The sequence below is a fragment of the Equus asinus genome, chromosome 11 (assembly GCF_041296235.1).
Source record: "Equus asinus isolate D_3611 breed Donkey chromosome 11, EquAss-T2T_v2, whole genome shotgun sequence".
Lineage (NCBI taxonomy): Eukaryota > Metazoa > Chordata > Mammalia > Perissodactyla > Equidae > Equus > Equus asinus.
Window position 1 is genome coordinate 27,837,122 of NC_091800.1, and position 136,439 is coordinate 27,973,560.

The 136,439-nt window shown below is 39.0% G+C and overlaps 1 protein-coding gene across 2 annotated transcripts; it reads left to right on the forward strand.

Moving 5' to 3' along the window:
* Positions 1–60,153: 60,153 nt before the first annotated feature.
* Positions 60,154–117,572, forward strand: HTR2A (5-hydroxytryptamine receptor 2A). 2 transcript variants are annotated; one of them, XM_044779987.2, is made up of 4 exons: positions 60,154–60,569; positions 61,011–61,742; positions 64,710–64,910; positions 113,852–117,572. In XM_044779987.2, the coding sequence occupies exons 2-4, from the start codon at positions 61,331–61,333 to the stop codon at positions 114,649–114,651; spliced, it is 1,413 nt and encodes a 470-aa protein (XP_044635922.1). In that variant the 5' UTR covers positions 60,154–60,569; positions 61,011–61,330; the 3' UTR covers positions 114,652–117,572. The 2 variants fall into 2 exon arrangements, with proteins under 2 accessions (XP_044635922.1, XP_044635923.1); XM_044779988.2 differs by lacking the exon at positions 61,011–61,742 and having other exon boundaries at positions 60,178–60,569.
* Positions 117,573–136,439: the final 18,867 nt, after the last annotated feature.

Here is a 136,439-nt window from a genome sequence, read left to right on the forward strand (position 1 = left end):
CTGTTGACTATGTTACAAAACACATATAAGTTCGCCTTGCTAAAAGCAAAAAGCATTTGTTCTCTAAGTCTATTGCTTAAGAAGCTGTAATGAGTATCGTTCAGTCAATACTCTCTACCTAATAATCAGCTCAAATTACCAGAGTTCTTACCTGGGGCTGAATATCAGAATCACCTGGGAAGACTTCACACACACACACACACAAAAACCCACATATGCTGTAACACACCCCTCAAAAACTCAGATTTACTGGAGCCAGGTATGTTCATATTTTAGAGGTGCCCCCCGACCCCCGAAAAGTGATTCTGATATTTATGCCATTTGGAACCACTCAGTGGAAAGAGTAAACATACACAGGTTCAAGCAACTTTTGCCTAACTAGTTATGCAATATTGAGAAAGGTACTTATGTAACCGGGCCACATAAACATGAAAATATAATCAAAAGTCACCTTATTTCACTTTTTAATATTTTTGTAACTGTTTTAATTCTAAAAATCTATGCACATATTTAACGTTTTCTTTTTCTCCAAAAAGCTATTACTAATGTCATAATGAGTCTAAAAATGAATAATATCTCAGGATAAGAAAGTAGGGTTTGGACCCAATGACAACACTCCACAGTTGGCGCCGCTCCTGGCCATGTTCTATCAGCCGGATGATCCTCTCTCTTATGCCTCAGTACCAGCCCAGAAGGGCCTTAGAACCTTAGGAATATTGAGTCTGCAAAGTCAAGTCAGGCTGTGACTCTCTCTAGGGATGCCTGCTTTGAACAAGAGTGACCAGACTTCAGTCTGGAATATAAAATTGAAAATTAAAGCCATTCTTCTAACAGATCTCTTCTTAGAATTAAGACAATACATCTCTACCAGTTCCCCTGGTTCTTGGGGTCTTAGAACACTGTTTCTTTGTGTTTCCATGGGGAAAAAGTAGTATCATTGGGATAAGACTTAGGCCTGAGAGGCAACCATCCAGGTAGACCCTCCTACAATTTGTTTCCACACTTGCAGATTGGCTGAATTTGTTTGGTCAAGATGTATCTTCTAATTGGTTTGGTAACCTGGGGACAAATGTGAAGGAGAATGCTTCTGTTTAACCAGGATTAATATTAGCAATCTTCTCTATGGTAAATAAATACTGCACTGATACACTCATACGAGTTAGTTAGAAATGTCAGCCTTGTACTATTAAAGCGTTATTCCTGCTTGTCATCCTCTTGACTGACACCTGTAGGGATAGCACCACCTTCAAGTATGCTTATACAGCCAGCTCAGATAATGAGCCAATTAGCTGTCTCACCCTCACCCTGTCAAAAATCAACATTGAGAAAAAACATAGGTATCTAAATCTCAGCCACAAACCAAGTAGCTCTAAAGAAAAAAAGCAAAGTCATTATTGGCAGGAAGAATGTAAGACCACAACTTATCCTGTAATTTGGGAAGTAAACCCTTCTTACTTTAATGCCTAGTAGGGTATGCTGCATCAAGGTGGGAGCATCACAGCATTAACTGAGTCACAATAAAATAAGTGGTAACCTTTGGGAGTTCTCATCCTCTCTGCTAGATTTCCACAGTAAGGTGATGAGAGAAAACTTTTTATATTTCCTATTGTCGTTCCACATCCCTACTAAACATCCTTCACTCAGTAAACATCACACTCATTGTCTAAAATGCGTTCCACAAACTACAGTCTGCAGGCCAGACAGCTGTTTTTTAAAGTCTTATTGGAACACAAGCATGCCCATTCATTGATATATTGTCTATGGCTGTTTTTGTGCTAAAACAGAACTGAGTAGTTGCAACAAAAATCACACAACCTACAAACCTAAAATATTTACTATCTGGACTTCTCAGAAAAAAAAATGCTAACCTTTAATATAAATTCTAGAAAAATGTTTCTGGCTCTGGGTAAGATGGAGTAAACATACTCCTACTGTCTTTCCCATTTGATTCAGTTATAAAACCTGGAGAGAATACATGGGGAAACTATTAGAGGATGCTGAAAAGTAGCAGCAGGGGGATTGGGGACAAAGATCACAATTCAAAGTTTCAACAAACCAGTGGTAAGTTTGCTGTTCTTCTCCCCTCCAGTCAGAATTCCCACCATTTGGCCCCACTTGTGAGTACAGCTGCAGAAGTCCATGGCAGACCAGGATAACTAACACCTCATATCTCTGGCCAAAAGACTGGGAAGGAAATCCCCAATAAAGATGGGAAGTATTGAGGAGATTACAGTGGTAGAGAAGCTTGTGAAAGTAACCTCATAAAGTTGCTTATTAACGCCTGGGCTCACATTTGAGCTGTGTGTGTGTAGTTAAGATCTTAATCAGGATATAAAATATTTTTGAGAACTGAACTAAAAGACAGACCACCACCCAGACTGGCCGCTGGCTGATACACACATGGATTAGATCCAAAAACCCTGCAAAGGCTTTGAACTGAGCTGACATTTGTGGCTTTGAATGACAGTACACTGAAGGCTGTTTTGAATTTGCAGCCTGAACCTAATCAGGCTGCTAAAACAGAAATATCAACATTCACCATTGGATTTCACAAAACCCAGAATCTCATAACTTAATAATCAAAAGGGTCAGGGGCTGGCCCGGTGGTGCAGTGGTTGAGTGTGCACCTTCTGCTTCTCAGTGGCCCATGGTACACCAGTTCGGATCCTGGGTGTGGACATGGCACTGCCTGGCAAAAGCCATGCTGTGGTAGGTGTCCCATGTATAAAGTAGAGGAAAATGGGCATGGATGTCAGCTCAGGGCCAGTCTTCCTCAGCAAAAAGAGGAAGATTGGCAATAGTTAGCTCAGGGCTAATCTTCCTCAAAAAAAAAATAATCAAAAGGGTCAGATTTCAAATGAAAATAAAAACACATCATACCAACTCATATGGGATGCAGCAAAAGCAGTCCTAAGAGGGAAATTCATAATAACAGACCCACCTTAACAAACAAGACAAATCTCAACTAAGTAATCTTAAACTACACCTAACAGAATAAGAAAAAGAAACACAAAGCCCAAAGTCAACAGAAGGAGGAAAATAATAAAAATTAGAGCAGATATAAATGAAATAGAAACCAAAAAAATTAGTAGAAAGAATCAATGAAACTAAGAGCTGGTTCTTTGAGAAGATAAACAAAATTGACAAACCTGTAACCAGACTAAGAAAAAAAGAGAGAAGTCACAAATAAGTAAAATTAGAAATGAAAGAGGAGAAATTACAACAGATACCACAGAAATACAACAGATTATAAGAGAATACTATGAAAACTATATGTGAAAAAATTAGATAATCTAGAAGAAATGGATAAATTCTTACACTCATACAACCTCCCAAAACTGAATCAAGAAGAAATAGACAATCTGAATAGACTAAACACAGGTAAAGATATTGAAACAGAAAAAACCTCCCAAAAAATAAAATTCCAGGACCAGATGGCTTCTCTGGAGAATTCTACCAAACATTCAAAGAAGATGTAATACCTATACTTCTCAAACTATTCCATAAAATTGAAGAAGACAGAATACTTCCTAACTCATTTTATGAGGCCAACATTACTCTGATCTAGAAGCCAGACAAGGACAATACAAAGAAGGAAAATTACAGGCCAATATCACTGATGAACATACATGCAAAAATCCTCAATAAAATATTAGCAAATCAAATACAGCAATACATTAAAAGGATAATACACCATGATCAAGTGGGATTTATACCAAGGAGATAGGGATGGTTTGGCATCCACAAATCAATCAATGTGATACACCACAGTAAAAACAATAAGGAATAAAAATCACATGCTTACCTCAATAGACACAGAGAAAGCGTTTGACAAGATCTAAAGTCCATTTATGATAAAAACTCACAATGAAATGGGTATAGAAAGAAAATACCTCCACATAATAAAGGCCATATATGACAAATCCATAGCCAACATCATAATGAACAGTGAAAAACTTAAAGCCATCTCTATGAGAACAGGAACAAGACAGGAATTCCCACTCTCACCACTCTTACTCAACATAGTACTGGAGGTTTTGGTCAAAGCAATTAGGCAAGAAATAAAATGTATCCAAACTGGTAAAGAAGTGAAACTCTCACTATTTGCAGACAACATGATTTTATATGTAGGAAATCCTAACGAATCCACCAGAAAACTATTAGAAATAATCAACAACTACAGCAAAGTTGCAGTGTACAAAACCAACTTACAAAAATCAGTTGTATTTCTATACTCTAATAACGAAGTAACAGAAAGAAAACTCAAAAATACAATCCCATTTATAATCACAACAAAATAATAAAATATCTAGGAATAAATTTAACCAAGGAGGTGAAGGACCTATACAATGAAAACTATATGACATTATTGAAAGAAATCAATGATGACATAAAGAAATGGAAAGATATTCCATGCACATGGATTGGAAGAATACACAGTTAAAAGGTCCATACTACCTAAAGCAATCTACAGATTCAATGCAATCCCAATCAGAAGCCCAATTACATTCTTCATGGAAACAGAACAAAGAATCCTAAAATTTATGTGGAACAAGAAAAGATCCCAAATAGCTAAAGCAATCCTGAGAAAAAAAGAACAAAGCTGGAGGCATCATAATCCCTGATTTCAAAATGTACTACAAAGCTATAGTGATCAAAACAGCATGGTATTGGTACAAAACATAGGCACACAAGTGAACGGAACAAAACTGAAAGCCCACAAATAAAACCACACATGTACAGATAGCTAATATTTGACAAAGGAGCTAAGAACATAAAAGAGAGAAAAGAAAGTCTCTTCAATAAATGGTGCTTGGAAAACTGGACAACCACATGAAAAAGAAAGTAGACCATTATCTTACACCATACACAAAAACTAATTCAAAATGGATTAAAAACTTGAAGGTAAGACATAAAACCACAAAACTCCTAGAAGAAAATATAGGCAGTACACTCTTTGACGTCAGTCTTAGCTGCATCTTTTTTGAATGCCACATCTACTCAAGCAAGGGAAACAAAAAAAGTAAACAAATGGGACTTCATCAGACTAAAGAGCTTTTGCAAGGCAAAGGAAACCAGGAACAAAATGAAAAGACAACCCACAAACTGGGAGAAAATATTTGCAAATCATATATCCGACAAGGGGTTAATCTCCAAAATATATAAAGAACACATACACTTCAATGACAAAAAAAAAAACAACCTGATCAAAAAGTGGGCAAAGAATATGAACAGATATTTTTCCAAAGTAGATACACAGATGGCCAAGAGGCACATGAAAAGATGTTCAACATCACTAACTGGTAGGTAAATGCAAATCAAAACCACAATGAGATATCACCTCACACCTGTCAAAATGGTTATAATTAACAAGACAAAAAATAACAAATGTTGGACAGGATGTAGAGAAAAGGGAGCTCTCATACTCTCCTGGTGGGAATGCAAACTGGTGCAGCCACTATGGAAAACAGTGTGGAGATGTCTCAAAAAATTAAAAATAGAAATACCATATGACCCAGCTATCCCACTACTGGGTATTCATCCAAAGAACTTGAAATAAAAAATTCAAAGGGACTTATGCACCCCTATGTTCATTGCAGCATTCTTCACAATAGCCAAGATGTGGAAGCAACCCAAGTGCCCATCAACTAATAAATGTATAGAAAAGGTGTGGTATAAATATATATACACAATGGAATGCTACTCAGCCATAAAAAAAAATCATCCTATTTGCAACGATATGGGTGGACCTTGAGGGTATTATGTTAAGTGAAATAAGCCAGACACAGACAAGCAGCACATGATTTCACTCATAGTGGAAGATAAACACATGGACAGAGAGAAGAGATTAGTGGTTACCAGAGGGGAAGGGGGTTGGAGGGTGGGCAAAAGGAGTAAAGGGGCATGTATATATGGTGGCTGATAAATAATAATATACATCTGAAATTTCACAATGTTATAAACGATTATGACCTAAAACTCAAAAAAAAAAAAAACAAAAAAGATTACTAGATAGTGCTTTTTCTTAAATCAGTTAATAGTATTTTCTCTTCAATTTTTTGTAATGTTTTAATTGTTCTGTGTTAAGGGGCCATTGAAAAATGACAGTTTGTATTTGTTGGGATTTTCTTACCGGCCTTGTATTGCAGTTCCTGGATATGCTTAATCCCTTGTATACAGTGTTCTTTTCTTAGAGAAAGCTCCTTTTTCAGGGTTGTAGGTTTACGAGCCTGTTTTTATTTTCCATACTATTAAACAGTTGGAATAAATTTTTTATGTGGCAAGGTTTTAAAAAATGGGTCAGATTGAATCCAAAATTACTGGGCATACGAAGAACCAGGAAATTCTCCATTCACTTGTCACATGGGAAAGATAACCCACAGACATCAAAACTGAGATGACTTGGACATAAGTACTATCTGACAGACGTCAAAGTGGCTGTTATAAAAATGCTCCAGCAAGCAATTGTAAATACTCTGGAAACAAACAGAAAAAGAGAAAGATTCAGCAAATAAAAAGAACAAAATAGAAATTTTAGAACTTAAAAATATAATAAAAAATTCAAGGCAAAGGAGCAACAGTTGAAACTCTCCTATCAAGCACAAGGATTTTTTTTTTTCTAAAACATAACCCATAGAGACATGCCTTCACCAAAATAGTATAATTAAAAGTTGGGTCTCAAATTGTACAAATATTTTCTAAAAATCTATTGTTGCCCTTTTGATCTACCTCTAAGATAAGTTTACCAACCACAAAAACTTTATCATCTTTACTTTATGGTTACATATTGGTTTTGTTTGTTTGCTTGCTTAATTTAAACAAAGCTGCTATCATCAAGGTCAGTTTTCCATCAAATACAACAAAGTTTTCTGGCAAACATGTCAAATATTTGCCACATTTACTGAGGCATTTTTCAACAGTTCGCAAGGAATATATCAGACAACTGGGTTGTGTCAAGAGGGCACAGAAGCTAATCAGAAAGGGCTACTATCAAGAAGAATGAGTGCGATTGACTGAAACACAATGAATATTTTAAAAATACATTAATTTATAATGCTAATTTAAAAAGAGATAAAAAGAAAGACAAAAAAACTCATTGAACATCTTTGGAAGTAACTAGGTCACCAATTCTTTAATCTAGAAGTTGGCAATTGGAAATTAAGAGGAAAGAATTAAGGAGTCATCTTGCCTGCCCTAGATGGACTGTATTTCAGGGTAACTAACTAGCCTTAGTTGATGATGGAAATTTTGTTTTTGAAGTATTCTTGCTAAACCATGTGGGAGGGATAACAGATTTAGAAAATCAATACTTTACAATCCCAAAGTGAAATAATTTATTCAGGTAACAAACATTAATAAAATGAAACCACTAGACAATAGGTTGGTGGGGAGACTTACAGCGGAGGGATCAGGCTTTCAGCAATTGAATCTTAGTATCCCAAGAGTTGGAATAAGCAGACATTATTGCCTTCTGATGTGATGTAATAGGAAGCACACATCATCCATCCTATGAAGTATTCTTGCCAAAAATGTTGAGCCAGAATCAAAACAAGTATCTAAAGCCAATTAATTTACAGTAAACACAGGAGATAAAAAATAAATGACACAAGGCAGTAAACAAACTACTCAAAATTAGGACCTTCTACAAGTTTCTGTTGACAAATCACCAACCAGGTGCTACAACAAGTCAAAACGTCATGAAAAAGAAAAATAGAGATGGAGTCAACATAGATGACAAGAGTCTTAGGAAACATAATCATAGAATCCATTACATGGATATTGTTCAGATCCTGGCTTGAAAGAAAATAGAGACATCTTTGCATCTTTGAGACAATGGTGCAATGGTGTTGGGTGATACTAAGGAAATATATATCATTTTACTAGATATCATAATGGCATTGTGGTTACATTAAAAATGTCTCTCTTTCTTAGAAATGCACACTGAGGAATGAAGGTACAAAATGACATGATATCTGGTATTTGTCTTCTAACACTTCAAAAAGGAAAAAACGAATTAAAAGGTATAGATAAAGCAAATACAGGAAAAAATCCTGATAACTTCAATGTTGATGTTGAACAAAGAAATACTAGTCTAGTTTGTGGATGTTTAAAGGTTTCTATATATTAAAAATATTTTTAATAAAAGAGTTGCCTCTGATATCATAAAGGTATTTCAAAGTTTGTCAGCTAAGTACCAAAAGCATCTTTGAAAAAGAAAGTTACTGAAGATTTCAGTGTATTTGCACCCTCATTCAAATATATGATTGTCTTCCCAAGGCGAATATTGGGAAGGAGCAAAGTTCTTTCAAGTTATAAATTCTAATGTATTTTAAAATGCAGTCACTTTTATTTGTAGTTTTACATGTCTTACTATTTACTATAAGGTAAAATCATCATCTCTCTTAAAAAAATCAAACCCCAGATCTTTCATTGATAATGGAAAAGAATGTCAGGCGGAAGAGAAAGGATTACTGGATCTCATAACCACCCTTCTCATCCAGAGATTTATCTTCTTATTGATTTCAGCTGCCTCATGGGGGAACGCTACTCCTCTTCAATATTCTCACCTAGATCAGAACATAAGACCCTTCTCTACATCCTGAAGCAAAGTTGAGCTAAGACTGAAACATTTACACAAGATTTTAGTTAAAATTTGGGAATAATAAGAAAATAAACACTAAGAGTAACATCTAACTAGATTAGGGCTACTTAAAGAGTGGTCCTTGAGCCAGCAGCATCAGTATCACTTGGGAGTCTGTTACCAATGAAAATTCATGAGTCCCACCCAAGACTTACTGAGTTAGAATATCTGGGGATAGGGCCCAGGAATCCACGCTTTAAAAAGCCTTGAGATGATTCTCTTGTGGGCCAAAGTTGAAGAACCACTGAACTTGATAACCTCCAGAGATACTGATTTAATTGGTTTATGATAATCATTCTCAAACTTGGCAGCATATTAGAATCATCTGGGGAACTGTTAAAAGTCCTAACACCCAGGCCTTACCACAAAGCAATTAAATCAGAAACTCTGGGAGCAGACGCGAGGCATCAATAGCTTTTAAAACTCTCCAGAGGATTCCAATGTGCAGTCAAACTTGAGAACCATTGGTCTAGAATATGACATGACCCAGCCATCAGTATTTAAGAGCTCCCAGATGGTGCTAAAGTACAGCCTGAGTTGAGAACCAATGAATGATATGGCTTGCATACAAGATACAACAAATTCATTTTCAATGAGCGGTCTCCTAAGCCATGTCACTGTTTGCCTCTACACAATGTGGATCATTTTTTTCCCTACACACCAGGAATGCCCACAAGCATGCCTTGGTACTGCAAAATCCAGAGAATAAGAATGAAGGAAGTCATAAATTCCCTGTGCTACCCTTTAGTGTTTGCCTTCCAAATTCTCATGATTAGCCTCTTCCACAAATGGGTGATATCAGGAGTATCACCCTCATCATGAGAGGCACCCTTCCTAGGGGTGACCTTATAGGGAAGTGACCTTATTCCAAAGACCGCATTAACACTCATATCAATATCTACCACAACACAGTAACTTCAACATTTGAACATGGGATACGAACTTAGAATATTAGGAAAAACATTTCATGTTATCTATGTACACCAAAAATAATGCAAGTAAGTATTTGAATGTCCAGGAATAGAGAAATAATTAAAGACATACATATACTATACACATGTGTAAAATACTCTGGTTTATAATTTAACTGGTCATAGACGCTATGGTTATGAAAGACTTTAAATGTTGATTCCCAAGTTTTCTGAGGGCATTAGGTTCTAAAAAACAAATCCTCTGACAAATGCCATCCTAAACTACCACCACATTATGAGCTTTTATTCAGGATTTAGACAGGCCTGCATTTGAACCTAGGTCTACAACTTACTAGCTATGTGAACTTAAACATGTTATTTAATCTATTTGAACTTTGATTTTCTCATCTATAAAACTGGAATGATAATGATACCTCCTGCCCTGAAGGACTTTTGTGAGAATTAATGTATGTGATATACTGGCAAATTTCTTAGCATATGATTTGTTCTCAGCAATGGATAGCTAATATTTCCGGAATACCCTGTGTCACTTCACGCCTCTATGATTTTGCTGTACCATTTCTTCTGCCTAGAATGCCTTTCCCTTTTGTCAACCTGGTTCGTTCATTCATCTGGTACTTGTTAAATACCTACTATGTGCTGGACCTTTATTAGGCATCGAGGATAAAATAGTAAGCAAAACAGACAGTCTACCCCTCATGTGAAGACACTTCAAATTGATAAATGTTGTAAAGGAAAAGTATGGAATGGAAAGAAAGTGTATAAAAGGGGGCCTCTAGTCTAGGGTATCATCAGAGCAGCAGATTGTAGAGGTTAAAAGCATGGACTTTGTAGTTACTTCCAACTCTGCTTCACTAGTTGTGTGACCTTGGGTAAATCATTTCAGCCTCTGTGCTGTTTTCTTAGTACCTATGACATAGTGTTGTTGGGACAATTAAATGCTGTGCAATCAACATAATACCTGGCATACAGCAATTTCTTAAAGCCTTAATCTAATGAAAGTCATCTTGACTTAAGTGTTATCTTTTCTATGAAATTATTCCTAATACCAGTGTAAGGCAGATAGTAGAAACACGACAAATGTTGGTTGAATGAATAAAATGCACATGTGCTGCAAATAAGTCAGATGCTTACATCAAGTTACACTAAATTGAACTTTGGTTTGGCATGGCAGCATTTATTCTGCCATCAAGCTTAAGTTCTTCATTTTAACCCCCATATAATAACTGCTGATATATTCCACTGGCATTCTTTCTAAAAGCTTCAAGGGAAAGCTGTGTTTTAGCATAGAAAATAGATTATCTTTTTCGAGGATAGCCTAAGTACATCTATCTTGCTAATTAATTTTGTATCTTTCTGTAACAACTAATATTATCTTTTAACATGTAAGACTATATTTATCAATGTTTTCTTAATTTGATTTTCTATGTATGGGTATTATTATAATTCCCAGTTTACAGAGGAAGAAATTAGAGCTCCGAAGCTAAGTCATATGTCCATATTTATGGTTACTAAAGGGCACAGCCACAACACCCTAAAACTTAGGTTTCCATGTTCCATGATCTTTCACCTCCCACTGCAGCTAGAAATCAAAAGACCCTTGTCATTTTTAAACACATCAATTTTTTAGGAAATGATTACCAATATCCGCTAAAAATTCCAAAGCCAACTCTGAGTCTGTGTCTATATGTACAGATGCAATTGTTCCCACTGAAACCAAACCCCAAATAATTAGATTATTTCTTACAAATCAGCCTTGATAGCACTCTCTTCCTAACAATTATAATAATAAATAATACTTAAGATTTATATTTACTATGTGCCAGGCCCCATGCATAGCACTTTACAGGGATTACCTCATTTAATTATCTCAGCATCTCTATGAGGTAGCCAATACCATTACCCTATTTCACAGATGAATAATTTGAAGCTCAGAAAGTTTAATCTAAGTGATAGAGCTCAATTTCCACCCCACATCTATATAATCTCAAAGCTCTGATTTTTAGCCATTTTTCTTTTCAGTGTTTTCAGCCTATGTTCTTGGTTATGGATATAATAGCATCTTAGAGATCCCCATTCCTGTCTTCCCTCTTGCTTGTAATTGTAGTTCCCTGCTTCAAGATTATTGTTCTTGCTTACCATTGAATTCCCTGCAGAACTTTTCCTCTGAAAGGGTCCCAGACTGGCTGAGAGTCTGTGTTGAACCTGTCAGCCCCCATTCCTAAGGACATTGTCTGTCAGGGATTTGGTTACAGGTGACTAAGACACAATTCCTAACTATTCCTCAGATTCAGACCTCCCTGAACTAAAAATACATCCTCACCATGACTGTCAAACAGATAAACCTAGCATACCCAGAAATCAATTTGAACCAAGTCACGATGACCCCTGAGGTACCACCTCCACGTTGGATGGAAATTGTGAAGTTATTTTATCACCAGCATCACAACTGGTGGGGAAATGTGGTATTAGGCATTGAGTGTTCCAGTTAGAGACCTGGACATGTGCAGTGCTATGTGAGTTACCATACGACAAGTCTCAGAAACTCCCTTGTGAATTTGCAGGCAGGCAACTGTGTATAACCCAATCTCAACAGGTACAGAGATTCCTAAGAAATGGAGACGTTTTTAAGGAAGGAGAGAGATGGTATATGGCAGATATGTCTTGGCTAATTCAAGATCCACACCCTTTTTCACCTGCTGAAACAGGATTTCTGGAATACCAAACTATGGCTCTGGGTCTAGTTAGCAACCAGACATAGGAACCACTAGCAAGCTTATATGCTATCAAAAACCTTTTCAGGAAGAACATAGCCAGGGATAATTAAGGAAGATCTAAGTTGTGTGTATGTCATTGAATTGTTATTGGAGTGTTAAGTCTTGAAGGCAACACAAATCCTTGGAGATCAGGTAAAATTTTGTAGAGTAGGACATTAGGAGCAACATGTGCTCTCAAATCCACAAAAGCCTCCATTTCTCTGGCAAGATGCCAACAACATTTATAAGAGTACATGGTGTTAATGTTCAGAGTCCCCTTTAAAGGAACATGAAAGAGGTACCATGCAGAAAAATGGAATTACACCACTCACAAAAATTAAGTTGAGATGGATTAGACTTAAACATAAGACTTGAAACCTAAAGATAAGGCTTAAAACTCCCAGAAGAAAACACAGAGAAAAAGCTCCTTGACACGTCTTGAAACGATTTTTTGGATATCATATCAAAAGCACAAACAACAAAGACAAAAATCAACAAGTGGGAGTACAAACTAAAAAGCTTTTGCACAACAAAAAAAAAATCAAAATGAAAAGGCAACCTATGGAATGGGAGAAAATATTTGCAAACCATATAGCTGATAATGAGTTAATGTCCAAAATATAAAGAAGTCATACAACTCAGTAAGAACAAAAAAAAAATCTGACTTCAAAATGGGTAGGGGAATTAACTAGACATCTCTCCAAAGATGACATCCAAATAGCCAACAGGCATATGAAAAGATGCTCAACATCATCAACCATCAAGGGAAAAGCAAATCAAAACCAAAACCTCACACCTGTTAGAATGGCTATCATCAAAAAGATAAGAGATAACAAGTCTTGGCAAGAATGTGGGGAAAAGGGAACCCTTGCACACTGTTGATGGTGATGTAAATAGGTTCAGCCAATATGGAAAACAGTACAGAGATTCCTTGAAAAATTAAAACTAGAACTGCTATATGATCCAGCAATCCCACTTCTGGGTATATATCCAAAGGGAATGAAAAAAGGATAGCAAAATGATATCTGCACTCCCATGTTTATTGCAGCTTTACAACAGCTAAGATATAGAAACAACCTAGGTGTCCATCAGTGAGCTAAATAGATAGAGAAGATGGGGATTTGCAACAACATGAATGAAACTGGAGGACATTATGTTAAATGAAAAAAGTCAGACAGATACAAATACTGTATTGATCTCACTTGTATGTGGAATCTAAAAAAGCCTAACTTGTAGAAACAGTAGAATGATGGTTACCAGGAGCTGAGTGGTAGGAGAATTGGGGAAATGCTGATCAGAGCGTACAAACTTGCAGTTACAAGATGAATAAATTCTGGAGATCTAATGCACGCTGTTGTGATTATAGTCAACAATACTGTATTATGTACTTCAAATTGGTAAGAGATCAGATCCGTTCTCACCACAAAAAACAAAAGATAATTATGTGACTGATGGAAGCGTTAGTTAATACTATGGTGGTAATCATATTGCAATACATAAATGTATCAAATCAACACATTCTACACTTTAAACTTACACAATGTATATGTCAACTATATCTCAATAAAAAAGAGAGATACTCCATATATGAGTTTAAAATCCAGAGAAGTTTACAGGAGACCACAAGAGCACACCTTGTAGAATTGAGCACAGCTGAAGCACTCAGACAAGGTGCTATTCCTTGGGAAGCTCATGTGGAAAAACTCAGACTTCAGAAATTAAATTCTTGCTATTAGTGGAGTGAGCATGGGGGAAAAGATGGGGCATAATTGGCTCCCTCTGGGAACAAAACAAGGAGATAAGCACAGCTTTGAAGAATAAGAGATGAGAAATGGCTTAGCCTCTTAAAGGTCAAATCCTTGGCAAGTAAGGTCCTCAGAACCTGCTTGGGGTCAGAGACGATTATAAGCCCCCTAGTCTGCTGCCACTGTGGCAGGGTTGGTGGCAAACAGCAAAGCTATGACCAATTAAATACCAACTTCCGGATTCTTTCAGATGCAGCTCATGTGAAGCAGATTCTAGATCAATCCTGGCACTGCCCAGGACATTGGGAGGTGGCAATACCTACTTATTTGTTTCAGTTATGATGAGAAAGAATATATTGGGACAGAGAGCCACCAAAAAGAAATATACTTAGTGAATTAACCATCAGTCTTCCTTGCAGGAGATCCTGGAGGGAGATACTGAAGTGGGGACGGGACCTACCCAATGCTCCTTTTCCTTCACAGCATGGGAGGGTCAGACATTACAGGTTAGTTGGACTCAGAGTTCGAAGAATAAAAAAGCTGAAATATAACGATGTACATCTGAAGTTTACTCAATGTTATAAACCAATGTGAACTCAATAAAATAATAAAAATTAAAAGAGAAGGTGAGATGGGGAAACAGGGGGAGCAAAAGGCAGCCTAGGTGGGGATTCTGCCCACTCTTTGGTATGACTCAGTTTGACTTAAAAATACTCACAAATACCCGGTCCCTCAAGTTCCCCAAGGCATTGGCCTACCCATAGGGCCGCTCACTTTCCTGGGTTATGGCAGGAAAGCTGCACCCAGAGGAGAGAACACAAACCTTCCCAGCATTTTAACATCCAGACTGAAGAGAGCCACTTAAGAGAGCTCCTTGGATGAGCCATGCTCAGCCCTAAAAGAACAGGGATGAGGTGGGTGTCAGGGCATTAGAGATGAAGCTCAACTATGAATCTCAGTCAAAAGGGAAATTAAAAAAAAAACTAGTGAATATTATGTAAGCCCCTCTTTTTTGTTTGTTTGTTTTTCACTGAGGAAGATTAGCCCTGAGCTAACATCTGTGCCAATCTTCAAGTTTATATGTGGGTCGCTGCCACACCATGGCCATCAACAAGTGGTGCAGGTCCATGACCAGGAACCAAACCCAGGGTGCTGAAGCAGAGCACACCAAACTTAACCAATAGACGTAGGCCACTCTTTAAATGAATACATCTCCCTTCCCTTTTCTGTTGTAAGGGGCATGTTGAGGAGCAAGAGTTGTCCTGCTTTGGAACTCAAGGGTATGTAAGCCAAGGGGAACAGCTTCATTCCTCTGGATAATGGGGGGGGGGGGGGGATTTTAGACAGATGGAGGGGCGCATAGATACATGAGAAAAAAACTAAAGAAAGATTAATTTAATGGGGAATTTTTATTAATTTTTGCTGTATGGTGTATTATGTAGTTCTCCAATCCCCTCTCACAAAAGATACCTTCAGAAAACCTACCCAAGTGTGGGATACAGGGGTTTTGGGGGGGTAAGAGAATGGTGTGAGGAAGTGCTGAGTCTGGCTGTAAGGTAGGAAGCAGTCAAGGTGGAACACATGAAGCCAGCCACATCCAAGCTATGTGAGTTCCTCCCTTGGACCAATAATAAAATACCAGGCAGGTCACAGAGGCAGAGCTCATTTTGTGTGCCCCTGTAAGGTCAGGCATACACACAGAGCTGGCAGGGGGCACTGGCAGAGGCACCTACTGAAAATCCACTTGCATTGAAAACCAGGGGCTCTAAGAACACATGCATCCCAAGAGAAGTCAGAAGTCATTCCAATTATCTACCTATTGCTGCATAACAAACTATGAGCAAAACTCAGTGGCTTAAAACCCACCATTTGAGAGTGATGTCAGCATCATGGCAGAGTGAGCTCTTCCCTTAGACAAAAGGACATTCATAAACCCACAGAGGACATTCACACAACACAAAAGAAGTCTAAGAGACCCATGCAGCCATACGTCTGCAAGTGAAGTTGCTGGACCCCTGGGAGGAGGTGGAAGGAGGTAAGGGGATCTCTCCCTCCCCAGCAGCAACCTAGGGTGCAGGACTTCATGTGTCACTGAGAGGAGAGAGAGGAGGGGCAGCTCTCCACAGGAACACCTTCACTCTCTGAATGCCTCCCAGCTGTGGGGAAGCCCCACACAGAGGAGGCTAAGCTATTGTGGGGATGACTTCATCAAGCCAACACCCCAGGAGGGCAGATAGTGAGGGCAAAGCATGTGATCATGCATGTGAAAGAAAGCAGCCCTCCCCCTGCCTGGTGCACCAGCTCTGCCAGCCAGCCAGATCCAGGGACCCCCTCCAGAGTGCATGTGTTTGTAAAGCAGCAGGAGTGAACAGGCAATCACTGATGGCCCCTGTCAGCATATATTCCAAAGGACAGGCACAGATAGCAGGAGTCGTGGCAGGCTCAGAATACACAGCTCCTGAGCCCACCCACCAACCCAGTGGTGGCAGGTAGAATCTGAGACAACACACTATCACTATATGAAAGCACACAACCACTCCATCAAATAATATAAGGAAATACATTAATACTCCAGCCCAGGAGGAAAATGACAAGCACCCAGAAATCAAAACTGAAGGCACATAAATTTACAATCTAAATGACAGAGAATTCAAAATACCTATTGTATAAAAACTTAATGAGTAACAAGAAAATTCAGAAAGACAGTTCAATGAAATCAGGAATGAAAGTAATGAACAGAGAGAATTCTTCACAAAAGAGATTGAAACTATAAAGAAAAATCAATTAGAAATGTTGGAGATGAAGAACACAATGAAAGAGAGAAAGAAAAATCTGGAGTCTTTGAATAACAGAGCTGATATTATGGAGGACAGAATTAGCAATTTGGAGGACAGAAATAAAGACATGCTTCAGATGGAGGAGGAGAGAGAAGTGAGACTAAAATGAAATGAACAATTCTCCAAGAAATATCCGACTCAATTAGGAAATGCACCATATCAGTATTCCAGAGGGAGAAGGGAGGGAGAAAGAAGAGAGCTTGTTCAAAGAAATAACAGCTGAGAACTTTCCGAACCTAGGGAAGGAGCTGGAATTACAAGTGAAAGAAGAGAACAGAACTCCTAACTATATCACTATAAAAAGACATTCTCCAAGGCAAAACTTTGCCAATTTTAATAGTAAAACCAGCAAAAAAATCAATGACAAAGCAAAAACATTAAGGACAGCAAGGCAGAAGAAAATAACTTACTAAGGAACCACTATGAGGATTTCAGTGGATCTCTCAGCAGAAACCTTACAGTCTAGGAGAGAGTGAAATAACGTATTCAAAATTCTGAAAGACAAAATCTTTCAGCCAAGAATATTCTATTCAGTGAAAGTATCCTTCAGATATGATGGAGAAATAACAACTTTCCCAGATAAACAAAAGCTGAGGGAGTTCATTGCCATAAGAAATGATCAAGAAGGCCCTCATACTTGGGGAAAAAAAAAAAGGATTTACATAGCCTTGAGTAATGAGATAAATAGACAGACAAAATCAGAAAATTGCAGCTCTCCATCAGAACAGGTTAGCAAACACTTGATTGTAACATTAAAGATAAAGGGAAGGAAAACATCAAAAATACCTATAATCTCATCATTTTAACCACAAACTCACAACACAAAATGGAATAAGTTGTGAAAACAATAACCTAGACTAAGAAGAGGAAAGGGATGGAATGTGCTTAGACTAAGGAAATAAGAGGCTACCAGAAAATGGGCTACCTCACCTACAAGATTTTTTATACAAACCTCATGGTAACCACAAAACAGCTCATCAGAACAGAGACACAAATGAAAAACAAAGAGAAAACTGAGAAAAGCATCATAGACAACTACCAAACTGAACTGGTAGTATGAAATTCATGGGACAAGAAACATCGGAAATACAGAACAAGTGTAAAACAAGTGATAAAATGGCAGCATTAAGCCCTCATATATCAATAATCACTATAAATCTAAATGGATTTAATTCTCCAATTAAAAGACACAGAGTGGCTGGATCAATTAAAAAACAAGATGCAACAATATGCTGCATCCAGAAAACACATCTCAGGCTCTAAAGACAAACTCAGGATCAGAGTAAAGGGATGGAAGACAGTACTCCAAGCTAATGGCAAACTAAGAAAGCCGGTGTTCCTATACTTATATCAGACAAAGTAGACTTCAAGATAAAAACAGCAATGAGAGACAAAGAGGGAGAGTATATAATGATAAAAGGGATACTCCAGCAAGAAGACATAACACTTATAAACATATATGCACCCAACACAGGAGCACCAAAGCACATGACATAACTATTAACAAACCAAAAGGAGACATTTATAACAACACAATAATAGTAGGAGACCTTAACACCCACTTACATCAATGGATAGACCATCCAGACAGAAAGGCAACAAGGAAATAGTGGAACTAAACAAAAAACTAGACCAGATGGACTTAACAAATATATACAGACACTCCATCCAAAAAGCAGAATGCGAATTCTTCTCAAATGCACATGGAACATCCTCAAGGATAGACCATATGTTGGGAAACAAGGCAAGCTTCAATAAATTTAGGAAGATTGGAATCATATCAAGCATCTTTTCCAAGCATAATGCTATGAAACTAGAAATCAACAAGAAAAAAGCTGGGAAAGCAACAAATATGTGAAGACTAAACAACATGCTACTGAACAACCAATGGATCATTGAAAAAAATTAAAGGAGAAATGAAAAAATATCTGGAGACAAATGAAAATGAAAGTACACCATAACAACTCACATGGGATGCAGCAAAAATGGTCCTAAGAAAGAAATTCATAGCAAAACAGGCCCACCTTAATCAACAAGAAAAATCTCAAATAAGCAATCTTAAACTACACCTAATAGAATTAGAAAAATAAGAACAAAGCCCAAAGTCATAAGAAGTAGGGAATAGTAAAAAATAGAGATGAAATAAATGAAATTAAAACCAAAAAGCAGTAAAAAGGATCAATGAAACTAAGAGGTGGTTCTTTGGAAGATAAATAAAACTGACAAACCCTTAGTTAGACTCACTAAGAAAAAAGAGAGAAGCCTCAAATAAATAAAATTAGAAATGAAAGAGGATAAATTACAATGGATATTATAGATAAGCAAAAGCTTATAAGAGAATACTATGAAAAACTATATGCCAACAAATTGGACAATCTAGAAGAAATGGATAAATTCTTAGACTCATACAACCACCCAAAACTGAATCAGGAAGAAACAGGGAATGTGAATACATCAATCACAAATAAAGAGATTGAAACATTAATCAAAAACTTCCCAAAAAATAAAAGTCCAGTAACAGATGGCTTCTCTGGAGAATTCTATCAAACATTCAAAGAAGATTTAATACCCAATGTTATCAAACTATTCCACAATATTGAAGAAGACAGAACAGTTCCTGACACATTTTACGAGGCCAACATGACCCTGATCCAGAAGCCAGAGAAGGACAACACAAAGAAGGAAAATTACAGGCCAATATCGCTGATGAACACTGATGTAAAAATCCTCAACAAAATACTGGCAAACTGAATACAATAATACATTGAAAGGATCATACACCATGGTCAACTTGGATTTATACCAAGGATGCAGGGATGGTTCAACATCAGCAAATCAATCAATGTGATACACCACATAAACAAAATGAGGAATAAAAACTACATGAAATCTCAAAAGATGCAGAGAAAGCATTTTACAAGATCCAACATCCATTTATGATTAAAAAAATTAAATAAATGTGATAAAAACTCATTATGATAAAAACAATAAAACGGATATAGAAGGAAAGTACCTCAGCATAATAAAGCCCATATATGACAAATACATAGCCAACATCAAACTTAATGGGGAAAAACTGAAAGCCATCCCTCTGAGAACAGGAATGACACAAGGGTGCCCACTCTTGCCACTTTTACTCAACACAGTACTTGAGGCTTTGGTCAGCACAGTTAGGTGGAAAAAAAGAAATAAAAGGTATGCAAATTGGCAAGCAAGAAGTGAAACTGTCACTGTTTGCAGATGACATGATTTTACACATATTGCATATAAATACATATTTATATAAAAATATATATAAGCATATATTAAATATACAATATGTGTAAATATGTATATAAAAATTATAAATATATATAAAATATTTTTATATATTTTATATATAAAGAATCTATCAGAAAACTATTGTAAATAATCAACAACTTCAACAAAGTTACAGGGTACAAATATCAATTTACAAAAATCAGTTGCATTTCTATACTCTAATAATGAACTAACACAAAGAGAACTCAAGAATACAATCCCGTTTACAATCACAACAAAAATAATAAAATGCCTAGGGATAAATTTAACCAAGGAGGTCAAAGACCTAAACAATGAAAACTATAAGACATTATTGAAAGAAATTGATGATGTCATACAGAAATGGAAAGATATTCCATGCACATGGATGGCTTGAATAAATGTGGTTAAAATGTCCATATGACCTAAAGCAATCTGCAGATTCAATGCAATCCCAAACAGAATGCCAGTAACATTCTTCAAGGAAACAGAACGAAGAATCCTAAAATTCATATGGAACAACAAAAGATCCCGAATAGCTGAAGCAAACCTGAGAAAAAAGAACAAAGCTGGAGGCATCACAATCCCTGACTTCAAAATATACTACAAAGCTATAGTAATCAAAACAGCATAGTGCTGGTACAAAAACAGGCACACAGATCAATAGAACAGAATTGAAAGCCCAGAAATAAAACCACATTATTTGCAGAAAGCTAATCTTCGACAAAGGAGCTAAGAACATACAATGGAGAAAGAAAAGTCTCTTTCATAGATGGTATTGGGAAAACTGGAGAGCCACATGCACTAGAATGAAAGTAGACCATTATCTTACACCATGCACAGAAATTAACTTAAAATGGATCAAAGACTCGAAAGTAAGACATGAAACCGTAAAACTCCTAGAAGAAAATATAGGCAGTACACTCTTTGACATCAGTCTTAGCCGCATCTTTTTGAATACCACATCTACTCAGGCAAGGGAAACAAAAAAAATAAACAAGTGGAACTTCATCAGACTTGAGAGCTTCTGCAAGGCAAAGGAAACCAAGAACAAAATGAAAAGACAACACACCAACAGGGAGAAAATATTTGCGAATCATGTGTCTGACAAGGGGTTAATCCCTCAAATATATAAAGAACTCACACAACTCAACATCAAAAAAACAAACAACCTGATCAAAAACTGGTCACAGGATATGAACAGACATTTTTCCGAAGAAGATATACAGATGGCCAATAGGCACATGAAAAGATGCTCAACATCACTAATTAGTAGGGAAACTACACTCAGATATCACCTTACACTCCTTAGAATAGCTATAATCACCAAGACAAAAAAGAACAAATGTTAGAGAGGATGTGGAGAAAAGGGAACGCTCATACACTGCCGGTGGGAATGCAAACTGTTGCAGCCACTATGAAAGACAGCGTGGATATTTCTCAAAAAATTAAACATAGAAATACCATATGACCTAGCTATCCCACTACTGGGTATGTATCTAAACAACTTGAAATCAAAAATTCAAAGGGACTTATGCATCCCTGTGTTCATTGCAGCATTATTTACAATATCCAAGACATAGAAGCAACCCAAGTGTCCATCAACTGATGATTGGATAAAGAAGATGTGGTATAAATATACAATGGAATACTAGTCAGCCACAAAAAAAAGACAAATTCATCCCATTTTCAACAATATGGATGGACCTTGAGGGTATCATGTTAAGTGAAATAAGCCAGACAGAGAAAGACAAACACCATATGATTTCACTCATATGTGGAAAATAAACTAACACATGGATAAAGAGAACAGATTAGTGGTTACCAGAGGAGATGGGAGTTGGAGGGTGGGCAGAAGGGTAAAGGGGCACATTTGTATGGTGACTGACAAATAATAATGTACAACTGAAATTTCACTGTGTTATAAACTATTATGACCTTAGTAAATTTTTTTAAACATACATATGAATGTTCATAGCAGCAATATTCAAAATAGCTGAAAAGTTTAAACAACCCAAGTGTCCATCAACTGATGAGTGGTTAAACTGTAGTATACTCATACAGTGGTACATTAATCGGCCACAGAAAGGAATGAAGAGTACTAATAGGTGTGGGATTTCTTTCTGGGTTTATGAAAATATCTCGTTGCACAACTTTGTGAGTACATTAAAAACTCCTGAATTATAAAAAAGAAAATAGCATTTTTATTACATCTCACAATTTTGTGTATCAGGGATTGGTGAAGGCTTAGCTAGGCTATTCTTCTGCACCACAATGGTATCACCTTGGATCACTCTGCTATAGTCAGCTAGTGGCTAGACCAGATAAAAGGTCCAAAATGTCTGCATTCAGATACCTGGGGTCTTCAGGTGAGGGAAGCTGTAAGGCTAGGCTCAGCTGGGCCCCCTCAACTTCTCCATGTAGGCTCAGAGACTCTCCATGTTCCCTCCAGTAAGACAGTTTGACCATGTATATGTGGCCTAGGGCTCCAAAAGTAATCATTCCAGGAAGCAATAAGCAGGAACTGCCATCCCCTTAGTAGCCAGGCCCAGAACTGACAAAGCATTGCTTCTCCACAATCTATTGGTAAAGCCAACACATGCCAGCCCAGGTTCAAGAAAAGTAGACCCATCAACCAATGGAGCCATCTTTACTCTGCCACAAAAACAAACAAGTTTAGTCCAAGGAGTTAGGTGCTTGCCAAGGAGAAGGATGACTCAGAATACACATAGTGCATACTACTCAGATTGCCCTACCTCGCAGCCATACACACTGACTTTTATGGAGGAGAGCTGCAGTACAGAATGGGCATAAAAGGACATCATCAGAGTGTCTAGAAAACTGAGGTGATAGCTCTGCTTCAAGATAAAACAAGACCCAGGTTAGGGTAGACTATCTTGTCGATGTCGGATGTGGAAGAGGCTGGGAGCCACCTGGGTCCTGAGCCTCCCCGCTGCATCACAGCCTGTGGAGAGGCAGGAGGCAGTTACCTCATGTGGCCACCACATTCCCTCACACATGTTACTGTCTGCCAATCCCAGGACCTGGGAAAGAAGGGGCTATAGCGCCATGATTTTGTAGGTGGAGAATAGGTCAGAGAATACACTACTGTTTCTACTCTTGAGATCCCGTTTTCTTCCTGCGGAAACACAGGAACCACCACTTAAATCCCAGTGACCTGGTGGTCTTCTCTAGCTGAGGAGGCAGAGGGAACATTGGCCCCTATGTGGAATTTACACATTGCATGAACAGAAATAAGAATTCCTAGTGAATAACGAGTTTCTTCCACATTTTGGCATTATTTCCAGCCTATCTTTTCAAGTACTGCAGTGAAAAGTTGTTAGGGATATAGTTTCTTGTTCCAGTCGGCAGGACACTTTCCTTTATTTTCATGATAATGTGCTATGGTGGGCTCCCAAGATGAATGTGAGTACACTCACTAAGCAGACATTGTTGTTTCTGAAGTCCTACAAACTCAATTATGTTTCAGACATCTCAGCAGTGTGACCAAAATTTGAGCACATGCTGGAAGCCAGCATGACAATATAGTTTTTTTATTAGATGTGGGCAGAAATAATCTGAGGGGAGAAGCTCAAGAATACAATGTAGCCAACATATTTCTCCGCTATCTTAGAATATCCGCCCCCATTCCACATCGAAATGGGAATCCTATCTGACAAATAAAACATTTTTCTTCCTTGGTTAGAATTCTTATCATCCAATAAGCTGCACACTCCTTTAAATATGTAATTTTGTTAATTGTGCGATCTAATATGAAGTATTGTTAGGGCTCTTTCAAACGCTAATCAAACTCTAATCAACTACCTTAAGAAACTCTAATCAAACTTCCTTAAACGAAAAGAGAAAATTATTGTCTCAGACAACTGGAAATTTTAAGAGAGGATACACTTCCAGCACAGATAGATCTAGAGGCTTAAATATTGTCATTCACACTCTCTGTCTCTCCACCTCTGGTCTTTACTTATTTCTGCTTCTCTTTATATATTTACCTCATTCTTTCCTACCTGAAGGTTATGGGTTATTCTCCAAAAGTAACAGAGAGTCTGTCTCCTAGAGTCTATATTTAAAATATCACAAGAGTCCAATTCAATCTTTTGGATCTGGTGTACACTCCTAGACCAAGCACTGTGGTGAAGGAGGCAGGGTCCCAAAATTAGCCTGGCTGTGTCCTGTGCTCACCTTAGAGGTCAGCAGACAGTCAAAGCAGGTCCATCAGCACCCTGGGCTTAAGAGAGCAGTTCCCCTACTGAAAGAGGGCTGTCAGGCAGACAAAAGCAACACATGTCCACCTCACTTGATCAATTCTGTTTGGTTAAACTGGAAAGCATGTATGGAGAGAGATTATTTTAAATTGTTCTGTTCACCATCTAACAGATTAAAATGCAAGTATTTTATTCTATTCTTTGCCATTCTAATCTACTTTTATTTCACTGTATTTTATTCCATTCTATCCTATTTTAATCCTCATATTATTCTACTTTACATTTCATGCAGCTACAGTCTCTCTTGGCACTTCCAGCCACCTTGCTGTGAAATCTTTCCTACCAGCATAAAAACATACTGCAACATTTTCTGTCAGAAACAGATCTCCCTAAACCTCACATTCTCCTCCAGCTCCTGCACAATTTCTCTATTCCTTGTAGAAAAACTCAAAAACTGTCTCTATTTACCATCTTTTCTTTTTTCTTTTTCACCTCTCATTTTGTTCTCAATCTATCCCAACCAGACCTTCATTCCACTCACATCTCCCAAACCCCTCTTATAAACAAGGTCATGAAATGATAATCTATTTTGTTATTCTTACAATCAATTATCAATCTTCTCTCTGTTCATTGCTCAGCAACATTTGACCTCCTCTGGCCATCTTGGAAGACTTTCTTCTCTTGGATTTCACAAAACTTTTCTGAGTTTCCTCCTACCTCAGTGGTTGCTGCACCCCTCGGTTTCCTTTGTAAACTAGCCCTCCTTCTCTTCCTGACTTCTACACTCTGGAGCACCTGAGAGCTCAGTCACCTTCTCTTCTTCATCTCCATTTAATCCTCAGGTAATTTTTTCCAATCTCATGGCTTCAAAGACCATGTAAATGCTGAAGACTTTCAAATTTATATTCCAGTCCTAATCTCAATTCCAGGCCCATATATCCAACTGATTACTTAATATCTCCATTTGAGTGTCTAAGGAGCACCTAAAATTTAACAAATTTACCATTTTCCCTCCACTCCAAAATATGTTTCTCCTATAATCATTCACATCTCAGTAAATGGCAAGTCCATCCTAATTGCTCAGGTCAAAAATTTCAGAGTTGTCCTTGACTCCTTTCTTTCTCTCACACTCCGCACTCTAGCCAACAATAGTCCTATTGAGCCTACCTTCATAATATATCCCTAATCCAATGATATCTTATCACTTTTACCAATGTCAGTAGTCCAAGCCTAGATTATTGTAACAACCTTTACCTGGACTTCCTTCTACTACTCCTGCTTCCGACAGTCAATAGTCTATGCAACTGCCAGAGCACTCTTGTTTTCTCAAGTCCCAAGCTTCTTACTATGACCTGCATAGCCCTCCATGATCCGATAGTTGCCTATTCCCAACCTCATTACCCACCCCTCCCTTCCTCTCTCCCTCCACTCTAGCTATACTGGACATTTTGTGGTTCCTCAAATATCCCAAATCGATCTGAAATCAAGGGTCTTTACATTTGCTTTTCACTCCCTGGAAAGCTCTTGTCCCAGTTCTCGTCAGAACTGAATTCTCTTTGTTATTTAGATCTTAACTCTAATATAACCTCCTCAGGAAGATCTTGCCAAACAACCCTATCTGAAATATTCCCACCTCTTGCCCTCTATTCTCTTCCACTGCATCATTCTTCTTGGCACTCACCATCACCTGGTCAGATATTATATATTGTTTTGTATATTGTGATCTATCTTCCCAAATAGAATGGAAGCTCTGTAAGGGAGAAACAATTCCACTCTACTTGCATCTGTATGCCCAACATCTAAGCATTGCTTGGAAAATAGTAGGCCTATGATAAATAGTTAAGGAATGAAAAAGATTCCAGAGGCTGTTTAAGAGAAAGCGGGGTAAAAAATTAGGAACTGTCAGAGTAACTAGAACTGGAAAGAAGTTAGAGAAAACATCCTTCTGTTCAATTAGAGAGTTTTTATTAGAGACATAACATCTCTAACCTAATTACATTTGCAGTTATCGAACTGATTTTAAATACTGTTAAAAAGGCACGGCAAACACTGTAGAGAATGTCAAACTTTTGACAAGAAAATGAAAGTTGAAATTTGTCAGGAATATAGAATGAATTTCTGACTGAATAGGCTATGAGTAATAGACCGCATCTTAGAACTAATATGTTTCAGCAATGCATATGGAATTTGCTAGTTGCCAGTTATATTTGTAAATTCATGTTATGTGTTATTCCTTCATTTATTATTAAAGATTATTAATTAATACCAATGATTTATTTATAATTAAAATTTCCTCTTATAATAGAAAACAGTCTATTTTCTGATATCCCTTCATATTTAATTTGTTCACTTATACAGTTTTCAGAATGCCCAAGTATTGCTAAACTAAATAACTGGCATATTTTCTCACAAATGGAGCACAATTGAGAAGTAAGGTAACAATTTTTAAAATCTTTATGAGTAAATGGAGTAACCATCTCCCAGAACATCAGCCTATTCAATCTCCCTTTTCAAAGGCTCTGCTTCCACTACCCCAACTTTGTAGGTAATAAGCGATGGTGCTGCTGCTCTCCCTATAGATAAATAGAACAGAAGTGGACAAATGATCCCAAATGGGCCATTCAGTTGGTCTTTGCTGTAATTCTGAGATGGTCTTCAAAAATTATAGCAAAAGAACTTCCACTTCCAGAAATGTATGAGATGTACTTTTCCCTATTTCTTTCACTAAACACAGCTAAAAAACTATAGACATTATATACAAAATGAACGTAAGGCCATTCCAAAAGGTAGAAGCAAGGTGACAGATCAGCTAGAGATCTCAGGACCCAAGGAATACCACAGTGGTGAGTCCCCTGGTTTCTTTTGGTCTCATATATCCCAGGCTAGGTGCTGGAGAAGACAGCAACCTGGAAACACCAAGAAAAGTTTCAACAAAAGCCTCTCTCTAACCAAAGGATCAGGAAAGCAGCAGCCTAGGAAGAGAGGATTTCTAGACAGTAAGCACTCTGCTCCAAGTGAACACCACAAAATATACTGTGGTCCCCTCCAAAGACTGAGTGGGAAGTCTAGACCTCCACCCTTGCTAGGCTGTACTGAGGCACAGAAAGGCCCCCATAATGTGGTATTAGAGAAGGCTGAGTAGGTTGCCAGGACACTTATATCTACTGGGTGATAACAAGCTACCCCACCTCAGTGTCAGCAGAAAACACATGGGAAGCCTGGACTTCTATCACCATATGGCAGGAATAAGGTGCTCTTTCTCTCCCCTGATTGGGTGGTATTAGAGGAGATCTACTGGAAGGTCAGGATGCTCACCTCTGCCTATAACAAGGTCACCTCGGGCGTCACTTAAGGCCACGTGAGGAGCAGAAATGAAGTACTGCTACTTCTCCCAGTCAAGGAAAAATCACTAGAGGCCTAGAGGAGAACCATAAATGCATGTTCACCCAGCAGTAACAATGAGCTACCCCTGCCCCTAGATGTCAATGGTGGCCAATTATGGAACGTGGGCTTCTATCCCCAAATGGCAGTAACAAAGAGGCATTCCCCTCTTCCTGCAAGAGCAGTATCAAAAGAAGCCAACTAAAACAAAAGGCCTAAGTAAGATCCAGAATCACATAAAAAATACTCAAATTAAGATTTCAATTTAAAAAATTGTAAGAAACAGGAAGGTTTAAAACTGAGTGAAAAGAGACAATCAACAAGTGCCAACACTCAGATAATACATATGTTAAATTTTTCTGACAATGATTTTAAAGCAACCATCATAAAAATGCTTCAAGCATAGAGGTGACATCACGTGACCTGGCTCACACAACTGTGAGTGGACATGGTGGGAAGAGAAAAAACAGCCCCTACCCACTCCCCAATAGTGACAGGTGGAACCTGGGACCAGAGGCATCAGGAACCACAGCAGACCTGGTGATCCAGCCCCCAGTGGTAGCACCTCAAACACAACTTCACCAGAAACAGGGGCTGCATAAAAATCCTCAGGTACCTGGGCCCCTGGCAGTGACAGCAACACCTGTGAACCCAGAACCTCTGGCACTGGTGCAACCAGAACCCCCAGATAACCCAGGAGCAGCAGCATCCAAGCCTATGAAGAGCCCACTGAGAGCCAGTGGAGGAACATGAGACCCTGGAAACCTTGGAAGCAGCAGAAGTGCTCACAGCCTGGTGACCCCAGTGGCAACACGTGAGACTTTAGCAAGGCACCAGAAACCTCAGAGGCACAAGAAAGGCACTGATGATGCCTCTAGCAGAGGCAGTGGAGGGTGGAAAGTACAGGCTCTCAAATACAACCAGAAGCAGCCCAGAACCAAAGTAACCAAAACCGTACCCAAATAAGAAAAGGTGTTTCCTACCAAAAATGTGCTGGCAGAGGATCAGTTCATCAAACACCATGAAGAACTACAGTAACACTGCAGAAGAGAAAATAATGACAACTCTCCAGAAACCAAACTTGAATAGGAGATTACAATCTAGCTGACAGGGTATTCAAAATAGCAGTCATAAAGAAACTCAGTGAGTTAGAAGAAAACTCAGAATGACAGTTCAGAGAGCTCAGGGAAAAAAATATTGAACAGAAGAAGTAATTCACCAAAGAGATTGAAACTCTAAAATAAATTTAAAGAAAGAACAGATTCTGCAGATGAAGAACACAACGAAATGAATAATGTAGAAAGCATTAAAAATAGACCAGATCATATAAAGGAGAAAATTAGTGAGTTCGAAGATAGAAATGATTCAGGTGGAGGAGGAGGGAGAACTAAGATTTTTTTTAAAATATAAAGAAATTCTTCAAGAAATCTGACTTAATCAGGAAAAGTAACAGGGATTAGAGGTATCCCAGAATAGAGGGAGAAAGGAACACAGAGCTTATTCAAAGAAATAATAGCAGAGAAATTTCCAAACCTGAGGAAGGAAGTAGACATGCAAGTACCTGAAACTAATAGAACTCCTAATTACCTCAATGCAAAAAGACCTTCTCCAAGGCATATAATATTAAAACTGTCACAAGTCAATGAAAAAGGGAAAATATTAAGGGCAACAAGTCAGAAGAAAATAACCTACAAAGGAACCCCCACCAGGCTTTCAGTGGATTTCTCAACAGAAACAGAGAGAGTAGAATGATATATTCAAAATACTGAAAGACAAAAACTATCAGCCAAGAGTACTCTATCCAGTGAAATTATCCTTCAGATACGACAGAGAAATAAAACGTTTCTCAGACAAACAAAAGCTGAGGAAGTTCACCACCCCTAGACCTGCCTTACCAGAAATGTTGAAAGGAGCTCTCCCACCTAAAAACCAAAGGGCAAAGATTTACAACACTTTGAGCAAAGAGACAGACAAACAAGTAGAAAATTGAAGCTCTGTCTCAGAACAGGTTAGTAAACACTTACTTATAAAGGATAAAGGGAAAGAAAGCATCAAAAATAACTATAACCACTTCAATTTGGTCAAACTCACAACACACACAAAAAGATGTGACAATAAAATAGAAGGAGAAAAGGAAAGGATGGAACCTGCATAGGCTAATGGAGATAAGAGGCTATCAGGAAAAGGATTATCTAATCTATGAGATGTTTCATATAAATGTCATGGTAACCACACACAAACAAGTCAGTGCAGAGTCACAAATAGTAAATGAAGAGAAAACTGAGAAAACCACCAATCTGAAATAGCAGACAGTTTTCTATCTTCAAACTCACTAATTCTCCCCTCTACATGGTCTGCTCTATTTTTAATAATGGAAATATATAGCATCCAGAAAACAAAAGATAAAATGGCAGTATTAAGCCCTCATATCAATAATCACTCTAAATATAAATGGATTGAATTCACCAATGAAAAGACACAGAGTGGCTGGACACATTAAAAAACAAGACTCAACAAAATACTGCCTCCAGGAAACCCATTTCAGCTCTAAAGACAAACAGGCTCAGAGTGAAGGGATGGAAAATAATACTTCAGGCAAATGGCAAGCAAAAGAAAACAAGTGTAGTCATACTTAGATCAGACAAAACATACTTCAAGACAAAAAATACAAGAGACAAAGATGGGCGTTATACAATGATAAAAGGGACATTCCACCAAGAAGAAATAACACTTAATATACATGCACCTAACATAGGAGCACAAAGTATATAAAGCAACTATTAAGAGACCTAAACGGAGAAATTGACAGCAACACAATAATAGTAGGGGACCTTAACACTCCACTTACATCAATGAATAGATCAGACAGAAAGTCAACAAGGAAACACGGGCCTTAAATGAAACGTTAGATCAAAATATTAAAAACAGATACACCATATGATCCAGATATCCCACTACTGGATATCTATCCAAAGAATATGGAATCAACAATTTAAAGAGATTTATGAATCCTTATGTTCATTGCAGCATTATTCAGAATAGCCAAGACCTGTAAGCAACCCAAGTGCCCATCAGTGGATGAATGGATAATTGAATAAAGATGTGGTACATATATATATTTGAATACTACTTGGCCATACAAAAGACAAAATTGTGCCATTTGCAACATGGATGGGTCTTGAGGGTATTAGGCTAAGTGAAATAAGCCAGACAGAAAAAGACAAAGACTGATTTCACCCATGTGTGGAACACAAACAAATGCATGGATAAGGAGAACAGATTGGTGGTCACCAGAAAGGAAGGGACAATGGGTGGGGGGGGGGGTAAAAAGGGAAAGGGGCACATATGTATGGTGACAATAAAAACTAGACTATTGGTGGTGAACACAATGCAGTCTATACAGAAACTAATATATAATAATGTACACCTGAAATGTACACAATGTTATAAGCCAGTATGACCTCAATAGAATAATTTTTAAAAAATGAAACATCAGACCAGATGAACTTGATACCTATAGAACATTCCATCCAAAAATACCAGAATACACATTATTCAGAAATGCACATGGAACATTCTCAAAGATACACCATGAGTTAGGAAATAAAGCAAGCCTCAATAAATTTAAGAAGCTTGAAGTCATATCAAGCATCTTTTCTGACCACAACAGTATGAAACTAGAAATCAACTAAAAGAAAAAGACTGGGGAAGTCACAAATATGTGGGGACTAAACAACATGCTACTCAATGACTATTGGATCAATGAAGAAATCAAAGGAGAAATCAAAAAAATACTTGGAGATGAATGAAAATGAATACACAACAAACCAAAACTTATGCTAGGCGGCAAAAGTGGTACTAACAGAGCAGTTTATAGAACTAGAGGCTTACCTCAAAAAACAAGAAAAATCTCAAATAGGCAATCTTACACTATACCTAAAAGAACTAGAAAAAGAAGAACAAACAAAGCTTAAAGTCAGTGAAAGGAAGGAAATAATAAAAATCAAGGCAGAAATAAATGAAAAACAATAGAAAGAGGCTGGTCCTGTGGCATGGTTACTCATCAGTCATGCTGTGGTGGCAACCCACATATAAAGTACAGGAAGGTTGGCACAGATGTTAGCACAGGGCTAGTCTTCCTCAGCAAAAACAAATAGAAAGCATCAAGGAAACTAAGAGCTGGTTCTTTGAGAAGAAAAGATTGACAAAACATCAGCCAGACTCATTAAGAAAAAAAGAGAGAAGACTCAAAATCAGAAATTAAAGAGGAGAAATTACAACAGACCTGACAAAAATACAAAAGATTATAAGGGAATACTATGAAAAGGTATACACCAACAATTTGGATAAACTAAATGAAATGGATAAATTCCCAGATTCATACAATCTCACAAAACTGAATAAAGAAGAAAGAATCTGAATAGAAAAATCACAAGTAAAGAGATTTAAACAGTAATCAAAAATCTCCCAAACAACAGAAGACCAGGACCAGACAGCTTCTGTGGTAAATTCTACCAAACATCCAAGGAATATTTAATATCTGTCACTCTCAAATTATTCCAAAAATTTGAGGGGGACATGATGCTTCCTAATTCATTCTACAATGCAACCATTACCCTGACAACACCACCAAACAAGGACAACACAAAGAAGGAAAATTACAGGCCAATATTTCTGATGAACATAGATGCAAAAATCCTCAACAAAATATTAGCAAATCGAATGCAACAATACATTAAAAGGATCATACACCATGATCAAGTGGGATTTATTCCAGGGATGCAGGGATGGATCAACATCTACAAATCAATGCGATACACCACACATTAAGAAAATGAAGAAAATCACATGATCATCTCAGTAGATGCAGAGAAAGCATTTGACAAGATCCAACATCCATTTATGATAAAAACTTTCAATGAAATGGGTATAGAAGAAAGGACCTCAACATAATAAAGGCCATATATGGCAAGCCCAGAGCCAACATCACACTCCATGGTGAAATACTGAAAGCTATTCCTCTGAGAACAAGAAGAAGAGAAGGACACCCACTCTTGCCACTCTTATTCAACATAGTACTGGAAGTTTTGGCCAAAGCAATTAGGCAAATGAAAGAAATAAAGGGGATCCAAATTGGAAAGGAGGAAGCGAAACTCTCACTGTTTGCAAATGACATGATTCTATCTTTAGAAAACTCCAGTGGATCCACCAAAAAACTATTGGAAATATTCAATGAATACAGTAAATTTGCAGGGTACAAAATCAACATACAAAAATCAGTAGCTTTTCTTTCACTAATAATGAACTAGCAGAATGAGAAATATATAAAACCCCATTTACAATCACAACAAAAAGAATAAAATACTCAGGAATAAATTTAACCAAGGAGGTGAACAACCTATATACTGAAAACTATAAAACATTATTGAAAGAAATTGAAGAAGATATAAAGAAATGGAAAGACATTCTATGCACGTGGTTTGGAAGAACAAACATAGTTAAAATGTCCATATTACCTAAAGCAATCTACACATTCACTGCATTCCCAATCAGAAGCCCAATGATATTCTTCAAAGAAATATAGCAAAGAATCCTAAAATTTATACAAAATAACAGAAGACTCCAAACATCCAAAGCAATACAAGAAAAAAAACAAAGCTGGAGGTATCACACTCCTTGATTACAAAACATACTATAAAGCTATAGTAATCAAAACAGCATGATACTGGCACAAAATCAGGCACACAGATGAATGGAACATAACTGAAAGCCCAGAAATAAAACCACATATCTATGGATAGCTAACCTTCAACAAAGGAGCCAAGAATATGCAACGGAGAAAGGAAAGTCACTTCAATAAATTGTGCTGGGGTAACGGGACAGCCACATACAAACAAATGAAAGTAGACCATTATCTCACACCATACACAAAAATTAACTCAGAATGCATTAAAGACTTGAATGTAAGATCTGAACCATAAAACTCACATAAGAAAATATTGACAGTATGCCCTCTGACATCAGTCTTAGCAGTATATTTTCAAATACCATGTCTACACAGGCAAGGGAAACTAAAATAAACAAATGGGACTACATCAGCTTAAAAAGATGCTTCATAGAAAATGAAAGTATCAACAAAACGAAACGACATCCCACCAACAGGGAGAATATATTTGCAAATCATATGCCCAACAGGCAGTTAATTTCCAAAATATATAAAGAACACATAAAACAAAAACTGAACAACCCAATGAAAAAATGGGCAGGGGGAATGAACAGACATCTTTCCAAAGAAGATATACAGATGGCCAACAGGCATATGAAAAGATGTTCAACATTACTAATTATTAGGAAAATGCAAATCAAAACTACAATGAGATATCACCTCACACCTATCAGAATGGCTATTACTAATAAGACAAGAAATAACAAGTATTGGAGAGGATGTGGAGAAAAGGGAAGCCTCATACATTGCTGGTGGGAATGAAAATGGTGCAGCCACTGTGGAAAACAGTATGGACATTTCTCAAAAAATTAAAAATAGAAATGCTATATGACCCAGCTATCCCACTACTGGGTACTTATGCAAAGAGCAAGAGATCAATAATTCAGAAAGATATATTCAATACTATGTTCATTGCAGCATTATTCACAGTAACCAAGACTTGGAAGCAACCCAAGTGCTCATCGATGGAGGAATGGATAAAGAAGATGTGGTGTGTATATATACATATACATGCATACATACACACACACACACACACACACACAAAGGAATACTACTCAGTGACAAAAAAGACAAAATCTTGCCATTTGCAACAATGTGGATGGATCTTGAGGGTATTATGCTAATTGAAATGTCAAACAGAGAAAGACATACACCATATAATATCACTTATATGTGGAAGATTAACATATGGCCAAAGAGAACAGATTAGTGGTTACCAGAGGTGAAGGGGATTGGGGGATAGTCATAAGAGGTAAAGGGGCACATTTATACAACGACTGGCAAATAATAATGTACAACTGAAATTTCACAATGTTATAAACTATTGTGACCTCAATAAAATAAAACACCCTAAAAGATTAAAAGGCAAACAAACTAGGAAAAATCATTTGCAACAAACAATATACGTAAAAGTTTACTCTTTTTATTTTATAAAGGATACAAAAATAAATAAATGCAAAAGTAAATACAAATTTTAAAGTAACCAATAAACACAATAAATGTTTCAAAAAATGTTCAAGTAACCCTCAGTAAGGTAGAAAAAAGAAAAACAAAATAACATGGCAGACTTAGCCATTCATATCAATAAATACATTAAATGTACATTGTCTAAAGATACCAATTAAAATACAGATATTGACAGAGCATATTTGAAAACATGACCCAACTATATGATATCTACAAGAAATTTGCTTCAAATATGATGACATAGACAAGTTAAAAGTAAAAAGATGGAAAAAGATATGTCACGCAAGCATAAATCAAAGGCAACCAACAGTGGCTCTATTTTTATCACATAAAATACACTTCAGAGCAAAGAAAATTTCCAGATAGAGGGTGGGACAGTACATAATGATACAAGGATCAATCAGCCAAGGAGATATAGCAATTCTACATGTGTTTGCACAAACAGATATGCAGAATATGTAAAACAAAACAGAACTGAAAAAAGAAATAAACCCACAATTGTGGGTGGAGAATTCAACATTTCTTTCTCAACAATTGATAGAAAAATTAGAGAAAAATCAACAAAGATATAGAAGAATCCAACATTATCATCAACAAACAGAGCCTAGTAGACCTTTACAGAACACCCCTCCAAACAGAACACACATCATTGCCAAGCACCCATGGAATATAGACCACGACAGAGCACATCCTGGCTCATAAAACAAACCATGACAAATTTTAGAAAATTGAAATCATACAGAATATGTTCTCTGACCACAGTGGAATCAAACTCTCCAGACACTTAGAAACTAAAGCACTTACTTCTAAATAATCCATGCGTCAAAGAGGAAGTTTCATGGGATATAAAAAAAGATACATTCAACTGAATTAAAATGAAAATACAATATATCAAAAATTGTGAGATGGAGTGAAAGCAGTGCGGAGACGGAAATTTATAGCATTAAAGTCTTATGCTAGAAATGAGAGAAAATGTCAAGTCAATAATCAAAGCTCCCACATCAAAGACCTAGAAAAAGAGCAAAACAAACCCAAAGAAAGTAAGAAGGAATAAAATAAAGGGCATAAATGAAGGAAAATAAGCAGAAAAATGATAGCATAAAATCAGTGTTTGAAGAGATCAAAAAACTGATGAACCTGGAGCAAGACTGAAAAAAAGAGAGAAAATACAAATTAGCAATATCAGGAATAAAACCCAGGATATCACTAAAACCTTGTAGACATCAAAAGAATAAGTGACTATAAACAACTCTACACACATAAATTTAACAATTTAGCTGAAATGAACCAATCCTTGAAAAACACAAACAACCATAACTCACCCAATATGAAATAGATAATTTTTATAGGGCTATAAAAATTAAGTTGAACTCTTAATTTTAAAATTCCCAAAAAAGAAATTTTTTGCCCCAAAAGTTTTCACTGTAAAACTCTATGAAACATTTAAGGAGTTAATATCAATATTATGCAATCTCTTCCAGAAAACATAAGAGGAGTAAAACATTTCTCAATTTATTTTATAGAACTAGTATTACCATCATAAAAAGTACACAAATAAAAAATACAGATCAATATCCCTCATGAATATTGACACAAAAATTCTTGAATATTAGCAAATAGAATTCAGCAATAAAAGAAGAATCATACAAGATGACTAAGTGGGGATTGTCCCAGGGATGAAAAGCTGGTTTAAAATTACTAAAATCAATGTAATTCACGTTATTAACAGGCCAAAGAAAGAAAATCATAGGATTGTATCAACTGATGCAGGAAAGGCGTTTGACGAACTCCACATTCATTCATGATAAAAACTCTCAAAACAAAATAGCAATAGTGGAAACTTCCTCAAGTGATAAAGAGAATCTATAAAACATGCACAGCTAACAATATACTTCATGGTGAAAGACAGGAATAACGCAAAGATGTTCACTTCCATCATTCTAATTCAACATAGTGCTAGAAGTTCTACCAAGTGAGATAAGCCAAAAATGGAAATAAAAGGCATACAGATTGGAAAGGAAGAAATAAAACTGCCCCCATTTGCAAAGGACCTGATTGTCTATGCAGAAACTCCCAATCCCCAAAAAACACTCCTATACATGAGCGAGCTTAGCAAGGTCACCGGATATAAAGTAAAGATGCAAAAATTATATTTCTATAAACAAGCAATGAATACAAGAACACCAAAATTTAAAATGAAATATCGTTTAAAATCACTCAAAGAAACCACAAAATCCTTAGTTATAAATCTAATGAAACATACAGAGGACTTATATGCTGAAAACTACAAAACACTAATGAAAGCAGTCTAACAGGAGAGAGATACCATGTTCATAGATTGGAAGACTCTATATATTAAAGATGTCAACTCTCTCCAAATTGATACAAATTGAAGTGTGTAATACAATTCCTAGCAAAATTCCAGCAAGAATTTTATAGACACAGCCAAAATTATTAGAAACTTTATATGGAAAGGTAAAGGCTTTAGAAGAGCTGTAAATTTTTTGAGAAAGAATAAAGTGGGAGGAATCAGTTCACTCAATTTCAAGAATTATTATTTATCTACAGTAATCATGATTGTGTGATATTGGCAGAGGAACAGGCACATAGATAATGGAATAAGGAACTCAGAAGCAGTCCCACACAAATATGCTCAACTTAGCCTTTTCAACAAATAGTAGGAGAGCATCTATAGACAAAAAATGAATCTCTACTTAAGTCCCACACCTTACACAAAAGTTAACTCAAAGTGAATCACAGACAAATATAAAACTATAAAACGTTTAGGAAAAATATATAGAAAATCTTTGGGGTTTAGGGCTAGGTAAAGAATTTTTAAACTTGACACCAAAATCACAGTCCATGGAAGGAGAGCTTTCTAAATTGGATTTCATCAAAATAAAAATTTGCTGTGAAAGATCCAATTAAGAGGATGAAAAAGCCTATAGAGTGGGAGCAAATACTTGCAACCACATATCTGACGAAGGACCAGTATCTAGAATATAGAAAGAACTCGCAGAACTCAACAGTAAAAAAAAAAAAAAAGATTCAATCTGAAAATGGACAAAATATATGAACAGACATTTCACTGAAGAGGATATACAGACAGCATATAAGCACTGGAAAAGATGTTCAATGTCATGAAAATTAGGGAGATAAAAGTGAAAACCACAATGATATATCACTACACACCCATCACAACAGCTAAATAAGAAATAGTGACAGCACCAAATGTTGGCAAGGATATGGAGACACCAAACCCCTCACACCTCTCCACAGTTAAGTGTCACAACGACAGGATACACTCTGAGAAACGCATTGTTGGGCGACTGCGTCATTGTGTGAATATCATGGAGTATACTCACACAAACCTAGATGGTATAGCCTATTACACACGTAGGCTATATGAAACTAACGTTACAGGACCACCATTGTATATATGGTCTGTTGTTGACGGAAATGCCATTATGCAGCACATAATTGTAGTGTGAATGTACAATGTTACAGCTACTGTGGACAATAGTTTGGCAGTTTTTTAGTAAACTACCTTACAACCCAGCAATTGTGTCACTGGACATTTACCCCCAGAGAAATGAAAACTTAGGTTCACACAAATACCTGTACACGAATATTTATAACAGCTTTATTTATAACAGCAAAGACATGGAAACCTAGATGTTCTTCAACAGGTAAATTGGCAAACAAACTGTGATACATCCATAACACAGAATATTATTCTGCAATAAAAAGGAATAAAGTGTTGATACACACAAAATCCTGGATGTATCTCCAGAGAATTATGCTGAGTGGAAAAGCCAATTCCAGAAGGTTACATTTGGCATGATTCTATTTGCATACCATTCTTGAAACAAAATTATAATAGAGAACAGCTTAGCGGTTGCCAGGGGATAAGGACAGAGTAGAGATGGGAGGAAGCGGGTGTGGCTATTAAAGGGCAACACAAGGGATCTTTGTGGTGATGGAAATATTCTGTATCTTGACTGTATCAACATCCATATCCAGATTATAATATTGTACTATTGTTTTGCAAGATGTTACTACTGGGGGAAACTGAGTAAAGGGTTCATAGGATCTCTATTATTTCTTACAACTGCATATGAATCTACAATTATCTCAAAATAAAGAATTTGATTTAAATTTTGAGAAAGCAAGCCTTTGTTGGGAGCTTGAGCTGAGATGATTTAAAGTGGAGGCTGGGAGATGATGTTGGACCAGGTAAAGCAGAAAAAGTCTGTAGTGAGTCACAGGAGAATGTGGCAGGTAAGCATGAACAACTAAGCAAAACGAGCCATGTGAAGAGAGGGCTGCCTTAATTCCTCCTGATGGTTAAGTTTTGGTTCCAGACCTTTGGAAGGCATAGCAGCACTTCCACCTTTGGGATCTGAGAGACACGTGAACCTGTCTCCTTCCAGTTAAAGTTCCTTTGGGCTTATGCTGGTATAGATGGGTCTATTTCTTGCTGCCAAACAATTCCTAAACAAGACAGCCATGTTCACAACTACTACACCCTGAGAAAAAAATGGAATGTAAAAAAATGTATAGAGTATGTCACAGGTAAATTTCCTTTTGTTTTGTTCTGCTAGGGCACTAATTTTTTAAGGCTAATGTAGTATGAGGCATTAAGTTTATGGAAATATTCATACCATTACCAGTATTGATTAGAATTGTAAACATGCAGCTGCAATATTGATTAACCTAGATATAACTATGCAATGGCATCGAGATGTCCCATTTCAGTGGGAAAATCTCTTGATTTGTTTTTCTAGTAGTTGAACCAAACCATTTTGATCCTACCTCACGTTTTCTCCTTAAATTAGCTCATGTTTAATAATTAGAAAAACAAAAGGAGAACGCTTAAAAGAAGCATGATTGTTTAAAGGATATCTCTTTTCCAAGCTGGACAGCATGAGTGTTAAGCTATATTACTGGGCTGTGCGGACGGTGGCTGAAACCTAATTGTTCTGCTCTAATCTTATGCTCATTCTTATGCTCTTAATCGGGCCCTCAATTAAATGCAAAAAGATAATTCTGATCCCTTCTTATAAAGCAGAGGAATGATTCAATTTAAAAGAAGCAATCCTCAGGGGCTGGCCCCGTGGCCGAGTGGTTAAGTTCGCGCGCTCCGCTGCAGGCGGCCCAGTGTTTCGTTAGTTCGAATCCTGGGCGCGGACATGGCACTGCTCATCAGACCACGCTGAGGCAGCGTCCCACATGCCACAACTAGAAGAACCCACAACGAAGAACACACAACTATGTACCGGGGGGCTTTGGGGAGAAAAAGGAAAAAAAAAATAAAATCTTTAAAAAAAAAAAGAAGCAATCCTCTAAGAAGCATTTGTCTCAATTTCTTTAAAATAGCAGTTGCCCTCCTAGCTCATCAAATCCAGATTCATAAAAATTAGCTACGACTGCTTCAGAAAACATTTGTTATAGTGAGGATAACTCACCCCTATTTATGCATTTATTCATCTAGTCAACAGTTATGGAACTCACACTGTGTTACACATCGAACTAGATCTATAAAATACACAGTCCTTAAGATCCTCACAGACAATGGGAAACCGCACCAATAGTGGGTCTGTGAACTGCATGATATTTCATGATTGTCAATGAGGAAGTGTATTCTGGGATGTGCTAAGGAAATCAGCAGAAATTAGTTCATTCATAGTCAAACTAGTGAGGTTGTATTTATGATTGTGTGTGTGATCTAGATTAGATTGCGATCTAATCACATTCTGAAATTGGCAATGGAGACTCAGAGGACCCATCTCAGCTTGTTGTGTGACAACTAAAGGTAAGCCGGATTCTTTAGGAAAGTGTCAGGAACTAGTTGTAAGAAGAATGAAAGTTAAAACCAAAAAGCACCACAATATCTTAGAAATTATAGACTTACTATGACACTAAAAACTTCTCTTGAATAGGGACACACAAAGTAAACTGCTTTATGTCCACAGAGCTATAAATATAAGGATGGAACTTTGTTATGTGTCTAACAATAAGAGTTGTCTAGACCCTGAAAATTTACTTTCAGGCAGTTTGGCATATTTTTAACTCAGCAAATTACAAAAACATTATCCCTGACATTTTCTGTGAATGGGAAAAGCTTCCAACTTGCTTCTGCTTATATGGAAATAGGATTAAAATGGATAGAGATTTTAATAAGATGAGCAATGCTGCCCAATAGCATCATACACAGCACCGTCTTTGCTTATTAAAGTGCTTTGTCATGAAAACAGATCATTAACAACTATCATAATTATGATGCTAGTTGTTCCATTTATTGTCTATCACTTACCAGGTACTATAGTTGGTATTCTCCAGATGCCATCACGTTTAATCATCACAATAATCCTATATGGTATTATCACCCTATTTTATAGAAAAGGAAATAGAGGCCTTGAGTGACTTGGTTAGCCTAAGGTCACAAACCAGACTACCATATTGCCACTAACAAAAGTCAGACACCTCATTGTAGGCTTAGAAAAATGAAGAAAGATGATAGTTCCTTCTGGGAACTGAGCCTGAGAGGTGGTGGATGAACGAGCAGAACTTTTATTTTTGTTTTACATATCTTCTGCTTGTTTTTGGTTTTTACAAGAAGAATGGATTACTTTTATAATAAAAACTATTGAATTTTTTGACTTGATAAAACACCTGCTGTATGGAAACGTCAAATCCTTTGAGTGCTGAACACACAGCAGGCACTGAGTAAACACTAGATAGAACTGAACTGGAGTTAAAATATTTTAGTCTTTTAAAAATGAAAGATAAAAGCAGAAAATAATTACCTAAGTATAAATAACACTGTTTGTATCATTTTGTAAAGTACCATTGGATTGTATATGAATACACATCAACCCTTATATAAAATATAGAAAAGATATCTAAGGAATATTTAACGTTGTTCTATGATAAAAAATATCAGTGATTCTCAACTTCTGCTGCACAAGGGTTTTTCTGCAGGTTTTGTATTAATGAAGAAAACTCACCCCCACTCCAGATGACCTGAATCCAAACCTCTAAGGTAGAATTCAGACATATATGTCTTGAAAAAATTTATGGATATTTGTTGAATGGACCAGTGACTGAGAGTCCCCACTAAAATTGCTCTTTAAAAAAGGAACTCAACAATTCCCCTCCTAGGCATATGCCCAACAGGAAAGAAAAGTTATATTTACCAAAAGACATGTACTAGACTAATAACAGCACAATTCATAACAGCCCCAAACTAGAAACTAACCAAAAGCCTCGTCACGGTAGAATGAATCAACTGTGATCTATTGACCCAACGGAATGCTGTGAAGAAATCAACACCTAATGCAACAACAAGAATGAATCTGACAAAATTTTGAACAAGATAGCTAGACACAGAGGAGTTCATACTGTGTAATTCCATTAACAAAAAATTTAAGAACTGATAAAACTCATTTTTGCTGTTGGAAGTCTACCTAGTGGCTATTCTCAGAGTAGTGAGAGAGTGACTGAGAGGAAGAAAAGGAACATTTCTAGCATGCTAGTGTTTTTCTTTTTCTCAGTCTGAGTGCTGGTCTCATGGGTATTTCAGTTTAGGAAAATTAATCAAGTTGTACACTTACAATATGTGCATTTTGCTGTAATATACAGCATTATAATAAAGGTAAAATAAATCTAAAATGTCCATAACAAAACAAATAGCAATTATTTGGCAGTTTAAAATTTAAAAACCAAGACATAAAATTTAAAATATGTACTCAAAGAAAATGTGATATAATAGAAAGAGAAAAAACAATGGAGACGGGGTCAAGAACCCAGCACAAGTACCATGAGACTAAACTCAGGCACATCTCTTAACTTCTGAGTGGCATCTGTGTCACAGACTCTTTCTTCATTTCTTGCAGAGTCGTTGCCAGGATAATATAACATATGTATGTAAAGCATAATACTTGGCACGTGGTTCAATAAGCATTCATTCTTTTCACTTCCTTCCTTGATTTTACAAGATATGAATATAAGTTTCATATAAAAGCAACTGCTATTATTCTTAAATGTAGTAAGGGTGCATAATCAGTAGTATAATTCAGTATCAACTCAGGCAAGCATACCACAAAGAAATGTTTACGCCAGTTCATAATTAGATAATTCCAGAGGATTTTTAGATATTTCCAATTTCCATCCTTTCTGGAGTGGGAAAGCAAATGGTGGGTGATGACTAAGTTACCAGACAGACATCTTATTCAGCAACCCGATTCGTGGGGTGTGTGATGTCTGAAAGAATATTGGCTGTGACACACTGTTTTCAACAACCAGGAGCTGTGATCCTGACTCAGTGGGATGTCCCTAAAATAAGTATCATGGAAAGAAGAAGTGATGATCAAACTCCAGCAGCCAACTTCAAATGCAGCAGAAAAAACACATCTGGGTTTTGAAAGATTTTGAGCTGAATGGCAGTCAACACTAGCATGTTTCCATTTAAAAGGCAGATTACCATCAGATGTGGTGAGAAATGAGAACTGGCATATTCTTAGTCATAGCACATTGGCAATATCTACTGTGCAGTATGGAGCCTCTGGCTTCACCATTCAGTTCTCACCTGGGTTCTAGAGCAGGTGAGATTTGGAGAAGATTGACAAGCAAAGGTTGAAAACTAAGACAAAACTTAAAATTAACCAGCATTACTTAACCAGCATTATTCACACAAAGAGAAAAGTAGGGGACAATTCAACAACAATCTTTGTGTATGAATCAAAAGATCAAGGATTTAGGGAGAAAATGCCCGAAGTACATTGTCAACAAAATCAAACCAAGTGATTACCCTTACTCCGTGTTTTTTAGCACCCTGCCTATTGATTCCCTCACTGATTTCCCAGGCAAGAGTGATGCCTCCTTCATCAGCTTTATTTTGTTTTTAGAACAGCATATACAGTCGATATAGTCACTAACTTCTGATTGCAATAATGAAAAATATGCCTAGAAATGGAAGCAAAAAGTAAAATAAAAGAGAAAGGAGTGGTTGGGTGAATAAAGTTGTTTTACATTTCACAGTCTTCTTTTATGTTCCTTGGCCACTAAGATCAATTGAAAATTACCCTAAAAGTCATGCATCATGACCACTCCCAAAATAGATACTAACAAAATTGGGGAGCAGTTATACAGTCATGAAAGATTGATATATTACATGATGAACTTCTGAATATCAAAAAGGATGGCTGAAGACAACAGTAAAATATCATAACTTTGCTCTTTACTTTTAAATCTTTAAAAATTTAATTTTCTGGCATTTCCCAAAAAGTGAATTGATGGCTTACAAAAATTGGATCAGGTCTATGGCTAAGAAATAATTTAAAAGGTCTGTTTACATGACAAACTTTCACATACTGTCTACTGGGGTGACAGAGATGAGAAACGGAAGTCTGATTTATTCTTACAGTGAGTATAATGGAAAAAATAGAAATAGAGAATTATAAGGTGATAGAGAATTACTTCTTCTAAAGCAGAGGTCAGCAGATTTTTTTTCTGTGAAAGGCCAGATAAATACTTTAGAATATGTTGGCCAAATGATTTCTGTCACAAGTTCCCTGCCATTGTAGCATGAAAGAAGCCAAGGACAATATAAGTGAAAGAGCATGGCTGTGTTCTAATAAAACTTTATTGAAAAAACAAGCAGAGAGCAGTACTGTTTGACCCTACTCTAGAGACTATCACTAAGACCACCTTCCTGTTGAGAGGAATACATCAAACCACCTTTTTACTGAATCTAGCCATGAGAAGACATCAGCTCTCAACGCTGTGCCAAAAGCTTAAGCACGCATACCTCAGAAGAGACTGAGTTCTTCAAGTCTCCTTACACTTAGAAAAGCCAGAAGACCTTCTCTTCCTGATGTTTAAACACACATTTCACTAGTTTTCATAAGCTTAGAAAGCATACTATCAAAACCTTAAATAAAAAAAAAAGAAAGATAAAGCCTTGAAACAAAATAGAATTGGTAGGGGAAGAAAATCCAGTCTGTGAGACTGACTCAAACATGATTCATCCCAAGGGAACAAAAAGACTTTAGTTCTCAAATATGCAGTTAAGATAATTTTGCCGCTTCTCCTTTCAATGGCACCTTAAAAAGTGTAAGAGTCAGAAACAAATGCAGGTTCTATTTTCAATAGAATTAGTAGCCCACTGCAACCTTGAACTACCTATGTGAGAAAGGGCTGCCAAATTCAGAGGAGGTCAAAGAGTGGTGTGGAAAAATGCCAAGAGAAGATGCCTGTGTCTGAAGATCTCAGACAAAGCTGGCACCATCCATTTTTCCAAAACATAGCAAACTGAGTGGGAAACCAACATCTCTTTTTTGTAACAAACAGAATAGAGTAGGCACATTGATAGCAGGAGCTTTCCTAATCCCATTTGGCATAGAGAAGCCAAGGCTGAATAAGAAACCAGGCAGTGGGCTGTCAGTGAGGCAGGGTGACTATGGGAGGAAATTTGCACCAATCACTGTCCTGCAGCATCAATTTTGGCCGGCTAGGGAGAAGTCCAGACAAAAGTCACTCACCCGTACACATACAAAACGTATGCTCAGGAACTTGACCAAAGCAGGTGTAAATCCCACTAGACTTACAGAGAAACTCTCTATGAAAAAGGGAAGAATGGAAAAGAAAAACAAATTAGCAGACCAAGACTATTTCCCCCTCTCAAATTTCCATAGAGAAGATTAAAATTTTGACCAAATACACGATATGAATGAAAAGGTCTTAATAAAGTAACCTCCTACACAAACAAGAGCTTGAGGCAGTGATTCTCAATCTCAAGTGATCTCAAGTAAAATTAGGAGGGATACCAGAAGGAAAGACAGCAAGAGGTGGCTCATGAAAACAAAGCAAAAAGTAGTCACAGAAATGTAGACCACATTGGTAACAGCAAAAAGAACAGACACTGCTAAAACACAGTAAGAGACAAGACAGGATTGAGAAAAGTGAATATAATGAAATACAAACTAACAAGCATTAGAAAGAAAATGGGAGCCATGGAGAGAAATTAAGGTAATACGACATATTCATAATCAGTGTCCCTGTGGAAGACAAAATAATACAAAGAAAAATTTAAAAGGATTCTTCCCAAGAGCCTTTGGAGGGAATGTGGCCCTGCCAACACCTAGGTTTTGGACTTTGGGCCTCCAGAACTATGAGAGAATAAATTTCTGTTGTTTTAAGCCATGTACACACAAAAAAAACCCAAAATTAAAGATACAATTCAAGAAAATTTTAGAGATGTTCAAGAAGAATTTAATTTACATGTTAAAAGAGTGCACTATGTTCCAGGAAAAACTGACACAGAACAACCAACAGTAACACATTTCCTAAACTTACTAGACATCAAAAGCTTAAAAGAAATGAATTCTAAAAGGGATCCCTTTAAGCACCAAGAAAAAGCGTAAGACACTTGCAAAGGGAAAAATCTCACTGAACTCATTCTTCACAGCCATATTCAACCCCAGAAAATGTAAGATAATATGCACAGTGTGCTCTTATTCACGGTAGCTGAGACACTTAAGCAACCTAGATATCCACTGATGGACAAACAGATAAAGAAGATGTGACATATTCATACAATGGAATGTTATTCAGCCTTAAAAAAAGAAGGAAATCCTGCCGTTGTGACAACATGAATGGACCTGGAGGACATAGGCTAAATGAAATAAGCCAGATACAGAAGAACAAATATGAGATGATACCATTTATATGAGGAATCTAAAGTAGTCAAACATAGAAGCAGAGAATAGAATGATATTTGCCAGGAGATTGAGGGAACGGTAAAGCGGGGAGTAATAGTCAAAGAGTACAAAGCTTCAGTTATGCAAAATAAGTCCTAGAAATCTACTGTACAGCATAGTGCCTATAGTTAACAATATTGTAAACTTAAATCCCTTAAGGGGTAAATCTTATGTTAAGTATTCTTATCACAAAAAAGTGATAAGGAAGGTAGGAGGAAACTTTTGAAGGTGATAGATATGTTTACGACAGATTGTGGCGAGCGATTATACAGATGTGTACTTACCTCCAAACTCATCAAGCCGTATACATTAAGTATGTACACCTTTTGATATGTCGATCATACCATAATAAGGTGGTTAAAAAAATATATGTACAGTGTTCTCAAAGAAAATGTGACAAGAATTTTACACTAAATCATGCTCGAGTATGAAGATAGAGAAATGCTTTTGAACTTTTAAGCACTTGGGAAATATAGTTCCATGAGTCATTTTTGAAGGAACCTCTAGAGAATAATCTTCAATTAACCAGGAGATAACTAGACAACTACGGCAAAATAAATGTTGGCAAGCATTCATCTCAGAGCTGTGGGACTAAGCCTAGAACAGATGTGGGGATTATGATCACAAAATAGGATTTAACGTTATAAGCTCCTGGATGTTTAGAAATGATATAATTAACAAAATTGAAAGGAAAAAGTAGGAAAGAAGGTAAGAAGTAATGTGAGCATGCTGATTTTCCTCTCCTTTATAGATGTTATTAAAACTGATAAGTCAAGTAGTAATGGTATATACTTAAAAGTCGGAAGGGCTGTAAAAACCTTGATCACAAGCACAGCTCTGCACAAGTCCTGTGTGTTAAATTTGCACAGTGCATTAGTAGGTGAAGTATTTTCTCCAAACACAGTATAGCCTTTGATTTTTCTTCATGCCAAATAATCCAGAGACAGGCAGTTGATCTTTGTAGAGAAATTATCTGGAACCAACTTGCTAAAACACAGTTAAAACAAACATTGATGGAAAAGGTAGAAGCGGAGAATCTCAAACCATAGGATGAAGATTCCAAATGGAAATCAGGGTTTTTACTAGTTACTAAGCTTGTGACTTCTCCAAATATTGCCACATTTTTAGACCTTGAAAGTTTATACAGAAGAGAAAATTTTATAAATATATCAATATTTCGTAAGTATTTTTGTAAATATCTTCATTAGAAAAAATAAGAATTTCATTTTACAGTAAGATACAAGTTTTATTAGAGCAACCAGCTGATGGTTCATAACATGTAAAGATGTGAGAGATGCAAATTTAAAGAACCCTGTGTTAGGTGTGGGGAAAATAATAAGTCGTTGGTGGGAATATAAATTAGCATGTTATTTTAGATAGATATCTGGTGATATCTGAAATTTAGCACTTTCAATCCTAATACGTTATTTAACCTGTTTATCAAGAAGAGACTGGTTAAATCAGTTATGGCATCTACTGATGAATATCGGTAGAATTCTCTTGCTATGTTTTTGAATTTATATATAATCATAATTTTGTGAGTGTGTGAGGAAGATTGGCCCTGAGCTAACATCTGTAACATGTTGCCAATCTTCCTCTTTTTTGCTTGAGGAAGATTATCCCTGAGCCAACATCCATGACAATCTTCCTCTACTTTATACATGGGATGCTGCCACAGCATGGCTTGATGAGTGGTGTGTAGGTCTGCACCTGGGATCTGAACCTGCGAACCTCGGGCCGCCGAAGCGGAGCATACAAATTTAACCACTATGCCACCAGGCCGGTCCCTATAATTTAAAAATGTATATTATATAAAATACATATCTATATATCACATGTATGCATACGTATATGCAAACACTTGTATGTGCAAAGAATATATCCGGGAGGACATAAATATGGTGAGTATGCCTAGAAGGGAGATCCTTTTCTACATGGTTTGATTTTCTTTTTTTACAATATGCATTTATTTTACAGTTAAAAATTTTAAAGCCAATCTTAAGACATAGTAGCGACTTTTTTTTTTTTTGTATTTTTAGACTCAGAATCAAGCAATATCAGAATTGGAAGGGACCTACAAAGACATCAAAGCTAACTCATTCTATGAATGAGCCTCCTCTCTAAAAATTCTTGAAATGCAGTTGTTCAGTCTTTCCTTCAACCCCTCTAGTCTGAGAATTAACAAACTCTGGGGCCTAAGTCTTTGTGGTTCTGGTAGGAAGATCCCTAGAACTAAGTTACTCTGACACAGTTAGAGGAATGACTTCATGGGCAATGAATGAAGAACTGTATCAACTACCATGGAACACCAAGGAGCAAGGGTACTTCCTCCCCTGGAAAGAGCAGGAAGAGGCTTCAACACAGGCACCATGTAGCAGCAAGGGCAGTCCTGGACTGATCAACCTCATCCTCTCTCCACATGAGGTTTGAAGCAGGACTGACTTCTTTGGCCTAAGACACCAGAGTCTTTTGTAAATTTGTAAGGATGTGGGAATAGTGAGGGGCTTCAAAAAGGAGATATTAGACTTTCCAGTTTAAGGGCAAATAGGAGCTCAAATGATTATTTTTACAAATAAAATATGTGACCATCTTCTTTTCCTCCAAAATTCTGGAGGTATTAATAGTTATATCAGTATACAATGTACCACCTTATCTTGGGCAACAGGATTGAGCATGATTTGAGATGGAAAATAGAACAGGAAGTATAATTTTATCTCAATGTATAATATGGCCTTAGGAGAAACTAAATTGAAATAATATTCTTATCCATCTCAGTAGTTTCTGGGGCCCCAGCAGAGGTATTTATAAAAGGCCCTTAGGCGGTTAACTGCCTGAATCATCAATGTCAGTTGGACAGAGGAACAATAATTTGAATTTTAAAAATGGCCTCACAAAGGTGAAAACCAGACTTTTCTGATATACTGGTATATTCCTGAGGAAGGCAACACTCCATATTCATATGATTGATCCTTGGCTATTGAACTCAATGGAATACAGAGGAACCAATTCTCTGGTCTACCCATTTTATCCTGTAAAAATCTGAGACTTTTTCTTTCTCCCACACACCCACTCACCTCAAAGGAGCGAGAGCTCCAATATGGGTCAAGACAGAGATCACAAAGAGGGCATAGCACTAAAAGCTACAGCCTTCATTGAAAGGAACATAAAGGTTAAAAATCTATCCTCTGGGCAGTAAGCTGTCATTGTTTGCTTTTTAGATGTGTGTATTTCCTCTCATAGACTACTTTTTTCATAGTGCTAGTTTGGTAAGATTGCCCAAAGTGTTTCTCTCCCTTGGAAAGTACCAGAACATGAGTCTCGCCATCCCCCACTGCAGCCAAACAGAGAAAAGATCCTACAGGCTTTTAGGTATGCATGGCTCTGATCAGACAAACAGAACCCTCACAACCCACGTAGTGCAGTCTGGTTCACTACACGTCCTAGGTAGGAATAAGTAAGCTTGTCTAGAATATTCCTTCAGCACATACCAGACACCTAACAGGGTGGCCATGCCCACAGTTGGTGCCAGAACAAAATTTGGGATTCTGACTAGATGTCTTTGGGGTTCAACCAACAGGCATCTGCAAATTTTTTTAAAGCTAATTCTTTGGGACTAGCAAAAGATATTTTGCCTCAAATAGTTGTGTGCTTTTCTTATAAGAAAGAAGTTATCGTCTTGCTCTATAATGAGAATCTAAGTGATAATATATTCACTTCTCCTAAACCTAGGTCATGCCTAGTAGTAAATTAAATATTCCAGGAAAGATATTTACACTTTTAGGTCACTGACTGGGGTGCTATTTACCTCCAAAGTAAGAATGTACCAAATGGCCTACTCATGACCTGAAATAAATGTGCTGCCTCTTGAAGCACCTAAGTAAGACTCAGGCACCAGAGCCAATCTGACTTATAGCAAAAAATAGATAGCCAAGTACTACTTCCAATCATACAGTGGATAGTCATTATTTTACTAGTCTGGGCAGAAATATAGTTCCTTCCCGTATAGTCCCAAGGAAGCAGTCAACCATGTTGCCCTGACTTCTCCCCATAGAGATGGGCAAGTGGCAAGACCCAGACTGGCCAATTTGAGTACTCCTTTCCCCTAGCCACCATGATTGGTTCAGAGATGGGCATGTGACCCATGTAGGTCCAACCAGGGTCTTCCCTACATGTGATAAAGGAATATCAAAGTTAAATCCTGTCTCCCAAGCTGCTATTATGTAAAATCAAAACTGCCAACAGCCATCTTGCCTAGCTATATGAAGGAAGCCATCTGCAGTAGAAGAGAATCAGATCAACCAAGAGGAAAGCAGATTCCAGAGATAAAAATATCCAGAGATATAGCCAGAATCTTTTTAGACACTAGATCCAGCCATGCCTGAAGTAACGTTTCCATTCCTGGACTTGTCAACTACATGAGACTCTCCTCTGATCTTTTTGTGATTTGGGTTTCTTACATTTGCCAATAACAATTCTGAATAATAAAACCATTGTGCCTGAAAAACTATTTTTTAAAATCTCATCTTGAAGCCAGTGTATCCCATTCATGGTTATAACATAAGATCATCCCTGGCTCTCTTCCTATGAACTTTAATTATTTTAAATGTTTTCAAAATATTTATTTTAACATTTAGTTATTTAACATTAACTTTCAATTGCCCACATAATAAAACACTCTTCAAGTATATGATTCTTAAAAGCTTCATGGTATTTCATTTGGTCTCTCTCCTTGAAATATTGTTTTCTCTTTGCCTCCAGGACACCATATTCTCTGCTTTTACTCCTTGCTCACCACCCTCAACCCAGGCTTCTTTGCAGGTTCTTCCTTGTTTCCCCCACCTCTAAATGTTGAAGTTTCTCCAGATTCAATCCTTTAACTGCTTCTTTCTCTCCTTAGATACTTGGTAAGTCTCATCCTATCTTACGGCATTCAATACTGTCTATTTACTGACAATTTCCTAATTTACATCTGCATCCTGGACCTCTCCACTCTATTCGACCCTTATATTCAGCTGTCTTGTAGACATAGTTATTTGTTTGTTATAAGACATCTCAAGTTTAACATGTCCAAAACTGATCTGATAGTCACCCAAACTTGATCACCCTGAAGCCTTTCCCACTTCAGTTAAGGGCAACTCCATCCTTCTGGTTGCTCAAATCTAAAACCTTAGAGTTATTCTGTCACCTCTTTTTCTCACATGCCATATTCTGTCCCTATCCATCAGCAAGTTCTGTTGGATCTACCTTCAAAATGTACACAGAGGGGCTGGCCCCATGGCTGAGTGGTTAAGTTTGCATGCTCCGCTGCAGGCGGCCCAGTGTTTTGTTGGTTCGAATCCTGGGCGCGGACATGGCACTGCTCATCAAACCGCGCTGAGGCAGCGTCCTACATGCCACAACTAGAAGGACCCACAACGAAAAATATACAACTATGTACCTGGGGGCTTTGGGGAGAAAAAGGAAAAAAATAAAATCTTTAAAAAAAAAATGTACGCAGAATCTGACCATTTCTCACAAACCCATTAGCAGTATCCTAGTCCAAGCCACTATCATTTCTCACCTGAAACTGATGTCCTGCTTCCACCCTACCCGCTAACCACCCTTCCTCCCATTCTGTTCTCAATAAAGCAGCCAGAGAGATGAATTTAAATGTATGTCAGAGCATGGCACACTTATGCCCAAATCAAATGGCTTCCCATGTCACTAGGAGTAAATGCCAAATCCTTTCTGTGGCCTACAAAAGGCTATCCACAGTCTGGACTCCCCCCTACTCACCTCCTTGCTGTTCCACAAACACCTCAGTCAGGCCCCCACCTCAAGGTCTTTGCACATAGAGAGAAATGTGCTGTCTTCTCTATCTAGAACAGCCCGCCTCACCCTCTATACATCTGCATGGATCCTTCCCTCTCCTACTTCAAGTCACTGATCAACTACTACCTTCCCATGAAGCCCTCATGGACCACTTCATATTACAAATCTTCTCCAATCCCTAACCCCCTTCCCATGCCTCATTTTTCTCATGATACTTATCACTTGTATATATCGTATAACTAATTTATATCATCCTCCTTCACCACATGTTGCTCTTGTACATTTTAACATTTTCAGTGAAACTGCTGTTATTGAGGTCATGAACAAAATCATGTTGCCAAATCCAACGGACTCTTCCGTGCCTTCATCTTAATAGACGTCTCACTAGTAGACATCTCAGTTGGCCTCTTTATTGAAACACTTTTCTCTGTTGGATTCTATGACATCAGACTCTCATGGTTGTCTTACCACTTCTCAAAGAGATTTTTTGCTAAATCTTCTACCTCTTTCAAACTTTTAGAATTAGAGCATAACTTTTGGTATGCTTGGCCCAGGCCTTCTGTTCTTCTCTATTATACCACTTTTTTTTTTAAAGTACTATGATGTGGTAGTAATGGCCCCCAAAGATGTCCATGTGTTAATGCTCCAAACCTGTAAACATGTTACCTTAAATAGCAAGCACAAGGTTGCAGATGTGATTAAGGATAAGGGCCTTCAGATGGAGACATTAGCTTAGATTTTCCAAGTGGGCCCAATCTAATCACATGAATTCTTAAAAGTGGAGAATCTTTCTCAGCTGCAGAGAACCACAGAGATGACAGCATGAGAAGGACTCAACTTCTAGTTTCTGGCTTTGAAGATGGAGGAAGGGGCCAAAAGCCACGGAATGCAGATCGCCTCTAGAAGATGGAAAACAAAATTAGGTCTAAGTTCCGAAAGGCCCTCCAAAAAGAATGCAGCCCTGCCAACAGTTTGATTTTAGCCCAGGGAGACCCATATCAGCCTTCTAACAAACTATAGGAAAATAAATTTGTGTTATTTTTAATCACTAAGTTTATGGTAACTTGTTATGATAGGAATAGAAAACTAATGCATACAACTTAAATACTACCTATGCAGGGTGATGACTCCAAAATGTCTACCTTCTGTCCTAACTGCTTCTGTATCTCCTGATTCACGTATCCCACTGCCTTCATACAACTCCTCTTAGATGTCTTTGCCAGAGCCTACTAATTGTCTCCCAACTTCCATTCTTCTTTTCTTATCTAGTAATAGAATCCCTGATCTATAGCTGGACACACAGGCAGCTGGAATAAAGAATACATTTTCCAGAGACTTCCCCTCCCCTTGCAGTTGGAGTGACCATGTTTTCAAGTTCTGGCCAATGGGAATAAGCAGAAGTGTCATGTGCGACACTGGAGTAAGGGGGAAATTTCATCTCTGGCTGACAGTGTGGACAAGATGTCTGGAGCTCGAGCATCCATCTTGTACCACAAAGCTTCACGAAAAGGATGGCAGAGTAGCTAGACAGACAGAAGGATCCTGGGTCCATGATAAACATGAAGTCCTCATGTCAGCTCTGGACTGACCACCTGCACACTGCATTTGTGTAAGAAAGGAAAAACCTTCACTGTCATTTAACATCCTGGGATTTTTGTCACATGTAGCTAAATTTAATCCTAACTAGGATAATAAAATTGGGATGTTCATGACAGAATTCTTGATTTTGCCCCTAAAACTGTCTTCCTGATTTCCATAAATGACACTATTATCTACCCCGTTGTTCAACCCAAAAATGTAGGAGTGATCTTTGATCTTAGTCCTATTCTTACTCTTACTCAACAACCTCCCTCTCCCACTGCCCCACTCCCAATAAATTGACAAGTCCTAGTGCTTACATTTCAGAAATGTATCTGTCAACTGCTCTCCACCTCTACCATCACAGCCCTAGTCTAAGCTACCACCATCTCTCACTTGAGTAACAGCAATACCTATTAACTGCTTTCCCTGCTTTCATTCCTAGCACCCTCCATCCATTCTCTTCATAGCAGGCACAGTCTTTTTATAACTTAAAGAAATAATGGTATTTAACTGCCTAAAACTCTAAGTGGCTTCTCATTGTACTTGGAATAAAATCTAGACTTTTTATCATGCCCCTGAAAGCCTTACATGAGGCCTGACTCAGGCTTCATCCCCTCCCAATACCCCCCCACCCCAACTAGTTCCCAGCAACTCCTCCCCTAAGCTTGGTTCAGCCCCAGGACCTCCCCACATGCTACTCCTTCTGGGAATCTTCTCATCTCCCAGCTCTGATGCTACCTCCACAAGAGACCCTCCCTGACAACCCTATAAAAAACTGTCCCCCAACCTCAGTCCTATCATGACACCACTTCCCTTCACAGAACTTAAATGATGTGTAAATAACTTTATTCACTGTCTCCCTAAACTAAAATTCAAACCTTATGAAGGACTCTGAACATCACCTGACATGAACACGTCTACCAGCTGCCTGCATCTGAACCCATGTGCTCTGTCTTCTCTCTCATTTTGATGGAGGAACCCCTCTACTTGTATCCTTCATCCCTCCATCCCTTCTCGCCAAATTGAGATCATTCCAGCACTTACCTCCTGCGTCTACTGCATTATCAATTTCTCCCTTTCTGTTGGATTATTCAGCATAAAACCATGTTACAATTTATCCTATCTAGAAAAAAACAAACTCTTTGCCTCTTATTACCTTCTATTACTTCCCCATTACTCTGTTTTCTCCCCAAAAAAAACCTTCAAAGTAGTTTATATTCATTATCACTTCCTCTTTTTTTTTCTGCTGAGGAAGATTCACCTGAGCCAACATCCATTGCCAGTCGTCTTCTTTTTGTATGTGAGCTGCCACCACAGCATAGCCACTGACGAGTTGTGTAAGTCCCCACCCAGAACCGAACCCAGTCTGCCGAAGGAGAGCATGCTGAACTTAACCACTAGGCCACTGGGGCTGGCTTTCTTCCCATTTTTTCTTAAACCCACTTAGTTGGACATTTATTGCAACCACTCCACTGGAACAGCTCTGATCAAGGCCACCAAAGACTTCCATTTTGACAAATTTGGTGGTCATTTCTTAGTCCTCACTATACTCAGTCTCTTAGGAGCTCTGACCCAGTTGAGCACTTTCCTCTTGACAGTCTTTCTTCACCTGACTTCCAGGACACCACTCTGTGTCCCTTCTCACTCACTGGTTGCTCCTTCTCATTCTGCTTGACTGGGTCCTCTCCACCTCCCTCGCCAGAGTAACCCAGGGCTCAGTCCTCACGCCTCCTCCCTTCCATGTCTCCATTCACTCTCTAGATGATCTCACCCAGTTTCAGACTTTAAATACTGTCACTACAGCACTGACAACCAAGTTTATACATCTTCCCTAAACCCCACACTCATGCTTGCTACCACCAACTATTTAAGTGAATGAATTAAAGCAGGAACATTGTCCATCTTCATAGTCAGCACCTAAAACAGTGCTTGACACAGCACTCAATTATCTGTTAAAATTATGAATATTGTTAAACTAAACACCAACATGAGAAGAACGAAAAGAGAGACGCTAGCCATCAGCTAATTTCAAGTAGTCATTTCTTTTCATGTAAGCCAGTGGCATACTAGAAGTCACCTCAAGATGTTATCTTCCAAGCTGCAGTGGTCAGGAGGTTTGGCTTGTTCCAGAAACTGAGAACTGAAGCATCTAAAGGAAATGATGAATTATATCACTCAGGAAATGTTATGTGGAAATTTGTTCTCATTCTCAGACCATTAGTAAGATGTGGCCAGCAGAAATCTCAGGGACATATTCTTAAAGAAGAACATAGAGTAAAAGAATTCTATGCTGCCAATTCAGAACAAAACTAGATACAATCAGTTGAGTGTAGGATAGGGTTGGCACTGTCTTGAAAAGTTAAGAAGACTTAAAAAGGATAGACAGAAGAAGGATCTAGTCTATGTTCCTTTGAACAAGAAAAAAATGATTTATTCCCCAAACATCCAGGCCACTTAACAGCTTCTCAGACTAAAATCCATAGTAATTTACTCACAGCAAAGTGGGTGAATCTCACCGACATACTGTTGAGCAAAAGAAGCCAGATGCAAAATGAGTGGTTACTACTAGTTTCCATTTAAGTCAAGGTCAATGAGGGGCATGAGGGAACTTTCAGAAGTCATAGAAATGGCAGATATCTTGATTAGAGTGATGGTTATACGGGTATATATATTTGTCAAAACTCATTGACCTATATGCTTAAAAGCTTAATATTTTAATGAGTGTAAAATATAACTCCACTTAAACAAATATAAGTGTCCCTCAGTGAGTGTTTTGGGGGCCGGAAGGGAGAGTGAAGGATGTTTCTTCACTATAGGATCTCTCAGAGCCTATAACATGCTCATGCGCGCCGCAGCTCTCTAAGAGGAGGCTGTATATACACCATATCTTCCACACTTAATTGCTCAGTGAAGGTTATTTTTTTCCTCACATACATTAACATCTATAAGCAACTAATGTTTCAGGAACTCAATAACTTTACCCTGGAAAAAATGCAAACAAGGGCTATAAATACCACTGTGGCCACCAAAAAAAAAAAAAAAAGAATCAACTTCTAATTTTAGGCAATCATTTTTGGGTGAATCCCCCAGAATAAACTAGTTACAAAATATACTCCTATAGAAAGTCCAAGCACTGGAACAATTCTGCCCAAAATAATGAATTTTATTTTGGAGTTGTTGACCTCAATTCCTTCTGGCCATTGTCACATAGTAACACCAGTTGCTTATTGAAGAACCTCAGGTTAACGACGAGGAAGCTTTCATTAATATAGACAATCAGCCCATCCAGAGGAGGCATCAAGGCATTAAAACACAAGTTTAAAAAATAGAAGTCTTATGTTGGGCTCCCCCGGAACTTGACTCTGAGACAGACCCGTGCGTCGGAGATTTATTGGGGAAGCTCCAGAACACCTCGATCGCACTTCGCAGAGGAGTGAGGGAAGAAGGACTAGGAAGCAGGAGGAGTTTTCATTGTGATGTGGTCACAACAAAGGCCTCAGCAGGTGCCGTTGGGAGCTCCAAAGCCTGGGTGGCCCTTCAGGGTTGTCCAGCCTTGAGACAAGGGAGCCAGATTTTTACATGCTCACAACAGACCAATCACAGTATGCTGGCTGCCCTAGGGAAGGGGCATGGCACCAGGCAAGTGGCCTCTGGCCAAGAGGAATTTTCACGGGGAGGATCAGCTGAGAGCCATCAGCTACCAACACTTCCAGAAGCAGGGAGACTGAGGGCCTCAGTCCTGACGGGGGAGTTGAGCCACATACACCAGTATCCAGTACAGCAGCCAACATGCACCCCTTTCACCAAACCCACAAGGGATGTCTGACCTACAAGAAACCAATCCTACCAAATATAACTCTCATGCTATTAATAGATAAGCTTTAAGTATTAGGAGCCAAGGGCTCAAATTATGCCCATATTGCTTTGTCCATAACATGTATTCATAAAACTACAATAAAAACTGCAGATAATCTTAGATGGTAACTAAAAAAAATTATTTCACAATATAAACCACATACCAAGAAACTCACTGACTAGCTGCCCCCTTTGTGGGACACCACCTCAGCGTGACTTGATGATCGGTGCCATGTCCACGCCCAGGATCCAAACCAGCGAAACCCCGGGCCACCAAAACGAGCACGCAAACTTAACCACTCGGCCATGGGCCAGACCCAAGGTAGAGATTATTCCCTATTCAGCTTTGAGAAAATTAAAGCACCGAGAGATTAAGTATCTTAACCAAGGTCACACAGGTGGTAAGTGGTGGACCGGGGATCCACAGAGGATATAACTTTGGAAGTAAACCTTGAAAACTGAGTAGGAATTTGCCTGATGGACTCAGAAACGGGGCTGGTGAGAGCATTCCAGACTCAAGGAGCCACAAGTACCAACGTTTAGAAATCGTCTGAAACCGGCAGGTTCATCTGCCCGCTGGCTGCTTGCGGCAGAGTAACGAGAGTCCAGGCCTGAGAAGTGGGAGCAGTGGAGGGCAGGGAAGGACAGGAGTCGTGTGCCCCATAAGGGAGAGACTGTAGGAAAGTAGGCACAAACTGATGGGAGTGACTTCTTTAAAAATAATATCAATAAGAATATTAATAAGAACTAAAACGACTAACATTCATTGAGAGCATCCTATAAGCCAGACATGGGCTACATACCTACACGTTACACATCTTAGCTTCCCTACAATCTTATGAGGGAGGTACTACTGTTATCCCATTTAACAAGGGAGAATACGGAGCCTTAAAGGGGGCAACTAGACTGTCTGGGGTGCTACTGCCTATGCGTCACAGAGCTGGGGTTCAAAACCAAGGAGCTGTGACCCCGAAGCCTGTGCTCTCAGCTGCCTGCTCCAGGGTGCACAGCCATCACCACCTCATCCTCCATGCCGGATGCAGAGTGACGGAGGATGGCAGAAGGGCAGCGAGGACTAAACTCGTGCTCCAACCCAGGAGACACATGATGCAGCCCTTCACCAAAGAAGTGGGAGCTGAGGGCTAGAGCAGAGCTTTGAGAAATACGCATACAGAGGTGGCAATGGAGCCCAAGAAAGATCTGGCAGTGAGAACGCAGGAAGAGACATGGACACCAGCCAGCTGTCTGAAGAGATGGCAATTCCAATAACCAAGCGAATGAGTGGAGATAAGCACTGGGAGGCTGGCAGAGGAATGAGAGAAAGAAGTTGCTGAGGTCAGGGTCTCCTGGGCCACAGAAGGAAAGGCCCAGTGGGCAGGTGGATATTCAGGGCAGGGGCTGAGAAAAACAATCTGCTAGGCAGGTACAGATTTGTCCAAAAACATGTTGAAGGCACGAGAGTGTTTTAATTCATTTAGGGAGAACATAAAGAATGAGAAGATGGACCAAAACTTAGAAAACGCCAACTATTCGGGAAAGAATTCATTTTCTCACCTGTAAAAATAAGGAGATCTGTATGTACGCACACATGTACATAGACCCACCATATACCCGCCTTCTTCAGCAACCTGGGAAGGGGCTTTCTTACAAGGAAAGTAGGCTGTCCTTAGTGTTATCTCTGGAAAAACCAACTCATTCTCTTTCACATATGAGGTTTATGAATTACTTCTAGGTGGTATATTTCTCCTGAAGAAAATAAGCTAATTGAATAGTGTATTATTTAATAATAAATAAAAGTACTAGTTGTTTAGAGTTATCACCAAAAATCCGCTTGGCCACTCTGAGCCCACATCGCGGACATCAGTAATTCCACTTTAGACAGAAGCGCCTGAGGCTCTGGATGGGAGCGCTGCATGCTTACAGTGCTCCCAGAATATACCATTTTCTAGCTGTATTTACGATCTCTTTTCACCCTTCACCCTACAAAATATCACAGTGTGGCTTACCTGCCTTAGGAATCTGTAAAAAAGGCAATTTCACCAGTTTCTCTCCTTTTAAAACAAAAGAAAACTTCCCAACGTTCACATGTTGCAAAAAGAGGAAAAATGCCTGTTTGGTCCCCCCTCCCCACTGCTGCCACCTTGCAGTTTATGACATACAGAGAGAGAGAGTGAACGAGGCAGCCAGAGAGCGAGTCCATCCCCGTGGAAACCACGCGTCCCTTGGTGCAGGCGGCTCTTCCTACTTTCCTGCGCGATCTCTTTTGTGTGACTTTGAGAGGGGCTCATGAATGATTTCTAAACGTGTGCCTGGCTGAGGCGAGCCGCACGGGGAGGGAGTCACCCGGCTGAGTGGGGGCAGAGGAAGCCAACACGGACCTCGCAGTGCTGGAACTGGCTCGACTCTTAACATGCAGTTTTTGAAATCAGCAAAACAGAAATCAAATTACTATCATATTATGCTGGTGGAAGCTCCAGGAGAAGGAACTCTACACCAGCTTCATTACCCTGAGAGATGCAGCGGGTCACAGAACGGCAAAGTGTGTTTAACATGTGGACCCTGAAGACAAATGTAAGTTCTTGTTTTCTCATGCTGCTGTATTTTATTGCTGTGTAATTTTCTCTCGGGCTTGGAATCACGCTTGGCCAAAATGTAATCATTTTTACAAGAATTTCTAGTGTGTAAAGTTGTCTGCTAATCTCTAAGACTTTGTTTTTCTTTTATTAACTAAGCAATGTAATACAAGCTGAAATTCCTGACAGCAGCTGCGGCAATTCAGCCTAAGACTGACTGAGAACTATAACCCAAAGTACATCCGATTAGTACGGCACTAACAGTGGATGTATTTTTAACTGACTTTCTGAATGTAGGATGCATGCAGCCCCCCTGTTTTGGATTGCATGCTATTTTAATACTGCTGTGGCTGAACTAGCAGGACAAACATAATCAACAGAATGAGATAGAGCTCCAGGAGATTCCTAGTAGTCACAAAACTTTTCTTTTTTTGGCCAGGATCACATCTTTCTCCCTGAATGCTCAAAATTCTACAACCTCTATGTTACAAGTTCATTCTGCTTTTCTGACCTTGCTTTAGAGAAAAAACTAAAACCAAACAGAGGACTACTAAAATTGTGAAGGAAGGAAACAGAAAGAGCCATTACACTTCTTTATGTACTACTATAATAATGGGAGGAAAAAAACCAACTAAAGGAGCCCATCATGTACACCAGCTTCAGTGTGACAGAGTGTGGGGACACAAAGATGGATGGTGAGGAGAGCCTATAACTTGTTAGTTTCTCTAGACTTCATCTGCTACAAGTGCTGGCTCCGAAATGGATATTCTTTGTGAAGAAAACACTTCTTTGAGCTCAACCACGAACTCCTTAATGCAATTAAATGATGACACAAGGCTCTACAACAGCAACTTTCACTCCGGAGACACAAACACTTCGGATGCATTTAACTGGACAGTTGACTCGGAAAATCGAACCAACCTTTCCTGTGAGGGCTGTCTGTCCCCACCATGCCTCTCCTTACTTCATCTCCAGGAAAAAAACTGGTCTGCTTTGTTGACAACTGTAGTGATCATTCTAACCATTGCTGGAAACATACTCGTCATCATGGCAGTGTCCCTAGAGAAAAAGCTGCAGAACGCCACCAACTATTTCCTGATGTCACTTGCCATAGCTGATATGCTGCTGGGTTTCCTTGTCATGCCCGTGTCCATGTTAACCATCCTATATGGTGAGTGGCATTCATTCCCAAGCTGTACCCACACTAGTAATAAAGGGCATGTGCATGTCAGTAGCCGATGAGCAGGGGCTCAGGTGACAAACTAAACACAAGGCTTTGTTTATAGATGGGATCTACCATGTTACACCAGTTACTTAAATTTTGCTCTTAAGATGGGGTTTCACATATTAAAAAATCAGACAACCTAGTATCTTTGATCATTGGAGAGTTTTGTACTTTGAAACACGCACATTTTATGAAGAGAGAGAATTATGAAGTGTTGCGCTTTAAAACGTGTACATCTTATGCAGAAATGATTATAAATGCCCCAGCCCAGTCATAAAGCAATAATTTATCTGTCATTCTGAATCCACTCAATTTTCACTCCTTTGTATTCCCAAATGTTCCAGTCTTCAGGTCAGAACAGTTTTATCTTTGTTACACAGTTTTCAGCACTTCGAATGGAGTGGTAAAACCTTCCCAATTACCTTTTGAAACATTTGCAGAGAGAACATCAGTGATGCAGTGGGTTTAGTGTTAAAATATGCAGAGTCTCCATTAGAATAAATGAATTACACCAATTTTAATTGTTCCCTGCCCAGAGAAGCTAATTTGGAAGTGTGCCTTTGAATTATACCCTCAAGACTTTAAAAATGCATATGCATAAACTCCTCCGGTCTGGTTTGGAGGAGGGTGGAAAACAGAAAGAGACTAATCTTGCTTTCTTCTCAGCAGAGTTTGAAACAGTCAAACCTCTCAGCAAGTCAGCAAACACTGGGACGGCTTCAGCGGGAAGCAGAATGTGATATTCTTTCCAAGTTATGAGTAATACATCCAGATTTCTCCTTTTAAAAAGAGAGAATATTGAGACCGCTGACACAGGCACATCAGCACTCACCCAGGGCTAGAAACTGGTTATGAGCGCTGTCTTTTAGAGGGGATTTTCTGGCCAGGTCTTAGGGGCGAAAAAAATATCAACCCAGCCCTGAGGAGCGTGAAGGAGGAAGGAGGTGAGCAACGGAGAGCAGGCGTGGGTTTGCACCTAGGCAGTAAGGCTCATTGCAAGGCCCGCCCCCGCTTGACTGAAGGTCACACCCAGATGATTTCATTAAATTCGCCTGTCATTTCCCAGTCAATCGGGAGACGCTGTCACTTCCTACAACCCCGCCCCCCTCCAAAGTAAACTCCAGCAGTGGGGGATGACTGTCCCACAACGCGTCTGGAAACCAAAACCACGGCGGGAGGGTGGGGGCGACCCCAAGCTGCTGGTGTGAGGCAGGCACGCGCCGGCCGGCTTCGGAAGCTGGGACCTGGCCGGCGCCTCCCGCTCCGGGTGCAATGGCGCCCCCTGGCGGCGGCCGCCCCTCGCGCAGCCGGTTCCCGCCCAGAGTTGCGCCTCTTGGAGGACTGGTCCTCCCAGACTCAGCCCGGCGAGGAAGCGCCCCCTCCTTCTCCCCGCCGGAAACCCAGGCTAAGGCCGGTGGCTGCCTCCTAGCAGAAAAAACTCTCCTAAGGGCCAACATCAGTTCCAACCAGGCAGAGCGTGGCTTCCCCCCAGGGCGCTGCTAAGGAAGAGGCTCTCCTCTCGTTTTAGCTCAAGCTCTTTGCAAATAATCAGAGTGAAAAGCACTAAGTTAGGCTTGTATCCCGCACACTTTGCTTTCCTAAATATATGAGGCGGCATTTTGGTAGAGAGAATATGCCTGTGTTTCCGAATGGAAACTTTGTTCAGCTTTGTGGGTCTGCAATATTGTGAAGATAAGGAGGTCTGTATAGTTTTTCTTCTCGTTTGCACACAGATCTAATGCCACTGCTTATACTATCATAAAAACTAGTTAAGCTTTAAGTATTTGATCCCCCTCCAAAACAAACAAAAACGAGACACTTTGCTTATGTCCATAAGGCATACCCTAACTTCCTAATACAGCAGGTGACCTCCTCCACTGCCTCTCACAGTGGAATCATCTGGAGAGCTTTGAAATCCTTTAACGTTTGGTGCCCACCTCCGCCCACCCTCCTGGGCATCAGGACTTTCTCTAAAGCCCTCCAGCTGATTCTAACGCGCAGCCAGGGGTAAGAACCACTGCCCCAAACAGCAGTTGCCAAAGTGTGGGCCCTGAACCAGCAGCACCAACAGCACAGGCACCTCCTGGGAACTTGTCAGAAATGCAAATTCTCCTGCTCCTCTGCAGACATACGGAATCAACCTCTGGAGATGGGGGCTGGCAGTCCCATTATAAGAAGTCACCTGGGAGATTCTCCCACTCCCCAAAGTTTGAGAACCACTGCCCTGAAACAGTTCTCAGGACAATACCATGCTTTTCTTCACCACTGTCTTTATTTTTTCCCCACACACCTCACATTTGAGTTCAACCCCCAAAGCATTATTAGGTAGTTGTTTTCATTTTTACAAACTGGGAATGTCAATCTGGATTTTTAATTATTTATTCATTCACACCAATAGGATTTATTGAGAAAGTATTAAATGTTATTGCAGTGCGAGACTGAGCACTTAAATAATAGACTGAGGTGGACCTATAACCTCAGGGAAGCTACGATACATGAAAGATATGTGGATAAATAACAACAGTACACTGTAAGAGGTGCTTCAATAGAAGAGCCCAAAATACATCATAACTTATGACTTGTCATTAAAAAAAAAAGGTAGATTGTTAGGCAAAAGAGATAGAGTGAAAGAAATCCTAAAGACAGACAACTTGAGTTACCACAGCACATGGGCATAATTCCAGCCACAAGAAACATCAAACCTTGTGTTCATCAGCCAGTGCGATCTTACGATGGTTAAGTACAGTTGCTATTAGGCTGTTTTTGAAATATTGAAAATATCTCGTCTTGCCCTTTGCTGCCCCCTGTGCCTTTCCCCAGGATGGAAACTGTTGTAGCAGGGTCAATGCCACACACCAGAGAGAGCACAAGGCCAATGACTGATGTTAACCTTCTGCATCTTCTCCATCGTAGGTTACCGGTGGCCTCTGCCCAGCAAGCTCTGCGCCATCTGGATTTACCTGGATGTGCTCTTCTCCACGGCCTCCATCATGCACCTCTGCGCCATCTCGCTGGACCGCTACGTCGCCATCCAGAACCCCATCCATCACAGCCGCTTCAACTCCAGAACCAGGGCATTTCTGAAAATAATTGCTGTTTGGACCATATCAGTAGGTAAGTGGGTCTCATTTGAAATGACAGTTCATGCCTTCCAGGGGGCCTTGTTCTGTTTTGTTGCATTGAAACTTGACATGCTGAATGTATTGTTTGTTTCAAGATATTTTACGACATAGTAATTAGCAGATTTGCTTTAGGAAAGAAAAATCTGTTAATGTCATTGGCTGACAACGTAAGTTCACATTGCTTTGCACAGGTAAGAATGTATACAGCAGTAGAGCCAAAATTAGGAATAACTGTGCTGTGGCCACCTCCCAAAATATTTCCCCCATCTTACGCTTTCAAATTCACTACTCTCACTGTTGAGTTTTCCAGAGACCTCAACATTTATAATCACTGGACTTGTGGTTGGTATAGAACATAGAGCCCAATACTAGAGAATACAAGCTTCTGGGGGCTGGAGAAGGTACCAGGTGCTGTAACTCAGAGGGAAAAGGTGAGGACAGGGGAAGGTGGCAGGACTTGCTCAGGGGCAAAGCGTTTCAGCCTTCCCAGCGCCTCTGTAACACTTCCTCCTGTTGTGACACCACATACCAGAGGATTTCAACCTGATTTGCTTAGGTCAATTGCATGCATTCATCTGTCACCAGTGTTGGTCGTCTGTCACACACCTAACAGTCAGGAGAGCCCAGGTAATGGAATCTAAAGGGGCAGCTCCCAGGCAGCCAAGTGAGTTGCACCTGTCACCTCAGCAGGCTTAGTTTGTAACCAAAGATTCCCCAAGATTTGTTTTAAAGTTGCAAAGCTTTTCAGACAGAAATGCTGCACCTGCCTATAGCCACGTGGGTGCCAGCATCCACTAACATGAGAGACTCTGGGATGTGATGGCAGGCTTAAAATCAAGGACATGTGTGAGTCTACCCACAGCTTTGTAATAATAAACATGCAAATTAACCAGAGCAAACAATATAATATCTTGTGTTTTTCGTTCTTATTGTTTGCCTTGCTGGCTAATGTGTAATCTGCAGAGCAGGTAGCTCCATGTTATAGGTGAGAAAACTGGGGTTCAAAAAGTGAAATAGCCTGTGCAAAGTCGACCTCAGCACAGCAAAGATTTAGTCTGATGATGATGGGAACATAAGTGACATTTGTCTGACTTTCAAAATTTTGAAAAGTCTTCTTTTCCGTGTTAAACTTCACATTTCAGTCCGAGGTAGACAAAACAGAAGATCTTACTGTGTGTGTTTGACGGATTAGGGAAGCGGGGCAGAGAGGGGTTTTATGGCTTGCTGGGTCGCCTCTCCAGCTAGCGGCGGGCTAGGACTGCAAACCTCCAGCACCAAGCCTTCCTCTTACTGCTGAATGTACCTCCCTCCCTAGGAAAGGGTTTTTGCTCCAAAAAAGTGCTTGTGGTTTCTAAGCCTGTGTAATCTTGGCTTCATTCTACTGGGAGCAAGAGAACGAAGGACTAGTGATCTCAACCACCACTGCATATAGAAACTCCTGGGAGCATGCTGATTTCTTTCACTGGTCCATGGTAAGGCCACGTGATTCTAAGGTGCAGCCAGGGTGGAGGACTGAGACAGACTGTCTAAGAGGGAGTTGCAATTATCAAGGGAGGGGCAAGAATAACGCAAAGGAAACGAGCAAAACTATTGTGAGATTTACTCTAGTTTTGCTCTGTACACAGTTCCAGTGGTGAGACCAAGGCTGGGAGGGTCACCCATCTTTTGCCCATCTTCAGGCATACCAACTACCCCATCTTCACCAAGCTTAATACCACCACTAGTAGTAAGGGCCAATTTCTGAGCAACAGCCGCAGACCCAGTAGTGTACAAAGCACCTTACAAAAAATAAGCTGCAGAGAAGTTGGATGAGATGACATAGCTCATAATCAGGAGTCAACTTGGGTCAGTTTTGCCTCCAAACCCCATACCCCTTCTACTGCCCAGTAGGAATCTGCCTCTTGATCCTTCCAAATATCACCCCAGGAGGCAGGCAGGCTGGAACGGTTGTAGGGGTGCTTAGGGTTCATCATCCATCCACGGGTCAACAAACTTTTATTGCATGAATACTATGTGCTTGCCACTGAATATACTGCAATAAATTAAATATGCACTTAGAGATCTCTTACAATGTGGAGAGGAAGGCAGAGAAGTAAACATAAGAAAAGCAAATGTTATATAGGCTCTATTCCACAAGTCTGTGAGATGTATGGCCAAGGATGGGGGCATTTGGCAAAAGAAAAAAAAAAAAAAAGTCAATTCTACTGAAGGGCCTGAAGGGGTTTAGCATAAATTCTCCTGAATTTTCTTCTAGTGTCTCCATTCCTATTGTTGCTTTTGTTCATTGTTTTTACGTTTAGATCCTTAGTCCAGTTGGAATTTATTTTTGTTGATGGTCTAACATGTTTTCTTCTCCCAATGATTAAAGCTTTTGCAGCATCCATTGACACGATCATAGTTTTCCCCTTCAATTTATTAATATATTTAGCTTTGATAGATTTCCAAATATTGAACTACCCTTGCATTCCTAGAATAAATTTATAAATAAAATTGGACTTGGATTTCTTTGTTAGGCTGACTTGGGTTTATCATTCTTACAAGGTTTCTTTTTATAGTTTCACCAAATCAATTTGGGACATTTCTGTTTTTTCCCTATGGTCTTGAAATACTTAAGTAGGAATGTTCTTTAAAGCTTGTGTAAAACAGTTCTAAATTGCTCTCGTCCTGGTGCCTTTTCAAATGGTATCTTTAATTACATCGCTAAGCTTTTCAATAGTTATTATTTAATAATTTTCTATCTTGGGTTATTAGCTGGATACAAAGTTTAAGCTGTTCTCTTTTATATGGATTATTTTATCATTACTAAATGTAATGCTTCTTGCCTTAAAGTCTACTTTATTTGATATTAGGATAGCTATGTCACTTTTCCTTTGGTTATCATATTCTCAATGTATCTTATCCCGTCCTATTACTGTCAAACTTCTGACTTTATACTTAGAATATATTGCTTGTAGGGGGCCAGCCCAGCAGCATACTGGTTAAGTTAGTGTGTTCCACTTCAGTGGCCCTGGGTTCACGCATTTGGATCCCAGGCCTGAGCCTATGCACTGCTTATCAAGCCATGCTGTGGCAGCATCCCACATATAATGTAGGTGAAGATGGACACGGATGTTAGCTCAGGACCAGTCTTCCTCAGCAAAAAGAGGAGGATTGGCAGCAGATGTTAGCTCAGGGCTAATCTTCCTCAAAAAAAAAAAAAAGTATGTATTACTTGTACATAGCATTTAAAGTTTTGTTTTCATACAGTCACTCTATATTTTTTTTTTAAAGATTTGCACCTGAGCTAACATCTGTTACCAATCTTCTTTTTTTTCCTTCTTCTTCTCCCCAAAGCCCCCCACTATATAGTTGTATCGTCTAGTTGTAGGTCCTTCTGGTTGTGCTACATGGGGCACTGCCTCAGCATGGCCTGATGAGCAGTGCCGTGTCCGCACCCAGGATCCAAACCGACAAAACCCTGGGCCACCAAAGTGGAGCACATGAACTTAACTACTTGGCCATGGGGCTGGCCCCTAGTCACTCTGTCTTTTAATTGGAATACTTAGTCTATTTACATTTAATGTAGCTCATATTTGGGTTTACCTTCTTATGAATTTCTTCCTATTGTCCATTTATTTTATATTCCAGTTTCTCTCCATTCTTACCTTCTTTTGGACTAATCAACAATTGTTAATTCATTATTCTCCTTTATAAGCTTGTTATATTCATTCTTTTAAATCCTTAGTGATTAAAACATTAATTTTGGTGCCAGCCGGGTGGTGTAGTGGTTAAGTTTGCACATTCTGCTTTGGTGGCCTGGGGTTCACCGCTTCAGATCCCAGGTGGAGACCTACACACTGCTCATCAAGATCAAGCCACACTGTGGCAGCATCCCATGTGCAAAATAGAAGAAGACTGGCACAGATGTTAACTCAGGGCCAATCTTCCTCACCAAAAAAATAAAAAAGGAAAGAAAGAAAGAAAAACCTCCACATTCATTTTTGGCCTAATACAGTCTAATACAAATCATTACTGGTGTCACTTCTTGGATAATGCAAAAACTTTAGAATATTTTAACTCCATTTGCCCCTCTGTTGTCTTTTGTATTATTTTTCCTATTTTCTAGTTCTATGTATGTTCTTGTCATAAATGTTTTATTTACTCAGTATTTATTCCCAGTATATATACTGACCCTTTCTTTCACTGTTTACTGCTTTTGTCATTTCCATGATTCTGACTGGGTTTATATAGTCTGAACTCCTAAAGGATTTCTTTTAGAGTATCATAAGTTTTCTTTCAGCTTCTGTTATTCTATACATCTTTATTTTGCCTTCATTTTTAAACATATTTGTGCTCAGTATATAACTCAAGGTTGGCAGTAATTTTTTTTTTTTTAAAGATTTTATTTTTTCCTTTTTCTCCCCAAAGCCCCCGGTACATAGTTGTATATTCTTCGTTGTGGGTTCTTCTAGTTGTGGTATGTGGGACGCTGCCTCAGCGTGGTTTGATGAGCAGTGCCATGTCCGCGCCCAGGATTCGAACCAACGAAACACTGGGCCGCCTGCAGCGGAGTGGGCGAACTTAACCACTCGGCCACGGGGCCAGCCCCTGGCAGTAATTTTTTAAGCAATTTATAGGTGACATTCCAAAGTTTCTAGCCTCTATTTTTTTTATTTGTTTCTTTGGAGAACTCAGCTGTCAGACTTATTGTCATTCCTTAGAAGCCATCGCCTGTTACCTTCCTTTGCTGCTATAGGATTTTTTTGTCTTCGTGTTTTAGGAATTTGACTGTGATGTGCCCAGATGTGGGTTAATTTTGGTTTTATCCTGCATAGTGTTTGTATGGATTCTTAAATTTGTGGTTCAATGCCTTTTTGTCAGTTTAAGAAAACTCTTGGCTGTTATCTTTTCCAGTATGCCCCCTACCCCATTCTCTCCTCCCCACCTCCCCACTTCTGAGACTCCAATTTCATGTATGGTAGAATTTTTACCCATGTTTATGACTCAAACACTTTCCTACATTTTTCACTTTCCTTTTTTTTTTTTTGGTGAGGAAGATTGGCCCTGAGCTCACATCTATGCCAACCTCCCTCCACTTTATATGTGGGTTGCTGCCACAGCTTGGCTTGATGAGTGGTGTAGGTCCACACCTGGGATCCAAACCTGCAAACCTGGGCCACTGAAGTGGAGCGCACTGAACTTAACCACTGTGCCACTGGGCTGGCCCCTCCTCCTCTTAGTCTGGCTAGTTTTACTGACTTTTCTTCTTTGGGATTATTAAGCTTCTCAGCAGCTACTTCTAATTTGCTGCTACACCCATGTATTATATTCTTAATGTTACTGTATTTTAGTTTCAGAATTCCCACTTGATTCTTTTTATAGATTCCAGTTCTCTGTAATAATTCTTCATGTTTGCATCTACTTTCTTAAATATGACTCACAGGCATCTGCCTATCTGAATTACCCAGGGATTTCTATTTTCTGGGGTCTTTTTCCTCTTGGTTTTGTCAGTTGATCTGCCTGGTAATTTTTTATTGAATACTGGACACTGTAAAAGAATTTGTGCATGCGTTGATGTTTTCTTCAGAGAGGCGCTCTCTAGCTTTAGCAGACGGTTAGAATAGCCCCCTTACTCCAGTCAGGGATTGAGTTTGCTTTAGGCTAGGTTTTTGGATGCTCTGGGCTGCTCTTAGTTTACCCTAACCCCTAGGGTGTACTCCATCATGACCTAAGATGGAAGCCCGAGGTGTCTTCATTTTGAAGAGTTCTGATCTCCAATTTTTGTCTCCTCAGCAGCATGGTAAGTCTGCTGCTAACTCTTTCATTCCTCAGCCTCTCAGTCTGTCCCTCCAACAAATTGGTAAATGCCTTGAAGGAAAAGGAGGCTTGCACTGTTACCTTACATTTTTGCTCTTCCTTTCACTCCAGAAAGTTAAGTCCTGCTTTGGTAGCCCTAACTCCAATTTTTGATGTCTCTGAGCCCCTAAGACAAGGTTTGGTCCTTGAATTCTGCTCTGATGATATTACCGTACCTCCTCTTCCTTGTTTGAATCTCTCCAGTGTATCTTTTCTCATCTCTTCATGTTTAATATCTTTGTTCCTTTATGAATATTTTCACAAGTAACTTACAGATGGATTTGAAACCAAATCTGACAGTCTCTGCCTTTTGATAATGAAATTCAGGCTGTCTGCATTTACTGTGACAGTTGACATAATTGACTTTCTTCCTCCCACCTTATATCTGTCACATATTTTTCTTTGTAATAATTCATCTTTTTTTACCCATTTCATATGTTTGCCGACTTGTACAATGTCTTCTTCATTTCCTTCACCCCATCCCAGTTAGTTTGAATTTCTCCTTGGCTTTTCCTTTCTTCTCATGATTACAGTCCCCTCCCAATTAGTCATCATTACACTGATATTTCTATGAATATATCTAAAACAAATAATAATTCCACTAAATGTTTTATTTCCTCATTCACCCTGAGTCCAAATTCATAGCTTTTTCTATAATTTTAAAATAATCCAGTGGTGCAGTAGATCTTTTTAAGCAAGTCAAAAAATGCAGAAATCATAAAGATATAGACATAGCTGCCTACACGAGAAATAGTAAGTTTTATATGGCTAAAATATAAGCAAGGTCAAAAAATATTTCAATGTATATGAACAACAGACCAAGGGTTGGTGCCTTAACACACAAAGAGCACCTACATTTTGGTAAAAAACAAAAAGACTGTCAATCCCATAGGGAAAGAAATAACTATATGAACAGGCAATTTACAGAAACATAACTTGGAGTGGACAATAAAGCTCTTAAAAAAATGCACAGCCTCTTTAACAGTCATGGGAATGTAATTTAAAACAATACCATTTTTACCCATCTGATTGGCAAATTTAAAATAAGTGAAAACACCCAATGCTGTTTTGGATATGGTGTCCCACAAACTCTTATGTCCTGTTTGTGTGAATGTGAATTGTTTGTTCTTGGACAATCTAGCATAAGTTGTTAAAGTTTGGCCCGCTAATCCCACTTGAGAGAATCTGTTCTACAGAAAAACAAAAGCACATGTAAGAATCTTTAATGCAGCAATTTCAGAGAATAGCAGGTTGAGTTAGAGTTGAATGTATTATTTTTATCTAACTTACAGAATATTTTGCAGCTCTTAAAAATATTGAGTTGGGGTTGATATTCAACTGGAGGAATGTCCATAATGTCAAGTGGAAAGAGCAAGTTTTGGGCTGAGCCAAATTCTGCTAAAATAATTACCGTAGTAATAATATATGAAAATATGTATAGTAGCACTGAGCAACTGTTGAAAGACTTCACACTTGTCAAGAAGGTGAAATTAGAATGGCAGGATTGTTATATTTTCCCTTATATACTTCTGTATAGTCTTGTCACAAATATTATGATGATACAGTGTTTTGGATGATCAGGAATGAAACAGTTGCACCTGTGTCGTGGGAGCAAAGGCTTCATGGAGGTGGTGGCTGGCCTTCGAAATTCTCTAGAATCTAACAAATGGCAACCTTGGTAACCACATCATAGATTACTCAAGTTTTCTCACTCTAGATATTTCTGAGATTGGCTGTTTCTTTCTCCCTGCTTACTGCTACCAGCTCAGTCATTTTACTTTTGCCAAGGCTGCCATCGAATTCAGAGGGAAATGAACATAATTACAAATCAATTGCACTTTCCATTTGTGAGCTTCTGTGAGTAAAGAAGTGATGACAGCAAAGATTGAAGTGTTAGATTAAGAATGATCCTGGGATTCTCTGTGGATTTCATTTTCCGTTTATAAACCCAAGTCCCTTGATCAGAGGTAACCGTGACTTCACCACAATATATAAAATAAGCAAACCCTTTCCTCATGATGATTGCCTTGCTAATGCCATCTGAGAAAAGAAAATAGATGCCGTTTTATTCCCCAACTGCCTTTATAAAGGTATATATCAGGAAAAAACGTATATAAAGGTAGATATCATTTTTTCCTAAAGGCTAAACATGACCACATGTTTTCTGCATTATTACTTTTGTAATAGGAGAAAAGACCTTTGCTTTCCCAAACTGACACCATGTAGAGAATCCTAATCTGAATGCTTAGGTCACCCGGGTCCAACCTCCCCGCTTCAGACAAACCAAAAACCTCATCTGCCTAGACAATGCAGACCAATAAAGCAGCTTTGAGGGACGGTGAAAATGATATATCTCACTGTAGTTTTAATTTCTATTTTATTATGTAGGATTTTGAGCGTCTTTTCAAGTGTATAAGCAAATTTATATTTTGTTTTTTATGTTTGGCTGTTCCTAGTTTTTGCCGTAGAACTTTGCGGTTAAACAAAAAAGTCTCCAGCCAGATTATCTGGCTGTCCCTGATAAAGCTGAGTAACCTTGGGCAAGTTACTTAAGCTCTCTGCACCTTAGAGTCCCGATGAATGGTGATAGTAACAGTACCCATATTATGAGGTTGTTTTAATGATTAAACAAGTAAATATGTTTGTCTCCTAAGTGTTAAGTTCACAACATTATTTGAACTCTGTTCTTGAAGGTTCTTGGTTTTTTTCCTAACATAAATTAGGGGAACTAGCTTTTTGTCTGTTTTTTACAATTTACCTATGTATTCCCAATGTTACTTGACATTGTTTGTGGTGGTTTTTTCACATGTATTTTTATTTATTATTTACAAATTTTTTCTCCTCAATAGCTTCTGAATTTTGAATCTTTGCTAAAATTGCCTTTGCCACTACAAAGTTGTAACAGAATTCTCCCACATTTTCTTCCATTACTTTTATGGTTTTGTTTGATACTTTAAGTCTTTGAACCATTTAGAATTTCATCTGTGATTTCATTTTATTTTTTCTGCACAGCTACTTATTACGCCATTTGGTTCCCCATGGATCTGACATGCCACCTTTATCACATACTGACTTCCCACATATATTTGGGTTTATTTCTGGACTTCTTTTCTCTTGATCAGTCTGTTCATTCACCTATAACATACTTTTATTTGAGGGTATATAATATGGCTTTGATTATCTCTCAGATCTAGTATTCCCTCAGTGCTTTTTAGACCATTTTCCTGACCATTTTCTTCCTTATATGAGTTTGAAATCAGCTTCTATCTAGTTCCAGAAAAAAATTGTTTTATTGGAATTGTATGTAACTTTATAAATCAACTTTCTAGATCTTTTGGCTGGCATACCTGTGTACTTTTTTGGTCCTGTTTTTCTTTTTTTTTTTGGCATGTTTGTGAGTATCCTGAAATTCTACGTGGAATGAAGTGAATGTATATAAACAAATATAACTACCTGAAATTTTAGCACTTGGGTTTAAAATAATTGCATGCACATTTAGGTCCAAGAGGAAATGATAGTGAAATATGTATGTTTAATTTTCCCATTATACAGTATCTTCTGAAAAAACTGCTTGGAAAAATACAAAATAAATCAGCTAATAAAATAGGCTCAAAGCCAGATGGTGTTCTGTTGGCCTTTTTGCTGGGGCACAACCCCACTGCCTGAAACGAACTCTCTGAGGAGGCCACTTGGGGTTCTCTCCTCTGGGACCCACCAGGTTTATGCCCAACCTCCTTATTGCCAGGAGTCAGCCTAGGAAGTGGGTTTCAGAAACTCATCACCAAGCAACCAGGACAGGAAGGGAACTGGGTTACCTGTTCTCTCTCCCACTGCCTGGAGATCACAGCGTGGGTTAGCACTTACCGTGGTACAAAAGGAAGCTTGTGAAGAATTAGTCTAGTTTGCCTTTCCCTCAGTTTCTCTATCTTCTCAATTTCTCTCCTGGTGAAGTGAAATTGGCTCTCCTTTTTCCTCTTTCTGCCCTGCTACACTATGTGGTGGCATTCGGAAGTCCAGGAGGGAGCTCTGGGCACTGCCCCAGCCTGAAGGTGAGTAGGCCAGTGTCCAGGAGCAGGGATGCTCACAGCCACATAGAGAGGGGCTGCTGCCCTTCTCTCAAGTATTGCACTACCAGAGAGCTGCCAAGTGGCCAGCCATGCTGTCACTGCCCTGAAACAAGGGCTCTGCAGGCCCACCATTTGGCTCACCTCCTTCTCTTGTCCCCTGGATGCAGCAATCCTGTCCCATTCTGCCCACAGGTGCAGGAGAATTTAGGGACATCTCCCCCACCTAACCGGTTCTTCTAACACTTAGGAGCATAGCATCACAGAAAGGCAGTGCCGTTGGAGGACATGTCTTTGGTTGCCCTTCAGGATGCCTGCCGATGGGTAAGAGGCCATTTAATGGTCCGGGCAGCTCAGAGTCTGCCAGAGTGACAGCTGACTTCTCTCTGCTTGGCAGACTCTAGCCATAGCTGGGGGACAACATGCTCAATAAAACAGCACTGAATAGCATACACTCTCCATGGCCACTGGAACCTGGTGAGAAAAATTAAGAAATGATCCAGTGATAAAGAAGAAATGCTTTATCCCTTGTCAGTGTGTTGATTTGTGCTGCCTTGTGGACTGTGAGTGTCTTTGCTCTTTGGCTCATCATTCTTTCAAGGATGAGAAGAAAGAAGAGAGACAGTACTGGGACTTCCATTGCCTCTGGCCACTTAAAGCAGAGGATTAGTACCTATGTCCTGCCCTTGGGCTATATCAGGAACCTGCAGCCTACAGAGGCTTCCACTTTCTCTAAATCTATCCATCCCTTCCAGGCCAGAAGGTAAGAACCTGTACCAAGCTAGGAGTTAATGGCAGATCATCTGATCGATGTATTTTCGCCAGCACTCTTCGTGTCCTAGTAGTTTCTCCTTCACTGGCCTAACAAAACCCCAACCCTGGATCACTCTGACAACCAGTCTTTACTGTTGCTGCACTTGTGTAACCAAGAGCTGCTGGAGAAAGGTGCACACTGAATTAGGCAGCAGCACATATCCATGGTTTCCAACCTCGCCTGAACTTTTATCATTACCATCAATCCTTTGGTTTGTCCTTAGTGGACTTTTTCAAGTCTTTTTCCTACTTAAGTCTTCTTCTCAACCTCGGATTGCCATTCTCTGAGCAGATCTGTATCCCATCTCTTCTCTAAGAAAAGGTCATCAAGCATAATTCCCTTTCTTTTTTTACTTCCACTTCTCAATTCCACTTTCAATTTCCAGTGTTCCAAATGAGAATTTCAAGAATACCCATGTTCTTCTGTACTTTGTCTCTACCTCCCATTGTTCCTAGAAGCTTCCTCGACTCCTCCTCATCCCTCTCCAACTTATGTTAGCTCCCTGTGAAGATTATACCCTGGTTTGATCCATTTTGTCATCTCTTTCACGCCTCCCTCCTTTTCCTTTGACCTTCCTCCTTTTTACTGTTCCTCAAAGTCACCAAAGCCTTCCTGATTTCTAATCAAATCCAAAAGACTTTATTTCTATTTTAATACTGTACTCAATCATGAATACGTTCTCGAAGTGAGAAAGTTAAACAGCTCAGAGAATACAAAGTGAAGCTGCCCTTCACCCCTCCCTGCCTCTCTCAACCTGCACCCGGTCACCATGCTCACCTTGAACCTCACTGTCAGTGTTCAATGCAGAGCATAAGCAGGAGAGGAGGGAGTGAACATTCCCAAGCAAAGCTCCCTCAAGACTCCAGCCCTTTGAGAATGCCCCTCAGTCCCCTTCTGCTTGTATATCTCCTTTGACTTTGTTTGCATTTCAAGCTATTCCCTCCAAACCCTGCTGACCTTTGCTGCAGTTTTGTACTTGTTTGGCCCTTTCCAGTTCTGTTTCTCTCTAAACCAGATCCTCATCTCCTGTCTGTCTTCCAAAGACTCCTCCATCATTTGTGAAATACTAACAAGATGACACTCTTTCCTCTCATGGGTTGTTACAATTTATTCTACCAATGAGTTTTATTTTTTAATCATTAAACGGAATTTTAAGAGTGAGGTAGTGTAGACACGTACTTGGATACTATATTGATCTACCAAATATACACACACACCCCTCACTGCTTATCGACTATCCTTTTATGCATTTAATTCTGCGGGTTGATTTCTCTTCTTCAAAACTGTCTCCTTCCTCTGCTCCTTCTCGTCCCTCTCTGATCTTTCTGTTGCTTTTGTAGACTTCTTTTTCTCTTATTCCTTAAATGGTAGTGTTCTCTAGGGACCCATTCTCCACATTCTCACTTTTTATTCTCCTTGCTTTTGCTGAGTCTTTAATTTCCATGGATTCCACTATCAGCGGAACACTGATGAACTGACCCATCTATATTCCAGCCCACAGTACACCAGACTCCTGCATCCAGCTGTCTGACAGACACTTCCAGCCAGAAGTCCCTCAGGAACCTCTCAGTCTTCTCAGATCAAAAGCTGTACTCCTTCTCTGCCATGCCTCCTCCTGAAGTCTCCATCTTAGAATATGGCCTTAATATCTACTCAATCACTAGACACCCAGGATTCCTTCCCTTCTTCACGTCCACATCCAAGCCATTGACTATTTCTTTGGTTTTTACTTGCCAGTGATTTTGTAAATCAGTCTTCTCCTTCCATTCAGCCCTTATCTCTCATGTGCTACTGCAAACATTCTCTTGTCCACAGGTTTTTTGCTGTCATTCTCTACCTGTCATTGAAGTCAACCACATGAAATACAGGTTTAATTAAATCACTCTCCTGTTGGAAACCCTGAATGACTTTGCTGCCAATAGATTATAGATCCTTAAATGAGAGACACGAGGCTTCCATAAGGATGGTTTTCTGCCCACACCTCTATCTCCTACCGTATCTTGTCTCACATTTTATTCTCCAGCTAAAATAAATTGTCTATAATTTCCATGTCATTTCACCTTCATTTCGTATTTTCTGCTTCAACTGCCTTCTAATCTCCTTGTCTGACTAATTTCTGCTTTATTTTTCTTTTGGCATCACTTCCTCCAGGAAGCCTTCTTCACTCACTCTCTCTTCTCTCCAAGAGACTGCCCTGCTTTGACTCTTCCGTAAACTTTCCATATTTTATCTTTTCACACATTATAATAACCTGTTTATTCCCCCACTAGATCATGAGGACCCAGAGAGCAAGAAATGAGAAACAAAACAAATATGCTTCATCTTAATCCCAAATTATGTAATAGATAACACCTAATTTTTGTATGCATACATGCCTAGTTTCTAGAGTCTGGCACTGAAAGTACCTTTAAGAAATTTTTATTTCCTTGTGCGCTTGGTTTCAAAAAGCTATTTTTAGATTGCTTTCCTCATAGTTTGAGAACCTAATATTTATATAAAACTATACTTTTATTTTTCTACTTAATACCAACCATGTTTTAGTTATTATAAACGACTAACTAGAGTCTGTAAGAAAGATTTTGGTGTGTTTTTCCCCTCTACCAGTTGGTGATCTTTGGTTTGAGATGTAAGGTGTATTTGAAAAGCGTGCGAGAATCATCCTGCTCTAAACCAGGTTCTCTCATGTCAGAATCTATGTAGCATCTCAGGGTAGTTTTCTATTAAATTGGCTATGGTTTTGTTGTCGTTTTGTGGTTATGAGAAGGGGTGTAGTGTGTCTTCTAGAGGCCTCCTGAGGCTCCCAGGCAGGATCTCACCTTTGCAGCTAGGCATTAGTAGGCTTTCCACATTCTACAGTCAAGGCATCACCTTTGAAAGTTTAGATTTCTATTTTTTCCCCCTTTATCCAGGGATAATCGTACTCTGGGAAGTTGACTAGATTAGTCAAATTCCAATAAACTGACTTATTTAATACATAGGTAATATATACCCACTTTCCTGAATCTGTTCATCTGCATGTGACACTCCTTCACCGGGCAATCCTCTCAGAAGGCCATATAAAAAAGCAACATGAAATTAGTGAGGGTCCCCAGTGGGCCAGGGCAGTTCAAGCATATGAGAGACACAGTGAGGACTGAATGAATATGGTAGCATCTGGCAAAGGGTTTGATGCTTATGTTTTCAAACTTTAACATGAATCAAAATATAAGTACAGAGCAAAGAGCTTACAGTCAAATGGAGAAAGAGCTAGCTATAACAGAAGACAGAATTTGCCAATATAATAAAAATGCAAAGAACTCAGCAGAGTTAGGGATCAGGGAAGGTTGCATGAAGATGGAGACGTTTGTATTGAGCTTTGAAGGATGGACGTAAGTTGTGAAGGTGGGGAATGAGACAGAACTTTCTAAGAAGAGAGAATACAGGAGAAAGACATTATGATATAGCTTGATAAACAAAGAACTGAGATATATGAACTTAGATATCCTTTAAAGGATATTTTTATAACTCTAACACTGATGAATTTGCTTTTTCCACTCTAGGGATGTCCATCTCTAAATAAGCAACAACAGTTAGCTAGAATCAGAACATCTTTCCCCTGGATAGTACTAAAAGAATGCTGAAAATTTCTTAACTATCAGACTTTTTCAGTATTTCATCTCAGTCATCAAAATAGTCCATTATATATTAATATTGCAGTTCCAAGATTAGCACTTGCTTACATCAGTCATGTTATAGTTGCTAGCTGACTTTTAGAGAGGTACTTTGGAATCTTACATGAACACGGAGTTATGTTTTTGTCAGGAACGTTTTCAAACATGTCTTCTAGATTGTCACCTTTATGAAGATTTATGCAGATGAACAAATTCTTCCATTTTATTATAATCTTTCTTCATTTTAATTCCAGAAGGTGCAAATTCTGACTTTCCCCTGCATTCTGGGCCTTTGCTTAGTTGACAGAAACAGCCTTTGTTTTAGCCACAAGGAGTCATGAAATATGCCAGCTCTTAAGAAAGTCTTCCTAAATTTAATTTCTAGTTCATTTTTTTAATTAAGGCTTGATTTCAGGAGTTAGGACTGTTGGCTGTGATGAGGTGTGGAGGTGGATAGAACCTTCTTGCTCAATTCCTATTAGAATGTGCCCATAAGAACCTTTATGATAAGCTAATGCTTGCCATTATCTTAGTTTTTTTAAATGTCTTCAAAAATATGAATTAGTCTTCTGCATTTTCCTATTTTCTACAGTATGGCTTCATCGTGATTCCTTTTCATATTCCTATTCCTTTTTAATTCCCAAACGGACCATTTTAAAGGTTTATATGAGTGGCTATGTTTACAGGCTACATTCAAATGGTTAAAACATGACCAAGTTAATTCCCACTGTGCATTTTATTCAAGGAAACCACCCAGCTCATCCATTTGATGTAGGAACTTTGGAAACCGCCCAGTTGACATAGAAACCAGAGGTCTGTCTACCCAGGGGTGCTCTCTACTTCTCTAATACAGTAGTGAACCCATCTGTTTGGTAAGGGCTGTTGCTTACTCAAACTATTTCATCTGATGAAAGATACCTCAAGCCTGTCTGGAAGAATAGTCCTCATTTATTGTCCATTTGGTGTACTGGTAATTATGTCCATTTCCATTTCAGGCACTGGCTTCTGAACCCCTGGTAAATGTCCATGATGTACCACAAACCATGTACCTGTGGTTTCTCTATTTAAAGGAAAGGAGAGGTCCCTTTTATGTTTCTCAGCTATGCTAACTACCCAACACCTTCCTATACAAAGTCTACCAGCATTCTACTGTGGCTCCAAGTATTCTATTCAGGTATCATCATCCTTAGATGTATATTGAGCCATTATGTGTTGGATGCTCATGATGCAAAGACACCAACCCTGCCCTTCTATCATTCTGTTTTAACAAACATGCTCCCTAGATAGACTTGAAGACAGTATCTCTGTGGATTTGTTTGTCTCTTAAAGCCATCTATCAAAGAGTCTGGCCCATATAGAAGAAAAAAAATATGTATTTAACCATATTTAGGAGCTCAATTATGCCAGTGATTGACTGAATGAATAAAATGATGAACAAGAAAGAAGGGAGGAGGGGATAGGGAAATAAAAGGAGGGAGAGAAACGGTTTCCTGACAGACCCTTGTAGTTTATCCCTGATAGCAAGTCATCTTGAAAGTAATATGTCCTCCTGTGCCCACTTTTTTGCAGATGGGACCTCACCTGGCAAAGTACAGCAAATGAAACTCTGGATGAACATCTCTATAGTAGCTTTTCCAGTGTTCCCACAGATTTAATGTCTGTTTCCATAGAAACAGGCTTGGCAAGGCTGGTCATAGAAGCTAAGAATGAGAGACATGTACCATAAGAATTTCACATTCTAAGTAGGCAAAAGCTAAAAGTCACACTTTTGTCTTTTTCAATAGGTGCTTTAAACTCAGCAGGAGAGAGTCTTATTAATTCAAGAAATATTTTCATTATATTAATGAGGTTTCATTTTTTGACTGTTTACGTTTCTCATAAAAGTGAAAGCAATCACAGGAACAGTGTTGATAGAGTATGTTCCTCAGGGAAGTGGAGGACTCTTCCATCCTGGTTACGGCCTTCAGAACTCCCCACCCTCAGCCCTTTCCTCAGGGAACTGTCTTAGCCAGCACTTGCTCACCTGCCTGTTTTGAGGTATTTTCCTCACGTTTGGCTAAACCATTTATGAGTGTTAAAGAAAACCGAATGAAAGACTCAAAGAATAGGACTGAACTGTGAAAGTGAACTCTCAAGTGTCCATGTAACCATTCTCACTCGAGTTTCTGAAACATTGTGAGAGAGACACAAAAACAATGATCCATAACTAAAGCCCATTTCACCCTTGGATGAGAACCTGCTTTGCTTCTGTGAAGGATGACTTTTCTGACATCCTTCCAACAATGGAAGTGCATTAGAATTACTGGGAAATGCACACTCTTAGGGCCCATTCCCAGATAATCCGATTCAGTGGGAACTGAGGGGAAGCCCACGAATTGGAATGCTCCGAGAAGCACTGCCTGAATTATCGGTTTATAATTTGGATAGATTTCTTAATGTATATTCTTATGAATTGCATCACATAATATACTTTAAGATTTCAGATTTGTACACTGCATATACTTATTTGTAAGGAACCGTGTAAGCATTTCCACTAGTAGTGCTGTCAAATCATGCAAAAGAGCAAAAGAGGTTTTTAACCTCTCAAGGGCAGGGAGGGGCCATTCTTGTCTTTGAGTTCCCTACCATTAGCACAGTAGGCACTCAATAAATGCTTGGAAAACTGACCATTAATGAGCAAATCCTGATTTCCTCAAGTGGGTACAGTGGCCTTGATTCTTTATCATCTCTTCTCATGTTATCACTGATTTAAAAGACTAAATTTAAGAGTAGTTTTCATTCCAAATTAGTCAAGATAATAAGGTACCTGCTCACATCTCAAAAAGCACCGTGGTATTTTAAAGCTATCATTGCTCATCAATAACATTACCAGAATTTAAGAGGAAAAATAAAAGAGACAACGAAAGTAATTTCCCTGGAGCTCTTTTGAAATAGTTTAGAAAATCTTAAGTCTTATGTGGGATTTGTCTAGAATTAAATTACATTTTGATAATCCTTTCCAGCTCTGTTTCCATTTTCTACTGTTAGGACCTAAAATTGTCAGCAAGCCTTTGAACAAAGATCCTTTCGTTCTGGTAGTGAGGGATTCTATTTCTGTGTCTCCATTCGACCTTCAGAATCATGTTCATAACAAGATGAGTGTCAAAATACAGAGAAGGCACTGAAACCTCTTACTGGCCTGACCAAAACACGCAGCATTATCTGCAACTCCTGTCTATTTGCCTACCCGGAGAGTTTCCTAACACTTTATAATTATCTTGAAATAGGATTGGTTCTTGGGTGAATAAACTAAATCTTAGACCCTATCTAGAGAGTAATGCTAAATAGTCTATTTTCAGGATGATTTGCTTGTTTCTCTTTTTCCATTATGGTTGAATGCAGAGCGGACAATTGATTATTTAGCAACCCAATCAGTGGCTCAGCAGCCTGAAATAGGACAATAGAATTAGACCAGGAGAGGACTCGTGGACCAGAAGGGGTTCTCTTATAATCCAGCCCCACTTCAAGTAGAATTGAGTAAACAGCAATCATAAGAGGCAGCAGGCTTTTGTGATTGATTTTCCTTTGTTTTTCAGGTCTAAATTGATCTGTTTAGTTTGTGGGCTTTTAACAGATTTTTCACAAGGATAGAATAAGAAATCTGAACCAGGTTGCATTCATAGTTCTTTAAGAAGCTTTTTCCATGTTACACTTCTAGTATGTGCTAAAGTCTGGTTGCTGGTAAGTAGAAGTAATTCTCACAATCTAAAAGATCCTAAAAGTTGAGAGAGACAGGACAGAAGGGATGATAGGTTTGGTTAATTTAGTATAAATTAACAGCAATAAGCCAACATTTTGAAGTTGCGTCTGCCAGCACCAAGCTCTTCTGTCCATAAGGCATTGTCATGCAGACTACGGCACCAGATAAGAAGCTGCACTGGCAGGACTAGCCCAGAATGAGACCCAGAAACCTGGGCTGCTGTCAGCTTTTGTCAGCATGCAGGCTGTGTGTGTCAGTTTCCTCATTCGTAAAATGTGGAGCTCAGACTACCGAATTCCTAAACTAGTTATACAACTATAGGACTGTGGAGTTGACAAATTAAACTCTGAAGTCTTGGTATTAAAAGAGAATATTTAGTGAGATCCCAGCAAAACTTAATTGGAATTTAAATTATAACACCTTTAAACCACTGGCTTATTTCTACTGTCATTAATTTTAGCCCAATTTAGACTTCAATCTTCAGATTAAAATTGAATATGATTGATACAGCTCCAGGATAAAAGGAATCTAGCTTAAAACACCAACGTTCCTTTGCGCAATAGGTAATTACTAATAGAAATGCAGTATTGAGCCAAGCAATATTATTCATTTTTCTTTTTAAAAAGAAAATTAAATAAAGCAACTGCATTAGACATTTTAATCCTAGAACGGTTTTTCTTTTGTCTCCCACATATGATGTATTTTAACAGATAATATACATGCTGTTCTATATTCCAATACTTTCATATTGTATTTTATTAACAGGCTCTCATTTTTCCATATAGGCTTCATACTTATGATTTTGATGGCTACAAGATATTCCCTCATGTTGGTGCACTTTAATCTATTAGCCTTTCTCCCAATTCTCTTTCTGGTTTTGACTAATGAAGTAGTACATTCAAAAGAGAAGTTTGGCATTTGATCTGATTTATTTTAATCTATCCCTAGTGTAGTCTATATTTGTCCTTTTAGTTTCACGAGCCTGTAATTATCTCAGGTATATTTACTTTGGTCTCAGTAATTGCTTCTTTTTGTTTAAAAAAAGCCTTTTTGACCAATTTAGAAGTTACATTTTTAAAAAGTCACAAAGGCATATCCATTTTTAAAGAGTTTTTGTTGTGATAGAATAAATTTGCCACAATTCAGTGGTATTGTATTCATAATCTTGTGCAGCCACCACCACTATCTGTTTACAAACTTATCACACACCAGACAGAAACTCTGACCACGAAGCAATTACTCCCCATTCCCTCCTACCCCAGCCCTGGTAACCTCTAATCTACTTTGTCTCTGTGAAATTGTCCATTCTAGATATTTCATATAAGTAGAATTGTATTTGTCTTTTTGCGTCTGGCTTGCTTCAGTCAATGTGTTTAAGGTTCATCTATATTATAGCATGTTTTGATACAGCTATAAAATTTATTTTTATAGCTGAATAGTCTACTGCATGTACATTTGGCTTGTTGATTTATCTGTTGGCCACTTGGGCTGTTTCCACCTTTTGGCTTTTGTGAAAAACGCTGCAGTGAACATTGGCATACAAGGATATATTTGAGTCCTGTTTTCAGTTCTATGGGGTATTTATTGAGGAGTGGAACTGCTGGGTCATATGGCAATTCTATGTTTAGCCTTTTGAGGACCTGCCAAACTCCTTTCCACAGTAACTGCACCCTTTTACATTCCCATCAGCCAATGTACAAGAGTTCCAGTCTCTCCACATCATCAGAAAAGCTTGTTATTTTCTCTTTTTGTTTGTTTTTGTTATAGGCTTCCTAGTAGGTGTGAAGTCGTATCTCATTGTGGCTTTGATTTCCATTTCTCTAATGACTAATGGTTGTTTCATGTCCTTACTGATCTTTGTACATCTTATTTTAAGAAATGTCTATTCAAGTCCTTTGCCCATTTAACTGGAATGTTTATCTTTTGTCAAGTTTAGTTGTTCTTTATATATTCTGGATATTAAACTTCTATCAGATATGACTTCAAATATTTTCTCTCCTTCTATGTTTTGTCATTTTACTTTCTTGATAATGTCCTTTCATGCACAGAAGTTTAGTTTTGATGAAGTCCAATTCATCTATTTTTTCTTCTGTTGCTTGTGCTTTTGATGTCATATCTACTTCAGTCACTTTTTGTTCCTTTAATCCAGTTTCCCTCTTTACTTCCTTCACTCCATTACATTATCACAAGTTATATTATTGTTAAATAGGAATCAAACAATGAGTTATCTGGGAATAAAAAACGTTAAATTTGCAAAAAGTTGATTTCCTATGATATATTTATATATTTTAATAAGTATGGAAATTTTTCTGCATGGCAATGTTAATAGCAGGGAATAACTTTTTCTGTCTTTAGAAATGGCAATATTTCAGTAGCTAGTGAACGTAGATGTAGTTTATAAAGCATTTTTAGATGCTTCAAGGATGAGTAACCACCCTAGACTTCCTTAGGGAAGTACCTAAAGATATATGAAAATGCTGTATAAGGATGGAATAGGAACTCAGTTAGTAATAGGGAATTTAATATACATTCCCTGAGAATAGGTTCTCTCAAAGAACTAGGTGTAATTCCCCAACTCTCTCATTTAAGGGGAAAAAAATCCAGCGATGATATTTTAGGGAAATGTTCAGTGGGTCTTCTGTAATTCCTTGAGTTGAGTTCTCTTTTGGTCATGTGGTTGATTCCTCCAAATACACGGTCCTCTGAATAGTTTTATTTGTTCTTTGCAGTGCTTTCACCCTCAAATGCCTTATAGAAATGTTCAATCTCAATGCCAAGCTGTCAGAGCTTTGCCTTCCATTTCATCTTCAGCTTGCATTTCCAGCCGCACCACAGCCTCCAGTAATCCCATCCAGCTTGACTCGCTGACCCAGCTCTGGCAGCTTTGCACATCCTGGGATGCTGAGTTTCAGACTATTCAAATGTTGTGTTTCCTGAGATCTCAACTCTCTAGGGAAAAAGACGTCCCCATAACTTTAAAGAGATGGAAAGAAAAAATGTTTGAAAATGGAAGTAGACTTTCCATTGATAATATAAAGAAATGTGTGAATTTAAAAGACTATTTAGGTTTTCAACTGCCTAAGAAAACCAGCTACTTAAGAATTGACTATCTCTTTGCAACAGTGTTGGTACAATTGATGAACCGTTTTTATTTTCTACTTTATAATCTGAGCATTTTGTACTTCAATCAGGACAAAGAAAGTTTAAATTTAGATTTCAGGAAAGTCTTCGATAACTTGTTTATAAAGTTCATCATTTCTTAAGTTTCGTTTATTATTCTCCTGTTCTAGCAAAATGTCTAATTCATTCAAATAGTAAATGTGAAGACTGAAGGGTAGGTCTCAGATTTTACTTTACTTGCAAAGCTAACAAGTTAGCCTGCCACAGTTTCGTGGGTGCTGGCAGATGACATGAGACTCTTGGATCAGAGATTTCCTACAAGAACAATAGCCAGAGTATCATCATTCTCTTGCCCTGGTTCCCACAGGGTGACACCAAGAGGGCCGTGTAACAACTACACACACAGTGGATTTCACTCCAGGAAAGGAATCTGAGCTTAATCAAACTCTAATCCTTTATGATGAGCAGTAAGCAACCTGCCCTTTGCTCCCGATGGAGACAGGGTCTCTATCATCCAAGGCTGTTTACTCTTCAAGCATCCCTGAAAAGATACTCGGAAGGAACAGCAACTCAGAGTTCCTGGAGAATCATCTCCACAGTTTTATACCATGTAGCACACACACATTAGGCTGTCAATGTTGATATCAATTCATAAATGGTAAATCGTGTAGTAAAACAGATTCAAACTGAAAATGGCCCCTTTCCTGAGACTGATAATTTGTCAAGATACTGGGGTTAGCTTTTACTTTCTAGGATGAGGGAGGTCAGTTGGCACCAGCTTGTAGCTATACAGGATTTTAGATATAAAATGTGCCAGAGGCTTTATATGTACGACATGCCTAGCACATAGTCAGCATTTTAAGAGTAGTTGTTGCCATTCTTATCAGTTCCAGGCAAAGATCAACAACTAAATTTTCCTGTTTTTCTGTTTCTGGGCTCAAACCTGCACTGCTTGGAAAGCTCTTCCCCGGACAGGGTCATGTCCCATTGCCTCATTTCCTTCAAGACTTTGCTCAAATACTTATTTCTTAGTGAGGCCCACCCTACTTCCTCCAAAGAAGTTATTACGTTCTCTCCCATCTATTCTCCATCCACTTTACCCAACTTTTTCTCCCTGGCTTATTTTATTTATTACCTTCTATTATTTACTCATGTTTTCTCTTCAGCTTCCCCCACTGGAATGTAAGTTCCATGAGGGTAGGGGTTTGTAGTCTAGTTCACTGATGAATCCCCAAACCCAAACACAATGCCTAGCCCATAGTCAGTACTCTAGGAGAACTAAGGCTCAAAGAAATGAGGTACCTAGTCAGGATTTCATAACTAACAAGGCAGGATTGGGACATAAGTGCAATTCTTCTGACTTCAAGTCCATTACTATTTCCACTGTTCACCACTACTTTCCTCAGCCTCCCCCTACCTTACAGAGTCTAGGCAAGTCTAGGCTGGCTCTGCCTAGGAGGTGAGAGTCCCCAGGAAAAGGAGAGAGGCAGAGAAGGGAGGAACTGTGAGGCCAGGCTAAGGTTTAAGGACAGGTCAGCTTTACAGGTACGTAGATCAGGAAGCAGATCACCTGATCCAACTGTATCTGTGTGAGCCGGCCTCCTGGGTTAATAATACATATCCATTTCTCTGAACCCAGAAGTCTAATCTTTCCAAGGCAGGGCTGCCCGTAGTAATAAACACTTTATATAGAACTTTAATCTACAAAGCAATGTATAAAACTCTCACAGATGAATCCTTTTAGGATTCCCAGGATGTGGGCAAGAAAAAGATAGCAGAACTTGAAAATAATGAAGTGTGTGAGAAAAAGACAGCAAAAGGCCTCATGAGATGCTGGAGAGAGCCCAGAAAAGCTTACCTCATTCTGAGCATCCAAATGTTCCTATCACTGCTAACAACTTTTAGGAGGACTCCAACTCCAGGGTCTTCATATCCTCCAGTCAGTGATAAATGCTGATCAACATCTCACACATCAGATTTCACCCCCAATAGCACAGGGGTATATATATGTATGTACACGCACACACATCCATATACATGCTGTAAGTAAATGACCCAAAAGATTTTCCCTTGAATCAAATAGTTCTGAGCTATCCATAAAGTAGCCACTAGATGTGTATTGATTAAAAAATCAAATTAAATTCAGTTCCTCAGTCACACTGCCATATTTTCAGTGTTCAATAGATATATCTGGCTGGTGGCTACTGCATAGAACAGTGTAGATACAGGACACTTCCATCATTGCAGAAAGTTCCGTTGGACAGCATCACTCTAGGTGTAGTCCATGTGATACAGGACTGGTTTCAGGCTGCATCTCAACCTGGCAGAGCCAGAATTGTTTTATATGGCAGTCTGTTCGCAACCTGGTGCTAGAACTTAAGCCTAATATCTCTTCCCACTTCTCTTCTGTTGGTGAACTTTGGGCCGTTGCTTCATCTTGTCCTGTCTTTTGCGGCCACACAGTGTTTTATTTTGTCATGTCGTACCCTCACTGACCTTGAGGCCCCAACAGCTGAGCCTCTCCCCTCCCTATCTCCCCACTTGCAGTCCTTTTTCTCGTCTGACAGTTCCTGGCCCTTGAAGCTTCTACCTTGGCTGTTATCTCACTCTTTGAGATATCATAAAGTTCACCTTCTATATCCAAATTAAAGTTACAGAACATTACTAGCTATAATGCCAAAAGAGGAGTGGCAACATTTGTTCTAGTAGAAATCAGCCAGATTTGGACACGGGAGAACTAGGGTTTGACACTGACGGTTTACCCGTAGGCCAGTCACTTATCTTCTCTAAAAGTCCCCATTGTTGTATTTGTAGAAGTATTCACATCTGCTGGATATTTAGGGGAATATTTTAAAACTGTGAAATATAGCTATATAATCAGTTTTAGATCTTGGGGAAAGTTAATTAAGAACAAGCTCTCCCAACCCAGAAAACCTCTCGACAAAGGTTGTAGAGAGAAAAAAGTTTTCTTAATAAGCACTAAATCAGAATGTGATATGCATCTCAGGCAATCTGTTAAGAGATTGCAAGACAGAAAGGTATCTCACCCTTTTATAAAGCCAAGTGGATACAATCTGTTACCTACATGGTCTGAAGATAAACAGTAACCAGCCCGCAAGTCAGAGAACTTGAAAGCACAATTGGTCACACAAAGTTCATCCTAGACTCACCTGGTAATTGGGGTGACCATCTGTGTTAGCTAACGGGAAAAACAACCTTCTCATATCTTTATGACAGGAGGTAGTTTTGCCACTTGGAGAAAGGCACCCACCAAAGTTAGGTTCCTACCTTCCCACAGAACTTGGGAGATGGTGGCCCTATCTACCTTAGTGATTACATTTCAAAAGGATGTTGACTTCAGCTGGGAAATTAGTGATCCAGGAAGTTTTGGCAGTCAAGATCAATTCAGCCAGAGAAGGAACCTCCTCTTTAGAATTGTAGAACAGGCAAAAAAGATGGGTTCTTCCATCTCTTCTGAGTGTCCTTTTTCCCCTTTCCAATGCTAGCTTCTCCAAAATAACCCGCTCCACTTGCTTCAGTCCCCACAGGACTTCTATTTGGGATAAAGTTTTAGTTGATAAGAGCTAATGGGTTCTTAAGCAATACTGCTTCCAGAAATGTGTGCATTTTAAGCAGAGTGTGTCAGAAAGATCAAGATGCTTGATAGATACAAAGAAATGAATCTTTGATGGGAAAATTTCGGGAAGGTGGGAGAGAGAATTTGAGAACAGACCTCCTCAGTGTCTCTCCCAAACTATATCACAGAAGCAAGTTCATTCCTTTGCCCACAGCTGATAGTGTGGTGGGGAGACTCTTGTGGGGGTTGAGGAAGGGGGGCCATTGGTATGTCTTGTTGCCAGATAATGTGTCTGGAGATACTGGAAATTTAATAATGGTTTTGGGGATAAGGGAAGGAAAATTTTTACAATCTAAAAGTGTGTCAGTGAGAAGGAAGCTGCTTAGGAAAAAAAAATAAAATCACATCCTTTGTACGTCAGCCCAAGCTTCCAAACTTCAGAAATGCTAAACATTCAATAGGATTTCATCTTATTTATTCTCCTTTTCTCGCTAAGCTTTTCTCCTCCATTTCCCTCTGAACCTGGTTGCTTTCTTCGTTTTATCATTTCAGTTCAGTTTCCTACCAGCCGTTATGAAACAACTAGGACCTTTTAAAAGGATAAATTTGTGTTTTGCCTCTTGGCTTCCCATTCCTGCTTATGACAAAAACATCTGATGAGTCTGATTTTAAATAATCAACTTTTTTAGTGCGGTGATTATAAAATAAATTTGCACTCATTTGTAGAAATTCTTGCTGGGAGCCATTCATTTTTCATCACGCTCCCTGTGCTTTTCATTACTCCCTTCCTCGTCTTCTCCCTGTGGTCAACCTGCCTGAGTAAGCAGCTCTATTTCACTCCAGTCTCACAATCTGCCAATGAAAAACCACTAGCAAATGTTAATAGTAACCCATCAGACTTCATTATTTCAGTACTGGCGTCTATCGAAGTCAGCCACCGATTGCCATCGGTCAAGGTCAACCACTGATAGTGGTTCGTGACCACTGTGTTGATAAATGGGAGGTAACTAGCAATATTCATTTTATGCAAATGAAATATGTTCTGATTAAGAATTCATTCTGCCCAGTTGGAATCCAGTTAAGCCAGCTTCTGGAGAAAGACTCGTTCAGGATCTCTCCACTTACTAATATAGTCACAGAATCAACATAGCTTAAGTTTGACTTCTTTCAGTAAAGCTCTTATCTCTTTGGAAGCAATTTGTCTTTCATCAGAAAGTAAATAAAAGTGATTGCTCTGCAATCTTCCCTTGCTGCAGACCTCCCCGTCTCAGACCCTAACACAAACCCATACACCAAGACTCACCCACCCATTTACCATATCTGACACTATGGTTTTGCTGCAATTTGGTCATGTTACCATTGGGGATCTCTTCTTAGATTAATGGGTTATTATGGAGGTTTACCATGTATTACATAGCAACATAAAGTAGATTCTAGCCTCAGATTAGAAGTCCATCCAGGGGTGACAGTCAAAATATTTACCAACCTGTACAACATAGGCACCAACTAAGGACCATATAGTACAGTGAGAGAGAAAGAGACATGTAAACAAACAAAAATCGTTTAAAGCTGGTGGAAGAACGATGAACAAACAGGACATTATACTATGAGAATAGTAACCATTTAAAGAAAATGTTCAGGGAAGGCCTTTCTAACCGTTTTTATTTTCAAGCTGAAACTTGCAAAGATAAATCAGCTATATAACAACATCTAGAGACCTTGGACAATTATTTAAAAACCTTTGTTGCAGAGATGTGTATCTGATTATTTGGGAAAGAAACATGCCCTGCAAATACTAAGTTATAATAGTATTTTGTCTTTTTCTCTACATGTCGGGTTTTGCTGTCTCTTTAGTAAAAGAAAAAGGTAGTTTTGCAGAGTAAAATAATTCCTGAGGCCTAATATTGATAGAAAAGGGTGAAGTGACATCACTGCAAATTCTTTACTGCAGATGAAAATAAAATTGTTGTTTCTTGAAGCAAACACAAATTCCAATCTTTTAGTAACTTAGGACTTTCAGTAAAATGAAAAAGCAAGGTTTATGGCCCATCTAGCCTACTTTCTCATAGCTACCCCTTGCCATCACCCATCTGGTGTTTTCCATTTTATCAAGTGGTCCACCATCAGCCAAGCCAGAACCCTGAGCATCATTCCTGCCATCTTCCTTGCCTCCCAGAGTCCATGGCTATGTCTATCCTTTCTGCCACCTCAGTATCTCCTGAATTCCTTCTTCTCCATCCCCTCTGCCTCAGCCTTAATTTGGGACTTGGGATTCTTTTGACAGGAATAGTGCTGTATTTTCTTAACTGGTCTTATTTCAATTTTCAGTTCACACTCATGATAGTGCCCAGTCTAATTTCTAAAGCACAAATAGGATCATGTCTCTCCTCTTCCTAGAAACTTATTGGCTCATTCCTAGTTCCTTATGCATAAAACATGACATGCAAGGCCCATCAAGAATTGTTCCCTGCCTTCCTGCTCCATCTCAACCCCTCTATACTACCTACAGTTCCGCGTTACATTCTGGTCTCTATCACTGACATGCGCCCACTTTCTAGAGCATCTTCCCCCTTGTCACCTGTGCACTACTATTCATCCTTCAAGACTCAGCCCCTTCACTTCTTCAGCTTCCTTCTCCAGATCCAAGTATCTTTACCTGGAGCTCCACTTGAATATACTCTCTATCCAAGTCAATATGTCCCAAGCTGACTGATTAACTTCTCCCTAAAACTTGTTCCTCTCTCCCCAGGTTCTCAATTTCTGTGAAGGGTACCATTCTACAAAGCTAAAAGCCTTCAATCTTCGTTTTCCCCTGGCACCCACTCCCAATCGCTAAGTTCTTCCAATTCTCTCTCTTAATAATCCCCACTTCTCTGTCCCACTGCCACTGCTGTCTGTCATTTCTCACGCTGTTTACTGCAGCAGCCTCTTTACTGGTCCATTTTCTAGTCCATTTGCCACATTGCCAGGCCAGTCATCTGATCATTTCCGTTCTCTGCCTATAATCATTTAATAGCTGCCCATTGCCCTCAGAATAAAGTTAAAACTTCTCCAGATGGCTCATGAGGCCCTTCAAGATGTGGCTCTTGCGTACCTCTCCAGGCTCATCCCTCCTGAGGATCCTTACCTCACGCCGAATTACTTTCAGTTCTTATTATGTGCTGTGCTTTCTTGCCTCTAGGGAGTTTATCCAATTTGTCTGGATAAACCCTTCTTATTTTTGAGGCCTCAGCTTAGGATCACTTTCTACAGCAAGCTTTCTTGATCTGTCCCCAAATCCAAGTCAAGTGTCCCTCCTTAATGCTCCACATAGCACCCTAAACTGCACTCATCCTAGAGTTTATCACTCTGCATTATAAATGCCTCCTACTGAACTGTGAGCTCCACCGTGCCAAGAGCTGTGACTGTTTGGGCCAAGGTTGTATCCTCAGTGCTTAGCATCACTCAATAGACATTCAAAACAATATTTGCTGCGATGAATAAGTAATTAGATAATGATACCCCTTTAACCTAAGTTACAAGTCTTTTAATAAACTGATCCCAGGATGAAAATACTTTGAAAGTATTTACATAAGAATCAGCAAACTATATTATCCTAGGAGCTCATTTGCCCTGGTACTGTGTTACTAGGTGTTGAGGAAGCTGTGGGGAAGGAGAAGCTGATCTTCCCTTTTACAGACTAAGGTATATCCAAGACTCTTATCCAGTCAATAGACCTATATCCCATAAGGAAGGACAATAACCAAGCCTCACATCCATTTAGAAGACTCATATTCCTATTCAACACCCTGCTGCCGCCTTTTCTTCCTCTTGAGGTTCATCAGCTTATACCGCACTGAATGAAGGAACATTTCCTTACGTTTTTACTTCCTGTCTTTGTTGGGGAAAAATAGAAGTAATCGGGTTTATTGAAATTTCACTGGAAAGATAGAAATTTGTACCCAGGTATTTGCATTTATTTCAAGTCTTTTCTAAATTGCATGTTAGTTTGAATATAAAGCCATGAGAGATTGTTTTGCTTTAAGAATTTTTATAGGGAAAAACTATTCAAGTTAATAGGGTGCTCTTGCAAAGGAGATAAAATAGCATTGGCAGAGACACAGAAATGCCTGAATCTTGTTCTTGACCCAGTGTCTAGAATTGCTGTCAGTTTTCCAAGAGAAATGTGTTACGAGAGATGAAGCCAGACAAAACATTGCTTTATTCTACCCCTTCTGTCTAAATCCACACTGAGTCTCTAATCTTATCATCTTGGATGTCAAGAAATACACAAGTAAGGAAGATGGTGTAAGTACAAGACAATGGTAGCCAGAGGAAAGACCACTTGCCCTAGTGCCCAGGGCTGTTTAAGACCTTTGATAATTCTTGAGACCCCACTCGTTGTATCTTAGATATATAAATTATATTTAATGTGTCATATTAATATATAACTATCAGAGCTGACGTGGCTAGTTGGCATAATGTTGCATTTTATATTTCTATTTGTTTTGAGGTTGCATGTTTATATTTTGAATCATTTTTTTCCAGGCCCTTAAAATTTTCATAGGTCCTTCAGAATACCGGAAGGCCCCCACCTGCCCATCCCACCTCTGGCCTTTTTAGAGAGGCAAAGCTTTGGGGTTCTCCCCCCAGTTGCATTTCACCCAGCTATGTGGAATAGAGAAGAGCATCCCCGAAGCATAAGGGAAAGCCAAAGAAAAAAGTGGCCTGGATGTCTCCCAGTTGGGAACACCCTCCCACTCAGATGAGGGAGGAAGCAGAGATTGAGACACAGCCCCCCACCCACCCTAGGGAGATTTGTGTAGGTCTCACATGTGGCTTCACCCACTAGAAAAATGTCAGATTGGATCATGTGAAACAGACCTTTCTAAAGGTCAAAATGGTTAAATATCAGTCTTTTCACGTGTTTCAACCTAATAATCCAATGAGTGTCCTTGAAGTTGACTAATCCATAGCATCACTTCTGGGAGGGAGAGTGAGAGAAAGGGGATATGTTAGTTTGCTAGGGCTGCCATAACAAAATACCACAAACTGGGTGACTCAACCACCAGTAATTTATTGTCTCCCAAATCTGGAGGCTAGAAGTCTGAAACAATGGCATCAGCAGAGTTCGTTCCTTTTGAGGGCTGTGAAGGAGAATCTGTTCTGTGCCTCTCTCTTCTTGCTTCTGGTGGTTTGCTGACAATCTTTTGCATTCCTTGGCTTGGTTGATTCATCACCCAATTTCTACCTTAATCTTCACATAGTGTTATCCCTGGATGCTTGTCTGTCTGTGTCCTGATTTCCTCTTTTTGTAAGGACACCAATCATACTGATTAGGGCTCACCCTAATGAACTTATTTTAACTTGATTGTCTACAAAGACCCTGTTTCCAAATAAGGTCACATTCACAGGTACTGGGAATTAGGACTTCATTTTGGGGTTGAGGGCTGAGAAACATGCTAATCTGTAACAAGAGAGCATATCTGTGATCTCCTGGCCAAAGGCACTGATCTGCTTCTGCCTCCAATGTTATCAAATGTGAATTATATTATCACATCCCTGTGTCTAGAAATCTCTGCTGACTTCTGTTATTAGTCATGTAGATCTTAAAATCCCAGAGCAAATTTCAGCCTGGAAAGAGTTGAAGTCAGATAGGGCCACACCTGGAATAGTGATATTTTATTCTACTGCATGCTAGAGAAAAAAAATCACTATTGGAAGTCGTTACACAAGTCAGCTCCTTACCCCCCAGCCAGTCCAAGCCTGAAATGAGCTAAATTGCATGAGGTCTGTTATGTGCCCCTCTTGTAGCATAACAGAGAAGACATCTAATAAACACTTCTAATGAAGCCTAGTAAGCAATCCTAACAGAAGGGAGCACTGAGGTATGACTCACAGCCACTGAGGAACCCCTAAGCCTGTGATATTTGTAACAACACCTACTAGATGGTTCTTCTCATATAGCTGATCCTCCTGTCACACATCGATTAATGTTTGTCCTGTTGTCACCACAAGAGTTCAGATTCAGCTAACATCTCTGGGCATCTCCTGAAAGCCCACTGCTGCTGGGCGCTCTCCAGTGTATCTTGTTCAATGTGCACAATAATGTCAAGGGATAAACTTGCTTTGTTAGCTAAGAATCGAACCAGACTTGGTGCTACATCCAGTGTCTTCTGATACCCCCACAATTTGATAACGTTCTGAAGCAAAATACACGTGGTGCTGATGACCAGGACCCTTCTGGCAGAGTCCCTCAGGCTACTGTCCCTTTGGTCTTCCAGGTTTAAAGGTAAAGAGAGGCCTCCGGGTACTGTTACAAAGGCAAGTTAACTGGGACTGCAGACCACCTCTTCCAGACTTAGCAGAAGAAAGGGGGAAATTGGTGAAGCTAAGAACTAGCATAAAAGCTATGAAAAACGTCTAGGAAAACAGAAGGTGATCAAGTCCACACCTAGGAGACACATAATCCAGACGGGAAAAGTGCTAAGAGCCACCCACAGGGTAATTGGCTCCCTGTGAGAGTCTCCACATTGCCCTGGGCAGGGGCTGCCTACCTGGTGACCAAGCAAAGCAGAGAAACAGCAACATCAGTCCAGCGCCTTCTCCAGTCGCTGGGGTAACTTCAGGATGGGGCCAGGGCTCAGCCTTAGCAGCACATGAGAACCACCTGCGGTGTTTTAGAACATCTCCCCAAGAAACTAAAGTTAATGTGTTTTGTGGTGTGTGTGTGTTTGTTACTCTGAATACACAATTCATCAAGGAGCTCATCCTTTATCATTTTCCTGCCTTTTTTAAAACTATGTGGCTCTTCAGATTTTTGACTGTAGTTTTCGTTTCCTAATGTCTTTTGAAAGTATAAATTCCATATTCTCAGAAAACTACTGTCCAGAAGACGTGGAACTATGAAGTGTGAAGCTGTGATTTTCCCAGAACACACACACACATATGCATGACATAGCCTATGTACATCCAAGTTCAGTGGTCCGGAGTCATTTTTTTATTAAGAGTATTGGGGAACTATCTCTCTCCTGAAAAACTTACATAGTCACAAGAATGTAAACTTTTGCATTTATTTTCAGAGGGCTTCTGCCCCACCCCCACCCTGAAATCATCTAAAGATTAAGTTGGAAGAAAAACATTTAACATCAGCACAGGTGTGGGACACCAATCAGCTGGAACCCAGGGAAAGAGAATAAGCATTGTAAGAAATAGTGGAGGAAATTGTAATTTAAAAGTGTTAAAACTATTGTTAATGTAAAAATGTTAAATTAAAAAAAATGGGAGATGTGCGTTAAAGACTTATAGTAGATAATTTCTCCTTAAATTTAAGCTCCTGAATGACAGGTCCCATACATACCTCCTTCATTTTTGTATCTCAACTATGGGAAGCACTGACTGGCCTTCCCATAGGTGGCATGTAAGTGGCTCTAAATGTGAAATTTGTACACAAACACAGAGAGAAGGAGGTTTGTGCTCATAAACATATTTCGCAAGGCATGGTATGAATTTCAGGATCCTGAAATGAAGATGCAAGATCCAGGGACCAGGCCTGAGTGATATGATTTGTTAAGCAGCAGATTTTCTGAAGTGAGGTCAGTTGACCCTTCTAGCTGGCATGCCTGACAGCTAAACTGTGCTGAGGCCACAGAGCAAAGAAGCACACAGATGGTGGAGCCAGACTGACTGTGTCTCAAAATCCTAGTTCTGCCCCTCACTGTGTGAGCTTAGGCAAGTTACTTAACCTCTCTGTGCCTCAAGTTTTTCATCAGCAAATGGGGAAAATAATAGTACCTACCTCACAGGATTGCTGTGAGGATTAAGCGAGCTAATTTGTGTAAACAACTTGGGACAGTGCTTGGAACATAGAAAATATACAACTATTTGCTGCTATTTTTATTTGTATTATTATTATTATCACTACCACCACTGCATAGTGTCCCTGAAGAAGTGTTAGGTTGCAAAGATAAAGGATCATTATTAACTGCAGGAGAGAGGAAGAGTAATATCTCTAGAAAGCCCTCAAATGTAATAGCTTTATCTTCATCTTCTACAAAGCCCTAATTTGGCAGAATATTCAGTCTCCCAAATGACCTATATTTGGGCAAATTCTTGCTCTTGCCTCTGTAACCAAGGTAATGAAGTCTATTATTTAGTCACAATTATTTTCTTCTCTTCTTTTTCTGTGGCATGTGCTCCCAAAGGCCTCAGAATTTGCTTGTTCACTTATTCCACAAATCTTTATTTAGTATTTAATATTTAAATACTATGTGCCAGGCCCTGTCTTAGGAAAAATCCCTGCTTTTATGGAGCTCACATTCATGGAAAAAGACAGACAACAAGCAAGGGAATAAATAGACCAACAAAAACATGTCATACAGTGACAAATGCTGTGGAGAAAACAAACTAGGGAAACATGCCATGGACTGACTCAGGAGGGGTGACGACAGGCTGATTGAGGGTAAGTCGTCAGGAAGGGCCTCATTGAGGAGATGGCATTAAAACTGATGTCAAATAATAAGAAGGAGCCAGCCACGGGAATATCAGTGGAGGGCAGGTTCCCAGCAGTGGGAACAGCCAGTCCTAAGGCCTAATGTGGAAACCAGTTTATGGGGCTGAAGGATCAGAAGGAAGCCAGTGTGGCTCAAACAATTCATCTAGAAGGGATGGAGGACAGGAGACAAAGGAGGAGAGAGAGGCGGGGCCGGATCACAGAGGATCTTGTAGCCAAAGTGAGGAGTTTGGACATTATTCTAAGTGCAATGGGGGATTTCTGAGGGTTTAAGCAAGGGGGTCCACAGGTGAGGGAGGGAACCATGACAGCAATGGGGAAGCTCTTGCACTAATTCAGGCGTGAATCTTAATGGCTTGGAGTACAGAGATGACAGTGGAGATGGAAAGAGGTCAACAGATTTGGACATAAAATATATTTTGGAGGTAGAATTAATAGGATGTTGGTGAGTTTTTTTCAGGGGGAGAATGATAGAAAGAATGACTCTTAAGTTTTTGAGCTGTGCACCTGGCTAGATGGTAGTGCCATTAACTAGGATGGGGAAAGGCGGGGAAATTGGGGTTGGAGGGCATACAATCCAGAGTTCTGTCGCGGCCGTGTAAGGTTAGGCATGCCACTTAGAGACATCCACATTGAGAGGCCAGGTAGGTAGCTAGATATTTCTTTATGTCTTATTAAAGAGTTGTTTGTGACCTTGAATGGGAAGGACACTTTTATTGAAGAGTTCCATGGGTAAAGTGTAGTTATATTAACGGCAATGCACAGCCCTTGGGGTGGAGATTTTGTTTTCCATTTTCTATCTCTTGTTGCTATCCCTACCTCCCAGGTATAAGATCTCACGTGGTGTTAATATGTGTCTCAAGGCTCTTTGCAAGTAAACACTCTCAGTCCTTAAAACCCAAAAAAGTGTTAGTTAGCAATGAGAAAGCTATCTAAACACTCTGATGTGGTTACAGGACCACTAGACAGGGATCGTGAGGCCAAGGTCCTAACACAAATGAAGTATAGAAGAAAACAAATCAGTCCTAGGTGTGAATCTTAGCTCATTCCTTTATGAATTGAAAGACGTAGAGAAAATTATGGAATATCTTAGAACCTCAGTTTTCTTCACCTATAAAATAGGGATAATAATTCCTCCCTTATAGGTACCTCTTGAGGATGAAATTTACTGACATCTATGAAGACCTACTGAGTGTCTAACACATGGTGGACATCCGTAAATATGGGGGGCTTTTTTCCACTCTTTTTACCTCTCAGTATAAACTTACGCAAAGCATTTAATATTTCTCTATCTTGGTTCATCAACTTTAAAAGGGAGATGCTTCACAAGATGATCATTGAGCTCTATTTTAGCTCTTAAGAAAAAAGGATAAATGATCCTCTTGATAACAAGCAGATACACTTCTTGGTTAAAGCTTCTTTTTACCTGATACCACCACATACTTCTGCAAACTAAAGTCCTACTTAGAGTGGGGAAGACAGGGCATTCAGAAGCAGAAATTAGGCCAGAGAAATGTCCCTCCGATGTCGCAAAAATTTTCTGTCCTCAAATCACCAAAATTTCAGGATACAAACAATTTTGTAGAAGATGGAAAACAAATCAGGGAAATGAAATCTCACTGAGTAGCAACTTTAGTATCACTCACTGCAAATACAGTCTGAGAGAAAACAAAGCCCAAAGCTCTTCATCTCAGCCTTTTCTAAACTGAATGGGAAGTTTGGAGGTCCGGACCAACCAGACTAACAAGTGATGAAAGGGATGAAAGGTGGGACTATTAAGAAGCTTCTAGAATCCTAGCAGCTCAAAGAGAGAATGACTAAGACGGGAAGGAGATACAGAAGTTTAGCTCACATTAGAAAAAGGAGCCGCTAGTTAGGGAATGTCTGTGTCCCCTTCCTCCAGGGGCACTGTCAGAACAAGAGCTGTGACAACAGCATTGATCTGAGTCCAAGGTGGGTACATCTGAAACCCAAGCTGAGAAAGACTCTCTTGATCATAGGACTTAGGAACCAAAACAAAAATGTATTTGAGCCTTGTGGTAGAAATAGCGTCAGTTTATCAGTACAGGGAGTGTGACCCCAAGAGCAAGGCCAAAATGAGAAGCCTGTAAGAGATGTGAGTAAAGAAAAACCCCAAAGAAACTTTATTTACAGCTGCAAACCTGTGCCAATCTAATTAAATAAGGAAAAATCTGTCTAGCCCACAGATATGTTTTGTTTGGCTTGCACATTGCATATTTTTTTAATTGAACCTGATTGTCCTTAGACACTATCCAGTTTTGCAAGCACCAGTCTCCCTACCATCTTATACCCACCACATAACTCAGTTCTATTACTACACTAGCCCCATAAGCATTTGAGTTCACAGCTGTTGGAAATTTCCAGACTGACTTATTTTGAAGTATTAAATACGTGAACATATGCTGACTGCAGAGATGACGGAGAAAGAGGATAATCACAGGAGAAAGAGGAAGATAGGAAAAGGCCAGAAATTCTAGCATCACCATCTCTGGAACAGGCATCTTTCTGGTCCAGCCCAATTACCACAGCTAGAAATCATGCCATACATAGGCCAAGTGAAATGGGTGCCTGACATATTCACGGCTGCCCGTCTCTTTCAACTAGCCTTTCTATATCTGGGGAAATTCCCAAAAGGCAGAACTCAAATTCCCAGCCTTCTTAATTGCTAGGACATTGGCTCACAGCCTAGGTTCCACCAAACAGCAGCACTACCCTGGCAAAACTGTGATGTGGAAAAGAGCAAAGTGAACAAATAGGATGAGCAAGCCACCTCCGTTGTCGCCAGCATGGAGGTGGCTGAGGCGTCTGGCTTCCAGTGGTTGTGTAATGGAGTCCCTGGTATAGGAGTCCTTGGTGAGGCAGGAGCTTTTGTTCTTGTTCCCTATAGTGCTCAGTGGACAAGGAAAACAGCAGAAGTCTCCTCATCAGACCAGGTCTGCAATGCAATTTAACATTGGAATTTTAGCTCGGAACCTGGCCCTCTCAAGAATTCTTTGAACTATTCAGTATCATTTTATTTAAACTCATTTTCTGCTAAATCAGCCCAAATTAGCTTCTACTGCTTAAAACCAAAGAACTCTGAGTGATAAAACAAGCAATGGCAGACCCATCTTTGAGATCCTTTCATTGGGGCTGTCTTGGGAGAAAGCCCTTCACACTAATTTCCATGAACCCTAATACCTATGAAAGAAGCCCCAGATTTCCTAAGGCCACCCTTGTTCCCAAAGAGAAGTGCACAGTAGAAATCTTTCTTTTGTCCTTGCCCTGTGAATCCTAATGTATACTTTCTAAAGCAATATCACATTGCACACGCATTACTCAGTACTCTTGGCAATTGACTTAATTGTTACCATCCACAGAAGAGGTCATGACATTTTCACCATTTGCTACTTGGTCAATTATGGAAAATGACAGAGCTGAGGAGTCCACTATCAGCCATTCTGGGAAATGCTCTTGCTCTGCAAGGCCCCTATGTTAAGTGATGACCTAGTTCCTTATTAACAGACCTCTGTGCCAAGGAGGCAACCAAGGTTCAGATTTTTAAGCTAAGCTATAAGGATGAAAGCAAGCTGTTTTTCATTTCTGTTAGAGCCAAATAAGGGGCATCAGAGGTTTCAGCTACAGAAGGGGTTTTTAGACAGAATGAAGAACTCGGCACATTAGGGAAGGCTGTGGAACATTCTTCTCTATGATTTCCATCTGCTAGACGATATGATATTTACTACCAATGGTATAGCAATTCTTGTTTATATTCCTCATGATTATCCTTTCAAGGGGATACTGTTAAATAATCCCTGTTTTATAGGAGAAGAAGCTCAGAGGGATTAAGTGGCTTGCTCAAGGTAATAGGGGATCCAAACTGGGGTTTTCTGATTCCAACCTGATGGCTTTTTCTCCTACATCAGTGGTTTTCAAAGTGTGTTCCTGGGATCTCTCTGGATACCTGAGACACTTGCAGGAAGTCCAAGATGTCAATACTATTTTCATAATAATAGTAATATCCAAAGAAAGGAAATAACTGTCTCGAAGAGATAGCTGCACCCCCATGTTCATTGCAGCATTATTCACAAAAGCCAAGACACAGAATCAACCCAAGTGTCCACTGATGAATGGATAAAGAAAATGTGATATATATATATATATATATATATATACATAATGTAATATTATTCAGCCATAAAAAAGAAGGAATTTGTGACAACCTGGATGGACCTTGAAGGCATTATGCTAAATGAAATGTCAGTCAAAGAAAGACAAATACTGTATGATTCCACTTACATGTGGAATCTGAAAACATTGAACTCACAGAAACAGAGTAAAATGGTGGTTACCAGGGACTAAGGGGTGGGGAAAATTGAGAGATGTTGGTCATAGGGTACATACTTTCAGTTAGTTATCAGATGAATAAGTTCTGGGGATCTGAAGTACAGCTTGGCAACTTGAGTTAACAATACCGTATAGTATACTTGAAAGTTACTATGAGAGAGCTTTAATATATTCTCACCAAAATAACAACAAAATGGTAATTATGTGAGGTGAAGGATGTGTTAAGTAACCTTGTGGTGAACATTTCTCAAGGTATATGTGTATCAAATCATTGCATTGTACGCCTTAAACTTACACAACGTATATGTCAACTATTTCTCAATAAAGCTGGGAAAAAATACGGTTATTTTCCCTTTCATCCTTTTATTGGGGGTATAGTGGAGTTTTCCAGAGGCGACGTGGTGTGTGACACAACAGACTGAAGCAGAAGCATATATGAGAATCCAGCTGTCTTCTAGTAAGCCAGACATCAAAGAGATTTTCAAAACTGTAAAACAATGCCATTCTTTTCACTTTTTGTTCTGAAAAATATAATTATTTTTCACAAAAATGTTATTTATGTTAATATGTAATGGGTCTATTAGTTTTATTTTTTTCCCGAGGAAGACTAGCCCTGAGATGTTGTCTGCCAATCCTCCTCTTTTTGCTGAGGAAGACTGGCCCTGAGCTAACATCCATGCCATCTTCCTCTACTTTATATGCGGGACGCCTACCACAGCATGGCTTGCCAAACAGTGCCGTGTCCACACTCAGGATCCCAACCGGTGAACCCCGGCCCGCCGAAGTGGAACGTGTGCACTTAACCGCTGTGCCACTGGGCCAGCCCCTTATTAGTTTATTTTTAAATGAATTGATAAATTATTAAGTTTTCTCAGTTTTCATTTCTAACATGACAAATACTTATACAGACGATTAAGTCCAAACTACTTATGGTAGTTCAACTTAAAATTTTCCGACTTTACAATGGTGTGAAAGCGATATGCATTCAGTAGAAACCTTGAATTTTGATCTTTTCCCGGGCTAGCGATATGCAGTACAGTACTCTCTCATGATGCTGAGCAGTGGCAGCGAGCCGCAGCTCCCAGTCAGCTACACCATCAGGGTGGTAAACAGCCGATACACTGACAACCATCTGCCCCCATACAACCATTCTTGTTTTCACTTTCAGTACAGTACTCAATAAATTACATGAGATATTCAACACTCTATTATAAAATAGGCTTTGTGTTAGATGATTTCGCCCAACTGTAGGCTAACATAAGTCTTCTGAGCACATTTAATGTAGGCTAGGCTAAGCTATGATGTTCAGTACTGAGGTGCATTAAGTGCACTTTCAACTTGTGAGATTTTCAGCTTAGGCTGGGTTGATTGGGATGTAACCGCAGTGTAAGTTGAGGAGGATCTGTAGATATAATCCACAGAAACAAAAAGTCTTTGGAGTCTCAATAACTTTTAAATGTCTAGAGGAGTCTTGAGACCAAAACTTTTGAGAACTGGTGTCCTGCATTATAGCTGCCTTAAAAAAAAAATCCAAGGTAACTACAGATTTACCTTGATTGTACGATTTTTAACAGTTTGGTGTCAGTGCTCAACCTAGTTTTACTGCTTACATCTCTGCATCCTCTTCCTCCCTAGTCTTGTTTTGGATTAATGAGTTTACGAATGACAGCAAAAAGTCTTGGATTGTAAAGTAGTGATTATAGACTCGAGCACTTTCTTCCTCTCGAATTCCTAAAGTATCTAGTTCACTGTAGGTTCAATTAATATTTGATTAGTGGATGAATGACTAAAACTGATTGCTGTCGCGGAGGGAGGACCTGCTTGATGCCTCTGACAAGCAACATGTGTGCTTGCTCCTGAGCTCACAGTTGCATGCCAAACACAGCAGAACTCAGCCCCAGCAAGGCCAGGTGCGCTATGACCCAGGATGTACAGGGACCATATACCTGTGTCCTTGCCTTTGGTCCTGCCTCTCTTCCAGATTCTCTTCACCTGCAAGGCCCAGCTTAGCAACCCTGTCTCCTATTCAACTCTTTCCAGCAGACACTAACCCACAGTGAGCATCACATTCTGACATCGTGTAGGAGTGCTTATCCATGTCACCTGTTTGCCTGGATCTCGTTCTACCCTGCACTGCTGTCTTATTAGATCATGTGTGTATATTTTGTTTTCCCTACAATATCTTAGGCTTCATGAAGCTTCTCAAAGGTCTTTTGCAGTACCCACAGAGTCTAGTGCTAAATAATTTATAATCACTTTCATCTTAAAAGTTTGCAAAATAATTCAGACACATTACCTCCCTGCTTTCTCACCCAAGCCCTATATGTAAATTAGGGAAGGCTTCCTTTTATTATCTCCACATTACAGAGGGAGACTTTAAAATTAAGCAGCCTAAGCTTATCCAGCTAGTGATTGACAGAGTCAGGACGCAAGCCTGGGTCTTATGACGCCCTATTCTCTGCTTTCCCCACTATATGGCACTGCTCATTCCTAATACACACTTGTTTAATTTACCTGAAAAAGAGCTTTTGGAAAAATAACAGCCCTAGCTCCAGGTTATGAGTCAGAACAAACAGGAATAAACTTAGGTCTCCTGATTCCCACGTAGGCGCTGCCTGCTACAGTGATCGTTTCCCTTGTGACTTTAGTGGTTAAAGTGGTCAGTTCATGTGCTGGTTAACTCTATGTGTAGTTCTCTCAGAAGAGTACACAGATTAAATATCACCTAAATATCCATTTTCCCTCTGCCCTATGTGGCTAATTGGCAGCCTCATTTACCATGTTTTCCCAGTAAAACTGAAGGGAAACATTATGAAATTATTCAGTAAACTCAAGCGGTGTCTATAAAATGTAAGATGATTCACATTTGTTATAATTCCCTATCTCTTTTCTCCCTCTCATTCATTTACCCATCAGTCCCACAAGCATGTCCTAAGTCCCTAGTCTGAGCAGAGCTGCATTAGATGCTGCAGTGGCTGCAACAAGTAAAAGAAGAGATATCCCTGCCATTAATGAGATTATCGTCTCATGGGTAAAATGAGATTTCCAGAGAAAAATTCTAAGGTATTAGAAGTGTGAATTAGCACAGCATATATTATTTATGGAAGCGAGGAAGGAATATAGAGTAAGGAAAGGAGTTCTTATTACAGACAGAAATAATTTGGGGAAGCCTTCCTACAGGGGATGTGTTGAAAGAAAGATAGCATGAGCTATGTCTTAAAAGAAGTGTAGGATATAGTTTGGGAACATTATCTCCATCTGCAGCCCCCAAGCCACCCCCAACTAATCACACAAAGTAAAAAGAGTGTACGTCCTGTGCAAACGTAGCCACAAGACAGGTTGCCTTGCTCCTCCATGCCCAATCAGTTGCCACCCCTAGGCCTCTGCTGCAGAGACATTCTGGAGCCCTCCCTGGTTGGTAGAGCATCAGGGAAGAGGCTGGCCTCAGAACTGGTCCAAGGGAAAATGGAGAAGTAGGTCTGTACCTCCCAATTACTATTTACACTGCATCTTCCCCCATGGAGCTCAAGGCTTTTAGGAACAACCCAATATGCCGTAGACACCACATCCCTCTCTGACCTGCATCCCTGAGCTGTTCTCTGTGTCTTCTCTCCTATGACAGCCTTCTTCCTAAGGCCCGTGCCCTCAGGAGTCTCCCCTGCTATGCATCTCTGTGCCACTGCAACTTGCGCTTGGGTTAATGGTTAACCCTCTGAGGTATTATAGACACACAAAATGGCACCTCTCACTCTAACAGCGGGACGTTGCAGTGTACCAAGCAAGCCACTGGGAAAAGACACAGGTGGGAGCAGGCAGATCTTGGTAGCTCCTCAGAACACACTATGTGATTAGTTGAAAAATCAAGCTATACGTAATTCCCTTCTGAATAGTTCAAGACAGAACATAAAGAGAGAGAACACCTCATGACTATGTCAAAAATTGAAAAAGTTGAACAACTCCATTAACACTGATCACAAAGACCTTACAGGGTGGCCTCAGTGGTTAATAATGGCTCGAGCCATTATTATGAAGCGACACTGTTGCTCTTCATAACGTGATGTGATAAATGTGGTGCTTTAGGAAGCCGTGTAGAAGAGAGGCTGGAAGGAAAAACTGACTACCTGAAGGCCTGGATTATCTGGGCACCTTCTACAAGCTAACTTTCCAGACACCATAACTGTTTCTACATACACTTTCTAAACCAAAGTCTCTGAAATAAGGTGTCACATGTAAGACTCATTCTGCAAGCTTTCAGAAAAAAACACTCCAAAATCTGCCCCCTTGAAAACAAATGGAAGAAAGGATGTAATAATTTAAAGATGAGGCTCAATAATGTGGGACGGAGATGAATTGTTTTTGTAAATAAACCTCTGCTAAGGAGCATGTTGCTGAATAAGCAGTCTGGAAAAGAACACTTTTCTTTTGTTGGTGGATAGTGTAATTCTGCTTATTAAAAAAGAAAAGAGCAGGGGATGATAAGTTCAACTAAAGAATTTGAAAAATTGCTCTATTACTTGCAATTCCAGCAGCAAAATGAGGCTCTGATAATTTATCCCTATTCCATCACATTGTTCAGATTCTGTTTGGGTTTCATAACCTATCGACAGGGAAAGAAGGCGGTGGATGAAGTCAGTCTGCCCTGGGGTGAAAGACAGGGATGGGCTTCTGTGTGTCACAGTGACAGCTGACAATCCACGTTCCACAAGTAAGAATTCAGTCTCTTTACCTTTCAATGCAAGATCATCATCATGAAAGCACAACTTCTGGGCCAGAAAGGAAAAGGAGTGAGGTTCAGAAGAGCAGGAGACTGCCTTTCTGGGAAGCAATGACAGGGACCGTTACGCCGCCAGCTCAGGCCGTGCACAACTGCCTATGCTTCACGGACACTTTGAGCATCACTTCCAAGTATTGTATATTGACTGGGACAGAACACGAGGTCTAAAACCTTTCTAGAGCTTTAGTCATAACAGTCAAGGAATTGAAACAACGATTTGTGGCTCAACACAATAACCTGACTCAACACATTTTTTTTTCCCAAATAACTCATGCTCAAGATCAGGGAGGGGTGGAGGGCAAGTTTCTTTCCCTCTCCATCAATTCTCCACTTTGCTGTGACAAGTTAATCTGAGCCTGTAGGAAAATTAATAAATACATTAAATGAAGGAAAAGATTGGAGCTGTAAAACTTTCCTTGATTTAGTTTTATTTCAACAGAAACACATTTTTGTCAAACTTTTAATCCTATACATCCTGGGTTCGCAGCACCAGTTGTATATTAGGATCCCCAGATGTTCTTTTATTTTAATAATAACATCCATGTGGGGTCTGAGCGTTAGTATTTTTTGAAGTACTAATATCAGAATCTCTGGGAATGGAGCCCAGGCAATGTAATTTTTAAAAGTTCCCCAGGCAATTCTAATATGCAGCCCAAGTTGGGAATAACTGCTGTATAAAAAAGAAACTAGGTGGTGATTATAACGATTTTAATTTTAAAATATCTGTCTGGCCTCAAAGAATAATGTCTCATGAGAGGAAATTTTGACTTTGAGATTAAAGAATGAAAAAAGAAAGTATCGGGGCATAGAGAACCATCAGGGAGTGTGTGTGTGTGTGTGTGTGTGTCTGTGTGCATGTGTGTGTGTGTGCGTGTGTGTGCCCTGTTCAGAGGATGTTGATATAATTCAGTGGTTGTTAACCACCTTGAGAACAGAAGTTTTTCTGATTGTCTAGTGAAAGCTCTATCTTTCTCCAAAACAACGTGCATGTAGGCAAACTTTGCAGATTTTACGATTCATCCTAGTCTTCCTAAAACCAATGTTAAGGACTTCTGATACAGTCGTAGATTTTTACAACTACCATAAAAGGAACAAATAAGCAAGTTAGAAGAATCAGCCATAAGAATGGAGAAACCTGAGGCTAAGTCTTGATTTTGCCCCTCAAATGCCATGTGATTCTAAATAAATCATTTAAGCTTGCTAGGCCGCAGTTTTTCTAAAAAAGTAAAATTTGTAAATGCCTATAGGACAGTGTGGGTGAGATTTTTACAATGTTGTAAAAAAAATTCAATTGAGAGTAAATGAATGGATGTGAAAATACTTTGAAAAGTTATGACTTATTATTAGACATATTCAGAATTAATCTAAGAGGAAACATCCAATTTCTTGGGTAACTGACATGCTTATCTAGCACTCATTTTTGTGTACATCTGCCTCGTCAGAGACCACAGATTATAAGGAATTTACCAACTCATGGGCTTTAAACTCTGCCTTAGAAAGACAGTGAGTGCTCGCCCCAGCTGCCCTGTGTACTCAAGCCCTGTGTCCATGCAGTGTGATGTCTGTCCTGCAGTATTCACTTGTGCTGCTTTCTGCCAAACTGTTAGTAAATCCATTCTTATTACTTTAAAAAATTCAGCATGTCTGAAAATGCAAAGGAAAAGTCATATTTCCATGAGAAATGAAATCTATGAACCAAAATTTAGTGTTTTTCCACAGGAGTCCTGAAGTATTTGTTTCTTTCCTCCCCCATCTCCTACCTGACCCAAGGCCCTGGGGTCTCCCGCTGTTGTGTTCCCCACCAAAAGATCGCTACCTAACAAAGCAACTGTTTTATTTCCCAAGGAAACACTGTCTCAGAAGTACTTTCAGTCCCATGATATTAAAATGTAAAAATCTAGAATTAAGAATAAAACTTGTCAAGGCCAGCCCAGTAGCATAATGGTTAAGTTCGCACACTCTGCTTGGGCGGCCCAGGGTTCGCAGGTTAGGATCCCGGGTGCAGACCTACTCACCATTCATGAAGCCATGCTGGGGCAGCATCCTGCATACAAAATAGAGGAAGATTGGCATGGATGTTAGCTCAGCAACAATCTTCCTCAAGCAAAAAGCGGAAGATTGGCAACAGATGTTAGCTCAGGGCCAATCTTCCTCACCTAAAAAAAACCACTTTTTTCACAGCCAGTTCTTCAGAGTTAAGGCCACTTACCCAGACTGTGGTAAGATGTTAACAAGAGATGCAAATTTAATGTGCAAAGAGTAAGCAGGGTGACCCTAAAAGAAAGACACCAGCTTTCCTTAGCATCCATGCTTCCCGTTCATTTCATTGTCTGAATTTTAATGAAAAGAAATCAAAATGCGCATGGAGGATCCAATACTGGTATTGAGTTTTGATTGCTGTTTTCCACTCCTCAGAAAAATATATTAAACAAAATGCAGAGTCTCACAGTTCAAGCTACTGTCTGTTTGTTCATAAAGGAAAATGCTTTGTATGCAGAAATTTCAAGTGAGAGGAGATGCCAGGTCTCCAGAAGCAGCTATTATCAAACAAAGCAGCTGGAAAATTAATGCACTGGAGATGGCTGTGGCCGCAATCTCGGATATCAGCCAGCGTCTTCATCTCCCTTGGTAGGAGTCTGTTTTGAACTGCTTGTTATACCCACAAAGCCTAAGTGTTCTAGTTCTTTGTCATAAAATTCCTTCCCCTCTTTTATAGAGTATCGCTGTAACTGTCTAGTTATTCTTTCCGCAAACCTTTGCTGACCCCTTACTAGGAGTGAGGCACTGAGAATAGAAAATGAGAGTATTCAGTCTATTTTGGTTATAGGTAAAGAGGAATGGGCCATTTAAAGACCTAATCAGCTTGATTCTCCTCCTCCAAATCAAGGTCTTCCTTCTAGAAGCCTGCCTATGTCCTCTTGCCCTATCCACGCTGAAGTGGCTCTTTATCCCAGACAATTAAGAGGGAGAATCTATGCTTCAGTGAGGTGACTCCATCATCCCTTTCTGACCACAGAAATCCAGCCATTCTGGAGTGGGGAAGGGTGTGTGTACACTCTCCCCAAACAAGGACACATCTGAATTCCAGATAATTGAAGAATTTGGTGTTTTAGGTAATCCTATATTCTGGTTAATTAAGAATTGTCACTTATATAAATTACCAGGTTGCAAACAAATAGAGCAAAAGGCTCTCAAGGTGGTGACTTTCTTTGCATGAATCAGGGAAATGCACACCCAAGAGTTTAATAACAAAATAATACACTCTTTTCTTTTTGGACGGTCGATATTTTGTTTATATGTATCATGACTAATAGCAATGGCTGCAATTCATCACATTAGAAAAGCAATCAACAGTTCTAGCTGTACTAAATTAAAATTGATTGAGACCCTCTGTGCCCCTGGCAGAAGATAATAATTACATCACTATTAACTACATAGCCAATAGCCAAAACTCTTTTGAACTTCTTTTAGTCTAAGAAGATCTATTATATATTTTAAAGTCTTAGCATATACAACCAAAGCAAAATAGAACAAAATTAAAGCAAAGTCAAGTTAATGTATTTAATCTGGATTCTTCTGCAGAGAAAGCTACTCTCGTGTTTATCCGCCATTGGTAAAACATCTACTCTTGACTACGCACTGTCCTAGCTGCTCTGCCTGCTTGATTCATTTTATCCTCACCACATCCACGGAGGCACATAGGTACCCGCCTCATCTTGTAGATGGGAATTGAGGCCTAGAGGGATGGAGTAACCAGAGCAGGAGCACAGAGCCAAGGCAAAGCATTTGTTCTAATCAATGAGCAACTACACTCACCGAGACCTTGTAGATGAGTACAGGAAACACCTTGCACAGACATATGTTCAAACACTTAGAAAACAAAACGCTCTTCTTAGAAACCATATCTCAACTTTTGCAATCAATAGTTTTCTAAAGGATAAGCAAAATTGGCATGTATCCAGAGTCTCAGGAGATATTCCTCTTGGAGCCACAGTCCTTCCATCTCTTCTTGGCCCACAGAATGTTCCGAAAAGCAGGCCAGGGACAGAGAGGAATACAGGAAATGAAGAATCATTAACCACACTAAGTGTCCTTAAGAACAGCTCTGATGTCATTTATCTCCACCTTCCAAGAATACTGGGATGGCCTTGCATAGACAAGTGACAAATATTGTCAATTAAGTCTATGAAGATAATGGCAAATGTCACTGAGAAAGATTTGTGTGAAGCATTACATTAACTCAAGCTAATGTCCCCTACTTGCAAGGATGGCCAGTGTGAGGTGACATGAGGTTAAGAGAGTCAGATCCATGGTTGGGTGGAGCTGAACTCTGTTCTGAGTATGCGGAAGTTAGATTATAGATCCTCAAGGGAAGTTTTTCCAGATGGATAGCAAAAGGCAAGCAAGCAGTAGCCTCCAACTCGAATGAACCTGTGTTCCTGGCTGGATTGTGACCACATATTAGACTCTAAGGGATGGTCAGAAGCAGTGACCAAGACACTCCCTGTTATAAAATTCTGAGGGAGCTGCAAACATGGGCAGGAGTTAGAAAGAAACTTTTTACTGGCTTTCTCCCAGTCTCTGTGGTGTCGACCCTTTCATAAAAGGAGCAACTTTAAACTAAGTTGTTTGATTCAAAGTATTTGATTCTGATTCCTCTCCTTTCTCATCACTCTGATTCTTCCTGTATGGCAGTCACAGGCCAGTAGGGGAAGATACTCCCACTCCCCCAAAAATGCACAATGGTGGTGGTGGCCAGCTGACTCTCCATTTAATAAGGTCTTATCACCGTGGGGGAGAAATCGGCATGATGAGAGACCACGTGTTGCCTTTACTCACTCTGCTCCCTCCTCTGCCTAAGCTCTGTGCCTGAGGGAGCTTTATAGGTTCCCCAGATTTGACTGACAGAGCAAATGACCATGGGCTCATGTTCCCATGTACTCTCTCACGCTATACCTAACTCTTGTATTTGTCAATAAAAGAAAAGTCTGTGGCTGCTTACTTTTTTTGTAACCCACCCTTCTGAATGCTGTACTAGTAAAATTATATAATGACCTTTATGAGACAATTGGAAATTTGAACACCCACTCTATATTCAATGACATTAAGGAAACATTAAATTCTTATTTAGGAGTGAAAATGGTGTTGTGATAATATTATGTTCTTTTAAGAGTTACTACCTTTTAGATATGCACAATAAAATATTTACAGAGTGAATAGTATGATGTCTAGGATTTGTTTCAAAATAACATGGGAGGGGTTGCAGCAGGTTGGGATATGGATGGAACAATATTGGCCTTCAGTTGATCACTTTTGAAGCTGGGTAATGGGTTCATCATGCTGGATTTTGCTTTGTTTTGTTTCTTTTGAATATATTAGAATTTTTCCATAAAAGAAAGCTTTTTTAGAAAGAATCAAAATTGGCTAAAGTTACTTTAAATTCACATTAGAAAATCATATTTTTTCAAAATAAAATATGTGCAATTTTCATGATTTAATGTTAAATCGAATAGGAAGATCTAAAATTGGACATAAAATACTGTATGTCCACATATATTTACATATACGTGTGAATGGAAGGAGAAACTACACAAAATGGAAATTGTGGTCGCCCAAGCTGGTGAGAATACATGTTCTTTTCTTTATTCATTGTTACTTTTATGTATTTTCCAAATTTTCTGGAAAGAAAATATGTTTGTAATTTTATAAAGTTATTTTCATAAACCATGCTTATGATGTTATGTAAAAAAAGGTTACAGAACAGTGTATGATCTAGAACTCCAATTCTTCTTTAAAATGTGTGTGTACAGTGTGGGTGTATGTGTGTGTGTTTATCTAAAATAAATAGCATCAGGGCTGGCCCGGTGGCGCAGCAGTTAAGTTTGCACGTTCTGCCTCGGCGGCCCGGGGTTCGCCGGTTCATATCCCAGGTGCAGACATGGCACCGCTTGGCAAGCCATGCTGTGGTAGGCGTCCCACATATGAAGTAGAGGAAGATGGGCACGGATGTTAGCTCAGGGCCAGTCTTCCTCAGCAAAAAGAGGAGGATTGGCAGCAGTTAGCTCAGGGCTAATCATCCTCAAAAAATAAATTAATTAAAATAAAATAAAAGAAACAGCATCGAATTATTAATGGTGATTACCTCTGGGTGATGGCATCATTGGTCATTTCTATTTTTGTTTCTTTGTCTCTGTGTGCATTTTCTTCAATTAATAAGTATGTTATAATCAGAAAAATGTAGCATGAAAATTAAAGATAGGTTTATTGTACTTCTTTGTAAATAAAGAATTAGTTATACAGAGCAATATAACATATAAGTATACGGAACTATGTTGTATAATATATACTTATAAAACAGGTAGTAAGTCCAAGGGAATTTTAAATTCTCATTGAAAGCATATGTTAAACTTTTAAACAATGTTGATATAAAATCCTTTGAACAGTCGCCATTATATGGCAATGCTCTTGCCTTCATGTATTCAATTCCTTAATAATCGTGTTTCATTTTCTGTCCATCTGCAGGTATATCCATGCCAGTACCAGTCTTTGGGCTACAGGATGATTCCAAGGTCTTTAAGGAAGGGAGTTGCTTACTTGCTGATGACAACTTTGTCCTGATCGGCTCTTTCGTGGCATTTTTCATTCCCTTAACCATCATGGTGATCACCTACTTTCTAACTATCAAGTCTCTCCAGAAAGAAGCTACTTTGTGTGTGAATGATCTTGGCACACGGGCCAAATTAGCTTCTTTCAGCTTCCTCCCTCAGAGTTCCCTGTCTTCAGAAAAGCTCTTCCAGCGGTCGATCCACAGGGAGCCTGGGTCCTACGGCAGGAGGACTATGCAGTCCATCAGCAATGAGCAAAAAGCTTGCAAGGTGCTGGGCATCGTCTTCTTTCTGTTTGTGGTGATGTGGTGTCCCTTCTTCATCACGAACATAATGGCTGTCATGTGCAAAGAGTCCTGCAACGAGGAAGTCATCGGAGCCCTGCTCAATGTGTTTGTTTGGATTGGTTACCTCTCCTCCGCAGTCAACCCGCTAGTGTACACACTGTTCAATAAGACCTACAGGTCAGCCTTTTCACGGTATATCCAGTGTCAGTACAAGGAAAATAAAAAACCATTGCAATTAATTTTAGTGAACACTATACCAACCTTGGCCTACAAGTCTAGTCAGCTCCAAATGGGACAAAATAAAAATTCAAAGAAAGATGCCAAGATGACAGATAATGACTGCACTATGGTTGCTCTAGGAAAACAATGTTCAGAAGATGCTCCTACAGACAAAATCAACACAGTGAATGAAAAGGTTAGCTGTGTGTGATAGACTAGTTGCCATGGCAACCGTGGAGGGCACACTGAGCAAGTTTTCACCTATCTGGGAAAAAAAAGGAAATAGGGAGACTGGAAAAAATTAGGCTCATCTAGTGGAACCAACAATAATATTTATATGCCTCATTTTATTCCATCAATGAAAAGCAGGGTTAAATGCCACAAAATGTGCACTTCAAAAATGTTCTGACAGCATTTAAGCTGTGAGCTTTATGATACTTATTTTTAACATTGTAAATGATATATGTCTTTAAAATAATTAGCTTTTATTGTATAATTACAATGAGGCCATAAATAGATCTAAATTAGCTTCTATTTTCAAGTGGAAACCTTGCTGCTATGTTGCTAATTGTTGGCATGAGTTGGTCAACTATTGCTGTAAATAAAAGTAGCTATAAACAGTGAAAAATTGGTTGACTATAAAGGCCTCAAATAAAGAAAACTTCGCTTTAAAACTTACCATGATACATATTTTGAACAACAACAAGACACTAAGGACAGTGTTATGAAGTCTGTATTGCTAAGATTATTAAATGAAATACTTGACAACTTTTTCATTCCTGCTTTTTCATAGATGTCATTTTGAAATGTTCACAACGTTGCTGGCATTTGCTGCATTTCAGGCTAATTCCTCTCAGAAGTGAAAAAGATTTTAAATGTTATTTAATAACGACTGCTGCTTTCTCTTCTATTTATGCTTAATTCTGAATTTCCAAGGTGGTCTTGTTTAGTGTTTGTTCTACCAGGTAAGCTATCAAAAGGATAATTTAACATTACCAAATGCATTTCTAGAAATTGCTTCTCCTAAGCAGCACCACAGAGGTCTTTGGTTACTTGCTCTGTAGTGACTGCATCGTGCATGTGCTCCTTTGAGCAGGAAGCCGTATTGATGTAACTGTGTCAGGATTGAGGAAAAAACTCAGGTTTTTGGCTACTGACAGCAGTAGGGTCCTAGGACATCTCTGTAAAAGGCAGTGACTTTCCTATTGGTACCCATCGGGTAAGCTGATGCTTTCAGATCAATCAATTTATATAATTTACTAAAACTGTTCAGCTTTGGTTTCACAATCATCTATGGAGCGCATACTATCTGTGAAGGAATTTCCTAGCCACCAAGGATCTAAAAATACTTAAAACGAGATCTTTGCCTTTAAAGAAAATGTCCTAATTGAAACGGTCCTTGTCAAAAAAATGTTAATTAACAGACTTATTTTGAGAATCAGTTCAATTTATTTTCTTCTTATCTGGTTCAGAAACAGATTTGTTTCAACTCTGAGGGTAGTTTCTCAGTAACTTTCCTGATCGGTTGCCAGTGAATAACAGCCAAACAAAAAGGGGGGCAAATATCACCTAAAGTCAAAATTGGCAATTAGTTTAGAAATAGGCATTTCAGCCTGGACCCAACCTATGACTATCAAAGTTTTGAGCAAAATTTTTGTTCCGCTTCCCTAAAAATCAACTCATTTATTACTCACTGAAATTGGATTCTCCTAATTAAAAAAGCAGTAATATAATATTTTGTAGAAAAGTTTGCTAAAGAGATCAACAACATTGAATTCACCTTGATATTATATAATTGCGCATTATTATTGGAATAGATGTTAGGTATGTGACTATAATACTGAAGCATTTCTATTGAATGAGAAATAGTTTTTTGCTCTAAGCTGTTTGAAAAAAATTATAGATTTGAAGACTAAAGAATATGAGAGGTGCTATTGTGTGGTTGGAAATGCATTGGGGCTATCCTGATTATGTCCTTATACATACACTGAAAGGTGTTTTTTTCAAAGCTAGAATTTATATTAAGCCTCCAGTATCGAGGCTACATTTGAACTGAACTACTTCAATGATTATACCATACTAACTCGTCAAAATACAAATGTTAAAAAGTCTCACTCTAATGTATTTTGCCTTAGTTTATAACTCTGCTCATCTCATCGTATATTAGAGAAAAGATTACAGATTCTACCCCTATATACTCAATCTTGATCAGAATCAACATAAATACTGCCTGACAGATGTCTTTTGACTAAATATATTACAAATGTGTATGTTTTTTCTCTCCATAAGTATCTATTCAAGTGTATATAGACAAACATATATCTGTATACATGTACAGACCTGTTCCCATGCACTTTATTTAATGTTTATATATTTATACGGAGAAAAAGCAAGAGTCATTAATGAAGACACTCAGTATATACACATGTGTGCATGTTTGTATCATGTCAATTTAAATGTGAATTCATGTTCTAATCTTTCTATGACCTTCCATTGCTGTCAAAGCAGATTAAAATGTAACAGAATTATCGGCTCTTTAAATAAACTGGAAGTTGACCTAATTTTGGGGAAGACACAATTCTATGAGGGTGGGGAAAACCATGATCGATCTTAAATAAAATGGTACCTTTGGGCCTTTTGTTTAGTCTGGGGACTTTCTAACTACAGAGGCTTTTTAAATACACCCCCTACTCCAGTGAAACACAGTCTTTGAATGATATATGGAGCTATGATTAAAGGACTCACTCCTAGTTAATCCTATTAAAATAGGGTGACTAACCTTACTCTACTTTAAGTTGAATGGTAGATTCTTGTATACTTAAAGAAAGGAATTAAATGTCATAATTAGGGAAAACTCTGTTTAAACATGCTTAATCTCCTTGGCCACAGCGCCATCTCGTGGTCATTTTTTAAAGTGCTACTGCGGCCAAATTGAACTAAGTTCCTGTACTGCTTTTGGCAAAGGATGCTTCTTCCATTTGTGCATCAATGAAACATATTTATAAAGTGTAAAATTATTCTGTGCCATGTGTAACAAATATAGTGAGGATTATTTTATGTAATGATTTTAATCAAGGCGATTGTAAAAGATTTCAAGAAAGAATGAATAATTGTAAATAAAGTATACTCAAAAATGAATGCAATTTTGTGAAGCCATAGCTGTGCCTACTAAAGGCAGATGCCCAAAACCTCCCAGGACATCAGGCTTGGAACTCCAGATATCATCCAGATATTATGAGAGGACAAAGTCTGTGCTTCTGGAGCTCAGTGAGAGAGCTGGGACCCACCTGGTCCAGTTAGATTTATGATTGTGATACAGTTTCCAGTTACCTGCAGCAGAAAAAGGCTCTGTGTTTGATCACTAAATCTGGTTCCACACAGCCTTGGAACATAGAGAACCGCTGCTGTATCCCCGACACAGGCAGGTACCTGTGGGTACCTGTGTACAGGTGTGCCCCAAGACACGCACAGGTGCATTTACACACACACACACTTAATCACATACACATACACACATTTTCACAGGAGATAACTTCAGGAATTAAAGTAAAACCAAGGAGACACAGTATCCTTAAATAAACTGGAAAGTTGCCCTGGTTCGTCACTTCACCTCTAAGTGTAGGAAAAGCTTATGAAGCAGGGACAGTAGGTATCTTTTCCAGGTGTTTATAGCTCCAGGTGTTGAGTATCCACCATGTGCCAGGCATTATGCCGGTTGCTTCACTTGCTTTACCTGATGGAATCTTCACAACAATCCTACAAGGTAGGTATTATTATTCCTTCTTTCTCATAGATTAAGAAATTGAGATTCAGAGCAGTTAGTAACACGCCCAAGGTCACACAGCTGGCAAGAAAAGTGGCAAGTTCAAGCCAGGGTCATCTGACTCTGAAGCATAAATTCTTTCCCCTACCCAATCCCATACAGGAGAAAGAGCGATGGGTTCAGGACCAAAACGTGCAAGTTCCCGTCTTAGCTTCTCTGCTCGCTGGCTATATGAACTTGGACAATCCACTTAATAACTCTGTGCCTCGATTTTGTTGTCTCTAAAATGGAGCTATTAGTACCTGTCCTGGCTAACTGACATCGCTTAAATGAGATCATGGCTATGGCTGTGCTTAATAACCTGTAAAACACTATGTAAATGTTATAAACACGCTGTTATTAAAAAGAAAAAAACCACAAATTATTAGCCATCAGAGCAAATTCTGGACAAAGTTGTGGGATAGGAAAAATTATTATTCAACAGCTTCTACTATCCTTTCTGTAAATGCTTCTCATTTTTTAAAACTTTTTACTTCTGCCTTGTCCTCATCATGACACAGAGTTCCCTTGTTGGTACCCTTTTTTCTATGCTTCCACCAAAACTTACCCATGCTATGACCCATTCCCTCAGGTTTCTACTCTCTGCTAGAGCACTAATAAGTAATTCGAGCTGATAAACCATTGTCTGTCACTGAGACCCTGTAGCTGTCCACCATAATCATACTCCAAAAGGCAGAAACCAAAGGCAAAACATTAGACACCAGTGAGAAAGAAATTTGGAGACAAGAAATATTTTCCCAGTATCACTCAGCCCCCTCAAAAAAACAAGTACCTTCAGACTCTTCATAATTTATATAAAGTTTTATAACATTATTGAATTTTAATCCACAATCATAATGATAATTTTGAAAGAAACATCTGTGACTTTTAAGATTTCATTCTAAACTGAGAACAATAATAATGTTACTAAGCTTATTCTCAAGTTTCAAAGCCACTGGATGTTTGCCCCAGCAAATATGCAGTAAGACAAAACTTCTTTGTTAATTTTTGATTATTTTTGCAGGTGGTTTGCAAAAACAAATGGTTTCCTTATTTTCCCTCAGCAGTATACACACCAATCACAGCTCTATTCTTCCTTTTTGCTATTTAACAGCAGTATGTCCACCTAAGCCAACACATTATGGGAAGTTTTCATACCCAGTGGAGCCTCTGGATTTGATGTGACTCCATTGCTGCAGAAGACCGAAGCAGGAAACCTCGCTCCAATCTGCCGCTCCTGTGTGACCCTGAACAAGTCAAAGCCACTTTTCCCTCAAGTGTATAATGGAGGTCTTAGAGTCAATGATCTCTGCAGGAAGTCTCTTCTAGGTCTGTGCTTATCTGAATGCTAGGGAAACCAGTCAAGCCTTCAATGAACCAAGGCACAGCTTTATATGTGAAGAATATTCTGGAACTCACGATTCTCACATTCTCCTAAATTCTTTAGATGAATTTCAAATAAATGACAGCTTTTAATTTTATATAGGTATCTTATGAGAAAAATCAAAGGTTAATGATCTAAGGGATTTCTAAGGTAGGAGATCAAGAGTCAGATATCAACAGAAATGATTCCTGCTGTGGCATTCTTCTCAGTCAGCCTGTCTCCTGCACAGGTTGTAGCTGCTGTGAGATATTGGGTTGCTCTTTTTAACAGCCTCCAGACATTCTGAGGAACAAGTGCTCTCACTACTTGAGTTCAATTTCCTTGAAGGGTTAAAATTTAAAAACTCAAAAAGATTTAAAATTCATGGAGCCGAAAAGATCTCTTTTTTTAGAAGCTCGATTTTTGTTGAAAGTGAGCCAACGTCATTTAAGTTTTTATTTAGAATTAAGATTATGAGATCTTAAAAGGGTCTTTACTCTGTCTTCTAGAGAACAGCACAATTTGTACTTCCTGTCCTACGCTTATTTCAGATATTGAAAGGTAGTATGCGCCATTATTCAGATGATATTGTCTAAGTTAGGGTGACTCCAAGTGCAGAACTGAAACAAGAACTTGGGTGCAGGTTGTTTATGTGGGAAGTGATCCTAGGAAGCAGATAGAATTAAGGAAGAAGTAAAAGTCCATTTAAGAATGTGGTATCAAGGGTACTGCAGACAGTTAGGGCTCAGTTCCGCTAGCAGTGGGAGATGAGTCGAAACTTCACCACAGCTGCCTGAAGGCCAAGGTGGGCCAAAGGCACCTGGTCAAGATCTGGCATGAATGTTTCACCCGGCTGGTGATTAAAATCAATGGTCCCCCAGGGCTGGCCCCATGGCCGAGTGGTTAAATTCACGCGCTCCGCTGCAGGCGGCCCAGTGTTTCATTGGTTCGAATCCTGGGCGCGGACATGGCACTGCTCATCAAACCACGCTGAGGCAGCGTCCCACATGCCACAACTAGAAGGACCCACAACGAAGAACATACAACTATGTACCGGGGGGCTTTGGGGAGAAAAAGGAAAAAAATAAAATCTTTAAAAAAAAAAAAGCAATGGTCCCAAAAATGAATATGCCTCTTCAATAGAAAATGGTACTATTATGGTTAACAACAATTTTTAAATAAACGTACGTTCATATCATGCAATTGCACCTAAACTTATTGCTGAGACCCCAGGACCAGCACACACATTTTACATAGAATCAAGCTCAGAGGCATGCTGCAGGTAATTCCTTCTGGCTCTGCGAAGACATTTATGGTTTGCCGTTCTCATTCCTATAGGAGCTGCAGAAGACCTAGAAAAACACTCTAAATATGTAAATAATAAATTCTCTGCATGAGTTCTATTTATTTAGCTTAAGTGATAGATCTAAACTACTGAAATGGAATAAACGAAAAGAAACATACTGACTATATTTAAGGGAAAAAGGAGCTTAGACACCATCTAGTCCAGGCTCCTCATTTAGCAGAAGTGGTGATGAAGAGCCAGCGATTTTCGAGAAATTACTTAAGGTCCCCTAGCAAAGCAGCGTCAGAACCAGCAATGGGATCCAGGCCTCACACATCTTAATCTCTACATTTCTCCTTTTATATGAAAAATGGATCTAAGAAGGGCCCATTGGTTTATGGTCTGCATGGTTTATTTATTCACATAACCAAAAATATGTTTAAATCAGGTTGAGTGATCAGTGCTGCAAACTCGTTTATTCTCTCATGTTTATTAGCGAGGGTCCTACTATGTGTGTGTCATACCTACAACATTTTTAAATGTGGGAAGTCTGGGGATGGAATTACCCTTTAAAAAATAACAAAAATAAGATGTTTAGTGGGGAATTATCCTGTCCTCTTTACAAAATTCGTGTTTATTTTGTTGAGCCAAATTAGCCTGATTATCTTTGTCACAAATTAGCCTAATTAATATATGGGTAACTTAGCACACCTACCCAATGATGCCTCTTGAGAGACTGCATCTGATGGATGGCTCCTGAGGCAGTGTCACCACCCTGATTCAGATGTTTCAGCCACTGTAGACCCTAGTGAAAAGCAATTAACGTGGGACACTGGCAAAAGTGTTAAGAACATGGGATTTGGCAATTAGTTTTAAAGAAAAAAAATGAAAATTAGATATAATGTTCAATATCACTATTTCCAGGCTCCACTATTAAAATTCTGCATTCTAAGACCCAGGTTTACAATGAGGCATATAAAAGAGAATATCCAAAAGATGGGGATTAAGTCAACATAGACAAATCAACCAGGAAGAATTTTTTAAAAAGAAGAAAACAGGAAATAAAAAAGAAGCCAAACAATGATACAAATCAAAACTAATTTGCTTGGCATGTACACATTTATTCATTTGTCTCTCTGACAATCTGAAAATGGGATATATCTATAACTATTTAATTTCTAAAAATGAGATGGTGAGTTTTTTCTGAATTAGCAGGAAAATAGAAAGTGTTAGATATTCATGAGTGATTGTGACCATGAAAAAGTTGACAACTAAATGTCTTCAAGACTGAAGAGCCAAAAGAGTAATTTGCATGAAAGTGTCACACTATCCTCAGCCTTCAAATATAATCACCAGAGAACTTGACTGTGATTAATTCCTGCCTGCACTTGTCTACAATAGAATGTGGAAGCCATGGCTCACATTTGGTCGTTTACCTGTTCACCATATGGATCTTACTAAGTCTGGAAACCCATTAGGACCACTCAAAAAGGATAAATCTTGTCAACCTTAGAATTATAAACATAACCGTGTTGCAACTATCAAGTTATCTCAATTTATAGGAAATGTAATAAATAAAATATTGAAGCTATGGGTGCATTTATATCATGCTCTGCTTTGAGAAATTTGCTTTAAAGACTTTGAAAGATGAATTCTTTCCCCCTCGAAGAATATTTTTTGTTTGACTTCAGTAACAGCTTATGTTGCTAACAGCTTCAAGTGGTCTTACTTGGTTCTAAGAGTTCAGGCAAAGTACAGCTAGCTACTTGTATGCGTGTAGTTTTGTAATCTGTATATAAGGCATAAATTAACAATGACTTGACACTTTTTCGAAACAGTGAAATTAAACCTAGAACCGTTCAATCTATATTCCATACTATAGGAGGAATCTATATTCCTGTAGTATGGAATGTAAAACGAAGATACTCATGTTAATGTTTATTGAGCAACTACTCTGTGCTAAGGGCTTTCACATACATAACCACAATAATGTGTCTATTTATATCTCATTGTAACCAATGAGGAAACTGAGTCTCAGAGGAAAATTTGCCCAAGGTCACCACGTTAAGGAGTAAAATCAGAATTCAAGTGCAGATCTGTATGACTGTTAAGCTTTGACTGTTTCCTGTTTCCATTACGCCAAAGATCAGTAAACATTTTCTATACAGGGCCAAATAGTATATATTTCAGGTTTTGTGGACCATACAATCTGTCACAAACATTCAACTCTACTGTGGAGTGTGAAAGCAGCCATAGACAATAAGTAAATAAGAGGACATGGCTGTCTTCCAGTAAAACCGTTTTTTCAAAAATAGGCTCTGGGCCAGATTTGACCCATGGGCCATAGTTAGCCAGCCTCTGGACTACGCCATCCAACAACAACAACAATAATAATTACAATAAATACAACAATTACAGCATACACAACTATTACCATCACAACTATTTATTTGAGTCGTTATTGAATGCTAAGTATTGTGTTAGGTCCTTTAATATATTATTTAATTTCATCCAACACTACATGCTCGATATTATTATCATCTCCATTTTGTATATAAGGAAACTGGAGATTAAGTGACTGCCCAAGCTCATACATATTAAGTAGAGCTGGGTTTTGAATCAATATCCATATTCTCAGCTATTTACTCTATTTCTTCCCTAACCCAGAAATGCAAGAGTACATCACCACGACACCTACACTGGGTCTGAAACTGCCCTGCCTAAGTTAAACTGAGGAATGAAGCTGAACAGAGCTCTAATCTTGTGAAGGTACAGTTTCTCCCAAAGTCCCTAACTTACAATGCAGGGTAAAATTAGATTTTGCTTAATAAACATAATTTCAACCCATAAGTATAGTTCACCATCAGCCTTCTCTATATAGGATTGTTCCTGATCTTACAAGATAAAAATCATGATATATGGATTGCTGTCTGTTCTCTTGGCTCACTTTATTCTCAGAGAATGAATCTAACTCTAAGTTCCTCTTAAAAGAAGGGGAAAATGAATAAACTTTACGTCCTTCAGGCAAGTAGAATTATGCTAAAAAATAAATTTCTGATATATCCTTTCTACTTCTTGCACTAATGAATGAAAGAATGAAGTTGGACTGAGGGGAAAAAAATACTATTTAAAATGAGAGTTAGATATAGTGATTAGTTGAAAAATCTCGCTCAAGTTCCTTCCGAGAACGTGGAGTTTATTGTCAGGGTACACACAGCAGTGAATAGGGAGAAGCCATAATGGCAAATCGGCCTCACAGAAGCCCAGAAAGAAAAACACAACCAGCTTTGTACGAAATCCAAGGCTGCCTGAGATTACACAGGTGCAAGTTCCTCCACCTTCTGCAGAGGGCTTGACCTTCCATCCATGGGACTCAGCTCCTCTCTCTCCGCCCAAGCCTCTCTATGCCTCTTTCATCCTCCTACTCCTACAATTGGCTTCCTTCTGGTTTCTCCTTTCTTATGACATCCTCACTCGTGGTCCACCATACCTCTCTCTATTTCATGGACTTTCATCTTCTACACCTGCCACTAATTGCTTGATCTTTTCTATATTCCTCTGTTCAGATTTCTAAGAGACAGTGATCAGGTTGGTCCAGGTTCTCCCCGTTTGGGGAGAGACTTTTGTTCTGCACCCCTTTTATAGTCAGCTGACCAGGGTATGGCCAGATGCCCTTCCCAATCCAATTAGCTGTGGTGGACTGTGCAGAATGTTCCCCCTGCTGGATCCCTAGATAGAAGAAGAGTTTTCACACAAGGGGCTAGGAAGGATCCAGCACTGTGTCTAATTGACACCTTTATCTGAAAAGGAAAAGAATCTACTGGCTTATGTTCTGGTAAAGGTAGCCATCTGTTTCAAATAGCACTCCTATTTCTTACTTTACATTTTTTCCCTCTAATCTAACTATTTCCAATTTCCTCTGTCACCTAGTTATAAATCAGAACCTTCACACTTTAAAGAATGTTACCAAAAAGTGAGCCAGCAAGTTTTCTTTTATGGGGCAATCTGCAAAATAGTCTTTGCTGAAAAAAAAACAGAAGGTTAAATATGAAATCGGGAAATACAATGGACAGGAGATGAACCAAACTCAAGGATGGTTTTTCAACACTTGCCCTGGGAATCGTGATTTGATGATCTCAACAAGCAATCACAGTGCACTGTGATTAAAATAGCCATGTTAAAATCTAAAGAAAATTAGGAAAATCAGGAGGAAAAATCTGCCAAGCCTCAGTAGAGGAGAAAATCGTTTAGTAACTGAATTAGAAACATTTATGTCATTGGGCTGACGTAGTTCTCCAACCATCTGATTCCCTGAAGCTATGAAGACTTACCTAGGAGAGGAAAGGCAGAACATGACACATGTACCTGCAGCCCTCAGTAGGAGCCTAGCTTATACCTGGGAGCAGAGAAGAGCATGGATTTAATTATCTACAAACAGAACTCTAAGAAGAAAGGAGAGAATCGACTATAGGATACTAATAAAAATAAACTAATAGAATATTTCCCCCTGCAGTGCAGTAGGAATTGTTTGAGTTACTCCATATTCTTTAAGTTCACAAGAAGTTACATAATAGAATGTGGGGATTTTATTTTAGTGAATATTGCAATGATTCAAACTGCACAGTGAGGCCATCGTGGGGAGGCTGGATTTTAAATCTAATGCTAAAGGATTTAGGAGGATGTTAGGAAGAGCATGGGCTTAGGAGTTACAGAGACATTACTTCAAATTCTTCCTCTACCAGTTGAATGAAAAAATTCCTTAAATTCGGTGAGCCTCATCTGTTACACAGGATGATACCATCTTGTGGAGTTGTAAGAATTAGACGTAGCTAGTTGAACTGGATTTTGACTATTATCGAAGATGCAATGGCTATTAACATTCCTAGCTAGAGAGCAAAGAAGTAACTCTACTTGTTAGGATGACCCTCCTGACCTATATCCCACAAAAAAAGAGGACAAAAATGAAGGGAAAGGGACCCCTAGAGCTAACAAGCCATAGACAAAAATTACACGCGAGGGGCCGGCTCCGTGGCCGAGTGGTTAAGTTCGCACGCTCCACTGAGGCAGCCCAGGGTTCAGATCCTGGGCGCAGACATAGCACCACTCGTCAGGCCACGTTGAGGTGGCGTCCCACATCCCACAACTAGAAGGACGTGCAACTAAAATATACAACTGTGTGCAGGGGGGGGTTTGGGGAGATAAAGCAGAAAAAAAAAAAAGAAAAAAAAAATTTCACGCAGTCTGCTAATCTCCTCAGACTAATCTATCCCCACCTTGTGTTTCCCCTGGTGTTTATATAAGGTGAGTTAGCAAGGAAAAAAAGCAATCAACTATTGATCGGGGCTCTTTTACCAATATGGACTTAAAAGGAAGGCATCTCTTTTCCCTACCACCACCTGTCTCTAAAGTCTGAGGGCACCTTCCCATGACGGTGCTGGTAAACAGGCCTGTTTCAGGCCCATTGAGCTGTGTCATATCAGCAGCAGAGAGGATGGACACTAGCACTTTAAACTGCAGTTGACGGTGATGGCCTGAGCCAAGGCTTCCCTGAGACTCAGAGAAGTACTGGGGTGAGCACTTGTACACGTTGGAAAGATCTGCCCTCTGCCCTGTCCAGGACCCTGAGAGTCAGTAAGGCCTCTGTGAGGCTGCCAATGAATGGCAGAGGACAGAAGACCAGATGCCTCAGCAGAACTCCAGGCCTCATGCTGGCCTGGAGGGAGTGAGCTTCCCAGCCTCCCTCCACTGCACAGCTGTAGACACAAGCATCTCAAAGTTTCTGGACTTGACCTTTGGATTCTTATAAAATAAGGGAATGGGTTTCCTGCCAACAGTGACCAAACTAGACTCTTTACCAACCTTTGGGGGACAGGGAGAGAAACTCAGGCCTAGATATGTTTTTTTTTAGAAAAATAGATGATTTTTTTTTTTCTCTCAAGTTTCATTATCTAGAGTAGTAATAAGAAGGAAGAATGGGGGAAAGTTCTATTTCCTTTTCAAATCTGCCCTTTGATGATATAACAGACTACCATTCCTGCCTGCCCATGCAGAAGGAGGCCTCATTCCATTCTGGTAAAGTCGTCTCTGTGCAGAATGATCCTGTTCTAACAGAGGAATTCTTATGCCACTGGCTGATACTTTCTTGGCACCAGCTGTCCAGCAACCTCTGCTCACCAGAACAGAGCTTTGAAGAGAAATGGGTGAAAAGGGCTTCTGAGTAGCCAAAGTAACTTTTATCAAGGCCATGGACACAAATCTGTCCTTTATTCCATAGAAAATGCCTTCAAACCCTGAAGCAGAGTCAGTCTGTCAATGTAGTAAGCAACCTGGAATCCTGTGTACGTCAGGATCGTTGTGAGAATCAGGGGATGAGGTGCGGTTAATCACTATTATCTGGTTTCTTGTTGCAAAATACATTAGAAAGAGAAGACTGGAAAATAGGGAGGAAATAGGATCTAAAGAACAGCTGAGGCATGTAATTGCCATGGTCAGGGAGTAGGCATAGGAACAACACCGTGGGTAGTGGGAGAAAATCACCTTAGGTCTATGGTTTCTTTCTGGGCTACAAAGCCCACATGCTTCAGAGGCCCCCAAAACAATGGTTCTCAGCTTTCAGAATATGTGGAGAACTTTCCTGGTTTAAAGTGGAGATTCCAGAGCGCCTTCTGTAATTCTCTTTGGGGCCACCCAGAGTTAGGCCCAGTAATCTGAAGTTTTTTATAAGACCTTGGGTATTTCTACAACAGTTAGTCCTTGGACCACTTTTCAGGAAACATTGAGCTGAAGGTATGACTGCACTCCAGTTATTCATTCCTTCAACTAACATTTATTAAAATGCACCCAGTACTTATCCAAAGAATATGAAGTGAACAATCCGAAGATTATGCATCCCCATGTTTATTGCAGCATTATTCACAATAGCTGAGACATGCAAGCAACCTAAGTGTCCATCAATGGATGAATGGATAAAGAAGACATGGTGGGTATATATATATTATATATATATTGTATGTTGTATATAATATATATATACACAACAGAATACTACTCAGCTATAAAAAAAAGACAGAATTGTACCATTTGTGACAACAAGGATGGACCTTGAGGGTATTATGCTAAGTGAAATAAGTCAGAAAGAGAAAGACAAATACCATATGACTTCACCCATATGTGGAAGATAAACACATAGATAAGGAGAACAGATTAGTGGTTGCCAGAGGGGGAGGGGATGGGGGGAGGGCAAAAGGGATAAAGGGACATATATCTATGGTGCCATATAAAAACCAGACTATTGGTAGTGAACACAACGCAGTCTATACAGAAACTGAAATACAATAATATACACCTGGAATTCACACAATGTTGTAAGCCAATATGACCTCACTTAAAAAAAAAGAGAGAGAGAGACCAAGCAGGGTTCCCCTCTGCTGTACATAGGGTCACTAGGAGTCAGAATTTACTTGATGGCAGTAACAAATGATCCCTGCACATGAATGACCATTGTCAACACTGATGCACTCTTAAGATTTGAGGGAATTAGATGTAAATTTCTTCTATATCAGGTATCCACAAGGATAAGATTTGTTTGTTTGTTTGTGTTGTTGTTGTTTTCTTTAAAAGTGTCTGTATGTAGCTCAAAACAAAGCAAAACAGAAAATGTACCCAGATACTGTGCTGGATGCAAGGAATACAGAAATGATGGAGGCAAGGTCTCTGCCCTCAGGAAGATCACAGCTTAGATGGAAATACAGACAGGTAAGTAAAATCTGCAATAGTGTCATCAATGCTACACAGGTATATATTTATATATACATACCAGCCACACTGGCAACATGAAGAAAAGAGTGATAAACTCTACTTCAGCAAGGCTGAGAAGCTTTCACTGATGAGGAGATGTTTGAGTTGCATCATGAACAGCAAGTGTGGATTCACCAAGCTGACATGAGAGAAGGGGAATTTAAATAAGAGATGGACCCAGAGGTTGGAAGAGTGAGGTTGTTCAATGAACTGTTAGTCTTATGCAGAGAATGAAGAAGGACAGGGAGAGGAATAGCAGAAGATGAGGTGGAATTGTACAGGCAGTGGCCATATCAAAGAGAACCCTACACTGAAAACTTTTGATGTTAGGAATCTCTCCTGTGGGCAGAGATGAGCCGTTGGTGGAATTAGTGGAAAAATAACATGTAATCAATTGCACCTTTGATCACTTGGGCGCCACTGGGGAGGTCACAGTTGAAGGTGAAGGTATTGAATGTGAAGGTGCCGATGGTTTCAACCGTACAAGCCAGGGTCTTATCTAAAGCAATGGTAGCAGGAGTGAAGAAAACGTTGAAAATGTTTGCTAATGTAAGGTATGAATTAGAGATGGGAGAACAGTAGCATGAAGCCATTTGGAAACTATTATACAACAGACCCACAATCTTTTAACCTCAATTCCAAAATCCTTTATCCTTAATTCCAAAGCCAAAAAGCTCTGAACACTAAAAAGTAATTCTAAATAACTGAATTGGTAGCAAAACCTGATCTGTAAAGTCATTTGTGGCAAAACCTGCCCAGAACTGATATGAGATCGTGCCTAATTTTTAGTTATCCCACTTGGTGTGACTATTTGTATGTTTTGCTGCCGAAATATAAGTATATGATTCCTGACAGCTATCCTAGATCCCACTGGCAATGTTATGGAATGTATGGATTAGGGTCCAGATTATCTTTCTAAAACCAGAGTAGTCTGAATTCACAAACACCTAGCAGCAGGGAGATGAGGTCATCAACAAGACTTAGCCAGGAGCACGATGGAAAGGAAAAAAATCTTATTTCTGGCTTGAGTTTAGGACATTAAAGACTATCACTATCCAGAATGAGGAAGAAGGAGCTAAAAGATTAAGGAACATTCTATAGGAGCTTAGAAATTTTCCAATTCAAATTCTTCCTTATTTTAAAATAGTATTTAAATGGGTATATTATGCATGTCTAGAAATTCACACATCTGTAATATCTCAAAAGTCTTCAAAAGTAGATAGTGAGAACAAAAACAGTAATGCCTTATATTGCTGTAGTGCTTTAGAGATTACAGAGCATTTCCTATAAATTATCGTGCTTAGTCCTGTGAACAACCCCAAGGCATTTCTGTATACATGTGCTCATAGACTTGGCTAAATCTTAATTTCAAAAAAAGCATTCAGTTTATTTTTGCATATGTAATATTTTTACAAATATATTCACAGGATGCTCTTTAAAAACAGTCTTAGCAGTATCTTTTCGAATATGTCTCCCTGGGCAAGGGAAACAAAAGAAAAAATAAACAAATGGGACTACATCAAACTAAAAAGTTTCTACACAGCAAAGGAAATCATCAACAAACTGAAAAGACAACCTACCAACTGGGAAAAGATATTTGCAAATCATATACCCCATAATGGGTTAACATCCAAAATATATAAAGAATTCATACAACTCAACAACAAAAAACAAACAATCCAATTTAAAAAGGGGCAGAGGATCTGAACAGACATTTTTCCAAAGAAGATATACAGATGGCCAACAGGCACATGAAAAGATGTTCAACATTACTAATTATTAGGGAGGAACAAATCAAAACTACAATGAGATATCACCTCATGCAAGCCAGAATGACTATTAATAGAAAGAGAAGAAATAAGTGCTGGAGAGGATGTGGAGAAAATGGAACCCTCATACACTACTGTTGGGAATACAAAATGGTGCAGCCACTATGGAAAACTGTGGAGGTTTCTCAAAAAATTAAAAGTAGAAATACCATATGATCCAGCTATTCCACTTCTGGGTATTTATCCAAAGAACACAAAAACATTAATTTGGAAAGATATATGCCCCTATGTTCACTGCAGCATTATTCACAATAGCCAAGACTTGGAAACAATCTAAGTGCCCATCAACAGATATATATGTATATGTCATATATATATGACATCTTCTTTATCCATTCATCAATGGAATACTAGTCATAAAAAAGATGAAATCTTGCTATTTGCAAGAACATGGACGGACCTTAAGGGTATTATGCTAAGCAAAATAAGTCAAATGGAGAAAGGCACAGACTATGATTTCAGTCATATGTGGAAAATAAAAAACAACAACAAACACATAGATACTGAGAACAGATTGGTGTTTATCAGAGAGGAAGGAGGTGGGGGGGGTACGCAAAAGGGGTAAAAGGGAACATTTGTGCCGTGACAGATGGCAACTAGCTTTGGTGATGAACCTCTATGCAGAGGTAAAGATAGAACGATGTACACCTGAAATTTATATAATCTTGTAAACCAATGTGACCTCAACAAACAATAAATTAAAACATAAAGAACACACACACACACACACACACACACATATATATATATATATATATATATATATATATGTTTAATACCAGAAAAGCCTCTATGTGCAGAGAAAGGTGTGATATTCTAGGGAAAAGAGTCTGTAAAGCCACGTGCAGTCTAATTAGTTGTACTTCCACGTCAATGTAAAAAATGTTGAAATCTATATTGAATTCATCAAATAATACAGCATTATGGGTCTGCTGTAGAAAACAAAAGAAGTCAGCCTGTTCCTCTCTCCCTTCCAGCATTCTAACAATGTGGTTTGATTACTATTTTCTTTTCAATCAGTAAATTCTTTTTCCTTCTAAAAATTGCCCCATGATGTATAATTGTACATCTATTAACCTCAATTGTATTGATATCTCAATCTTCTGAGTCAATACCAAATGTAATTGTTCCATTCTTGATTGCATTTTCCCTTATAATCCTATGTTTATGAGATGGTTCCATGGCACTTTGCAGTGTCCTTGCTGACTATAGGTGCTAAATATTTGTCTCAACTAACCCGCATTCTGACAAAGCTCATGTTAAAATTGCATACATGCTGCCTAAATGAAGAGAAATGTGTCCTTGGCAAAATTTCTCAGTCTTATCTATAACTTTTTTAAAAGTTATGCAAGTAACATAAGACTATGTGGTTGTTGTAAAAGGTTCAAATAGCAGCACACAGCAAAAACAGAAGGTCCCTTGGACGGCCGTTCGGGCTTTTCTACTTCTCGCCGCTGACAATAGTTTGGTGTCATTCCATCCTCCACACACTTTCCTATGCTCCAGGAGTAGTTCAAAGGGAGAATTCAATATTTTTTCCTTTTAGGTTCTTTCTCTCTCTCTCTCTCGTTACATTTAATATCTTCTTCATCAGGAAATCCTATTGGCTCAATCTTCAAAATATATCCATCACCCCACACTGTCACCACCTTGGTCCCAACCACTATTATCTCTCACCTAGGTGATGGCAATAACCTCCTGGTCTCCTGGCTTCTGTTCTTACCCCACCCTAAAAAATCTATTCACCACACGACAGTGAAAAGGATCCTTTTGAGAATAGTCTTCTGCTCAAAAGCCTCCAGTGGCTCCCCATCTCATGCAGAGTAAATGACCCCGTCATTTGGGGGCCTAGAAATTCATATACAATCTGCCCCAGCCCTTACCTCTCTGAGCTCATCTTCTGTAAGTCTCCTGGCTCTGCCTAGCCACACTGGCTTCCTTGCTCTTCCCAACTGTGCCAGATCTGGGTCCAATTAGGGCCTCCAGAATGAACGCAGCCCCGCTAACACCTTGATTTTAGCCCTGGAAGACTCATTGTGGATGTCTGACCTCTAGAACGGGAAGATCATAAATCCGTGTTGTTTAAGCCACTAAGTTGGTGATAATTGGTTACATCAGCAATAGGGAACTAATACATAATCTGCCCTTCATTTCATAGCAGCCACAGGCAATCTTCCCTTCTAGACACAAGTGCTGAAAGTACTTTCGATGTTGAAATTTCACTAAGTTCCTAGTGAATGAGTGACTTTCTTGCTTGTTTGTTTGTTTATGCTTATGTAATATAGGGCAACTGGAAGACTGGCCTATGCAGTAAGCATAACGTGTAGAAACACAGACATTCAGATAGAGAAAGGGCAGAGAAAGAGAAAAAACGTTTATTTATCCTAAAGTTGCTGAAAATCTTCCATGAGCCAGACACCATAACCATGCCAGGGACTGTGCCACTGAGCAGTACAAACGAAACTGATTCTTTCAATGATTGAATTCATGATTATGGTTATTGCTCATCCATCAGCCAAGTCACGATTATTAATCGATCATTTACTACTTAGCGTTATGCTAGATGCTGACTAACACAAAGAAGCATCAGGACACGTTCATGATTATGTACAATCAGACTTAAAACACAGGACTTACAAGTGAACAATGTAAACAAAGTGAACAATGCAAATAGAGTCTGCATTAAATTGTAAAGATGGCAGGAGTTCAGAGTTTATGGACCAGAGTGAGGGCTGCATCCAGCAGGACCTGGATGGAAGACTGGTAAGATTGGGATGGGTGAAGAGGGGATTCCAGGGCATCGTAGGCAGGAGAAACAGCAGCAGCAAAAGTGTGAGAGAGAAAATGAGCGTAGCAGGAGTGAGCGACAGCGAGGAAATTAGCTTGGTTACAGCACAGCGCTTGATAGGGAGCAGTGGAAAATAAAGTTGGACAGTTATGGCACAACTTTTTAATTCTGAGCTTTAAAAGTCAGGCAGAGGCATTTGGACTTGATGTAATAAAAATAGGGAGCTATGACAGATTTTTTCCCATTTTGTTTAGGAAATTTTCAAAGATCAAAAGCAGTTGAAAGAATTGTACACCAAGCATCCTATAGGCATCACGTGGCTTCTACAATTTACATATTACTATGTTCACTTTACCCCTCTCTAACCATCCATGTACCTAGCTAATAATCCATCTTGTGTTTTCAGGTTTTTTTAATTGTGATATATTTTTAATTCTTATTCTTCCAGATGAATCTCGAATCACTTGCCAAGATCTGTAAGAATAACTTTGGAATTTTGATGGGCATTACACAAAACTTGTCAGTCAATTAGGAAGGAATTTACATTTTTTAATTATCTGTTTTTCTTCTCAGGAAGATAGTCTCCATAATGTTTTGTATTTTGTATTTTCTCCTTGTGTAAGTTCCACAAATTTATGATCAAGCTTATTCTTAGGTATTTTATTGACAATGTGAATACCTTTCCCTCCCATTTTATGTTTCTAACTAGTGGCCCAGATCTTTTCTTTCATGCTTATGCTTAGCTAGATTTTGTTTATCTTTTAGTTTTACCTCTTTGTACTTTTTAAGTGATTTCTTTAGCAATTACAATATACATCCTTAATTTATCACAGTATACCTTGATTTAATATTATATCACTTTATAAAAAAAAAGTAGGAATTTTGTAATGGTATAGTTCTATTTCCCCACTCCTCATCCTTTTACCTCTTGTCATCAGTAAGATTACATCCACATACGTTATAAACCCCATGATAAGATTGCAAATGTATGAAATAGTATACATCCAAGATTATTCATTGCAGTGTTATCTGTAACAGCGAAACAAGGAAAACAACTCAAGTTTCCATCAGTAAAGGACTGGTTAAATAAACTATGGTGCATCACAAAATGGGATTCTCCACAGCCTTACATACAAATGAGGAAGTGTTTTGTGTACAAACATGGCATGATCTCTAATTCAAAGAAAAAGTAAAGTGTAGATCAATGTATGTAGTATGTTACCTTTTGCATATAAAAGTGGAAATGTATAAATAGGTATTTGTATTTGTGTAAAAAGTATTGGGAGGATACACAAATCTAATAAAGTGTGCTATCTATAAATAAATTATAGGGGGTGGATATGAGGAAACAGGAAGCAGTGAGATTCCTAACTATATTGCTTTGATTTTTGAAACATATGAATTTATTAATTAGAAAATGAATTTTATGTCTCAAAAAAGTTTAATAAAGTATAATTTTAATATGACAAAGCATCACAGTCCAGAACAAGAAGCAGGATTGACATTAAAAGAGGCGAGTGAAACTGAGGGCTGCTCATGGGAACTACTTCCCCAGGGCCACACCTCTCAGCTTCTTCAGCACAACCGACCTATTTCCATGAGGTCTCAGAACATCCTTCTTGGCTCCTCACTCTCTCTTTCCCCGGGAATGCTGTCTGCCCTCAGGGCCTCAGTCAGGCTCTCCCTTCCTTTTTTCACTTTCTGATTCTGTCTGTGGATATCTCGTTAAGTTACTGACTGTCTGCAAACTGACTGCGGGAGACAGAGACTTGCTCCTGGGATCATCTCCGCCCAGTCTGAAGATTGTGCAGCAGTGGGCTCGGGGCAGGTGTGTAGAGACCCAGCACCAACATGGCCCAGGGATTCACCTGGACTGCGAGGTACAATTATTTTTAAAGTATTTGTAATATCAAAAGTACTTAAAAGTTCTCCTTCAATGCTGCAGGCCTGGAGACCCTACAGTCTCCTGGATGCACAGACTTGCTGGGGCTTCTGCAAGGTCTCCTCCCACAGACTGCACCTGACCTCATTGTCAAGATGAGAAATTATTTTCCTGACAGGCCTCTGGTATACACAGCTGGTGAGTCTTACAGGAAGTGCAGACGTTTCATGATGTCTCCGCTTCATGTTGGCTAAATGAGCTCGTCTTTTCTTCTCTGAAGTCTAGGACATCACATTTCTTTTGAGCTTCCCCACAGTAGGCTGGCTTGGAAAGATACATGGACGCAGGTTCCTCCATGGCTGCAGACTTGTCCTGGTGACCCATCAGGCTCCAGATATGCAGACAGCCTGTGGTTTGCTGGAAAATGCCAGAAAATGAATCTTAAAGCAAAATGAAAACATTATATTTTGTGCTTAGCTGTAAAATAAAAACATCATTTATTTAAAAGTTCTGTTCAATGCCAGCGCCATGGCTGAGTGGTTAAGTTCATGGGCTCTGTTTCGGCAGCCCAGGGTTTGCAGGTTTGGATCCTGGGCGTGGACCTACACACTGCTCATTAGGCCATGCTGAGGTGGCGTCCCACATAGAAGAGCTAGAATGACTCACAACTAGGATATACAACTATGTACCTGGGCTTCCAGGATTAAAAAAAAAAAAGAGGAAGATTGGCAACAGTTGTTAGCTCAGGGCCAATCTTCCTCACCAGAAAAAAATCGTACTTTAAAAAAAAGAGAAATGTTTGTGTGCTTAATACCAGAGCTTTAAAATACATCAAGTAAAACTGACAGAACTAAAGAAAAGAAATAGACATATCTACAATCATGGTTGTACATTTTAACACCCTTTTCTGAATAATTAATGGAACGTCCTTAAGACCAACTAGACAAAAAATTAGTAAAGATATACAATATCTGAACAATATTATCAATCAACTTGACCTCATCATTATTTATAAACAGAACAATCAACAACCATATAATACATATTATTTTGAAGTGTACATGGAACATTTACTAAGATAGACATTACAGCGGGTCATGAAATTGTCTCAATAGATTTCAAAAGATTGAAATCTTTTACAGTATATTCTCTGACTATGAGGGAATTAAATTAGAAATTAATGACAATCGACAGCTAGAAGATGAAAAGGAGAATTACAAGTATGGAAAGAGGGGAAGACTAGACCTGGGGTG

Excerpts from the sequence above, each read along its gene's own strand:
- HTR2A (XM_044779987.2), top strand. The coding sequence starts at position 61,331 with ATGGATATTCTTTGTGAAGAAAACACTTCTTTGAGCTCAACCACGAAC. Across the intron at positions 61,743-64,709 it reads CATGTTAACCATCCTATATG|GTTACCGGTGGCCTCTGCCC; the intron begins GTGAGTGGCATT and ends TCTCCATCGTAG. Across the intron at positions 64,911-113,851 it reads TGTTTGGACCATATCAGTAG|GTATATCCATGCCAGTACCA; the intron begins GTAAGTGGGTCT and ends GTCCATCTGCAG.